General features: G+C 43.2%; 1 protein-coding gene across 1 annotated transcript; it reads left to right on the top strand.

Annotated features, from left to right (window-relative positions):
- Positions 1–47,821: 47,821 nt before the first annotated feature.
- KDR (kinase insert domain receptor) lies at positions 47,822–78,141 on the top strand. The gene is made up of 30 exons (XM_033061202.2): positions 47,822–47,913; positions 49,120–49,210; positions 49,687–49,883; positions 51,012–51,136; positions 51,427–51,595; positions 52,817–52,956; positions 53,157–53,325; positions 54,723–54,834; positions 54,927–55,090; positions 55,883–56,039; positions 57,132–57,252; positions 57,838–57,946; positions 58,708–59,052; positions 59,955–60,101; positions 60,248–60,379; positions 62,049–62,155; positions 62,592–62,727; positions 62,988–63,092; positions 63,730–63,843; positions 65,060–65,148; positions 66,864–67,020; positions 68,459–68,559; positions 69,902–70,024; positions 70,167–70,278; positions 70,686–70,785; positions 70,902–71,007; positions 72,071–72,222; positions 75,054–75,150; positions 75,249–75,337; positions 76,194–78,141. The coding sequence occupies exons 1-30, from the start codon at positions 47,862–47,864 to the stop codon at positions 76,396–76,398; spliced, it is 4,023 nt and encodes a 1,340-aa protein (XP_032917093.1). The 5' UTR covers positions 47,822–47,861; the 3' UTR covers positions 76,399–78,141.
- Positions 78,142–121,062: the final 42,921 nt, after the last annotated feature.

Consider the following 121,062-nt stretch of genomic DNA (forward strand, 5'->3'; position numbering starts at 1 on the left):
TGAAACTTTTAGGCATATTCAATGACAGAAGCTGAGTTAGCCTTAACCTGAATAGTAGTAGATAAAAGCAATAAATTGAATTTTGCTTGGTTTTTGTATTTGGATAGTGGAATAATGTTGCACATCTGGAGTGGATTTCACTCATAGCTCCTTAGGCAAATTCTATGTGGGTGCCTCTGAATGTTTCTGGAGGGAAATCCAGTCCTGACAAGGTGCCTTCCTCTCTTCCTGGACTATCCCAGGAACCCAATTGTCCACAGAAGGCAATCCAGACCTTCCTCTGAGACAGGAGAGGAGTAGACTATTGTTCTTTCTGCTTAGGTTGGACACCTGGTGGAATAGGGAAAGGCATCTGAAAGCGAAGGGCAGGCAGTACCCAGCATTTTTATTACCTTATATATGATATTAAATTTTGGTTATTGGTTAAATGGAGCTGCATTGGTATGGTTGGGTAGGCACTTTGCCCATGACTGGGAGCTGCAATCCGGTGAGCTTGAAGAAGCAGCTGAGGAGTACCCCACAAGCTCTGTACAAGAAGTCCTCAGAGAGCCTGCATCCCAGGCAGTGCCTGGACAATGTGTCCATAATGTACCACAGAGGTGGCCCTTGGTGGCTGTACCACAGTGGAAGGGCTGGGCAGACACAGAATTCCTGGGACAGCCTCTTTCCCCCCTCTGATTCAAGGGCCACTCAGCCAGCAGCTGGCAATGGAAGGATCACATATGTGTTGTAGCAGCCAGATCCCTCAAAGAGGAAAAGCAGAATTCCTCCTCTGCCCTTAGCATGGCAGCACCAAGGAATAGTGTTTTGGTGGCTGCCTTCTTACTTATGTGTTGGGAGACACTCCTTCATTGCTTGCTTATGTGTTAGGAGATTGCTGGCCTTGTTGCCTGTAGATGTTCATGATATATTCCGTGAGAAATAACTAAAGGACCTTGGCCCCAAGTTTATTCTATCTGGAACAGTGTAGTTTTATGTTTGAATTTAATTCCGTTTAGCAAATAAAGAAACAAAATGAATGAGTTATAAAACATCTATTTTTTTTCAGGAAAGCCCAAGTTCTGTAACAAGCCATGTCAGGTAAGTATTTGTCCACAATTCAACACGTCAGAGGGCGAACTGCAGGAGCTGAGAATATACAAACCATTTGATGTTGTGTTTCTACCCTGCTTCCTGGCAGACACCTCTCAGAGATGACAAGAGAGTATCATTTTTACATGACGGTGTTTCTACCAAACTGCTGATAGAGCCCTTCACAAGATCACAGAAGGGTCCGTATCATCTGATTAGCATTTAGAGAAGCTGGTCATCTGGGAGGGAGCCACAGGAGACCACAGACTGCACCCTCAAGGGCTGAGAGAGGAAAGACTCAATCAGTCCTTGATAAGGCTTAGCAATGATAAATCACAAACAAAACTCCAGGCTAAGGAATTCACAGCACAATCTGTCATGAATTTCCTTCCCTTTCCTCCCTCCCTCCCCAATATCTGATGAGAATTTGACTTTTAAAATGATCTCTGGCAGTACAAGAAACCAAATCAGTGAGAATTGCTGAGGTATTCATGGTTTTGGTTACTTTGCTTAGTATTCTATTTTATTTTACTTCTTCATATATCTGTTTCTTTGTGTGTATGTATGTATGTATCTGGGTATATTTGTGCCATATTGTAATGTTACCCCATGTGATAAACACTTGGTAGCAGATTATAAAAACTTCAAAAGAGAGACATTTGAAATCTGCCTAGGACTCCCAGTTCCCCACTGAAGCAGACTGCAAAACCCTTCAAAATCACTTCAGAACTGACTTCAAACACAAAGACCTTCTTTACAGGAGGTACTTCTGCTGGGAAGAGTGCTGTCTGCATCAGGTTTTCCAGCAGTTCTGAGAGGCTGTCACACTTCACCCTGCACAAAAACAGAGTGTACAGGCATGGAGGTGGAGGCCAGGGGGTGGGCTGGAGATTCATCCTGCCCCGCTGGCAGTGCAGGACAAGGAGAACTGGGAATCTGAGCCTTGGGACAACACATGGAACTGAGCTCTGTTAGGAATGACAGCACTGCTCTAGCTCTGCCCAGGGCACTTCTGCTTCAGCACCTCTTCCCCTTGTTCCATTGACGAAAAGCAAAGATCTTCAGGTCTCCCTTTGCCTAGGAATGATATAATTAGGGCTTAACAGAGTGTTCCTTCCTCATTATAGCACATGCAGTCTCTCTATCAGGGTACAGTGAACCGGGTAAAAGCTCTGCTTTGTCTCTGTCTCTGGGCACAGGAGCCTCCCTGTAGACTGTGAATCCCCTTCCCAGCACCTTTTCCATGCTGCACCTCACATGAAGGTTGGAGGCAAATGAGTGCTCTTAGGCATTTTTCATACAAACCAGGTTCCTTCCCCTCTTCAGAGAGAGAGATGCTGGATGAGCAAAGCCCTCATGAACAACTCTCCCAACTGCACATCTGCTGCCCCTCACTTCTCTGGCAGCAGCATGTGGGGGTGGAGAAGTGAGGTCAAATAATCACGTCTATCCACTTAAGCTAAAAACAAGAAAGAAAAATACTGTTAGAAGGGAGGGAGAAAAATGGATTAATGAGAAATGGTTGCAAAAAGCTGACAAGAAGAAAACAATTCTCTTGGAGAAAAATAATTGCGCATTCACCACTGCCTAGCTTGAGGGATGGATGGTAGGAACTGCATTGAGCTTCTCACAGAGCTGCCCTTTAAAAGCATTAAAATGTTGGCCAGTGGAGTTGTGATGACATCTGTGGGTTTTAACCCAAACCTCTGATCCTGGGGCATTTTGGGCCACTGTTGCACTGCTTTACTATGGTAGCTGATTGGATGAACTGGAAAAAAAGCAGAAATGTCCCTTCCAAACTGATGTGAGAATGATAACTCTTTCCAGAGGGGAACCCCAAGGATATACTTTTTACCTTATCAAAAATCATTGTATGACTACCCTGGTCTGCTTTTCACATCTGTAACAATTTCTGCTCCATAAGAGTGGTAGGATTCCTCCAAGGGATATCCAAGTATGCAGAGATGCTGACACTAGCCTGATGCTGGTGCTAACAGTGTGCACTGCTTGCTCTTATTAGACAATAACATGTACCCTGCGGTGTCTTCAGACTTTTGATTAAGCTCCCTGGGATTCCAGCTTTGTAGATGGGCCATTGTAAATGCAGAGGCAGAAGAAAGATGTGATCCCTCTGCTCCAAGGGTGGTACAACCACCTCTCCCGGCAGGAAGTGTTCAGACGCCCTTGATGACAATGGGCAAACAGACAGTGTTTTTGTTTATTTTCTCATAAAGTGCTGATGAACAAATGAGGCAGAGGCATTAAGAAACTCATGCTGTGAGAAGAGATTTGAGTTTATCAGCTGTTTCTTGGCAGGCTAAATTTTACATAGAGTGAGAGTATAAAGCAATCCCTTCCTGGGGTGTGGGTCTCTGGAATTTTATAGCATTATAAATAAGAGGGGAGGAGTACTTTCCTGAGAGATTTGCTCTTTTCTGAAGTCAGATTTTTAATAACATAATTTATTTTCTCTGTTTTTCCTTGATGTAACACAATCATGAGACAGATCACAACTAGCTAATCTATACTTGACAGTAGAAGAGGATGAGAGGCAGCATCTATGGATAAAGCACAGCCTGGAAATACTGAGGAAGATGTCTAACTAACAGGCTAAACTTTTCTATTAAACTTCATTCATGTGACAGGCTGTGTTCAAAACTCAGGCTGGTATCTGCTCTCCCTGAAGTCATCAGAAATGGATCAAAATATAGAATCACAGAGTATTCTAAGTTGGAAGGGACCACAAGGGTCATGGAGTCCAGCTCTTAAATGAACGGCCCGTGGGGGGATCATACAGAACCATGCCTAACAAAAATAGGCAATAGTGACCCTAAGTGATCACATTAATTCACAGGCACATCTCTGACCTGCCAAGTGGTGAGGGCTGAAGATATCAAACCTCATAGGTAGCACACACAAGTCTCATTTTTCCTTGTACCATTACCCAGGACATCTTTATATATTTCAGCAGATAACTCATCGTACATGGCAGATTTGGAAAACATTCTGCAAATTGTTGTGTGCAGCAAAGTGGGATTTTCCCTCCAAAGCATCTATGGCTGGTGGCAATGCCCTCATGATCTCTTGTAAAAAGGTGATGCCATATGGCAGGAAGCCATTTATCTGGCTTCATTGCTGTAGGGAGTGAAAATTGACAGGACAATGCTATCTGCAGAGCTCATGGAGCTGGGTCAAATCCTGCTTACCTACTTATGTAAATAGTTCCCTGCATCTCAATAGCTCTGTGTTGTTACAAACTGTCCTGATTTGCACTTTGCAAACTGAGAGTAGAAATTGCTTCCAAACCTTCCAAATGGAGCTTTTCCCTCAAACAAAAAAAAAAAGCTTTGTCCTCCCCAACCAAGTCATCCACATGACTGCAGAAACCCAGTAGTGTTTAACAGGGAGTTTTCTTTTGAAGTTTGGTTGTGTAAGACAGGAGGAAAACCTTCCCTCCCAAGCATAATCTTGTAGTGTAAAATCAGCTTTATATTTATTTATTTTGACATTCAAACCATTCTTTTTAATCCATATGTATAAAATCTTAAGGATTTAGGTCTCCATTTCTTGGTGATTTGCCTAGTATTTGTCACAGTCTCCTACACAAGGGAATTATTTTTAAGAAATTCTGCAGTTTAGGCTTTGCTATTGCTTTGTAATGGTTGGAAGGAGAAGGTTGGAGTGAGCAACAGATGTTTAAACAAAATGTTTGGGGGTGGTTTTATAGACTACACAATCCAAAACTCAAACCTCTTGAATCGTTGCCAAGTCTTCTTCTCACATTCACCTGAAATATTTTAGAGCTGGTGCTGGTGAGGTCTGAACTTCAGCAGGAGTTGTCCTGTGTTACCCCCAGGGAGACCCTGCCATACTGCACCTGCCTTTGCAAATAGAACATCTGCATGCTGAAGAAGCACTGAAAAAAATAAAGGAGGGTACAATGGTTGGGAAATTATCCTTGAGCACAGGCTCTGCGTGTCCAATAAACTTCCCTGCTGCAGTCCTCCTGTGCAGCTGTGGCCAAGCCCCTGGGACTGCAGTTGTAAATGACAGGGAATTGATGGGATCACCAGCCCCAGCACTCAGGAGTGTGGTGCTCAGCAACCCAGCTTCCACCCCAGTGCCAGGCTGTTGTGTCTCACCCACAAAGGATCTGCAGTCCCTCCCTTTCATTGCCTGACACTACTGGAGCCCAATTCCTTAATTCTCCCTTGCACCAGACAACACTGACTGAGAAGAAGGAGAAGAATGAGAAGACACATACATAGTCTTGGGCTCAGGAGCAGAGATGTGAGCTAAAAGTTGGTTTTTGAAATGTTTTGCTTAGTTGTTTAAGTATGTAAGCATTTCTTATGGGTAAAATGCAAAATATTATCTTAAGATGGAGAAATTCAGATGTACTCATCTGGAATTAAATGCAGTCTTGATTTGTTAATTTTGGCATTTGTAAGCCTGTGTGAAGCTGAAAGAAGAGGGATTCCTGCAGATCTGTGTATTGGCCTGGCAGAAGACTAAAGAAAATGAAATAGCATAAAACCCAGGATAGGAATTAGCCTGCCTAAACCCTGCACTGATCCTACTTGCTTGGACTGGCTAATCTCTCTACTGATGTGAGAAATTATAAGCATAGTGTTAGCAACCCACAGTCACACTTTTAGGCAATAATCAGGTTGCTAGAGATCCCCCCAAAACAGACTCCCAGTCTGAATGAGCCCCTCTGGATAACCATCCATCCCCCCACTTGCTGAGCAGCCGTGGCAAACAGCAGCCCTTTGAGGCTGGATGTCCTTCCTCCAGGCAGGGATATCCCCTGGGTCATTCTTCCCCTCTTACGGGCACCCAGGAGAGGCATGAACACCAAACCTGGCCTGAGCAGATCACCCTTTGGGCAGGCATGCTCTCCAATGTGGGTGACAAGTCCAATTTGCTGGTGGGATCTGCTACTGTGGGTTGTCAGAGACAGTGTTGTAGTATTTAAGAGCTTTCTTTCAGAAGGATAACTCATCCTCTTCTTCTTCCTCCTATGTACAACTGAAGTAACCATCCACATTTGGAGAACTCAGCTCTACCATCATGTAGGTAAATTAGGCACTTAAACTGGCAATCAATTAGCTAAAACATGAAATGACTCTGTCTTTTCCACCAGGTGAAGGTGTTCCAGAGTCCCTTGACCTCTGCAGGTGACCCCTTTCTCCTGGACTTCCATTCTCATCCCTGGCAGCATGGCTTTGGGGCAACTCTAGAAACAGGCTCGAGCAGCTACACTTCTCCAACTCCTATGTGAATAAAGGTAGCACAAGTTTGTTCAACACATTGATTTAGCTGAGTGAATGAGGCTCAGGATTTCTTTTTTGGGAGGACAATTTGTTATTGACATACATTTCCATATATCCATAAATCCAAACCTATCTAAATGCAATAGATATGCAAGCCTGCAATATACCAAGCTGTGTCCTCTCTGCTTTGCTTTTAATTGTTTGCTGTAAATATTTGGAAAGCTTTGGCTCCTGAGTTCCTCAGCTCTCTAACTGCTTGTTTTATAAAAATAGAAATAGAGAATGGTAATAATTGAGGGAGCCCACTCCTGCTGCTAATATTCTGACTTAATTAAGTTACTCTCTGGAAAGATTTATCATTACTTGTTTTTCTAGAAAAAATGCTCCAAACAATGAAGAAAAAATGTATTCAAAGGGATGAAATTTTAAAATTATAATTTATGTCATTTCATTGCGCTTTGTAACTCTTGGAAAAAAGTTCCATTGTTTGGTGTTATCAGGAATTTCAGTGGGAACTCCCTAGAGAAAGGTGTAGTTGGCTCACTGAAAGGCTTTTCATTTAAAACATTACTGTAGATGGGCCTGTACATGAGATAAGAAGGAGGGGGTGGTAAAGAGGAAACAATAAAATACGCCAGAATGTTCTGAAATTATGGTGCTGAGTTGATAATATTTTTTCATTTCCTTTTTTTTTCCTCCTTTATTGTCATATGAAGAACATGACTTCATATTTTCATCAAATGGACAATACAAATTCAGCACTCTGGGAGGAAGGGAAGTCTTTCTTCCAAACTTTTCAAAACCTGTTATCTGTTAGTAAAAGCAAATATATTTATAATGAAGTAATAGGTTGAAGTTTTATTTACTGCAGTGTAGTAGATTTTGCTATTTTTTTCTTTCAGGTCCATATTCTGCAGAGCAACAAGAGCTTTCAGACTGGCAGAAGGTGTTCATAGTTACAAGGAAAAATATGATATATAATTAATGATACCTTTCCTGACTGTGCTGTGATTTCAGTCTGTCCCTCCTTTCTATCACTTTTTAAAAATTACCATTTAACCATAAGCAGCTCATCACTACTGCCCCAAACAAAACAGAATAAAAACATTTCAGCATTTTCTGCTCCCTTCTCAGCTCTCAGTCTGACCGTGTAACCACACAGCTCAAGGCCAATCCTTACAGGTAACTCCAATTTTAAAAGCTAATTTCTAATTTTAACCCATCCTGTTTCTTCAAGAACCTAAATGTTTTATATATTTACTCTGTACACCCATCTTCAGTTTGATTTTGCCAAGTCTCAGTGTATCTGTGTGTTACAGAGCTAGAAATAAAAAGTGCTTGTGTCATAATTCCCTATTTAATACGTTCTTCCTTGTGTTCATATTTTGCACGAAATTTTCCAATTCTTGCTTTCTGTTCAAGACACTCCCACTCTTCCCTCTTGCTGCCTGAAAATTGAAGCTTATGTGAATTGATATTGAGGTCAATGTCACTTACACTGATAACTCAAAGAAAAAAATCCTGTGGATTTTTCAGCTTAATGATAGGCTTTGCATAGTTTTGCAGAACAAAAAAGATGCAAGAAAGCTACTAGTCTTTGTATTTCTATGGTGAGAGAAGCCCTACTTGCTCCCAGACTTCTAAAAGTAAGAAGAATACGGTTTTATTTGCTTGGTAGTAGTGGCTAGTATTAATGTTACATGTTATTACTTGTGGCAGATGTCAGCCCTTTAAATTGGTATTGCCCATGCTGGTGATCTGCTTCAATAATAGTAATCATCGTCATCATCATCATCATCATGTTCATCATCATCATCATCATCATCATCATCATGTTCATCATCATCAGCATCATCTGCTTTCCAATCTTAAAATGGTGGGGTTTGTTTCGAAAACTATCACTTTTAACATAAATACAGTAATTTCATGACTATAAGGCGCACCCTTTTGACTAAAATTTTCCCTTGAACCCGGAAGTGCGCCTTATAGTCTGGTGTGCCTTATCTGATGTACAAAGTTGCCAAACTGGAAGTGTGAGCTGTGAGCTGTGGGGGAAGCCGGCAGTGCTGCGGCAGCCGGCTGGAGGCGGGCCAGGGGGTCCATGGCTGCTGGGTGCATGCGGCCCAGGGGGCTCGCGGCGCCCCTGCTCCTGGGTCCAGGCAGTCCCGGGAGCCAATGGCTGCTGGGTTGAGTCGGGGCCTCGGCCAGAAACCACGCGGGGGGAGCTGGGGGCAGAGCCTCGCTGCAAAAAAAAAGTGCGCCTTATAGTCCGGTGTGCCTTATCTGATCTACAAAGTTGCGGATTTTGCCGACTCCCCAGGGGTGGGCCTTATATTCCGGTGCACCTTATGGTCGTGAAATTACTGTGATTAAATTTGTGTGTTAGTCCTGAAAAAAATCTGCCTTTTTTTTTGTTTCTTTTTTTTTTTTCATATTACGAATCTTTTGAAAAGTAGCCATGATCTGAAAATTTGATCTAGGTGTTTTTGCCAAGATCTCAGAAGAGTCTTATCTTGCTGAACTACTTCTGCTTCAGCTCTTTCCATAGACCACCTCCACTCAGCACACAGGTTACCTGGCAGCAGCCAGCAGGGCAGATTGCACCCAGTTTATTGACTGTCAGTCCCCAAGTTTTAGGGAGTGAGACAGCAGCCAGAAGAAGTGGAAAACCTCATTAAGGCCAGGATTATTTCCCCTTGTCCATGGACTCCATCTTTCAGAATAAGAAATGGGATTTAACACTGACTTTATATCTCACTGCTTACACAGATTGAGTAGTGCTCAGGGGTGTCACCAGATCAGACAGCAGGAATTAACGTTTGTCCTACCCAAGATCCTCTGGTAGAAATGAGGATTCATTTCTCAATTTTACATTAAACTGAGTGATCAATGTACAGGTTATGCTATTTCTAATAAAGCAAGTCATCCCTCCCCAGACGTTACTGTTCTCAGGGATTTGCTTTTCGTTATTGGTAGCACTGCTTCCTTCTTCAACTGAAGAAGATAAATGTAAGCGGGAAGGTCAAAGATCATTAGAACATGGAAATAGGAAAAACATGCTTTTCTTTCTTTCTCTTTCTTTTTCTTTCTTTCTTTCTTTCTTTCTTTCTTTCTTTCTTTCTTTCTTTCTTTCTTTCTTTCTTTCTTTCTTTCTTTCTTTCTTTCTTTCTTTCTTTCTTTCTTTCTTTCCTTTCTCTCTTTCCTTTCCTTTCCTTCTTTCCTTCTCTTTTGTTCTGTTTCTCAGGGTTTATTTTTCCCAGCTTCTGGATCAGTGACAACTTCCTCGGTGTTGCTCCTAAGAAAAGCCTAGGTACTTCTTTTGCAATTTCTTTGAGTTAAAATCAGTGAGAGATAGAAAATGTTGAATGGAAGGAAGAAAACTGTCATTCAAACAAGCATACAAGCCACACTCTAATAATGGTCAAATAGTAAGGATAAGTCAGAAAAACAGGAAGAGAAACAAATTCACTTTCATTAGGAGAACTGCAGGATTTCACCTGTAATACTATCTTCTTTCCTTGTGTTTGTGTAACTAACAGGCTCCATGTGAGCAAACAGCCCAGCTGATACCTCTTGTCGGGTGTTCTCAGCTAGGCTTATTCCCCTAAGCACACATCTTACATGCTAATTGATTCCACCTTCCCAAAGGGCAGGATTGCACGAGGCGAGTCCGCGGCGCGTGTCCGCGGCGTGCTGTGGGGACCCACAAATAGCAGGCAGGAATTTTTAGAGTGCATCTAATGGCCTGTGCTTGCCATTAGGCTGATAAGTGTAAAAATCACTCTCCAGACAACTTGTGGCACTTAATGGTTTTCACACGGTACTTTTGTAACTTAATCATCCCCACATCACCTCCCTGCAGACACAACCTGTGTGTCTGAGCTAAAGGCAGAGCCTCTGCTCCAGGGACTCAGAGGCTCTGAAGGGTTTAGCTGAAGGGACTTGTGGTGCTAGAGGATAATGCTCTGCCTGTATTTGTGTAGTTGCATACCAGGAGATATTTTGTAAAATGTTAAATTATGAGAGAAAAGTGAATGTGTTGCAGGACTATCTACTGTTTAGGACAAAGATGCATCTCAAATGTCCTGATTTTGTAGAGCTTTACTTATATTCTTTACCAGGATTAAGAGAGAAATCCCTCATGTCCTTTTTCTGATTGAACTTAAGTGCCGGTACCCCAGCTCACTTTTTGCTGGAATTTGCTTTATGACTTAATTGCAGTAATGCTAAGGCATCTGGCAGCAAATACCATACTGAACATGGAGTATGGAGCTGGGGTCAATGGCCAGGAAAGCTCTCTGTGGTGGGACTGCTGGGGATTCAAGCAACACAGGTCCAAAGGAAAAGCTACTTTGGGGGTTGGCAGTACTGACTTTGGGATCTGTCTAGTTGCCTCTTTAAAATGAGAAAGAGTAGATGAAGCACAGGGTCTGGACAGGGGTAACAGGATGACAGGAAAACACAACAAATGCATTGGCATTTACTTGAAGTTTAATTTTCTAGCTTCATTCTGCCCCCTTTGCAACTTTTCACTCAAGGCATGGCATCACCTATGACAGGTGGAGCAGTACCAGCCATAATTGCAGTGACTTTTCTCTGGAGGATGCTCCATCAGCTCTAGTTCAGGCAAAGGGACTCTCCAGCATGGAGCCATGTCCTGAGGAGAAGGGGGAAACCTGTGGCACCTGTGGAGTCAGCAGGGTGGGGAGTGAGCAGGAATGAGCAAGGAGCCCTGCCATGCTGGGAGGGCTGGGTGCTACTGGGCTCCTCCTTGCTTTCCTCTCCCTCTGCACAGACAGGTGTCTCCTGAAAAGACTTCTGTCTTTTTCCTGCTCTTGTCACTCCTTTCTGCAGTAATAGCTAAGGGTTTAACAGAAGAAAAAACTAATTATAATGTCTTTATTCTGAAAGAAATACCCTGTCTCCAGTCTTTTTTTTTGGATTACATGAATACCACACTCCTTGTCACTCCGTGATGATTTTTGCATTACTTGCTCTCCCTGGACTATCAGTTGGTCATATAATAAACTATATGGCTGTTTGAGTCCTTTCAAACTGATGGCTGTATTCTAAATTAGATGTTTCTTTACATTTTGCTTGCCAGTGCTTTTCTCTTAAGTGCCAGCTTCCAGATTTCTCACAGAATCCATCTAATACCAAATACTGCTTCCCAGCTCATTAACTCAGAGAACGTGGCCAAGTCTCAGCTGTAAGTGATACTGCTATTGGCAGTGCTCTGCTTAAGGTGGTGAACTCGGCTGGGGGATTCTCTTTCTGCTATTTGTTTGTGCAGTACCTAGCTGAAGGAGGATTTAATCCCTGCTTGGAGCAGGGATTTATGCACCATCACATGCTAGAAGCAGTGGTTCAATTGCTTGCTCAGCCTGAGTTTGTTCTTATTTGTGCAAATTGTTGAGTGTTATTAACTACAAGCATTGAGTGTGTATTTAATTAGCATGTGGACTTTCTGACAAAACTGCGGCAATGCCAAGGTCAACTACTTTTCTGTCCAGCAGTGTGGACCTTGCTGGGCACAAAGCATGGGGCTGGGTGTTCACCTCTGACAGCTGGAGGCACATCACCTGTGGTTGCCAGAGTTCCCTGCACCATGTACAGCTGTGTGCTCATCAGGTGTGTGCTTGAGATCCTGAGCTTTAGAAACAAGTCAAAACTGCCTTTGTGTGAACACTGCTAGTAGTCCACCAAGAGCCTTCAGTGTGTCTGTATTGTGTGAAGATTTTTCTTTCCTCAGCAATTAATGATCAACTGGTTTTCATGACACATTTCCTTCATAAAGCATTGTTTTTGTATTTGTGAACTGGTAGAGTAGGGATCTGCTCTGCTTACAGAAGAGCTTATTTTCTTTGCAGCTAGTAATGACTGTTTATTTTGTCATAACAGTGGAGATAAGATTCTGTGATCCTGTTCAGCTGTACCATGATCCACATCTTCTTGGAAAGGAAACATCTAGCTCTTTTCTACAAGTCTACAAAAACTGTAAGCAACTTGAGGGTCAAACTTGTGTTGTGATATATGAAAATCAGAGTGTTATGCAGGTGCAAATAAAAATAACTACAAAATAGTGATAGAGCAATCACTATTCAATTATAAACTTGTATGAAAGAGGATGTTTAACCTCTCAATGAGGTCACTTTGAAGTAGATATGACCTCATATTTTATATCACCTCCACTGTAAGATTGTTGGAGTTTCTAAATGATGCTACTTAAGACACATCTGAATACAGTGTGTGATTGTTTTTACCTCCAAATTTCACATTTTCACACTTTTTTTTACTATCTTTCTCTATGCTTGAGAGATTTTGTAAGGTTTTGAAAGTCTGTCAAAAGATTCAGTTTATTCTGCTGTGAGTTTTGTTGCACAAGCAAATATAGTTTGTATTATTCAACACAACACTGATAAATATTGTAAAACAAATACAAGGGAAATCCACTTACAAACTAAAACCACAAAAACTAGAATGAAAATCAGAAATTAAAGCCAAACTAATTTCAGTTTAGCAAAAAACTGGTTTTGGTTTGAGATTTTCTTTTTTTTTTGGGAATATCACATCCTAAAGCTCTCTTCTGTTTAAGAGAGGGAGAAGTTATGGAAGTTAATGTGTGTGCTTTTGGCCATTAAATTATTACTAAAATATTACAAAATTACTGAAATGCTACTACTGGAAACTGTAAATTTCATTCTCTAGAAGTATTTGACTAGATCATAAGAAAGATCAGTAAGTTGGAGCAGAAGCATAAGCATGTGCTGAAATAACTTTTTTTATTATTTATAAAAGTTATGGCTCTATGCTGCTGGCAATGCTAAATTTCCCATTTAAGACCTTTGGAATTGATCACATTCTTGAGGAGTTAAAGCCTCTTAACTTTCACACAGCATCAAATGGTTTATTTATATTTAAATATATTTAAATATTTAAATTGGTCCTCCTTTGTTAGCCTTTGTTCAAGCAATTTTTCAATTTTTCACTATGTGGATAACCAGGCACTTGAATAAGTTGTTGAGAAAGGCCATGTAATTTCTGTTCTCAAAATAGAGAACCTGATCTAATTTTTATGTTAGGTCTAATCCAGGAGCTGCTCTGAGTGGGGAATGAGATGATCCAGAGATCCTTTTGAACTTAAATTATTCAATGGTTTTGTGCTTTTATGGGTGTTTTAACACTTACGACAATCTATTGAATGTAATTCAACAATAGTGCTGTCAAACAGGGTAAATTTGTGTTCTGAGGATGGAAGAGACTTCTTCCTAAATTTTGTGATCATTGCAGCTTGTTATTCTGTCTTGTCTTCCTTCTGCCTTTGGAATGACTTTCAAGGGTGGAATACATTTTGTAGCTGTCCACAGCATGATGGACACTCAAGGGATCTGGAAATACACTCAGCTGTACACAAAAGGAAACTAATCTAAATATAGACTCTTCCATAGTTAAGCTCTTCCTGCTGGACTTAAATTAATTTTGTTTTAAAAAGAGAAGGATCCTGTACACTTCCCATCACCAGATCCTGTGCACTTCCCATCACCAGATCCAAGCATAAGTGCAGTTTACAAACAATGCAGAAGAGCAGAAATCCCAAAGGAGATTGAAGCGTTTTCTTGAGATAACATTGTCCATTTCTAATTCAAGTTGAGTATCACACAGATTAAACTGTGTTGTTTAGGAGCCAGCCTTCCAGGTTGCCAATGTAAGCACTTGAGTAGAAAAAAATAGGCATTTCTGAATGTGGATTTGACATCAAACTATGTTTTGCAAGCTGCCAAGTGCTGGCAGGCACACACCTCTCCACAAGCAACCAGCATGTGGAGATGAAGGAGGAAGATGATGGGTTGCAGTTGCAGGTACCAGCAGAAACAAGATGTCTCCTTACTTTTTAACTCTTATATTTTTTTGGGAGGGATTGGTTTTGTTTGTTTGTTTTGTATTTATTTGTTTTGTTATTCATCATACAACACGATCTGAGACTCAATGCTCCCAGTCCCTGTGCTGAGGTGTGGAGTCTGGCACAGCCTCAGCTGCTATGGTGGGCTCAGTGGCCCTCATGGGATACTCCCCCACCACTGGGCTCTGGCACCAAGAGGTCACAAAACAAAAAATACGTTCTTTTGACTTCTATAGTAGGTATTGAATCAGTTAGTTATGTCTGTAAATTGTTCCCCAAAGAAAAATGGCATAAAACCCTCATTTCAGAATGTAACTGTCCACTACAACTTATCACAGTGAGTGCTTTTTCATGTGCCAGATATAAACTGACTTATATCCTATGGACTCTTCATTTTACCAATCCATGATGAATGAGTCTAACTGAACAAAGTTTCCTACTACTTCTTTCTTCTCCCACTCAATGCCATGCTATGACTGAAATGCTTAAATCTGAGGTACAGTTAAGACACAGAGAGGCTCTGTGAATTGAAGGAACTTTTTCTAGCTTTGCTGCCACCTCATTTCAGTTTAGGAGGAGCTAGGTAAGAAAAATCTTATCATCAGTTTTCTTTTTGCAGTCCCTGATACTTTGCAAATGAAGGCATTTTTTCAAGTATAACGTGAAATAGATCACTCTGTTCTACTCACTAGGTTGGAGAGGCTTCTGATTCTGTATTATACAGCTGAAAAAATTACATATTTAGCATACACGTGTATTTTCTATGAAGAAGAGGGGTGATTCAGTGATTCTTTGGATGATCCCAAAGAACCCCATAAATCCTTGATCCTTTACTGGCCATATGCAGAGCTAGGAGGCAATAAAGAACTTTATTATTGGGCAGGAACCAATTGAATAGGGGTTGCTAAAAATGTTTCTTTGGATCACATTCTGATGGCTTCAAACAAGGTTTTGTCCCCATGCTTTTTTCTAGTCCTGTACTGTAACAAGTGCAGGATTGATGAGTGATAAAGGTTTTCTTCATTTTCTAAAAGTCTCCATTGCGCTGTCAGTCAAATCACCAATAACTTCTTCAGTCCATTGGAAAAAAGGAACAACAGATGCAGTTTTCAGTTCATATATTGAGCTTGCAAATGAAGCTATGTTTTAGAACTGATATGTCTAATTTTAACTTCTTTCCTGTTCTGTTTCATATGTGGGAGAGGATAAAAAAGTAGTGTTTTCCCTTTTCTATTCATTGGGATTCATGAGTCTTTTGTTGGGCTGGAATTTGTCTACACCTTGTGATCCTCACACATTCCCTTCTCTACAGTTTTTTCTTTCCCCTCTGCCTAATAAAATTAGGCTTTTATCCTCTTCTGAGCTGACACCTTTTAAGTATTCTTTGGAGAGCTTTTTGTACTGCCACCAACCTTTCCTGTGCCAAGTGTATCATTCAGCTCTCATTTCAGCTGTGTGGAAGGGATCTTTGTGATTTTGCTCATCAGCTTCTGTACTTGCTCAGCAGTTATTTTTTAAAAAAATCTCATCTCACATTGAAGTAAGAAAAGTTAAAGTTATTAAACAGCTCACAGCACTTCTGCTGCCATTCAGGTGTGTAGATCTGAAGGTCCTTTTTCACAGAGCTGGGTGAGCACCACGGCTCCTGTTTTGCAGCCAGGGGAGGTGAGGCAGTGATTGTGTCTCCAAGCATGGATGGAGGTGAGATCTCTGGGCTGCAGTCCTGTGCCCTGACTGCCCCTGGTGCTCCATCCTGCTGTAAGCTAGCTCACCCTGCTTTGAGAAAATGAAAAGGAAAAAAAAAAAATTGGATGTACTGTTCTCCTTGTACGTGCTGTCTCTGATTTAAGATGAGTGAGGGCCAGCCATGGGCAGGTCATCTCAATGACAGCAGCATGCTGGCTGCTCAGCAGGAGCTGCTGACACTCATGCTGAGCTTCTGCAGTGAACAGGGAATGTTTGGAGCTAACACAGGGAGAGAACATAATCCTTTGGAGAGGTCTGGTATTGGCACAGTACCCTGCCTTGGCATACTTTTAAAGTTAAATTTGCTTTCTTTGTATCACACCTTGCTTGGGAGTGTGCAAATCTTCTTAGTATGGTTTTGACAATAGTCTGATGTCTAGAGAATTTTCTGGATTGGGAAAATCTACTGGTGAAAATTATATGCTTTAAAAATACTTGTTCTTCGTGAGAAATGCTAATGGCAATTTAAGATTGGTGCCAAGTGACTGAAGAGGAAGGGAAAGCCCAGTCCAGCTACCTACCAGAGCTCCAATATCTGCAATAGTTCTTCCTTGTGGAAACACCTGGAATGGTTGATCTAGGACAGCTTCTCTTCCTCACAACTGCTGATTGTATGGTCTATAATTCTTTTCTGGATGTGTGAAAGGTTTGCATGCCTGACTAGCTCGAGTTCATTGGATGTTAGGGCTTCTTGAGAGGGTGAGGGAGAAGGTTTGTGCAATTTTATCTTTCTCATTATCTTTCTACTCTTTTTTCATTTATCTCTGTTTTGTGCACCTCTCAACACCTCCCAGGGAGCTGAGAGATCAGGGGCTGCACCCAAGCTCTCTCCTGTATAATCCTGGCAGCCCACTGGATTTAGCTGGATAGTGGGAAAGTTATGTGAGTGAGTTATGTTAACTCACCTTCATCCAGGAAACCAAAGCAGATAATTTTTTGTGACAATCTTAGCAAAGATGATACAAAAACATTTGAAGTAAATCAGATTTGCACAATGCACAGAGATAATTCACACAGTATCATCACCATGGTTTTCCAAGGTTATCCCATTTACCTGGAATAAATATTTACATCTAAGCAAATGAAGTGCATAATGTTGCTAATAATAAATAAATAAAAGGCAGCAGGGCTCTTCAAATTCTATTACAAAGGCTCATTTGAAGTGTATCTCCGAATCAAGATCAATGCACCTAACCAAACACATCCGGGATCTAAAAGCTGATTATCTTTCTGGTTTCAGCACAGAGCAACTCCTCCTGCTAACCCTGCACTGCAGCTGCCCCTACAGAACCAGGGCTGATTTCAGTGGGCTGTGCATTGCTCATACACAGAAATGTGCTATAAGCTCCCAGTTAGCCTTCAAGTTACCTCTTTCCATTACTGAAACACCCTCAGAAAGCTTTTTTAGGAATAATGCCACTTTATTGCTTATCATTTGTGTCAGCTCTTCTGTTACAGTGCTTATGGATTCCATACAGTCATACACTCTGACAGCAAATACTACTTCCAAGGATTTCAAAGATTCTTAGTCACTAAACCCAAAAAATCCTGTTGACTTTCTAACTTTGTCCTGCTTTACACAGTGCAATAAAGCATTAGCAGTTTGGAGGTGTAAGAAATTTACTGTCATATCACTACTTTGCCATACAAATTAGACACTTCACAAGTGATTGGTTCTTCCTGTTGTCACAAATTCATTTATCTGGTGTATTTATACAATTAGCCTTGTTTAGCAGGCATCTCTAACCAAATAATAAGATTATGCAAGGGAATCCTTTACAAATTCAACATGGCATAATTACTATACATAAATAATAAAATATGAAGAGCTAATAGTTTTTTAGTGTAGCAGAAACTCTTTTCAACTGCATTGACTCTGGGTCTTTTCAAATCTGGAGGCTATGGCTCTACAGAACTCCAGCACTGTCCTATAAAATTGTCTGACATTATTACCAATCTGCTCCAGGGGAGCCTTTTCCAAAGTAGGATGGTTCACTCCTTCCTGATTTGGCATTGTTCTGGGTTCAGAGTCAGCAGTGACTCCTGGGGTTGATGTAGGCTATTTTGTGCTTGCATGCTTGTTTGTACCTGCATGTCATATAATATCCATGAATTATCAGTTAAATATGTATTGACATGGAATATGTCAATAGACACAATAGGCAACAAAAAATAAGGCTGCAGCTTAAATCTCATCCACGAATTTCTCTTCCCTCTCCTGTGTTCTGGTCCCTGCAGGCAGTTTACTGCAGGAAGCTATACACTAATCAGCCTGTAAAATGCTGCTCTGGGGCAGACAGGCTTGGGTAGATAATAGACTTGCCTCACTTGACAAAAAGATAAAAGAGTGCATTTTGTTCCTCATTATTTCACCGGTTTGGGGAGGTGAGTTCTTTCCCTCTCTTGTTTAAACCACATAAACCATGCCAAGTGTCATGACAGGAGTGGGAGCCTGCCGATGTAGCCCTATAATTACAAAATTCCCATGCATAAGGCTAAATGGGTGTTTTCAGGCCACTTCCTGACTCACTCATCCATAGATCAAAAACCCAAGTAAGATAAAGAAAATAAGATGCCCAGGAAATGTAACATACTCCATACTGCTAATTCAGACAGTCTTCTCTTTTTTGTTGTGGTCAGGGGCTGCCTCACGTGGCACTTCTGCCTTGCCACCTCATTGTAACATTATGTAAGTATTACACAGGTTAGCAAGACAAAAGTCTGCTGTCCTGTTGGGGCCAAGCATTTTGTCTTCCTTCCCTTGGACATCTTTTTTTAGCAGAGCATCCTCAACAGATTATTCTGCCCAAACTAGTAGCAGAAGAAAAATCTGTCAAGCAACCCAATGAAATATTACTCCAATTTATGTTGTCTACTCATCTGCTTGCTTGCTGGCATAATCCCACCACAGAAACACCTTGCTTTTTGTGAATGCCTCAGCTGTACTCCCTAATCTGTCTCTGTACAAACACAAAACATGTGAACACAAATAGTAGTTAGAAATATCAGCCTCTGAGTATTTCCTTTCTTGATTAATACTTTTCACTACTAAAGTCAAACTAATACCAAACTGTTTCAAAGTCTCAGTGCTTGGGGCTGGGGTTTGGCAGACTGGTTCACCACAGATGTTTACAGATATCCAGGGAGGATAGGCAGGAGGGTTTTACTGGCATCAGCATCTGATCTGGTCAGACTGATGATCCTGGTATCATAATTCTCATGAAAAACACCATGGCCTTTTCAGCAAGAGTGTGAGGCCAAGACCTTGGTCCTGTAGTTCTGCCGAGCGTGTGTACAAACTTCTCACAAGCGAGAGAGTTAAGATCGTCTGTCAACAGTTCTGTCCCATAATGTGCTGAGAAGTCTGGCCCTGCTCCAGGACTAATTTTAAGCATATGAGTAGCTTCCTTCAAGTCAGTGAAAGCAGCAGAGTGAGCTGCTGGCTCTGTGAGAAGGATGCTTAGGCGCTGGTGCAGTGGGACCCCGAGCAGGCAGAGACTGTTCCACCCCAAACGATGAGCTCACGGGTTTGCAACCCAGGTTCAGCCACCCCCTTCCCTACAGACAAGCTCCCAGGGCATGTTAGGGACTGCCAGGGCTGCTGCACTGCTCATATTGCATAGGATTTCCTGTACTGCCTGGCCAGTTCCCATGCACCATGGCAAGCACACGGAATATGTCTTTTCCTGTATTTTTGCAGTCCCACTGTGCCAGAGGCTTGGGAGTGCAGGCTGGCAGCTGGCAGGAAAAATGCTCATTGCACACCTACAGATAAATCCCACTGTATGTACCAGCCTTAGTGTGCCAGTTCTATTCATCTGGGTGTGGGCACAGGGCTGCACAGATGCAATTGTGTCTGTCTGAGAGGAAAACACAGTCATAACCATGACTTGAGGCTATAAAACCTCAACTCTTAACCTTTACTAATGTGAACACCCAAAGCAATGTCAAGATGTTTTTACAATATTACTGGTTTTGGTTTTTGAGGTTTTTTTCTGCTTAGTATGAGTGATATGAGTCTGTACTTTTATGTAAAAGTCATGTAGATCACATTTTTAGCAGCCAAAGAGTTTAACAGCTTTCAGCTGCTTTCATTGCACTTATCTACTGAAATGTTCCTGGACATGTACAATTACTAGAATGCTAATTTAGTTGCAGTTTTCAGGATTTCCTAGTGAAGATTACATCTTCAAAGTTAATACAGTATGCCCATCTTTTATCTAAATCACTCACTATCTCAGCGAAGGCCATGTCTATTACAGAGCAGCACTTACATGAAAAACTTACTATCTAAGCACATTTCACTAGGTAAATTCCATATCTCCCTACAATGTTAGCTAGATAAAGAAGGCTACTGCATATTCAAGACACAGCCTACAGAAAAAAGCAATGTACCCACATGGATCTCTGCTTTATTAAAAGAGTCTCATTCTTACCCAACTTTTTTAGGTTCCCATCTATCCTAGTGATTTTTTTAAAGATACATTGATGCCTCCCCAGTTTTCTATTTTCTATGCTTTGTTTCTCTTCTTCCTAATTTCCAGAAGATGTAATTTCTTTCCTTTTCTAGCTGAACAGCAATACTAACATTATAAACCAGTCAAATGTACCAGATGGGTACTGGCAAATGACTGAATAATTCGTGTCCCTTATAATGTTGAGCCAGGCAGCTATTATCTTTATCAACTCAATTAATTAAAAAGATTTCTTTTTCCCCTGTTCCTTTCCTGTGATCTAACCTGATGAATATGTTTGCTACATTGAAAATACCCCTTGAAGAGCACCTTGCTTTCCTCTTCCAAACAGCTGTGCAGGGCTGAGCAGCTTTCAAAACTCAAGGATTCTCCAGGCAGTCACTTAGTTTTGCTGGTTGCTATTGTTTTAGTATTTCAATTCTTGTGAACTGCACCGTAATATTGCCCAAAGAAATGTGCTTAAATTGCCCTTGCTGTTTCAGAGGCTATGAATTAAAAAATCAAACCAATTAATGCAGATTATAGTAGAAAATGTTGGCAGTTACGAATCAGAACCAAGGCTTTCTTGAGAAGTGTTTTCTTTAACTTACAAGTAGAAATTCAGGAACTTGTGCTATCGACAAGGAAGCCCAGGAACAATGGCTCTTTCCTGTAAGTATCAGCAAAGTGATGACTAAACAGGCACTCAATAGGCAGTGAGCAGGGCTGACTGCACTGGGCATGCCCTGGAGTTAGGATGGCTGCTGAGAAAGATGGTTAAATTAGCCCCTCTTCATTAACACTTCTTGCCATATTCCAAGGAAAAGTCACTAATAAGCCAATACCAGACAGTAACTGCTGGTAAAGTGTGTCAAGGTCATTTGGTAATAAAATATACCTCCATATGGTCCAAGCCTCTTGTGCAGCTGCATCACACCTGCATTTCAAATTATGTTCAGGAAAAACAACTGTTGCCTTCTGCATAGGCTGTGTGGACTGCTGGAGAAAAGCTGGCTCAGTCAGACCCTTCCTTGGCCATCAGTTCACCTCCTCATGTCATCCTCTCAGCCATACCCTCATCCCAGGCTTCAGGGACCCAGTGATGGTAAACCTACCAGAGATGAGCTGCACCATGTGTACAAAAGCATCAGTTGCTTCCACCAGTAAAACGAGCACAGGTTTTTCTAGGACTACAAGCTGAGAATACAATCCTGTAAAATGCCTAATGGGCCCCAGCTGACTCTTGAAGGTCTCTCCAGGCAGGAGCAGATATGGGCTGTGACTGTGGGACAGACAGCAGCATCCTGTCTGGGGTTCATAAAGCAAGTCTGAAGGCCGCAGGTGGTTTTCAGTGAGGATCCAGCTGGCACAACAAGGACCTATGGGCTATGCTGTTTCTCAAGGGTAACCAGAGGTGAATTTGGGCAAACCTGTGTTCATCCACTGCTGGAGAGGATATTAGTAGAATATGTATTAGAGTAAGAGCCTAATTAGAATAAATACAGTTACATCAGTCAAGATCAATTAAAATACATTTTGGAACCACAAAGGATGGGTAGTTAAAATAAGAAAACCAAATTTATTTCAGCCATCCAAGTCTTGCCTTCTCATTATGACTTTTCTCAGTTCTTGATGTTTTTAATTATGATTAAGTCTTTCCTCACATTCTGAGGATCTCCTTCGGACCCAGCCCATGCTTCTGCATTATTACAGTCCTGTTTGCACACTTGGTTTGGGCATTGCTCTGACATTCTGAGCATGACAGCAAGCACCTTTGTTTAGAAATAAAGTTATATGAAATAATTTGAAAGACTTGTTGAACTCGGCCCATTATTTCCCAGAGAAATGACTGGTAAACAGATGTATTTGTCATAAATTTTTAACTGTGTAATTTCTGCACATGAGTTTTGGCTGCAGACCATTTGCAAATAGTTTGCAATTAATATTGGACATTTGAGATTATTTGCTTTAGGCTACATGAGAAATTTCTGCACTCTTAGCTACATGAATATAACTCCTAGAATCAGATTTCTTGTAGAAATTCTTGTGTGCATAAAAGGCATATTTACTTTCTGCAGATTCTTGAGTGTATAAAAGGATTCTGCAAATTCTTTGTAGTGTATGGTTGATCCTGCCAGGGGCTTTATACACTGCGTCTGCTCCAGGAAAAACACTTATACCTGTGTTTAACTTAAGGACAAGATTAGTTCCCCAGAAGCCCAGTCAAAGTTAATTTGAGCATGTGTAAGAGAAAAAGCAATAAAAGTTGTTTAAAGATTATATGATCAAGAAAAAATGGGTGTCCCTTCTTGGCCTTTAAAATGATGCCACAGTGTTGGTTTAGCTCCTGACCTGGCCCCAAGCTTGTGACACCTCTACGCCTGCTCAGCCAACCCCTGCCCCAATTTCCTGCTCGGCAGCAAAACCCCAGTGGCTCTGAGGGGGCTGTGCTCCCCCAGCCCTAAGGTCTCTTCAACTTCTCTGTCACTTCTAAAATTCTGCACCCATCTCCATCCCCGGTCAGTATGGGGTTGGGTCTCAGCAGAACAGTTCTGAGATGTTTGAGATACAATTTCATCCTTACAACAAGTTAAAGGAAAGGACACACCATGGTGATAAAAGCCCTCTCTTTGTAAAAACCTTTTCCAGGGATTTTCTCTTGGTGCAGGATCATGCCACACAGCAGCTATTTCTTCATAGAATGAAATAAAACTTTATTTTCTGGAGCTGGTAGAAAAAATTACCAGAGCAACAACTTATTCTGAAGGGGGCTGTGGTTTGTCTTAGGACAATGGCATTATGAAAAGCCTAAGGTACAAGGCACATAAAGAACCAGGGTTATCAATGCCAAATACTTATAAAACCTCAGCGAGAGCTTCTGCATGTCTGGGATGAGCAAGCCATACCTTTCATAAATGCTTCTTGCTTTACAAAAGCCCTGTAGCATCACAAATACTGCCTTTGCTTCTGCTCTGCATTGTAGCATAACCAGGACCAAGGATAACACTCGTCAACACCGTCACCTCATGATATGTTTCTCATTACTGTCTGAGAATTGTTGGGAGAATTTCATAAAGGCCAGCTTCATACTCTGCCTTCCACTTGTCAGTTCTTCTAATTGAGCTCCCCAGTGGCTAAATTCTTCTGTCATACCCCAAAGGCCGCATCAGTTGGTATAAATGTAGATGGTTTCAGTGACTTTGAATAAATAACTCCAGTTTACATCAGCTCCAGCTTTATCCCATGACACTTCTTTCCCTCCAGTATAAGTGAAAACTTGTCCCTTTACAAAACTGATTACCTCAGGAAGGCACCTGTCTTGGTTTTTTTATGATAGAATAAAATCTTATAGGAACATACTGTACTCTGGAGCCCAGTACAGAAATTCCCAGGATAGGTGTGACCAACCTGGGAATGAGAATGCCTTGAGCCCTGCTAGAAGCCCTCTCCAGTGGCAGAACATGCAGAGCTGCTCATTGGGAGGCAATATAGAGCATTTAGCATCCTACTCCCATTGTACAGCCTCAGGATGCTGAGTCGTCCCTAATTGCCACTGTGGCTCCTAGTTCCAGAGCTCTAGGCTAAACACTTGTACAATTTTCCAGCAATCTAAATTTCTACTCCTGGGCAAAATTCATTGCTCCAGTAGTTCATTCTCCAGCCATTCTGTGTGGGAATGATGGTCACTCATGGTGATGCCATCTGTTCATGGATCTGCTTTCTGTCATAGCAACATGGATGGCCACCATCCCACTATGATTACTGGTGTAGCAGGAGACCATGTTGGCCCATTTTGTCTAAGTCTGGGAGACCAGATGTCCTGTGCTGGTGTAGACAGTCCTGATGTTCAACAACTTTCCCAGCCCTTCAACAAAAGGCTTTGCACTCCTATCTGGTCTTCATGATTCACAGGGATGCAGGATTTTCCTGCTCTCTGCCTTCTGAGCCGCAGCCCTGGGACCTCATCATTCATCACGCTGCCACAGGGACGTGGGGAACAGGGACTGCCCTGCTCCTGCCCAGTGCAGTGGGGTGGAACAGCTCAGCAGGAGCACAGCTTTGGGCAGGAGAGATCCCTGCTTCCTGTTTGTCCTGTTTGCTAAAGAAACCTAATCCAACAGCAAATAAAAAAACCTATTGATAAATCCTTTAGACTTAGGTCTGATTTAAAACTGTAGCAAAACTTAATCCTCCCTTTCCAAATGTGGTCACCTGGATGGTGGCAGAAAATGCTGGCGTTGCAATAAAGACTGCCTGTGTTTTTTCCTCTGTTAGCAATCAGAGGGCTTCAGACCTCAAACTTCAAGAGTGTGAACCTATCCCCTGCTACAAAAGCTATTTCTATTAATAAATATGTAAAATTAAGGGGGAGTTGGGTGTTCTGTCCTTCCACCTCAGCATGCAATAACAGTTGTCGGTAAGCCCCATGTGAGAAATAAGTCCTCACAGCTGCTATCCTGTTAACTTTAGCTATTTTGTTATTTTGGCTAAGTTGTCAAAACGTTCATTTCCTGATGTCTGGGAAACTGGCTGAACAGCATATACAGCACTGGGCTCTGCTGCTTGCTCCTGAGATAGAGGGAGGCTGGGTATGAGACGCTGGCCTTTGGCAAATGGTAATGCAAAGAAAGGACTGCTCTTAGTTCCTCAGCAGCAGTTTTATCTTATCTGCACACATTGCTCTTTCCAAATCAAGACCAGCCTTTTCATTATTATAAACACCAGAGAGTGGGATAATATTCCCTGAGGCAAGAAGCAGCACTTGAAGTAAAGCACTGTGGTGGAAACCGCAGCGTGCAGCAAAATTACTCACTCCTTAAGACATATTCCTGCTCTCACTGCAAAAGTCACTTTTCTCCAAAAGACACACAGCCTAGGGTCATCTCCTCGAGTCCAGTGAGACAGTATTAAAGGACAACATGTTGAGTCACAGCTTTAAATTGTGCAGGGCTTGATCTCACAGCGTGCTGCCGATGAGTGTCCAAGCTGCAGTCCCATAGTGCATCATAGTCAGCCTCAAAACACTCTTCCTGTTTGTGAAAGCCATGGGAGACACATATATGCTTAAAACTGAGGACACAAGCTGAAACCTCTTCAGGGATAGCAAGGGCAGGACCTTGCAAGACTGAACTAAAACAAACCATAAGCAACTGGACCTATGTGAGGTCAAATCACAAGTGTTGTCAGAGGTGATGTCAAAATAAAATTACCTTCTTTAGCAAAGAAAAATGCATATTGAAAAATAGGGTTTTGTCAATGAACCTTTTTTAATTTTATGCCTTCTCTCACCTCTTTTCCTGAGCTGTGATGCTGCTGCTTTATTAATTATGAACATCCTCATTGTTACTACCCTTCCTATGGTTCTGCTTGTTGCTCACTGCAATATGTCTTGCAGTGCTGCTGTATCATTTCACCCCACATTTTTTCCAGCGAAGTGACTAAGCCTGCCTGCAGTTGGAAGATGGTGTTTGTGAAAGTGTGGTCAAAGTGCACCGCACAGCACAGGATGACAGCCTCAAAGTCAGCCCTGCAGCTGTTGTGCTTCTTTGAAAAAGGCCTCAGTCAGCTCTTACAAATTTGCTGATGTTTTTTCATTTCCATCAAACAGGCCAGAGCCCCAGAGCTGTTTCTTTCCCCATCTGCTCTTGCCTTCCCAGCACACCTCGCTGAGAGCTTGCTGGAAAGGTTTCCCCTCTGTTTGAAAGCCTGCTGGCATTCTGAACAAGGTCACTGCAGCAAGGTGCTCACAGGCGGTCAGAACTCGGCACAGCCTTGAAATGTGAGTGTATCAGATCCTTTCCTTTTTGATAGGTATGAGCTTTTTTTAATCAACAGTTTCCAAAAGGGAGAAAGAAAAGCAAAATTTGTATGAAGTTAAAGATGGTGAAAACTCCAGGGCAATCCTCCAGACTCTGTGCCCTCAGGAAGGAACAGGAGAATACAAAGAGGGAATTGAGAATGTGATTCAGTCTGCAAAGGCAAGTGACACTGCTGCTTATGCCAGTTCTGAAGATGACTTTTTGGAAAACAGGAAGCTTTGCAGAGAACATGATCCACTAGACTCAGCTGAGAGAGCAGCATTCTGGTGGAATTTCACGATTTACCAAATCAGACCTGACTGTTCACTGCCAGGAAGGAGTTGGTCTATGCTTCCCAGCTTTTATCATAAGTTGTCTACTCTCTAATAATTGCATGATTATGGGTTGTGTTGGTCTGTTGATCTGATGGAAAGCTGTTTCTTGGAACTGGGTCTATCTTCTGCCAGATGAATTCAATTGACCAACTCATTGTAACTCTATGATTATGTCAATAAAGAGAAGTGACAACTTATGCCTGGAAGGGATCCCTTCCAGTGCCCCTGGATCAGGCTGGAAAAAGTGAAATATTCAGCTTCATTTTCAGATGCATGTCTGAGGCACCAGTTGGCCAGCAATATTCAGATTAGCCCTAAAACCAGTACTCTGTTGAGGGTTGGAAGGATCTGTGTTTCCTCTAGGATTGTAGCACTAATGCTGGCCCTAAGAAATCCACAGGGATGTCTGGGGAAGAAGCTGGGACCATCTTTCTCAGAAGTAGTCTCAGCTCAGCCCAGATGTGAAGCACAACATCAGGGCCTGAACCTGCTGTGTTTATGGGTAATGCAAGTTCAATTTTCTGTCTCTGGTTGAGATGAATACTACTAGTGAAACACAAGTCCCAAAGTTTTTCACTAATATCAGACTGTGTGTGTCATGGTGAATGATTCAAGCTCAAGATTTTGAAAGCTGACCATCCAGCAGATTTGGCTGTTGCTACAATTATGTGGTCAAAAATATGTTTATCCACCAGAAGAGGTAAGTTCCTACTCATGTAGTTTAATTTACCATGGCAGGGAGCACAGTAGCACTCACCACATGAAAGGAGGATGAGGGCTCAAGCCATGGCATCAACAGCACAGCTCTGAGCGAGCACAGAGGTCTTTGCCCATGTTGGCAGTGATGGGTACAGTAATTTCACCATCATAACCTGCACCATTTTGACTAAAATTTTGGTCTGAACTCGGAAGTGCAGCTTATAATCAGGTGTGGCTTATATATGGACAAATAATGGAAAGTTGCTGTTTTAGTTTGGAGGACAGGTGTCTGCTGAGAAAGGCAGGAGCTTCTCTTTGAAATGGAGAATGTAAACCCCCTCCCTCCAAATTATTATAATTTTGAAATCAAGGGGCTTTCAGGCAAAAATATGGGAATTAGGAATAACAGTTCTTTTCTAGGGAAATTAAAATAGAAATACAGTACTACAAAGAAACAAACTCCAAACCTTGACAAAGTCGGAGTACAACCTGACACCCTGTCAGGCAGGGTGTTGGTAGCAGTCCCATTAAATGGTGGCTGCATCCTCCTGCAGTGACAGATGTGATTCAGTTGAAGCAGTGCTCCTGTAGAAGGTGCAGTTTCCCTCCTGATGTCCAGTGGTGATGTGGAGGAATCCGGTTTTCCTCTGGAGTCCAGTGGAGAAAGGGGTTCCCTTAGTGTCCCAAAACCTCTGTTTTTATCTTGGTAAGAAATGTTGGGCTCTTCCCCCTGGCTGGAGCAACTTCCAATGGGATGCAGTAATTTTATCAGTCACACAGTGGGACTCAATGGACATTAGCAGAAAATGACTCGCTGGAGGAAGGATGGGTTGTGAAAAGATAAAGAACAATGCCCTGCCTGGTTTCAATGGATGGCCCATTAGCAGAATATCTGCCGTTGAGATCACTGCCCCCACCCTCAACAGATGGTGATAGAATAGATACCTTTTATCACACTCTGTATTGTAACGTGCGGCTTACAATCAGGTGCGGCTTATGTATGGACAAAGAATGAAAAGTTGCTGACACCTGGAAGTGCAGCTTATGCTCAGTGCGGCTTATAATTGTGAAATTACTGTACTTTTTTGTTAGAAGATGGTAGGCATGACTTGGTAAGAAAGTGGAAGGGGAAGCTCCAAAGCCACTTCTGTGTTCAGTCATGCTCCATCATCACCTTCCTGGATGCAAGTATCATGGGACTGGTGAAGTATTGCATGACCAGCTAAGTCCATGCTGTGGAAGACCTCAGAAGCAGGATACATACCCAGGCAGATGTGATGGATTTAGGTGTCCAGGTCTCTTCAGTCTTCTTTCCTAAAGGATATTGCCCTTAGTGAACCATTGCAGCTTATAATCTTTTCACAAAGTAGGCACTCATTCTGAGATTTTGCTGGACTGTAAACCCCATGGATTCACAGAGGCCGATGAGATGTCCTACAGCAAAAGTAACAGCTTCTGAGAAATGGGTGACAGAAATAACCATGAGTTTTTCCAGCTCATAAATCAGACATTTTTCAAAGAAAAACCACAATTTCTGTTTTCTTAATCATTTACATTTATTTTAAAACAAGAAACTATGCATAAAATCTGGGGTCTGTGGACTTACTTCTCCCAAGTAAAGTTACTGATTCTTGGAAAAAGGGAATTAGATGCTTAGACACACAGAGCTTTCTCTACTGTTTGTTGTTTGGGGTAGGTTGTTTTCTCAGAGAGTGAGTGGGAAGCAAACAAAATGAAGAAAGCAATACCTTTAAGATGTGTAAAAAACACCAAAAGTAGGATGATTTCTGCCCAGAATGGCATTGGGGATTTATTAGAACCATTGAAATAAAATACCTTATGCCTTACTAATTAATTTCTCTGATGACTAGAAATGGGATAGACTGCCAACTCTTACTGAAAAACCAACTGAGGGAAAACTATATGAACCTTCTGGTATTTTTCTTTTTCTTTTTACTTTTTTTTACTTGCATTTGATAAGTACAAAAATTTCACCATGTTTTTACTTTCCCCTTACTTAATCTTTAGTCTTAAAAGCACAGTGTGATTTAGATGACAATGGAAAAATGTATAGTAAGCTGGGCTGGGATGTAGAACAGCCCCTGCTTTAAAATGCATTATAGGAAGTGGGATAGGCACACAAAATAAGTGCTCTGCTTCCTGACAGTTCATTTTCCATCATCTTATTTTATCTAGGTCTGGGTGTGCTTGCCACTTTCACTGGAAATCCATGTTTGTCTCTGAGTTATAAGAAAAGATTCAAGGAGTAAAAATCAGATGGAAATATCCCCCATACTGAAGGGGGCTACTAGAGCCTTTTGCTACAAGATTCCTTTTATGTGTGAAATATTTATTAGTCCTTGCCTGTTCATTATTTGAAGGGATATCTGAAGTAGTGCATCCTTGGGGAATTATGAGGGGAGCAGAGAGAATGTTTACAATGAAAATGGTGCTTAATCTCCATGAATGACAGGAAAAGATTAAGCAAACAACAGATAAACCATCTTATCATTCAGAAGTATACGCGCTGAATGCGTTGTAAAATAAATACACTGCTGGTCTTTAAATCCTTTGTGCATCAAAGGACCAGGAGCACAAAAAGGACTTACCTCAAACAGGATTTACATGGACTATCCATCCAAAGATTTAAAATTACTTCCATCAATTGACCGTTCCAGTCTAGCATCTGAGCTGGTCTGGATGTCCCTGTTGGGCTCAGAAATTTATCTGCTTATTGTGTTGCCTCCATAGCCAGGGTGATGCTGGCTGCAGCAGCTCCTTCTCCTCCACTGGGATTTGAAAACTAGGCAAAATGGCCTCTGTTCCTATGCTGGCTTCACTGGGCTGTAATATGACTAAAGGGCCTTTATTTTAGGAAAGCCCACCATGGTAACCCATTTGTTATACAACACAGCAGTCAACTTGCATAGCCAAGAACGTGTGGCTGGGGGTTTATGCCCTTTCTTGTTAATGGTAACTCAAAACTGTAGTTGCTAACACTGGGTTAAGACTGTAAGGCTCTAACAAAACCTAAGAAAAACCTAAATATTTACAGACTGTGACCTCTGGATTGACAATGGTAATTTTAAGAAGTTTTTCACAGTAGGAAAAATTTCTGTGCCTTTATCAATTAGGTGAGAGTTCTTGAGATACTTCTCTCACATGTTCAGAAGCTTGTCTCTTGAGATACTGTGTTATTTTCCCATTATAACCTCATCTCTCAAAACTAAAGCATTTTTCTATCACTAAACATAGCAAGCCCAGACACTTGCAGCCCTCATAAAAGTTGATTTTGCAGAGCCTTTCCTGGTGTTTGACATCAAATGGAAGTTTGTCCTTATCCAGTCCATTACAAGTCCTCCAGGGTATAAAGGCTGCCATTCCAAAGTGTTATATGGCTATTACTAAAGTTGATTCAAAGATAAGGGACAATTTCATTCACCTCTGGAAAAGGACAATATACAAACCCTTCAGTGTGATGGATAAAGTGTGGAGAACCTGATTTGTTGTGTCATCTCCCAAAATAAGTCTTTTCCAGGTTAAGGCTGTCCCCAAATATCACTTCCAAAACTTGACACAAGTTTTTTGCCTGTATTGCAACTTCATTGTCTATCATTGTGTGTTGATGTTCACTTTGAAGAAAACGCTGGCTCTGTTCCTCCGGCATAAAAAACCCCACCACACTCACAGTAAAGGATTGTATCTTTCTCTATTACACTTTTAAAAGTAATGACTTCAGGTAGATAATTGGTAAAATCCAACCATTAAGAATTAAATCTAACCTTTTCATACTGAAGAAATCTAGATTAATTTTACTGGTGGAAATAGCCTTATCATTTATTCAACCCAATTGTATATTAATTCCAAAGATGGGTTCCTGCCACCTATACATAACTTTTGCTGTTGTGGGTTTTTTATAAAACCAAGAGATTTCTATAGGCTGTGCAAACACTTCCAGATGAATGAAAGTCGATGTTCTTCTTTGTATAGGTTCTTTCTCACATGGAACACTGACCATTGTTTTTAAGAATATAGATCTGATATCTGATCTATCTAATAGCTTGTGGGTAAAATAATTTTTTACTTGCTGGTGGAAGTTATGGTGCTGTGGGAGAACTCTTTACACTGCAATCAGACCATATTTCAAATTAAGAACTACTTGACATTTCTTCTTTCATTACACTGAGCCGAAGTTATTATCAACTTCAGAGAAATTAAGTATTCCTGATTTTGGGCTACTGTCAAAAGGATTATTAAATTTAATAATCCTATCAGAAATGTTGGGGATTTTTTTTCTCTGTCTTTTGGCACTCTCAGGGCAAGTTAGTTTTAAGCGGCATTTTAGATACCTTACAGTAACCAGTGAAGGATGTTCATGCAGAGTTTTTCAGTTTGCATCAGTGCACAGGAGGTCAGAACTGGACTTCCTTTAGAAACGTTGAGGGGTTTTTTTTTGGAAGGCACTGGCATTTTTCTATGATTTGCAATTAATACATCCAAGGTACATTGGTGTTTGCACCTGAAGTACATTTGAACATAGTAGCACATTAACACACAGGATTTTGTTGTAGCCCTCACTAGCATGTTCCAGGGTTCCATGGCTGTCCAAAGTCACCACACAGCCAGAGAGTGTTGTGCCAGTCCTTGGCCTGCCTTGTCCTCCTGGAAAACACAGCACTGGGCACTCATGGGGGAGGACCTGTTTCCATTGCTCAGTCAGTGTCCTGGGCAGGGATTTCATTTGCTGTAGCACCAGAATAGCAGCCATCTGGGGAGGTGGATCAAAAAAGGTAAAACATGCTGAACTCTAACTGGACTGAGGAGACATTTTCCTTCCATACCTGAACATATGGAGACAGATACGTTTCTCCTCCTGGCTCTGCCTTTTTAGGCTTGATTTTTTTCTCCATGAAGTTACCTCCTTGATGTCTCCTGCAAAAATACCCAGAGGAAAAAAGGTGAGGGAAGAAATGGGATTGGGAATATAGGAGAAAGTGCAATTCACATTTTTCCCCTGTCACTCATAGCAGTATCTTCCTTGGGAGAAGAGGGCAGACATTTGGAGAAACAGAGCTCAGCTTTTTCATATGTGCTGTAACCACTGCATGCCATTTTGCAAAAGCCCAGACCCCCATCCCCACCCAAAGGGGCAACCAGCATGATGCTACAGTCTTTGTCTCTTTTTTACCACTCAGCTCTCCCTGCTGCAATGGAAACACTGCTTTGTTTTCATTCAGCAGGGCAGTTTGAACCCAAATACATCCATTGCCATCACACAGCTATCATATGGGCCGATGAACATAATGAGTCCTGGCCACAGGAAGGTACAGGATGTGGTTGTGCTAGCAGAGCCGGCATGCAGGTGGCAAGCCCTCATTGCAGAGGAGCCAAGGGTCAGGAAACATGTGGAGCTAAAGGGGCGGAAGAGAAAGTGGGGAGCCTGGACTTGGTTTTCCTGATGACACGCATATCCAAGAGGAAGGCTGGAGGCTGCGGAAAGAGACTTTCGCTGAGTGCACCAGGCAAGCGTGGTAAAGCTGCCCACTCGTGTGTGTTCTCCTGGCCAGCTGGGGCCATGCTTTGTGGGCCAAATGGATTCAGGAAGGGAAGCAGCATTCAAAGTCATTTAACAACTTTTAATCAGGATCTGTATTTTTTTTTCCTACTAGCTAAAAGCCATATACCTATATTTTCCCACTTGTCTCCTTTAAGAATAATATTATATAATGGATATATATTATACAGTGGATAATGTTATTGCATACCACTAGATGTGTTATCCTCCTAGCATGTTTTGACATCCATGCCTTGGATTTGCCTGAAGTATTTGTGCACCAGTTCAATCAAAATATTTTCACAGGTTCACACACACATACAAAAATCTAGTGACTGAAATGATAACAAGAGGATAGCAAATTCACAGTTAAACCGTGTGAACACCGTAAATAACATTATAAATGAGGCAGAAGGAAAGGAATGAAGAGACAGAGGCTTATTCCTACATAGTGACTGTTCATGAATCTGTGGACATTAGACAGATTTGTTCTTCACTGACACCTGTTGCTATATTTCTTGGGCTAAAAAAAATTGTGATTTTTAAGAATTCAGAAATGATAATTTTATGCTTAGATTCTCACCCTTTATAAATCAAATATTCCTGTATTTCTAAGTCTGACATAAAATAAGTGTTCTCGGCTAATATCAGTGACCCTGATTTCAATGTCTTCCTTCCTTGAACTGCTCAGTTACCTTTTTCTTGGCACATGACAGTCTGCAGATGTCAAAGAATAAGGAGGTGTGTCGTGTGTGGTGCCAACACTTCAGCATTGGCATAGTATTTCCTACAATAAAGATCTAATCTCAGGCTTGTGGAGAATTCCTGCTGACTCACATCCTGTGGCATTTTATGGACAAAAGATCAAAACCAGATAATCTGAGGTCCATGGCACTTGCATAAGGTTTTCACCCTTTTCACCCAAATGGTTGCTTTCTCATTTCTAATGCTGATAGTTGTGGCTTCAGGAAAAAAGCCTTCCTACCAATTTAAGCCTGGAGCTTTGGCATCTCTATCTACATCAGCACCTGTGTAGTTTGCACCATGTCGTTCTTGGAGTCACAATTCCCACCTCACTTCTTCTGCATTGCCCAGGATTTCACTGCTGGTCTCAGCTGAAAACTCTACCACTGAATTATAACCTCTGCAGAGAAAGCAGTGCCCCAGAGGACAGCCTGGCAGCCTCCACCAGGCAGTCTCCTGTGGATCAGTTTTCCCAGTCTGTGGTGTTCTGTATCCAGGGCTTGCCTGGAAAATGTGATGCTGCCTGTGGAAAGGAACACAGCTGGGCTCTTTCCCTGACTGCTCCCTCAGCTGCAGGATGGTTCTCTAGGAAACCCTTCAGCCTCTCCTGAGATTCTGTGCTTTCTTTATTGTTTCCTTGGCACTGTTAGACTAAATCAGCTCCTTCTGAGTCTGGGCAGGAGGAAAAATGTGTCCTCATTGCTTGCTACGAGTGTTATAAGGAAGGGTCACCTTGGTGACTCCCGCAGCTGAAAGGGTGGGAATGGTAATGTAGTACAAGCACTGAATCAGCAATTCAGTGAAATGAAATTATTTCAAAAGGCTTATCAGCTATGTTTACTGTGTAATTAGTAAATGTTATGCTAGTAGAATTCCAGAAATATTCCTGACCTCTCACAAAGTACATATATATATATATTTTATAGCTCCCATATATATGATTACATAGTTCGTCTTTTTAGAATAATCTCAACACAGTGCTAAGGTTGCTATTATACATGATCCTAGAATCCTCCTGAATAAAGTGCAGGCTCTGAGCCCTTCAACTGCTATTAATTGTCTGGCTCTAGCTTCAGCCAGGCTCAAGCTTCTAGTAAATATTCCTCTTCTCTACTAGTAGAATTTGTACTTCAGTAATGAAGCATTGTGTCCCAGTAGGCTCCCTTTACTGCCTGTGGTTTGCAAAGGTCAGACTACATGTCCTAATATTTCCTTTTGTCCTTAATGATTATTCTGTGAATTTTGTGCCTGGTTGGTTTGGGCGTCCCCCTCCAGAAAACAATGTGGAATATATTTTTTAACCTTTGGTTGGTGACAACCTTTGGTGAGACAAACCCAGTGAAGAATAGAGTCAGTGCCTGGTCGCTTCCTTTCCCTTCCTGTTGATGCTTTTCTTCTGGTCCCACATTGCCACACATCAGTTACTAAATGTTCAGAGGATTCATTTTGCTACAACCACATCAGAAAACAATGAGGAAGTGTACAATATTTGCTATGATTTTCTTCTTGGATGAGAGATGTGAGAAAATAGATGATTAAAAAGAGTGTACAGTAATTTCATGACTATAAGGCGCACCCTTTTGACTAAAATTTTCCCTCGAACCCGGAAGTGCGCCTTATAGTCTGGTGTGCCTTATCTGACGGACAAAGTTGCGAAATTTGCCTACCCGGAAGTGTGAGCTGTGAGCCATGGCGGGAGCCGGTAGTGCCGCGGCAGCCAGGTGGAGGTGGGCCCAGGGGGCCCACGGCACCGCCTCTGTTGGGTGGAGGTGGGCCTGCGGGCCCATGGCTGCCGAGTGAAGGCGGGCCAGGGGGCCCGCAGCACCCCCGCTCCCGGGTCCAGGCAGTCCCGGGGGCCCATGGCTGCCTGGTGAAGGCGGGCTCGGGGGCCTGTGGCACCGCCCCTGCCGGGTACAGGCGGGCCCGGGGGCCAATGGCTGCCGGGTTGAGGCGGGGCCTCAGCCAGAAACCGTGCGGGGGGAGCTGGGGGCGGAGCCTCGCTGCAAAGAAAAAGTGTGCCTTATAGTCTGGTGTACCTCATATGATCTACAAAGATTTTGCCGATTCCCAGGGGCTGTGCCTTATAGTCCGGTGCACCTTATGGCCGTGAAATTACTGTAATCAATCAGTCAACTTGTTCACAAAGGTAAAATACAGTAAAATTCACGAATACAAGCCACACTGAGTATAAGCCGCATCTCTGGGTGTTGGCAAATATTTTGGTTTTTGTCCATAAATAAGCCGCACCTGAATATAAGCCGCTCTGTCGTTTGCAGCGAGGACCCGCGTGCAACAAAGTTGCCAAATAGTAACAGAACCGTGGGAGGGCGGGGTTTACTGGCTCAACTAAGGCTGTGCAGGCTCGGCCCGCTAGGGGCTGCTGACAGGGCCAGGTGGCCCAGCCCGGCGCTGACACTCGGGGCTGGCCGCTGCCTCTGGGTTCGCTCGCCCTGGCCCTGCTCACGCCGCGGTGCTGGCCGGGCACAGAGCACCCCCTGCTCCCGCCACGGTGGCGGAGGGCGGGGGCAGAGCACCCCTCCTCCTCCCCGGGCCGCAGCAATGGCGGCGCGCCCCCCCCCCCATCCTCCCCGAGCCGCGGCAATGGCGGCGTGCCCCCCCCCATCCTCCCTGGGCCGCGGCAATGGCGGCGCCCCCCCCCTCGCTCCTCTCCGAGCCGCGGCAATGGTGGCGTGCCCCCCCCGTCCTCCCCGGGCCGCGGCAATGGCGGCGCACCCCCCCACCCGTCTTCCCCTGGGCTGCGGCAGAGGAGGGAAGAGAGCTCTCCCGCCTCTCTCCCCGCCCCCCATGCTGCCTGCAGGGAGCCATGGCAACACAGTAACACTGTAACAATCGCGGAATGCCGGCTTTTGCTGGCAGGTGCTCGGCTCAGCGCCCTGGCTGGCACGTCTGGGGTTGTAAATGTCAGAAAATTATTCACATATTAGCCACCCCCGACCATTAGCCGCACTTCGGGGCTTCCACCAAAATTTTTGTCAAATTGCTGTGGCTTGTATTCGTGAAATTACTGTACATAGAAAACAGAGCTTTGGGTTAGGTTTTCTGGCTTTGGAGTAAAGAATTCAATTGTGAGAACTGAGGTAGTCTGCTTCCCCAGACTGTTGAAACATGATTTGTACCCCTGTAAAGAGAGTACTTTGATCAGCAAAGAAGCTGTGATACTCTCCCTGTTCCTTTTCAAACCTGACTGATTTGTGTCCTGGAAGGGAAGCCTGAACAGAAAATGAACTTACACAGAAGTGGAATAGATCTTTTCTTTGGCACAAATGATGGCCATTATCTCATTAAAATGAGTATGAAGTAAAACAAAGAAAAATATTAACATGGAAAGACACAATTAGTTGTGATGAACTTTCACACCAAACTTGTAAGAAAAGTCTTTTGAGACATAGGTGTTAAAAACCAACTCCCATATTACAACTTTAAAGGGTTTAATTGAATTTAAGTTATCTGCTGTGCAAATAACTTTTGACTGTAAAAACATGGGTTCCTCAATATTGAGATAAATATAGTTCTTTCTTCAGAGGGACTGTGAGACCCAGGTGTGCCAGTACCCAAAAAAGTCTTTAGAGGAATGGTAGAGTGATGGACATCCCTCCTGTATCTGTAGGAGCCCTTGCTGTGTCTTTTGTGGATCTTAAAGTTGTTTGTGTTCTAAAGTCCCTACATTATGTTCCATAATACAATTACTATTTAGTAATCCTGACTGTGAAGATACTTGGAAATCAAAATGATTATCTAGAAGGAACCAATTTGGAAGTTTTCCCAAATGCAGTTTAAGTGTTCTAGGAAGCATTAGTTGGGAAATGCTCTGTGCCATTGGCTCTGATTTGGGGAAGTCATTTGATGCAATTTTGAGCCATCACTATAAAACTCTGCTTGAACTTTGGCAACAGTTGACACATTTCAGAAGTCCTCCCCAATGTTTGTCCTCAGACATCTCCCAGGAGTTCCTGGAAGCTAGAAGAAGGGTGATGTCAGTAATGGTTTGGAGGTTGGGTGGTTTTGGATTTTTTCAGTTGTGCTGCTGAACACACAAAAAATGAGATGAAATCCAGTCACTTCAAGACACCCTCCAAGAAAAAGGTGTAGAAGAGGTATCAACTCAAACTGGTCACATTAGTTCTTCTAGCCGAAAAAGAATGCTGATATGTTGTTGGCTGGATGAAATATTACACTTGACCCAATAAAGAAGTACAGTAATTTCACGACTATAAGCTGCACCATTTTGACTAAAATTTTGGTCTGAACTCGGAAGTGCAGCTTATAATCAGGTGTGCCTTATATATGGACAAATAATGGAAAGTTGCTGTTTTAGTTTGGAGGACAGGTGTCTGCTGAGAAAGGCAGGAGCTTCTCTTTGAAATGGAGAATGTAAACCCCCTCCCTCCAAATTATTATAATTTTGAAATCAAGGAGCTTTCAGGCAAAGATATGGGAATTAGGAATAACAGTTCTTTTCTAGGGAAATTAAAATAGAAATACAGTACTACAAAGAAACAAACTCCAAACCCTGACAAAGTCAGAGTACAACCTGACACCCCGTCAGGCAGGGTGTTGGTAGCAGTCCCATTAAATGGTGGTTACAGTCCTCCTGCAGTGACAGATGTGATTCAGTTGAAGCAGTGCTCCTGTAGAAGGTGCAGTTTCCCTCTAAAGGTCCAGTGGTGATGTGGAGGAATCCAGTTTTCCTCTGGAGTCCAGTGGAGAAAGGGGCTACCTTAGTGTCTCTGTTTTTATCTTGGTAAGAAATGTTGGGCTCTTCCCCCTGGCTGGAGCAACTTCCAATGGGATGCAGTAATTTTATCAGTCCCACAGTGGGACTCAATGGGCCATTAGCAGAAAATGACTCGCTGGAGGAAGGATGGGTTGTGAAAAGATAAAGAACAATGCCCTGCCTGGTTTCAATGGATGGCCCATTAGCAGAATATCTGCAGTTGAAATAAGGATCACTGCCCCCACCCTCAACAGATGGTGATAGAATAGATACCTTTTACCACTCTGTATTGTAACCCAAGACAGTTGCCGACACCCGGAAGTGAGGCTTATAATCAGGTGTGTCTTATAATCGTGAAATTACTGTACTTAATTTTGGGCTGTTTTATTAAAGAATGGGAAACCACAAAGGGTATTCTAATTAATTATGAATACCCGTGACCTGAATAAAACTGAGAAGACTCTCTAATACTGACTTTAATTGTAAATTAGAATTACATTTCATCCCTTACAAAGACCTGACAGACCTGATCTGAAATACCTCAATTGAAGTCAGTCCCAGACTCTCCAAACAACTCTATTCAGTGCTTAATTGCCCTGAAAAATCAGAAAATGCATCCTAGTATCTGAGATAAATCTTCTGTCCAGAAAATGAGACTGATTATTTCCTCTTTTACCTTCGGTGACTATAAGGATAATCGATCAGAGACCTCCAGCCTGTCCCCACTGGAAGGTTGTTATCATGCCTGTCTGTCTGGTCTCCTCTTCTTCAAGATTGTACAGTCTCAGATCTGTCAGCCTTTCGTTGTAGGCTGAGTTTCCACAGTTCCTGACAGCCTTTTGCTCTCCTTTGAGTTTCCTCCGGTTTCAACTCTTAATGCTGTCCTATGAAGTGCTGGCAGTTTTTTCCAGTTGCTGTGACCAGTAAATTTTAGACTGGGGAAATAGTACTTACTAATCACTTTTTATGTCCGTCTGTTTACTTTTTCTTCTACTTGACTCGTAATTTTTAAACTTCTGCTAGTTTCAAGCAAATGTGATGGTGGTTAAATGTCTCTAAGATACTAGGTCCATATTTATTTCATTTAAAAAGTGCTAAGGTGTAGGAGAGACATGTGGTTAGAGTGCTCACCAGTGAAAGACTGCAATATGACAAAACCCTTAGCAGACACTGAGGCACCTCCATAACACAAAAGTGCTACAAACAACACAAAACCAAAACACAAAAACCCATCAGATTTTTCCTTATGCAGTATGGGACACACAAACACCCTGGGAGCTGGGGTGAATTGCTTCTATCCCTAACACAATAACAACTTGTAGGAATGTGCTGGATTGGCTGGCTCCCTGCCAGATACATGCATAATTTTTTTCAATTTTATAAAAAAAGCCAGTAACACATATCTGTGTGGGAGGCCTGGCATTGTGTCACAAGAAAGCCTCAGACACCATGCCAATACAGGGGACAATTTCAGGTTTCCTGATGGTGCAGTTCCACATCAAACAAACTCCTTACATATCTGCAGGCACATGGTCCAGAATCCAGGTCTTTGCTCCAGGACCTTCTCTGTGAGTGGTGTGATACTTGCTCCCTTGTTTTCCTTCAGTGAATATTAAAGGAATTCACATAAAAACACAGCCATTTGGACAAAGTGCCTAAGGATACTGCTTTCCTTTCCTGCAGTATGGAGGTGACAATATTCTTGTGAATGAAAATCTCTTCACAAGTGGGGATGCAGTGAAAACATGCTGCACCAGGCAACTAACAGAAAAAAGGATTTTGTCCTTCTCCAGCAGCTTTTTCAACCTAGGCTTTGAGACTTTATTTAGAGACTTTCAACTTTTAGCCCCAAAAAGGAAAAAGAAAAATCAAGGGGGTGGGGGGAAAGAATGAAAAAAAACCCCACAAATCTAACAAGGAGAAAATATTGCATGCCACTTCATTGTAAGAATCTGCAGCTTATCCCTGTCACCAGTTGCCCATCCATTAGCCAAACTGACCAGGGGCCCCAGACACCCTCTGCTTCCTGCTCAGAAAGTGATGCTTCAAAACTGCTTCCTGCTGCTAGCTACAGAGAATCCATAGACTTCAGCCACATAAACAATGAAGGCATTTCTCCCTTCTCCAAAAAGCCCTTGCCGGGAAAAAACGATTGGATAGGGTAAAAAAAAGGAACAAATCCTTGAATGAAGGATGTGTAGGACCCTGTTCTACTGGCTGGAGTAATTATGCAGAGTTTTAGGATGAAAAGTAAATAAACAATGACATAAAATTAGTTTTTCAAAGGTGTGTTCCCAAAATTCCACATGCCTCAAATCATAATTACATGCCTAGGAGTGGAGAGACATATCCAAGGCTCTTTAGATTAGTCTGGGGCTTGACTGCAGTGAACCTGCTCCTTGCATTTTGGTACCATCAGCATCCAGCCAAGCTAGAAGAAAGCTGCTTTGGGGATGTCCATGCACACCAAACTCACACCTCCTGTTTGTAGATGGACAAAGCCAAATACAAAGCAAACATCCCTAGATGCCAGCAAAGATATCAAAATTTTTGGCATACTCTAAAAATAGGAGCATTTAAACCTCAACCTTTAGGCAACTCTGTCTGAAAATTGGTGGGTTTATGCCATCTCATTCCTACTTCCACATCTGTTCTCACCTGAGACAATTATTATTTCACTTCTAGCTGGAAGGTTAGAATTTGTCCTTTGCAATGCCCCTTGCAAACCAACATGTTTTGTGAGGTCTACACATGAAGCATATATGGTGGTAAATATATTTCTGATCTTGCATGCCATTTACCTGAATGCCATCTCATTTTCTGAAGTGGCATCTTGCATGTACTTCCGCGGTTGCCTCACCAGAGTTTATCAGTGTGCTGGGGATGCACGTCTGATGGGAGCTAGGGCCAGGGCTGCAGTGGTGCATCTGCAATGTGGACAGAGCTGAAGGGAGCATCCACTCCTGCATTAGATGCTGAAGTGCTGCAGCCGTAGCACAGGGGTGTGCTTGGAAGGCCGTACAGCTGCTGGCTGCCGCATTCCAGATGTGTTCTGCATGGGATGCTGACCCCTTGCAAACTTGTTGAGCTGCAGGAGCAGGAAAGCACATAATCGGTGCTGCCAGGGCCAGCCCTTATCTCCCCCCAGGTTGTTATTTGAATAATTGAGCAAACAAAGGGCCCTCCGCTGCTGCTGCTCTGGCCTCTGTCCGGACGGGGGGGAATCGTGACAGGTCCGGGAGGAGACGGGAGGGGGCTTGTCCGGTTCCTCTGCTGCTTCTTTGTGTCTTGTTTTCCATGAGCTGCTGGCGATCCGAGGAGCAGATGCACAAACAAAGGCTCGCCATCCCTGTTTGGCCAAGGCAAGGCTGGGTGCCCCCTCCCATTGCTCAGACCATTCCCAGGGACCGCTCATGGACACGGAGCTGGCGGGTTGCAGTACAAAGAGGCTGCAGGGGAGGAGGAAGATGAGTCAAGGAACTGGGAACACACTGGTTTCAGAATGGAACTCCAGGAGATGCTGTGTGGACTGGGAGTCCATCTGATGAAGCATGGGATGGTGCACAGGATTTGACTGCATTCGGTCTGTCAGTCACCAATTCTTCCACAACTCCCCAGGTCTGGTCTCATGCTGGACTGAGATCTGCTCGGTGTGGCAGGATGGCTGAAGTTTCATGGATATTCTTCTAGCCCCACGTTTCTGTGTTTTTATTGTCTGGCCAAGGCAGAGGCACTTTTTTGAAGTAAGACAGATTTTAAAAGTCTTGCTGGGTTTTCCTGTTATTCAAGGCAGGTGAGAATCCTGAGACAGAGAGTAGAGTATCTTTAGAAGCCGTTGCAGGCTGGATGTAGATCCCAGGAAGTTTTCCACATTCACACTGTCTCTGGAGAGGGAGGAAATCCCATCCTGTACTCAATGAACTACATTAATGTTTGGCTTCTCTCACTAGATTCCTGTGGTTCAGCACTGATAGTACCTGGTGCAATTGGGACTGTGCTAGATACTCTGAAGGATGACACAGAGATCACAGCCTAAAAGGCTGGATGAGAAAGCTGTCATCCCTTAAACCACTGGGGTTTTGATTTTGTAACTAGACATCTGTGTCCCATAGCTATCACAGCAGCAATATATTTACATGAATTTTTCACTTTGATTTTAGGTGACTGTCTTTCTTCTGTGCTCTGATTTTTCTCTCAGAGGTTCCCCATGACATCTTCCAGTGAAAATCCACTTGCAAAAGTCCCACTGAAGCTCAAAATAGAAAAATCAGTTTAGTGAAGTACATATGACATCATAGATCATGTAAAGTCACGTCGCATCTTTTCCAATTCCCACTTTCCCCAAACATCTACCATTTTTGGTGATACTTGACTCTAGTTTTTATTTGATCTTCCTAGAGGATTAGTCTCACCAACACCATAGAAGTACAGTAATTTCACGAATACAAGCCGCACCAATTTGACCAAAAATTTGGTGGAAACCCGGAAGTGCGGCTAATATTCCGGGGCGGCTAATCTATTAACAAAATTCTAAAAGCTGCCAACACGGAAGTGAGAGCCCGCGGCAGCCCCAAGCCAAGCTGGAGCCCGGCCGGCCCCGGCAGAGGTGGGAAAGCCTGGCAGAGGCGGGGCCAGCAGTGTGGGGGCGGGCGGCTGAGCCTGAGCCAGCAGGGCGGGGCAGGGGGGCGGCAGAGACCGGGCCAGCAGGGCGGGGGAGCCTGGGAGAACTGGGGCTAGCAGTGCAGGGGAGCATGGCAGAAGCAGGAAGGCCGGCGGTGCGGGGGCTGCCTGGCAGCGGGGGAAGCCCAGCAGAATCGGGGCCAGCAGCGTGGGGGAGCCCGGCGGTGCGGGGGCCTGCAGTGCCGGCCAGGGCGAGGAAACGCGGCGGCGGTGCAGACGGGAGGGGGCGGCCGGCGAGCCTGGTGGCGGCGGCGGCAGCCCTGCCGGCGGGGCGAGCGAAAGCGGCGCTCGCGAAGCGCCGCCGCCGCGAGCAAAGCGCCGCCGCCGCTCGCGAAGCGCCGCCGCCGCTCCCGGAAGCGCCGCCGCCGCGAGCGAAGCGCCGCCGCCGCTCACGGAAGCGCCGCCGCTCGCGGAAGCGCCGCCGCGGCGAGCGAAGCGCCGCCGCGGCGAGCGAAGCGCCGCCGCCGCTCGCGGAAGCGCCGCCGCCGCTCGCGAAGCGCCGCCGCCGCGAGCGGAAGCGCCGCCGCCGCGAGCGAAGCGCCGCCGCCGCGAGCGGAAGCGCCGCCGCCGCGAGCGAAGCGCCGCCGCGGCGAGCGAAGCGCCGCCGCCGCGAGCGAAGCGCCGCCGCCGCTCACGGAAGCGCCGCCGCCGCGAGCGAAGCGCCGCCGCCGCGAGCGGAAGCGCCGCCGCCGCGAGCGAAGCGCCGCCGCCGCGAGCGAAGCGCCGCCGCTCGCGGAAGCGCCGCCGCCGCGAGCGAAGCGCCGCCGCCGCTCGCGGAAGCGCCGCCGCCGCGAGCGAAGCGCCGCCGCCGCGAGCGAAGCGCCGCCGCCGCTCGCGGAAGCGCCGTCGCCGCTCGCGAAGCGCCGCCGCCGCGAGCGGAAGCGCCGCCGCCGCTCGCGGAAGCGCCGCCGCCGCGAGCGAAGCGCCGCCGCCGCTCGCGGAATTGCCGCCGCCGCGAGCGAAGCGCCGCCGCCGCGAGCGAAGCGCCGCCGCCGCGAGCGGAAGCGCCGCCGCCGCGAGCGAAGCGCCGCCGCGGCGAGCGAAGCGCCGCCGCCGCGAGCGAAGCGCCGCCGCCGCTCACGGAAGCGCCGCCGCCGCGAGCGAAGCGCCGCCGCCGCGAGCGGAAGCGCCGCCGCCGCGAGCGAAGCGCCGCCGCCGCGAGCGAAGCGCCGCCGCTCGCGGAAGCGCCGCCGCCGCGAGCGAAGCGCCGCCGCCGCTCGCGGAAGCGCCGCCGCCGCGAGCGAAGCGCCGCCGCCGCGAGCGAAGCGCCGCCGCCGCTCGCGGAAGCGCCGTCGCCGCTCGCGAAGCGCCGCCGCCGCGAGCGGAAGCGCCGCCGCCGCTCGCGGAAGCGCCGCCGCCGCGAGCGAAGCGCCGCCGCCGCTCGCGGAATTGCCGCCGCCGCGAGCGAAGCGCCGCCGCTCGCGGAAGCGCCGCCGCCGCGAGCGAAGCGCCGCCGCCGCGAGCGGAAGCGCCGCCGCCGCGAGCGAAGCGCCGCCGCGGCGAGCGAAGCGCCGCCGCCGCGAGCGAAGCGCCGCCGCCGCTCACGGAAGCGCCGCCGCCGCGAGCGAAGCGCCGCCGCCGCGAGCGAAGCGCCGCCGCCGCTCGCGGAAGCGCCGCCGCCGCGAGCGAAGCGCCGCCGCCGCTCGCGGAAGCGCCGTCGCCGCTCGCGAAGCGCCGCCGCCGCGAGCGGAAGCGCCGCCGCCGCGAGCGAAGCGCCGCCGCCGCTCGCGGAAGCGCCGCCGCCGCTCGCGAAGCGCCGCCGCCGCTCGCGGAATTGCCGCCGCCGCGAGCGAAGCGCCGCCGCCGCGAGCGAAGCGCCGCCGCTCGCGGAAGCGCCGCCGCCGCGAGCGAAGCGCCGGCGCCGCGGGGCGGGCGCGGCGCTCGCGAGGCACGGCGCTCGCGAGGCGCGGCGCAGGGCGAGCGAAAGCGGCAGCGGGGCGGGCGGCGAGCCCGGCGGCAGCAGCCCTGCCAGCCGGGCGAGCGAACGCGGCAGCGGGGCGGTGCTGACGGGAGAGGGGGGCCAGCGAGCCCGGCGGCGGCGGCAGCACCACCCGGCCAGCCCCGCCGAGCCGTGGCGCTGAGCTGGGCCACCCGGCCCCGTCGGCAACCATGAGCGGGCCGAGCCTTCCTGGCCCCGCCCCGAGCCAGTAAAGCCCGCTATGCCGCGATCCTGTTACTAATTGGCCAATTTGTGAAAGCTGCGCACGGATTCTCGCGACGAACGAAAGTGCGGCTAATATTCGGGGTGCGGCTTATCTATTGACAAAGACAGCAACATTGTCGAGGCACCGGGGGTGCGGCTTATAATCCGTGCGGCTTGTATTCGTGAAACTACTGTAATTTGAATCAGATGAAAAGTCCTGCATGTGTTGAATGACTCTTGTTGAATAAAGTCACTTTTGTGCTTAAACGTTTACAGGGTTAGGGCTCCATTCAAAGAAGTTGCCTTCTTGTTCTCATTGGTACCACAAACATCCCTGGTACTACAGGGATGGCAATTCATGCACTGAAGCAGCAGTTCCTGCAGGATTGTTCTAGTTACCAAGCTTATACTGATGTGTCCCATTTAGGAAGCACAGTGTAACAACTGAGACCTCACTGGGATCACTCAGGAAGACAAAAACAATTTGTGCATTTGAAATGCAGAGTTCCGTGTGGATGAACTACAGTCACAACATGCAAGCTCCTTGCTGCCAGCTGCTCTGCCTGATGTGTGCACTCACCAGGTTTGTGTTTGAAGGGTCAGCTCCTCTCTGTACTTCCCTCTCTCAGGATGCTGTAGGGAAGGAGGCAGGGGACATGGCAAATGCCAAAGGGCCTGTAGAGGGCTAGCATTCATCTATCTTGGTTTAGATGTGCCATGAGCCAACAGTAGGCATTTGTTTCCATAAAGCTCAGGCATCACAATAATTTTCAACAATGAAAGCAGCCGCTTCTTCCAAACCACTCACTTAATAGTCATGACTGTGCATGAAAACAGAGCCCAAGTGGTATTGCAGTAAGCTGTAGCAGCACATCAGCTGATTAAGTTTTAGAAAAGTTGCTTATTAAAATCAATATTTTCTACAGCTGCATTTTGGAAGCTCAAGTAGGAATGCAGAAAACATTAAAGTGAACTGCCAATTATTCTACTGTTTTCTATGGATCCTGTAACAATTTCATGTAAATAGTTTTTAACTTACCCCTATAATTTAATTTTCTTTGCTGATTACCTAAACTGCTTTTGAGGCAAACCCTTCTTGCAGGTCATCCAACACTTATCAAATTCTTTCTCTTTGTATTCAAACCCAACAAAACCAGCATCACCACAAATAAAGTTACCAAAACTGGCTTTTTTAGCAGTAGGTACCTTTGGTTTTCACTAAGTATCTGTCGCTAGCACAGAAACCTTACAGGCAGCCTAGTTTCTGCAAGGTCAGTAGTTGAACTCACTGACAGAGTTCCCCAAATCATTCAGCAATACCAATGACCTGACCCTCAGTATGATGGAGGTGGGGTATTAATGAGGGCTGCCAATATTCTGGTTTAAGAGCTCATAAGAATAGCAAGTGGAGTTTTTATTTGCATGATGCTGACTTGCTGCCACTTGAATCACGTGAGTCTTACTTGACTTTTCATGGATTTTATTTGATCTCTAGGAAAACTTTGGCTTCTCCAATTCCCTCTATCTTTCTGTGAGCAACAGGGGTGTAATTTCAAAGGAAATTACACTCTTTCCCCAATACAGTAAAACAGCTGGAATTGCATTGCATGCAAAATAAAATCGCTGCTTCATTAACTTAGTCATTTGTGGACAAGCTCCCATGCAGATTTGCAGGGAAAGAGGAAAAGGTAGCATGTAGAGGTACACATATGTTTATGTATGCACAGTTATGTACACAGCTGTTATGTACACAGCTGTACAGTGTGTTTCTATCTGATTACCTGTTTATCTACCTGTTTTTCTACATACCTCTCTCTACTGATCTGTCTCCCCTAGAGGTTGTATATTGTGCGCATGGATAACGCATTAAATGACGACTGCGTGTTTATTTTTCCCGAAGGACTACCTCGCAAACTTCTCTTTAACAGTCACTAGTTAATAATTTGGATTAAAAGATATAGTTCTGTTTGGGGAGGGGGGTTAATTTTTGTTAAAATAACTCAAACACTCGGTGTGAGAGTGCAATGGCTACTGCCCTGGGAGCATCCCACGGAGAGCAGGCTGTGAATGCTGGCGGGTGGGAAGGGCAGCTGTGGCAGGCACTTGTTGGATCCCATCAGCTGGGATGTGGCCGGTTGGGGTGGTTGGGTACATGCTCCATGGTCAGGGGACTCCTCCTTATGAACTCAGCACTGATGCTGCCAGACACTTCAGTGCAGCCGCTCCAGCAGGAACATGGCTGTGTCTCACTGGTAGTACCTCATATGGCTACTTCAGGATTTTTTTCTGTCGGGGGGATTTTAAGAAACCCCAAAAAAGCATGATGAAGCGTCAGACGATGCCGAATTTTACTGCTGAGGCCCTTCTGTCGCCGGGCAGGGAAGAGGGACAGCTCCTGGTGCCCGTCCGAAGGGGAGCATCCCGGCGGGATGCGCAGGGGGGCCCTGGGGCCGGGACTGGGGGCGGGATCGTGCTGGAAGGGCGGGGGATCGGCCCCGGACCCGCCCCAGGCACAAGAGGGGCGGCGCCGCTCGCCGGGGTCCCGCATCCCCGCCGGGCGGTGCGGGGCGTGCGGAGCGGCTCGGCTCGGCTCGGCTCAGCTCGGCTCGGCTCAGCTCGGCTCGGCTCAGCTCAGCTCGGCTCGGCTCGGCTCGGCTCGGCTCGGCTCGGCTGGACGAGGCGCGGGTGCCGTCGGGCAGAGGGTTCGCAGCCCCGGCGGCCGCGGGATGGAGCTCGGCGCGGCGCGGCTGCTGGCGGTCCTGCTGTGCCTGGCTCCCGGTAAGCCCTGGGGAGCCCCGGTGTGTCGGGGAGCCCGGCGGGACCCCGAGGAGCGGGGCGCGGGGATGCCCGGGTTTGGCTTTCCCGTGGGTTTGGCTTTCCCGTGGGTTTGGCTTTCCCGTGGGTTTGTCGGGGCTGCTGGAGCGGGGAGGCAGTGCGAGTCCCGGTGGGACGGAGCACTGCGGGCTTGCCGAGCCCTCCTGCGCTGTCCTCTTGGCCTCTCCTGTCCGGCCGGCTGGTGCTGGCCCGTCGGAGAGCGCTGCCTGCCGCGGCACGGTGTCCTGCTCGCTTGGCTCCATCAGCTGTTGTTTCCGAGGGCAAAATGTCCCTGGAGCCAAACGCGGGGAACCTGTCATCAGCGGAGAACCTGCTCGGAATGCAAGCGATTAAAGCCCGAGGAAACGCTAGCGACGCTGGGAATGTCCCGGTCTGGCCACGCTTTCTCGTTGCCCTTTGAAGCCGGCCGAGCTGTCACGGCTGGGGCTGCGGCTCGGCCCGCTGAGGAGGGATTCCTGAAGGTGATGGCAGCAGCTGGGGAAGGCTGAAAATCTCTCGCTGTGCTACTCCCAGATGTTGCACAAGCTGGGCTGACGCCTCAGAGCAAGCACTAGCACCCAGATCAGAGCGCTCACAAGCGCCAGTGGGTGCGATGCGAGCGCTGTGCCATAGCCCGGTACTAATACAGCTTTACCTAAGCTTAGGAAGAAGGAGATAAACTTAAAAAATCATGGCATCAAATAAATTCATGGGATCTCAAATTTGTGACGAACTGTGAAATAGTTTCTTTGAGTAATTCATTGATGGGTAATCTCAAAGAAGTATATTCAATTTATTATAAGAAAAGTTGGTAATCCCCAAGGGAGTGAGATCATCAGATGAAGGTTCACTTCATTTCAATGTCCCACATCCTCTTGTTAGACCTTGAAGTTGGCAATGCAAGAAAACAGGAACTCCACCCTGGCTGGCTGAATTGTAGTGCTCTGCAGCTAGCTCCTGACCATCTGCCTTTGCTTCCTGTTATGACAGAATTTTTTAACTTTTTGGGATGTGTGAAAAATCATGATTTACCCTTTGCTGCTAAATAGGTGATGTGAAAGTGTCCACTTAAAACCTGCTGTGTATTCCTGTACATAATACTTTTCTGACTGAGTAGCATCTACTTTTTTTATTTGGTTTATTTGAGGGGTTTCATATATGCTTTTGCAGGTTTATTTATTTCTCTGGATCAGCCAACCCTTAGCATCCAAAAAGATGTCCTCACAATAATGGCAAACAACACACTAAATATTACTTGCAGGTAAGGACAAAGCTGTTCAGCATGATTTTGATGATTGATGATTTATGTAGTGAGCTTTTGCACAGAATCTCATTTGATGTGATGCCTCCAGTTTTCTCTCCACTCCCTTTGTGCCTTCTGCTTCACTTTTCCCTGAGAAGTTTTAGAAATTATGTGTGAGGGTTGCAGCATGAGAAGGCTAGGGAATGTTGGATGGCTGGGAGGAGGGAGCATTGGCTGTGTCCTTGTGGACCCTGCTGATGAGTTGTACTCTCAGTGCTCTCTTGGGGTGCTTTGTCACTTAGATTCAGCAGAATGTAAATCTCAAGTAGCTTCCTTGTAGCTGTTAACAATAGATTGTGTATGTGAATTTGTCCTGTATGGTTTGGCACTCTCTCTGTGTAAGGGGGTGAAGCCCCTTACTCCATAGCCACAGAGACTGGTGGGGCTGGGGTTTGTATCAGAAGTGTCTGCTCCTCTAACATTTACTTCCCCAGCGGTCAGAGACCACTGGAGTGGTCGTGGCCAAGCAAGCAGAGCAATGCTGGGAGGCGTATCTCCGTGACAGACTGCAGTGATGGCCCCTACTGCAAGACACTTACTCTGAGCAAAGTTATTGGCAATGACACAGGGGACTATAAGTGCCTTTACAGGGACAACCAGGCAGCTACAACCATTTATGTCTATGTTCAAGGTAAGTGCTTACACAGCTCTCAGGTGTCTCTTTCCCTAGAGTCAAGAGAAAAAAGGAATAAAGTGTCTCAAAACAGTTTTGATGTTAAAATTTATTAATCCTGGAGTTTTTGATCCTAAGAAGTGTTTTTCTCTTTTTCATGTTGAGTAATTAAATTCAGGTATGCTAGTTGCCATCAACACAAAGGTATACCTATAATTCTGAGCTGACCTGCCATATGCAGTACATGGTCTGCTGTTCTCCACCCAGAATTTAGCATTCATATCTCTGCTGAGCTCTGAGCTTGTCCTCATGAATGCCGAGCTATTACTGACCTCAGCAGGAGTTTCATATGAGAGAGGATTACAGAGATTTTATGTTTGTTAAAAATTACAGATCCGATCCCACGTATGATTTGTACTGATACCATAAAAAAAACTCCCGAAACTACCCAAACCTCAAAACGCAAACTTGCATACATTTGCTGACTCTGGTGGTGAAATCTATGTAGGCTGTAAGAGCTCAGTTTTCAGCTGAGTGTCACAGACACTCCAAAGCCTCCAGTTATACACTCAGCTTCAATAAGTGCATTCATTGAGGCCTCTGCCTTTTTGGACTGATGGCTTCACCCTTGTTTCCATATGCATCCTGTTTCCTCTTCATTGTTAACTTATAGTTACCATTTTGAGAAATGAAATGTAATTAAGTACATGACTTAGCTTGTTTTATAATATCATGGATCTATTTGTTTGGTATTTTGGTCTGACTTTGAAAAGGATGCTGCCATCAGGGTAGTCAGTGTAACATGTCACAACTTTTAACTGGTATTTCCTGTAATACTTAAGCAAGGAAAGTTACACTAGGGTAAATTAGTTTTTTGTCAGCAAAAGCACTGCTGTAGCAGGAAGCCATTCTCCAAAGTGCACTCTGCTGCTGATAACTGCTTTGAGAATAATGATATTCTAAATCTGGGATGTGGGATGTCTATAAAAACATGTATCTTCCCTACTTAGTCTCATTATTTCAGTGCTTTATGACATGGAAAACAATACAACTGACTTGTGAAAAAACAGGGAAAGAGAACTGGATAAGTTTTCTCCATAATCATGTGATGAATAATACCCACTTACCAAATGAATATTATTCTAGATTACAGATCACCGTTTGTGACTTCAGTTGGTGATCAGCTTGGCATTGTATACATCACTAAGAATAAAACCGTAGTAGTGCCGTGCCTTGGAACTGTATCAAATCTCAATGTATCTCTACATGCGGTAAGGAAAAAGCCTGGTATTTTTTCAAGAGTTAGATGAAATCACTGTGGCATAAATATGTTGTTTGAAGTATAAATACATTTAAGAGCTTCTTCATGAGTTTTATAGCTGGTAATTAAAGGATGAGTGCTGTACCTGTACTCATCTATGGCACTGCACTCTCAAAGCATGTACTAATTCCTAGGATGTTAAAGTGGGAGCCCTGCAGTTGCGGAAGATGCTGGAGGTGACAATTCAGGGTTGTTTGATTTTTGAAATCTGACTATGTGTTTTATCAATATTCCAAACAGAAATATCCAGAAAAGATATTTGTGCCTGATGGTAAATCCATTTCTTGGAATAATAAAAAAGGCTTCACTATACCCAGTCATTTAATCAACTATGCAGGCATGGTCTTCTGCGAAGCTAAAATAGATGATGAAAGCTACCAGTCTGTGATATACATAGTTGCAGTTGTAGGTAAGCCAAAGGTTTTTATTTCTCTATTACCAATGTTCTTTTGTTTTCTACAGCATACTGAACCAATTACATTTGGTTGGACACTAGGTTATTCAATACTGACAATGCAGCTAATGCAAAATGGATGTTGAGATTTATATCACTTTTCTTTTAAATGCAGTGTATTGTGTTCTTTCTGGTTAATCGTTGGGATAAGTGCTTCTATTTTTAGTGTTTTACATTGATGACAGGGATATAAAATTTTTTTCTTCTGACAATGCAAACCTTTTTCCTAAAATCCACAATATCAGTCACAGTTGAAGGAAATGAGAGGCAAGCATCCCTCAGCAGCAGATGAAAAGAAATTGCTCTGAGGGGGTACAAAGGGAAGGGTGGATCTGAAGGTCTCACTGCAAGCTGGGTTGTCTTGTCTCCCTAAAGACCCATGTCTTGACTCTCACAGATTTTTATGCTTTCCTGGTATATTTTTGTCAGTTGTTCATCAAACCCTAGAAAAAATGTGATAATAGTTCTATGGAGACTTAAGCCTGAGATGAAGCTCAGCAGCTGTATCTCTTTCAGCTGTGGACACAGTGACCATTTCAAGTATCCAAATGGCACCAAGGCAGTCTTTCCTGGCTTGTTGGGAAGGCACAGCAGCCCTTCCTTCTTTACTCTCTGCAGAAGGCTTTTACTTCTCCACCAAATTCAAAAGTCCTCACTCTGATTTGGAGGAATTTCAGAATATCTGTAGAATTTCTGCATCCAGAGTATTCTATTTTGAAATATTTTACTCCACAAAGTAAAACTTGGATAATTTACTGATGTCCCACCGTTATTCTCTATAAAGTTCCTACTTGCTGCTGGGAATGAGTATATAGCTCCCTTAGTTTTAGGTCTCACAAGGATAAGAAGAAGATGTCTAAGGCAGAGGAAATGTGTGAGTCACTGTCTTTTGCTTGCTCCCACCGCTGGAGGGGCTCTGATCAGATGCACACATCCTGCTGTGTCGCTGTCTGACACGGGTCTCAGCTGGGAAGTGCTCAGCACAAGGACATCACTTCTCTCCAGGCTCCTTTGTACACCCATTATCGTGCTGCACTGGGGCATCAAGAGCCTATGTTTTGTAGCTGGGGTTTTGGTGGGAGTCTTGCTGAATTCATATGGGAAATTTGGTGCTGAGTACTGTAAAGAAACCTCTTCTTACTCCCATGTTTCGTGTGTGCCTTTGTCTTTCTCTAGGGTACCGAATTTATGACCTGACAATGAACCCACATGACGAAGTAGAGCTGGCAGTGGGAGAAAAACTTGTTCTCAATTGCACTGTAAGGACAGAGCTGAATGTGGGAATTGATTTTAAATGGGACTATCCCTCCATCAAGGTAAAGTTGTACTAACTTACAGGTGCCTTCATCACAAAGCAGTTTGATTTATTTAGGTATAATGTCACTTCCCCCTTTAAAACATTGAGAAGAAAATGATAATACATTATGAAATTTCTGGTGTATATATACAAGTGTGCAAAGGGTGACAAAAGGAATAACAATGACATTTCCAAACATCTGTCTTTTGTCTATTGCAGGAAAAACGTGCCACTATTAGGGATGTAAAAACCACTGCAGGAGAAATAAAGAAGTTTGTGAGCACCCTGACCATTGACAGTGTGTCCTTAAGCGACAAAGGTCGATATACTTGTGCAGCATCCAGTGGCCGTATGAACATGAAAAACAGCAGTTACTTTGTTATCCATGGTATGACATCTTCCACTTTGGTTTTGTTGGTTGTTTCTGATTTGGGATGAATTACTGGGATGCAGAGGGCACCTCGATGATGAATGAAATGACAGAAAGGAACCAAACTGCAGCTAGAGTATTTCTCTTGCAACTAGTATGGGATTATTTTTATACCACAACCTTAGTTAATAATAAGATTTTAAAGGATGTTGTATTTTACTGAAAGCTGTAGAATCCCACCAGAAAGTGGGCAGTAAAATAAACTGAGGTAAACTTCTGACCCTCTTCTGCATTGACCTCCTTAAGGTCCTGTAAAACTCAATTTGTGTAGGTGGCTTTGTGCAAGGGCTGCCTGTTCTCACTCTTGGTGAACTTGGGCTAGGTCTTGGTGGCTCTGTGACACAAGAGTCTGGGTCAGCATGAATGAAGCTAAGGAAATAAAACTTTCAGCTTTCGCATTAGGAATGGATGAATCAAATGGAGTTTTGGTCATACGGAAATGATGCAAGGGAAACAGCTTTGGCTAAGTGAATGGATAAGTACGAGGCCACATCCTACAGCCTTTTCTCAACCTCCTCCTGGGCACAGCCCCAGCTCCACTAACTTACTTATAGAAAAAATTGCCAGCATGAGAATGGCTCATTTTTAATCAACGAGTCAGACAAAGAGGTTTATATTTTGAAAGAGATTGTTTTTCCTGAGGTCTGATTTAAGGGGCCGGAATATTAATGGCACATTTAAAATTAAACAAAAATCTTTCAAACTTATTGTGAGCATAGTGATTCAAGATATACTGAATTTTCTCCTGGATTCTTTCTGTTTTGCTCTTCAAGAGCCAAAATGAGATCATGTGCTATACTGAGTGTACTAGATACTAAGTTTAAACCATCCTAAATCTTAATCAAAAGGCTAATTTAGTCGAAAGGCTAATCACTGTCTTATGTCTGAATGCACGTTTATGACTTACAACAAGTGATGTAAATAATTTCAAAGTACTCTGTGACTGCAGTGGTTCAAATACATACTTGAGAATGGTTTGGGAGTATATAACTTTATCACACTGTAGTTTTGAATAGTCTAATTTCCTGGAATGAGTATATTGAGACATTTTATGATATGCATATATACATGTATATACAGGTCTGACAGTTGGCACACTGTCCTGAGAACTGAGTCTTGTCTCTGCTTTCCCTTGGTAAGGGAACTGTTCCTCTGTTCCTCTGTGTGAAGGAAAGGTTTTCATGGTGGCATCTCTCCAGAGCCCAGTTTGGAGCCAGATGTACTTTACCAATGGCCCATAATCCTGTCACTAACTTCTATTTGTCATCTTGTTAGGTGCTAACACAAGTGGAAGGCACTTTTGCTTTGGTCCATGAGAAAAGACCATTTAGTTTACTTCTTTTTTTCCCCCTCAGAAAGTCCTTTTATTCACCTGGAAAAAATGGAGAATGTTGTTGAGACAAGGCTAGGTGACACAGTCAGAATTCCTGTTAAGTTTAAAGGATATCCTCCACCAGAGGCTAAATGGTAAGAACTGGGATATAATGTGTTTGAAAAAATGAGCTATTCTTAGTTAAATCAAATCATTAATTATTCAAAATGCTCTGTGTTTTCTTCAGGTATAAAAATGGAAAAGCCATCAATGCAAATCATACAGTTAAACTTGGCTACACACTGGTGATCACTGAAGCAACTGAAAAGGATGCAGGGAATTACACGGTTGTCCTTACAAACCCCATTAACAAGATACAGAAAAGACATACATTTACCCTGCTGGTAAATGGTAAGTGGGGTACCAGAGGTGCCTTTCTTTCATGTGTGCATGTGGTATATTGCCATCCTTAGGCTTAATTTACCCCATACCTATGAATATTTAAGTACTGAAGAACAGTCCTTGAACCTCAGCCCTAGGAGGGCAGAGGTGTCTGGTGTCTCCTGGCTCTGGGATGTGTCAGTCAAGAGGCTGCAGAATCTGTTGTGATGATACTTTGTGTGGGGTGGGTTTTTTTATTTTGTTTTGTTTTTTCTGTATATTATTGTTTGCCTCTGTGTCCTGCTCTTTTCCTGCCCTTCTTGCTGGCTGTGCTGCTGGAGTCCTCCTCCACCCCGCTCCATCCTGGCCCTGTCCTGCCTCACCCATCCTTCCTGCCCCACACAGGCTATCCCTCCTCTTCTGCCCTGGCCTCTACAACCCTTCTCCTCCTCCCCTACCTCCTCCTTTCTGCTCCCCAGGAAACAGCCTATGCTTTGAAGACAGCAGGTCTTGGAAAGGGCAGCAAGGCTACGTGCGGTGGGATCAGGCCTGAGAAATAATGTGCATTTAATGTCTGGGAAAGGTGGTGGGAGTCCAGGAGCTGCATTTTAAACCATGGAGTATTGAAGGGGGATTTTGTAGGAGATGCTGAGTATCCTGATCCTCAAGGTGTTGAGCAGGTTCAGTGCTTCCCCACACGTCCTCGGAGATGCTGTGTGTTGCGCTGGAATTGGGGCATGGTGTGGGTTGGTCACCACGGCTCTAACGCAGGCACACAGGGGAGCCTGGAGCAGGAGTGTGACCTGCTGCTGTCTCCTGCAGTGCCCCCCCAGATCGGCGAGAACGCACTGATGGCCCCAGTGGACTCGTACAAGTACGGCTCGACACAGGCGCTCACCTGCACCGTCTACGCCGTGCCGCCGCCCAGCACCGTGCTCTGGCAATGGCAGCTGGAGGAGGAGTGCACCTTCAGCCCCCAGTGAGTGACAGCTCCTCCTGTCTTCTGCACCTTCTGTAGGCCTTGAGGTTTGGGTTGGGGTTTGTTTGGTGCCTCCCTCAGCCAGGCTCGTTACTGAGTGCAAGCCCGATGGCCAGTGAAGAAAAAGATTGTTGTACTAATTTGCAGATTGCTGCAGGCAAGCTCTGCAAAGGTCATTGTTGTTGGCAGAGGCGAGGGCCACCCGCAGAGAGGATCCAGCAGTGCTGGCGTGTTGCTGTCATGCTTTCCTGAAGGGCATCTCAACTTGCACAGGGTCTCAAATGCAGCTGTTTGCATGCCCTTCCCTCAGATCCCCCTGTTGTTTGGGCTGCAGGCCCAAAACTCCATCCCAAACAGAGGAAATTTGCTGTTTATGCTAATTATGCGTCCTTGTGGTGTTTTTTCTCTTGTGCTCAAGTGTTGAGTGTGATGGTGCTCTTTATCTGTGTGAAAGTGTATCTCAGAGGAAGTGCACTGATTGATGTTGGGGAATGATAGAGAGAGTGCCTGACTGAGATTCACGCAGCTTCCCTTATCTGGGCCTGCCATAAGCCCAGATTTCCTCTAAAGAAAAAAAAAGGCCAGAGTAAAAAAAAAAAAAAGGCATTCTTCTTTCCTGTTGTTGTTTTTAAAATGATTCCACTAGTTTCTTCCTTTGGTGCCTGGTTGCTTCCTACACAATGGCTACTGTCCTCAAGAAATTCTTGTAGGGAGTTCAGCGATTTTTATGTCTCTCTGTCTTCCTTTGAACTAAATCAACTTGAATCATCCATTTATGAATGGAGGTTTGTTCCCAGAATAGCTGCTTTCCTCCAACCATCCCAACTGAGCTGACAAAGGCAGATTAATTAGAAAATTCACCTTTAGTCTTGGGGGTCCTTTACTTTAAAGAGTTTGAAGGTCTCAGGAGGTTATAGGGTGAAATTTAATAGAAATATTCCAGAAGCATACGCTTCCCTCACAGATGCAAGCTGTGGCCAGTGATGCATCTGATTTATAAAGATCTGCATATTATAAGGAGAATCCAAAATACCTCTCTTGAAGGGCAAATATTCCTCTTATTCAATGCATATGTCTCTACTTACATTTCAGGAAAGTTCGCTCAGGAGCCAATCCATATGCGTGCAAGAAATGGAAAATGATCTCAGAGAGAAAGGGTGGGAATCAGGTTGAAATTAAGCACCGGGTTGTTACTATTGCTGGGAAAACAAAGGTGAGCATGTTTTCTTTTTTCTTGGGGATGATTAACCCTGTTCATCAGTTCCCATGTCTGGAGATACATCACTAGAGATGAGAGTCTTTTCACCTGTTGTTAAACCTAGGGATCTATGCTCAGCTAGGCAGGCAAGCTCCTGCTGAAGCCAAGAGGTAGAGATACACACTTGCAGGTCCTTTGGACGCTGATCCAAAATGAATCTCCACGGAGGAATAAAACTGACTTAGATTTCGATAACTACCTTTTAGTGATCTAAAGTTAGATGAGTTAATATTGCCAATTAACTGTGATAGAAGTTGGAGAGGCTGAAAGGCAGAAAAAATTGTGGGTGCAGCATTTTTTAATACATATACCAAAGTCCACCCTCTGCTTCTTCCTATGTCCTTTTACCTGATTTTTACACAGTTAAGGACAAAAATGTAAACTTCAGAAGGAGACTGCTTCTGCCATGCTATGGATTTGTGCTTCGGGGGGATTTTTGGTTGTGCAGATATCTGCAGAGCCCTTTGCTGAGCTGTTGAGGTGTTTGGGCATTGCTTTAGCACTGCTGTGGTATGAAATTGTTTGATTGTTCTTTTGTAGACTGTGAGCACCCTCGTGATTCAAGCAGCAAATGTGTCTGCTTTGTACAGATGTACGGCCATGAACAGGGCTGGGTCAAGTGAGAGAGTGATCTCCTTCCATGTGACCAGTAAGTGCACCCTGCCAAGGAAAGCCATGTTAAATTAGTGTTATTTTGTCTGTTTGCTGATGAAAGGCACTTCAGTGGTGTTACCTGATTCCTGTCCTTTATGAAATCCTGTAATTTTTTTGGATTTTAGGTTTACTTAAGGTTTTCTTTAGGCAGTTTTGAAAGTTGCCACTAATTTCAGCCAAGTAATGAGTTATACTTGCATCAGTGGAGTGGCAGGCCAGCGAAAGTGATGCAAGATGGGCACTGTAGTCCCAAGAGTGATTACTGTTGAGCTTTTGCAGTCACTTAAAAGAGCAACAGAGAAATTATGGTACTGTCACAAAATGAGTAAAGACATACCATAAGAGCTAAGGCTGAAATGTTCAAAACCAGGGGCAAAGGACTTCTGTGTCCTTAACAATTGTTCCCCATATTTAAATATGCACAAATTTTGTTTTAATCCAAATCTAAAAATGAACTGTAAGATAGTGCTAAGAATAGTCTTGGGTTGCTGTAAGTTTCTACAGAAATAGTAACTGTATTAATTACACATTTGATCCATTTGAAATGTATTGCTTTTAATGAGATTGTACTCCTTAGATAATTGATTAGTTGACTGGCTGATTGATTTTAATGATCTTTTAGTGATATATTTCTTTTCCTTATTTGCAACCAGATAGGATGACAAAATCTGTGTTTCCAAAATGACTTTTTCAAGTTAGTGTTAGCCACAAAATGCACAATCAAATAGGAATTTCTTTTACTTTTTTAACTTGCAGGGGGTCTTGAAATTAATCTCCAGCCTCAGAGTCAACTGACAGAGAAGGATAACATGTCCTTGCGTTGCACAGCAGACAAATTCACCTTTGAGAAGCTGTCATGGTACAAACTCAGTGCTCACGTTTCACAGACTCCCTTTGGAGGGTTGCCCATGCCTGTTTGCAAGAACCTCAATGCTCTCCAGAAGCTGAACGAGACAGTTTCAAACACCAATGGTGAAAACGTCACCTTGGAGCTTATCCTTCGTAACATCTCCCTCCAAGATGGAGGGGACTATGTCTGCATTGCTCAGGACAAAAAGGCTAAAACACAGCACTGCCTGGTGAAGCACCTCACTGTCCAAGGTACAGATCACTTACTCTGAAGCAAAATGAGTGGCTGTTTATGAAAACAATTGCAGTATTGGCTGTGTTTGGTACATTAGGCTTTGCATGTGTTTGGTTAATGGTGTGCTCAGTTTGTTAAATAGATTTAAACCAGTTTTTGTAATGCACACTTCTGGGGCTTGTGCAGGCAGTAGGGACTGTTTCATTAATACCAGGGAGGGAACACTCACTGAGCCACTGTACTGTTCAAAGAGATGCGTTTGGCTTCTGCTGAAGTAATGTGTTTAGCTCTGTAACTTCTCAACTTTACTTTTCAGAACACATTTTTATCTGTAGCTGTATATACATGTGTGTATTCATAGCATTAATGTTGTTGCTTTGTGTGGCTGGCTCTCAAGTTTGGAATAGTGCCTATAGTTCAAAACTGCCATGAGTGATACTGGTATTCAGGCACAAGCAATGCAAGCTGATAATCAGTTACCTTTTCACACAAATAGTGGTGACTTTGCTTTGGAGCCTAGATGTCTAGGTTGATTAGACAGATTCAGGAAAACACTTATGCGTGTTCATGGCCTGAATGGACATTTGATGGGCTTGGAGTGTCTACCCCTCGTAAGGACTCTGGACACAGAAATCGAGGGAAGCAATTTCTTAACTACTCCCTCTTCCCTCAGCAGCCTGAGCAGTTAAAAATGAAATCAACCAAAGCAGGCTATTTCAATACTGTTGAAATTTTCTTGGCTATTGTAAGTTTTTCATGTCATGTGGAAGTTGAACTATAATTTTAACATGAACACTGTGGTTCTTGGTGTAGTAAAAGGATTTGAAACTTTGTTACTGGGACATGAACTTCTACTACTGAAAAAAAATCGATCTTTTTCTTAGTGGTCAGTAATTTTACTGTATTTTCAAACCAACAGAGCCCATGGCACCCACACTTGTTGGAAATCTCGAAAATCAAACAACAAATATTGGTGAAACTATAGAAGTGTCATGTACAGTGAATGGCATTCCTCCTCCAAACATCATGTGGTTTAAAAATAATGAGACGCTTGTGGAAGATTCAGGTGAGGATTGGTCATTTGCTATTATCATTAAAAGACTTTCTTTCATGGGACTGCCTGCTGATTTTCACCATGAAAAGTTTCATTTTTAATTCTTAACAAAAAGTGGCATAAAAATAGCAAAACTAAGAATTGTAATTTTTTCCCAGGTATTGTTTTGAAAGACAGGAACAAAACACTAACCATCCGTCGAGTGAGAAAAGAAGATGGAGGGCTGTACACCTGCCTTGCATGCAATGTCCTTGGATGCAGCAAAGCAGTGGCTTTCTTTTCAGTAGAAGGTTGGTGTTAGCTTCTTTCCAGATTGTGCATAAAATCTTTAGAATAATTAGAAGGAAAATCTACTGGCTATCCTGATGGGAGATCTAAAATAGATTGTGAAATTTGTGACAAGTCCTGACCATTCCTATCAAGCTCAAGCTGGGTGCTGTCATAGCTGTTGTAGCCCAGCTGTTGAGGTTGATGCTTTCTTCTCCACTATGCTGCTTAGAACTTTTCAAAAAAAACTGAATCTATCTTAGTTGTGGTTGCAAAGAAAACTCTGCCAACCTATATTATGTGCAAACCCATACAACAGAGCTATGTAAACATGCAGATGTCCTGGGGCATCTCTGTTGTCTAGGTAACATAATTGTCATACTATGTTTTTTAGCATAGTATGTTGTACCTTTTTAAATTATGCCATTGCTTTCACAGCATCTAAGGAAAACATAGTGAAGTCTTTTTGCAGTCTGTTGTGATTGCTGTCCCATTTCAGTGCAACTGGTAATGATTTTGAGTTGGGGGACTCCAGCCTTAATCTGCCACACTGAAAGCAGCATTTATGAGATCTCTCACTTGTTCCAGTCCTGTTGTGGCTCACCAAAATACAAGTTGCAATGGCAAACAATAAATGGTAGCAAGAGGTTAGTCTGCAGTGTGGGTAGCTGGGACCACAGTGGACTTTCCATTTCCAAAGCATTGGAACAAGAAGCCTCAAACTAAAAGCTCCTTGCACTTGATATTAGTACATTTTCATATTTTAGTCACTGAGCCCTTTACAAATCTCTGTCTTTAAAGTCAGAGTGGTTGTCTGATCCATGCCATTAAAGTAATTAAACCAATATAATGTTATTCTTGTAGGTTCCTTTAGGGTATTTAGATGTCAGGCAAAATGTTTACATGGGGTGGAAATTATCTGTGGATGGCATTGATGTAGATTTCAGCTGATGTGGTAAATATGGCTGGGGCAAGTTGGTAGAAGTTTGAAATCTGTGTAGGACATACTATTTCACTCCAAGAAATTTATAGTGCAACTCATGGGGGTCGTGCAATGGAGTGTGCCACTGTGTAGGAAAATCTCTGTGGTTCGAGAGATGAAATACAGGAGCATGACGTGGCAAACAGGGGCTGAAGAGGAGAGCTGCGTCTGTGCACTAGGAGGTGTTCAAATGGTATCTGCTGGCCACTGCTTTACGGGAAGGGGAACATTGTAAATAAGACCTTATTATCATGTGTTCTTGTGGAACCGCATTTTTCATGCCCCAGCTGAATGATGTCAAGAGACAAGAGGGAGCTTGTTCTCTAGGTCATTCTCACAGCTCTTTATTTTCTATATGATGGGGGGAATTTTTTTGGTTTCTAAAGAATGAGTAATTAGTTTTTGGTATTCTAAAATAATTCTTTCTTTCCAAAATTTGAATTTTAATTTTTTATGTTTGCCAAAGGTCCAGACACTGTCCTTGGAACAGAGTTGATGCTGAGAAATGGGATGGGGTGTAAAACAGCATGAAACTGCAATATTCCAACATAAACCCCAAGCATTTTGTTTTGTTTTGCTTTCGTTTCCTTGCTCCATGTTGCACTTTAAAACGAACCTTCAGAACAAGGACCGCCATTCTTTACTTTAATGAATGAACAAAACAAATATGCTTCCAACTATCACTCAAATATTCATTTATTTCTTCCCAGGCGCTGAAGAGAAAACAAATCTGGAGCTCATTATCCTCGTTGGCACTGCAGTGATTGCCATGTTCTTCTGGTTGCTTCTTGTAATCATCCTCCGGACCGTTAAGCGGGTAATGAAAAAATTCTCATACTGTCCTATCAGCACTGGTCTTGCATGACAAATGAGAGCTGACTTGAGGCCTTTTGTGTTGCTTCTTTCCATTGTTCTTAAATCAACAGACACATTTTTTCTCTCCATGCCATAACATTCTTGCCTGGAACTGGGGGCGCAGAAATTTGTTTTTAATTGAACAGGCCCTTGCAAGAGAAAAATGTTTTCTCTGGTTCTGTTTATTAAAAAAAAAAAAAAAAGAAAAAAAAAGAGAGACAGAGAGAAAAGAAAAGTGCAAATAATTAACAATGATCACACTCATGATGACACAGTGTAGCAAAATGGTAGCCTGGCATTTCTGGGAACTAATGAAACACTCTAAAGTGAGAAAATGGCATTTTGCCTGCACATTGCCAGCAAAAAACTGTGCAACTGCAACTAATACCATTTTCCAGGCCAATGGAGGGGACATGAAGACTGGCTACTTGTCAATCATCATGGATCCTGATGAAGTCCCTATAGATGAGCACTGTGAGCGGCTCCCATATGATGCCAGCAAGTGGGAGTTTCCCAGAGACCGGCTAAAGCTAGGTGAGTTTTCATTGCACGAGCCATTTAGTGATCCTGCAACCAGCACTGTGCTGGAGGGTGTTTTGGGTCCTGGCTCCCCACAGGACTGCTCTGCTGCATGATCCCTGAGTGGGCTCTGTGGTCCCAGAGGATATGCTACATCCTGTCTGCATTTTAAGTCCTCTGTTAATTCCTGCTTCATGAGCTCATTTTGGAGTAGCTTATTTATTCTGCAACTTTTACCTGCTGTCCCAAGCTCATGTTTGTGTTCTCCTTACAAGGTAAACCTCTTGGACGTGGAGCTTTTGGCCAGGTCATAGAAGCAGATGCGTTTGGGATTGACAAAACTGCTACCTGCAAAACAGTGGCAGTGAAAATGCTTAAAGGTAAAAATAATGGCTACAACTTCAACATTAATATACAATGCAGGGATATTTGTCAACACTATAACCATTGTGCCCATTGTTGTAGAAGTTTAGTTTAATGGCTTATCATGAAGCAATGATGAGAGAAAATACATGCCTTTCCTTCATTGACAATCGGAGCAATGCAGCTGTGGTTTCCTAACCACTGCTTTGTAATTCTACTTAGGTTCAGACTGTAAAGTTGCTCCTGCAATCAATTTGCACGTGTCCATTTTTGCCTTATGCATTCTCATTGGAAGCTTTCTGCAAGTCTCAAGACAATGGCTTAGGCACACTCCAAACTGAGTAGTAGTCTGGAATAGCTTTCTCCTCACTGTAAATCATATTATACTGCCTCACATTTGCCACAGGAAAGTTGAAATGTGCAGTTCCCAGACACATTGTTCCTAAAGAAAATGTAAAGTAGCAAAAAGATGGGCAGCAAAGTGGGGCTACCAGCAGCTGGGGGCTGTATTCCACCCTGTGCTGTACTGGCATAGCTGACACAGCCAACAATGCTCCTCACTTGATGGGCTGGACAAACACCAGAAGAGAATGGGGAGGGGGCAAAACCTTTCTGTCCGTGATGCTCCTGACCTGTGTTACTTTACTATTGCAGAAGGGGCAACACATAGTGAGCACAGAGCACTTATGTCAGAGCTGAAGATACTCATTCACATTGGCCATCATCTCAATGTTGTCAATTTACTTGGAGCCTGCACAAAACCAGGAGGTGAGTAACTTCTTAGTGGGTGAGAAGGTGCTAATGAAAACCCTATTTCTTCCATTTCTGCTACACAGACAATCAAAGTTCAAAATTAAGGACTGGAAAGAGTAGTTCCTTCTAACATACATGCACAACAAAATCTGATAAGAGTGAGTAGGTCCAAAGGTGGAATAAAGGTGAAGTAAGGGTGGAATAGAGGCCGTGCAGCTCCATTCCTTAGCTGTTCTATTACTTTGCTTACTTGATATCTACCTTTATAGTGGACAGCCTATGTGTGACAGACTTCTGAACTGAGTCTAATACCAGATTTAACAAGCTACTCTTACTCTTGTCACCAGCTACAGGGTGACAGCAAATTGGGACTTCCCCTCTGTCTTTGGATGGGCTGTTGGTGCCTATGTGTATGTGTGCGGGGGAGGGGAGATTTCAATTTGGAGTCCGGCTCTGGGTGGATGAACCTATTTCACTTTATAATCAGGGACAGATGTTTTGTTTAGCAATCCAGTACTGCAAACTAATTTGGAAGGAATTCAATGTAAAGTAACTCAGTAATAATTTTTCAGGGAAGCTGACTTGTTGGCTTACTGTGGGATGAAAATTTAATTTGTGAAGTTCTATGACAGAAGTCAGTAGTTGAAGGAAACATAATCCATAAATATTTATTTCCTTGTTTATTCCGTAATAAAATAGAGATGGCCAGTATGTGGAACCTAGAAGGAAAATTTGCCACCACAGCATATGCCTATATGGAGTAAATTTGAACATGAAATACCATATTTAGATTGTGCAATAAGGCATCTATGTCTGAAACCAAGTTTCCTGTTTTAAAATTTTAGTACTTTAATCACCTGTAGAAAAATGCATGGATATTCACATCTGTATTTTATTGCAGAGATTAATAGCACTGAAGTTCTTTTGAATATTTATGTTGCATCCTTACAATGTCAATTAATTTGGCTGTTATTGGCACTTCAAATATAAGTACACCACTATACTTTTTGACATATGAAATTAAGCCCGTGATTTTCAAAATTATGTGCTTTGTTTTCTTCCTTTAAACAGCAGAAAAATGAATAATTTCAGTGCTTTTTATTACTGACATTTTTAGAAGCCTTTGGCTATTGGAATGCTCTTTGAGCTGTATGTATTTTTAGCCAGAATTTATGCTGTGAGATAAAGTGGAACATAAATGGTCTAATGAATTGCTTGATGTGTTGTACAGGCCCACTTATGGTGATTGTGGAATATTGCAAGTTTGGAAATCTGTCGGCTTACCTACGGAGCAAGAGGAGTGAATTTGTCCCGTACAAGGTAAGGATTCAAGGTTAGCAGAAAAATGTTTGGTTTGGTTGGTTTTTTTCCACACACATTATTTCTTTTTCTAGTGCAGACTGAAGCAGCAATCCCTGGGGACACTGAATGTTTTAGTACTTCTCATGGGAATGAGAGATGGCAAAGACATCAGAGGTCATTTAGTCTTTCCCCTGGCCCCTGCAATGTAACTGTTTTGTTATTGTTAGCTTAAAATGTGCAAAGGAACTGGGCTTCCACTATTTCCTTTGGCAGACTATTCTACACTTGGCTGTATCTTTCAGGAAGTTTTTTCTGATTATCAGCCTGAATTTTTTCCTTTCTTAGTTAAGCTCCAGACCACCTTAAATAACTGCACTCCTTGCTTAGTGTATATATCCATCAGATATCCATAGGCATCTGCTGTCACATGATGATCGGTTCTGCAGTCCCCTTGGCTCGTTGCTGAACGAGGATAGCCTCGTTCATTCCTTCTGCTGTTAATAGTTTTGTGTAATTGATGTAGCTCATGAGTTTACATTCAGCTTTCCACTTCCTGAATCCTTTGCAAAAAGGACCTCCATCACAGCACCCGTTCTGCACCCTGATTTGAAAGAAGTGGGAGGATGGGGACTGGCATTTTCAAATTCATTTCTGGACATGTCTGAGAGGAATCTTATGTCTGGAGAGCATCCATGCCCTCTGAGGGTCAGATTGCTGTATGAAGAGCTTGGCTGTGTGTACCCAGCACTCAGGATCACCCTGGGTACCCCACCCTTTTCCACCCACAGCCAAGAGGGAGGCCCCTGGGCTCTACTCTGCCATGTTGGTAGACTTGAGTCTTCCTGCAGCTGCTGTGTTTAAGATCAGAGCTTCTTCCCACTGCTTGGTTCTCCAGGGGGTTATTTTTCTTTATCCTTGGAGACATTATTTACTATTTTATATTGGCAAAGACATCTCGCTGCATCTTCTTGTGAGGTAAAAAGATAAACAAATGTCTCAGAGGCCTTGAAGGAAGAGACAGGGTTTCATGAGAGTGCTGACCCTTGGTTACATAAGCAGTGAGAATGGGATTTGGCAGTGTTAGAAAACAGCCCTGCCAGGGAAAAAATCACCAAACCAAAGCAGGAGAAAAGGGAAATATTTTGGAGGACACCTGTGGGGCTGGATTCCTCCCTAGAGGCATGCAGTGGCTGAGGATAAGAAGGAAATAAGTCAGATTTTGGTGGCTGTTAGGGTTTTGGCCAAGGTATAAGTTTAGCAGAAGGACCTTTGCAGCAGCAGGAGGTAGAACCATAGCATTACAGAGAGACTGGAGTGTATGAGAGGGTTTGGCAGCATCCATCCACTTGTTTCACAAGTGAGGGGCACCAGGGACTGAGGACACCAGCTCCTCAGTGTGCATTTGGTCCCTAGCACAGGGAGATGTTGCTGGGGTTTGGCTGAGAGGTTGGGAAAGCGGGAGGAAGTTGTGTTGTGCAGTGGCAGAGGGTGCTCCAGCTGGTGAACCTGCATGGCCATGGGTTGGGTTTTGCTGGTACTGTCAGTGCATCAGCCAGGTGCCCCAACCAGAGCTGGCTTGGAGCAGAGCAGCTGATCACGCCTTCCCTGGGCTGCTCTCCCTGCCTGCCCTGGTGACCTCAGCACAGACCACGGGCAGCATCACTGCCTTCCAGCAGAAGCTTCTGGCATGCTTTCAGCTCCTGATTTTTCTCACCCTCCCCTTGTATTTCTAGACCAAATGTGCCAGATTTCGGCAGGGGAAAGAGAACTACGTTGGTGATGTCTCTTCTGACCTGAAGCAGCGGCTGGACAGCATCACGAGCAGCCAGAGCTCAGCAAGCTCTGGCTTTGTGGAGGAGCGGTCCCTGAGCGACGTGGAAGAGGAGGATGGTAGGATACATCTTCTTCTGGTGTCATTGGTGGGACTGATGAGGAACACTGGAGACTATGTGATTTCTGAAGCGCCCTCCAAATTGTGTGCAGGGTACTCTCTGGATGACCAAAGTTCCTGAGCCATGGATTATCATCCCAAACCCCTCAGCCCAATTTCAGATAATGTCCTGTATGTAAAGGGTTTGGTTTTAGTGTTTGAGGTGTGTCTGTTTAACATCCCACTATTTTCAGGGAAAACTGCAGAGTACAAACTCTGAAGGCAATGCAGAGAGGGATGCACCAGCATGCTAACTGGATTTCCTTAATGTTTACCCAGAAGTTAAATACTGTAAAATGCTATTTGACTCACTGCTTATTAGCAGAGAGCTTGCTTTGCCTTCCTTCTGCCCAGGTGGTCTGTCAGGAACAGGAAGCCTGAATTATCCACTCATTCAAAGCCTCCCCAGGATGCACATATCCTCTGCAGTGGTTTCACTGATGCATTTGCCATGTTCTCCTTTGGCAGATGGAGCACAAAGTGCTCAGTTCTGCCATTTCAGAGGCTGCTAATTTCACCTAGGGGTGAGATCAGACTAGTTGGGAGGAAAGCCATAGCTCTACTGCCTGTACCTCTACTACTACTAAAAATAATTTTGTGCAAAGAAAATATCAGAATGTGAACAGGGAGTATGATCTTGCAGTTTCAATGCAATCTAATAGGTAATGTTGCACATGCACTTCATGCATTTCCACACCACCTTGGTCCCTTTCCAGTACTCCCTGGTGTAAACATTGACCCTCTGAGCTGGTATGTTACAAGAAGTATGTAGACCTGAAGCAGCCCTTATAGTGAAGGTTTTAGCCACCAGTATTGTAGTTCTTGGTAGATGTCTGCCTAAAATTAAAAGCTGAGCAAAGCAACAGAATTATTGATTTCAGCAGGAACTAAATGCTTAGGTATCTTTGCATATTTGAGTACATTTCCTCCAGGTCACTAGACAATGAGGTTAGGGTTCTTCTACATTAAATTGGCAGGCTTTTTGCCAAATCAAAGTCCTTCTCCCTATGGCATATTCTTTCTTCATAAAGACTAGGTGGGGCCTCCCTCTTCTTGGTTTCTAAATTCATCTGCTGAAACCACAGAAAGCTTTACTGTCCTAGGAACTTGTGAGTTGAGTTTCAGTTGTTTTTCTTTTGGGATTGTTTCACAAATCTTTCTTCTGAAAATAAGCAAGGAGGCCTAGGGTACAACCCGTAGTCTCAAAGTTTGTTTTGCACAAGACTAGTTTGATGTAAAATGGGTTGTTAGTTAAAATTATATAGCTTAATAAAAAAGAGCTTGATTTGTTCTTCCAGTCCAGTGTGGTATAAGTTCAGATAGCCTTTTACCTAGCAAGCAGTTACTGGTGAAATCAGTGGCAAAGGGCATGTTTGACTGTTGTCTGATTCTTTGCAGCTGGTCCTGAAGACCTTTGCAAGAACCCTTTGACCATGGAGGACCTCATCTGTTATAGCTTCCAGGTGGCGAGGGGAATGGAGTTCTTGGCTTCACGCAAAGTAAGGAACTTCTCAGGAAGAGTGGCATGTTATTTATGTGACTGCAGGAAGTAATGCTGTAGGTCTATAGAAGGAAACAGCATGTTCATCTTTGGACTAGCAGTCATCCGCAACATTTTCTTTGTGCTCTAAGACATGCCCAAATCATTACCACTAGAGAGTGAAACAACCCATGCATTTATTGACACAAATGTTAGTGATCTGTATAAGGGCCATCAGTTCATACAAGAATGGTTGAGTGGTTGGAGGTGGGGAACTGACTTATAAAGACAGTAAAAGGAATTAGGGACAAATCCCTGGTAACAGGAGCTAAACAAGACTAAAGGATTTTGCTCTGAGGAGGTAGCTTGTACCTTGTGCACTGGGATTGGAAGGGCATTGTGAGGAGAGACAGTACTCAGCTATGAAACTTCATGGATGGTTCCTTGGAGAATCTCTTGCTGAGGACATCCTGGCAGTCAACAGCACCTCACCCACATTTTGGCCTTCTAGAAGTATTTTTCTGTGGTTTAAGCCTAAATATGTAGAGCACATATTTCAAAGGATGACAATTCCAACAAGGATGAGGAATTGCCTGCAGCTGTATAGAAACAAAAATTACTTAGAAATGGGGGAAAAATGGAAGCACAATAGGAAGAACACTGCTCTAGAGTGCAGGCTAGGTGTTCAAGAGCAGACTTCAGAGTCTTTTTCTAAAAACATACTTTTGTCTGCCTTTCATGTTCATCCTGATTGACATGCAAATGCAAAAATACCTGCTTCCAGAATTTGCAGTTTCAATCCACGGTGGAAGCAAATTTGTAGCCACTTTCAGAGCCTGACTTTTTTACTTCAGGCTACTGAGGCTTGAGTTTTGGAGTGTTTGGGTTGTTAACTAAGCTGTTGTTCTGCATAGGTAGAGATGTGGACTTCTTTCTCTGTAGTAAAGATTAATTTGTGTTGGAATCAAGTCAGCATTTTAGTGTGGTGTTTTTCAGAGAAATAGTGGAGTACACAGATTTGAGTGAACCTAAGTAAATCTAAAGGTAATCAGATCTGAACCTGTTTTGTGTCAGCTTCTTAGGATAATTAATTAGCTAACTTCAAAGGCCCTCTCTGCACAGTGGATAAACAGATGTATGTTTGGACTTGGGAACACAAGTCTCCGTGAGCCAAATCAGTTGTGACCATCAAAAAAGGACTTAAAATCAGCAACTGTTGATGCTGAGGTTTCTTTTTCTTAAAAGGTTTTAAGAATTATCTGGCCTTTGAGGGTAGGAGAGCACATATGTGAAAGAGATCAGCCCTGTGGACAGAGCTGTGACGACAGGCAGCATATGAAGTTGTTTACTTCTTTTTGCAGTGCATCCACAGGGACCTGGCTGCTCGTAATATCCTCTTGTCAGACAATAACGTGGTCAAAATCTGTGATTTTGGCTTGGCTCGAGACATCTACAAAGACCCAGATTACGTCAGGAAAGGAGATGTAAGTTTCAGATTATCAGTTTGATAGAGAATTTATATGAAATCAGGACTTCTTTTTTTCTTTTTCTGTCCTTAAAGAGGTTTTTGGAAACTCAGTGTTTTGCTAAACTTTGATACCACTTTGTTTATGAAAATGCTTTCAGGCCAGACTACCCCTAAAATGGATGGCACCAGAAACCATTTTTGATAGAGTATATACCATTCAGAGTGATGTATGGTCCTTTGGAGTGCTGCTATGGGAAATATTTTCTTTAGGTGAGTCACTCTTTTTTTACTGAGCCATCTCTAAGCAAAAGAATCTGAAGAAAACAGTCAAAGTGTTCTTGGATCCTCTGTAGCATTTTCTTTTTACTTCTTGAAAAACTCCTGTGTATCTTCTCTGTCAAAATAAAATACTCAAATTTTCTTTAAAATGTAAATGTAGGAACATTTGATTCATTTGAAAATGTAGGCTTGAAATGCTTCTTCATACAATTTCAGTATGTGATGATGTGCCTCATTTACTCAGTCGGTTGCTGCTTCCATCATAAATATAAATTGTTTACACATCCAAACATACCAAATTGTCTTATTAACACAAACCATAGCAAGTTATTTGCTTGAAAATTAACCCTAAAATTTAAGAATCTAATGCATTAAAATTACTGTTGCTTTTCTTTTAGGCGCATCACCATACCCTGGAGTGAAAATTGATGAGGAATTTTGCAGAAGACTGAAAGAAGGAACAAGAATGAGAGCACCAGACTATACAACACCAGAAATGTGAGAAACTGTTCTTCCATCTGCCCACATTTACCCCACAGTACTAGCGGATGCAGGAGCAAGCAATAGGTGCAGTTTGCTTTACGCTGGTATTTTAATTGGTTTGGTCATTCCAGGTACCAAACAATGTTGGATTGCTGGCATGGAGATCCTAAGCAGAGACCAACATTTTCAGAGCTGGTGGAGCACCTGGGGAACTTACTGCAAGCCAACGTCCGTCAGGTACGTGAGCTGTGTTCTCTGGTTGCTAAAAGCACTGGCTGAATGTGTCCTGTCCTGCCAGCCATCACAGCATTCCATAGGTGGGTACTGTGCATTGGAGCTGTCAGGGAGCCTGGCCTTCTGCTGCTGCTCCCATTACTGACCAGCAGCTGGGTCTCTGACTAGCAGAGAGTGAATTGTGGTGTAAAGATCTCAGAGGTTGTGTTGTGGTGACCAAAAACCACTCTGCCCTGGCAGCAAAGCTCCCCATGACACTGCTGCAGTCTTTGCTGGGGAGCTGTTGGCACAGGCTCAGTTCCCTGCTCTGCTGCTGATTTCTCTGCACGCTGCAGACACATTCCAGAAGGTAGCTCCTGCTGACCTTACTGTGCCAAAGATGGTTATCTTAGTGTAAGTGAGGGTGTGGACTGCAATGCTTTTAATGGGCATCCAGGAAAACAAGGACACAACAACTTCATTGCCTGTGAGCAGCTCCATGCAAATTGGGGTATTAAGGCATGGCCTGTGTGCAGACACTGCAACCAGCTGGGGACATGGGCCTCCCTTCCAAGCTCTCCATCTTGTGGCTTCCTCTTCAGTTACTACTGAAGTGGGCAAGGACAGGGTCATAGATGTGAGCCCACTGACTGAAGGAGGATGGATTTGGCTGTGTGCTCCCTATTAGACAGACTCTCCCTTTATAACCTCTCAGTGATGATGGGAATTACACTGCCCTCCTAAACTATCACATTCATTATCTTTGTGGTAATGGGATTCAAACATTAATAAAATCTACTTTTATTTTTTCAAAGACGTCAATAAAGATTCCAGTTTGTACATTATGTGACAGTATGTAATATAAAAATCTATTTTTAAAAAAATTTCAAACTACTTCAAAGTGGTTCTTATAAATCTTCCTTCTTTTAATGTAGCTACTCCTGCAAAGGTGGTATGCTGTTCATAGTTTAATAAAACACCCACATTGTTGGGCTGATGCATTCTCCATGTATGTGCATGTATCTATTTTTCTCTGTGTGTCTCTGTAGCCTATTTAATTTTTGTGGTTTTTCACTGCATTCTACAGGATGGTAAAGACTACGTTGTCCTTCCTTTGTCAGTATCATTGAATATGGAAGAGGATTCAGGTCTCTCTCTCCCAACTTCACCTGCTTCCTGTAGGGAGGAAGAGGAAGTCTGTGATCCTAAATTCCATTATGACAACACAGCAGGAATTAGGTATTTTATATGGTGGACATCCTACTGGGGCCTCTGGGAAGGTTTTGTTCATGCTAGGGGAAGGGAAAATGAAAGGAAGAGACTTCAGCTGCCTGGTCCATATTTAACCTTCTCCACAGGGATAAGAAGGAATTTGTAAAGCTTTTGTAGGCAAAAGCTAGTTTCTTACCTTCCCAATTTGTGATTTTCTTATTTATCTTTAATGTTCCTACCCTTTCAAGACTTGGTATTCTCATTCAAAAACAAACAAAAAAAGCAAAACCCATGAAAAATCTGTTTGTGTTTTTAAGAACCAGAACATGTAGAAGGTTTTACTGGCCCAGTTCAGTTGTGTTCGCAGTGTTCTTGTGTTGCAGCTACCAAGAATACTAATGATGATAAATCTTTCATTAATAACCTCCCTCCTAAAGTGAAACATTGGAAAATAGCTCATGAATTGATAGCCAAGAGGAACATGAAACAGAGCCCTCTGCCTCACTGCTTGTATCATAACCACCATGGATAGAGTTCCCAATGATTTGGAGTAGAGAAGGATAACATTTTTATGTGGTCCTAGAAAAAACTACATAGGCACAATGCATTTCACACCTCAGTTGAACTTGCAGTCCTGCAGCTGAACTCTCAACCCCATGGTTTACTAGTTCAAACTAGCAGGGCAGTTCGAACGACACATGTTTAAAAGACAAAAAAGCATGATTTAGCACTGAAAACATCACACTTATTTTCCACTTTTAATACCTCATATGTGGCTTTTCTTGGTCCCCATTTCCTGTTATGAACAGAAGTAAAAGCACTCTGTCAACATTTTAAGGAGACTTTGAATCTCTTTTTTCTCATCTTATATTGTGAAAGGACTTGTGGCAACCATACTAGGAGAGACAAAGTGAGGAGCTTAAGTCATGCTTAGGGCTTTATTCTTATGTTCTGGTAGCTGAAAATTATTTTGTAGGCATGGATCTTCTATACAGGTAGTGGAAAAGATTGATCTGTTCAGAAATGTACTTTTCAATCTTCGCAGAAGTACTAACTATGAAAAAATATAATCTCTAAATCAAGGCTGGAGGAGGATAGCAAGCACAGGGAAAACATAGGGAATATTAGAGAATGTTTAGATTGCTGATATAAATAAAAATCTGCAGGACCTCCTAACATCTGCCCTATTTGGTTTTGGAAATAGATATGAAATTTCTGAACCTTGAAAGATTGTCATTAAAAACAGTCAGGTGAGGTATAGAAAAGCTAGTGTAAAGTATAAAGATGATGCCTACTGTTAGAAAGAACAGAAAAAGTGTAATTCTGCAACCAGAATTAATTTGAATTCTAGGAATAATCCTGGAATAAACGTTCAGATAAATAATGGAAAATGCCTATAGGAAAACAAATAAACTACAAATGGCCAGCATGGATTTGTCAAGAACAAATCAAGTTAAAACAATCTAAGTTTCATTTTTAGGGACAATAATTGCATTTTGATGTGTGTACAACAACCCTTGTAGGCTGGCTCTTGTCTGGGCTGAGCAGAGGCAGGTCTCCCATACTTGGGAGGTCGTTCAGATCAAGAAGCTGGGCTTCTCAGCCCTCACCACCCTGGAAAACTGTAGCCCTGGCCATGCAGTTCTATGCCTATAAGGATGTTTAATGCAATGAACTTCTAGTTGTATAAGTTCAGGTTGTCCAGGAGGGTGCATGGACTAGATTGTCCATTTGATGGTTTTGGTCCTGGAAGTGTTGGATTGGAAATAGATTAGATAGCACTGTAGAGGAGCAGAAGACATGGCCAGTGCAGAGAGCTTGAAAGAACTGATTTTGTTAAATTTAGGAAGAGAAAATGGAGAGGGAACATAGTAACAGTTTTCAGTATATGAAAATTTGCTCCAAAGAGGATGTTAAATGTTCTTTGTCCCCAGCATTAGGACAAATTTTATTTGAGAAAATATTTGGGTTTAATATTTAAAAAACATTCTGAAGTGTGATTGAGAACTTGAGCAGGCTACTCAAGGAACTTGTAAAATCTCCACCAGTTTAAATAAATGTCTATTGGAGATAAGCAGGATGCAGCATAGCTAGACTCAAAGCTGTGAAAAGGAGTGAATGATGCTCTTAATAGTCTCCAACTTTGCACTTCAAGTGGATGTAGGCTACTCTACTAACTCCATGGCTTTTCTTTCATTAGCTGTTAAGAACATAAATTTGCTCTGTTTAACTGGGACACCATCCATTTAATTCGGTATTCACTTAGGCAGAAACCTGAGGGTGCTGTTCTGTTTGCTGTATTAGTATCTTCATGAAAGTCAATTTTATTTTTTTGTCCAATATTTTTTATGGATTTCATCCTGAACCAGAGGGCTTCTTTTGGAGAAGAGCCTTCAAGAGAGATTTAGCACTCCCTGTCCTGATCCCCACAGCTTAAGGGCAGCAGTGTGCTGAGTCTGCTGTTGTTGTCCTAGGTCCAGCCAGGGGTCTCAGAAGTGCAGTCCAAAGGAAGAGGCACATGTCTGTGCTCCAGGCTTCTCTGTTTATTGTAGTTCTAAGCAAAGCTTGCAGGAAGTGTAGCCCTCCAGTGTAACTGAGGAAAGAAGCTGTTTTCTCAAAGCCAATTCTTAGAATTTACTCAGAGATCAATATTGTCAGGAGCACAAGGTCAGAAACATGCCAGTTTCTAGGCTGTTCATCCCTTTCAATAAATAGATATTTTGGAGTTTGCATAATATGTTTTGACAAAAGGATTAACTTCTCTGAAGAGAGATGAAAGGATTCTGATATCATTGTGCTGTTTGCAGCCAAGTTGTGGATGGTAGACACAAAATTTTTTTGTTTTGTTTTCTTTGCAGTCAGTACCGACAAGGTAGCAAGAGAAAAAGCCGCCCCGCGAGTGTGAAAACATTTGAAGATGTCCCATTGGTAACCACTGTAAAAGTTGTTCAGGAGGTGAGTCTATTTATTCATGCTTTCCTTCTCTTGATACTTTTTTTTGTGTGTATGTTTTAAATCTTTTTCCATTTAATGCATTTCCAACACCTTTGCAGGAAAACCAGACAGATAGTGGGATGGTTCTTGCATCTGAAGAGCTGAAGGCACTGGAAGAGAATGAGAAACAAGTGAAAATACCCTTTAGGTAAGGCTTGGGCTGCACACAGGGTTGAATGTGACCTTTTACTGCAGTATGTCAGAAGACTGATTGGTTTGTAAAACTGTTTGGAAGACAAAATATTTTCTTAAAGTATTTTCAAAAACAGAAAGCAAAATTGTGCCCCATGTGCCTGGTCATCTGCATTTGATATTAGGAGAGGGGAAGTAATGCAGCTTTTGGAAACCTCAGTCAGCACTCAGAAAGGACTTGTATTTATCAGCTGCAATAGCATCAACCACCTCTTGAAGGTACTGAGCTGATGCACACAATTGAGCACATGAGGACCTGTCTGAACGGATGAACAGCTCTTGGTTTCTTGCTTGATTTTTCTTTTTTCTTTTTTTTTTCCATAGCTGACACTCAATTTTTCAGGATGTACCTGCGTGTATTTTCAGAGCATTGTACAGGGCTTCCATTGTGCAGTTCACAGGAAGCACAGTGGCATAAATAGGACTGAAACCTCATGTATGCTCTCTGAGAGCTTCTCAGGAATTATTTTTTTCAGGACAATTTCAGTGCAGATGAAAATATACTGCAGTTACAACTGCACCACAGCTGAAGTACAGCCTCTAAAAGCTTTCTCTCCATTTCATCTGCGGTCGCAATCTAACTCCTTGGATCGTCATAGAATTAAACATCTTTTTCATGCATTAGTGAAGTTAGGGCATGTGAAAAGGTCTCTCCTTATAATGAAATGCATGTTTAAAAAGGCTTGAAGCCAGGTTTAAGTACAGCCTTTTGCTTTGGTTGTTGCTGTGATAGAAAGCAGCTGCCACCCGGAGTCGCCCACCTGCCTTCCAGAAGACAGCTCTCTCAGCCCTGTTTCTGATTGCTTTTGCAGCACCCTGGTGCCCAGCAAGAGCAACGAATCCGTCATGTCCGAGGCCTCCAACCAGACGAGCGGGTACCAGTCAGGATACCACTCTGATGACATGGACACCACCGTGTACTCCAGCGAGGAAACGGAACTCTTGTGTGCGCAGGAGGCTTCGCCCGCGCTCTGCCGCGCGCACGGGCTCCCCTTCGAGAGCCCCGCGCCACTCTAGGGGGGAGCCGCCAGCTCCAGCTCCCCCTGGGATGTGCCTTCATTGCCTGGGCTGGTGGGATTCAGGTTTTTGATGTATTGAAAGACGGCATCCACGGGACTGAGAACAGACATTTATTTTTCCTGAAGATGATGCGGAAGCATCTGGCAGCAAAACTGTGCTGTGCCAGGCTGGACTTCATTCCTCAGATGCTGGTGGCTGAAGGTGCAAAGTGCTGGCCGTGGTGTGTGGGTTGTGCCAACCCCGTGGCAGAGGCTGAGCCTGGTGATGTTGAACATCTGCCTGATGCAGGCAACATCATGGCATTCCACTAAACTGTTTCTACTTGTACGAAATAATGGCACATCCCTGCTTTTTGTGGGGTTTTTTTTGTTTGTTTTTCCCCTTGTGGCTGGACTCCAGGAAGGAAACAGCATGACACTGGCTTCTTGTTTCTCAGAGTTTTTCCTTGCTTGTACCTTCACAAACAAAAAGAGGAACCTCCAGCTCAAGGCTCTGGCACTCTGATGGCCTGAGACTAAACATAGGCTGGGCTAAATATAGGTGTGGGTGATGGTCTCTGTCCTTGGCAGAGGAAAAAGGCTGCTGTAAAAGTTCTCATGAGTTGCATTTTCTCAGTGAAGTTAGTAGGGAGAAGGCAGAGCATTGAACCAAGTGATGGGACTCAAATAGCAGGGCCATGCCTGACCTCCGAGGATGGCTCTGCTCCCCTTACATCCCCAGCACCCTCACTCATGCCAGATGCCTACCTGCCTCTGAGCTGCCTGAAACTGCTGCAGAAAATACTCCCCTCCCCCCAGATCACCACTTAGGCAGCCTCTGCAACAGGTAGAAAGAGCAATGCCATTTACTCAAGGACCACAGGAAGCACTGTGGTTCTGGTGGGGCATCCTAAGGGCACCCTGCCTTCTCATCTCATTCCCCCTCCCTCAGGTTAGGTCTGACTCTTTCCCTTTGAAAACTCAAAGTCTGTTTGGAGTGGCAGAGATCTCAGTTTATGTAGCCTTGGGAATCCGTGACTGGTTTCATGGCAGCTCCGATCTTCTCTGAGTGATGAAATTGTGCCTAATTGTTGGACAACTTCTTACCTGTGCTCTTGTAGTCCCAGAACTCTATTGATAGACACATTGAGGACTACAAGATTTTAAAATGTAAAGCTATTTCTACTGAGTTCATTTTGTATTTTTATAAGTATTTTTTTGTTTGTACTTACTATAATGTCAAATGCTGGGAACCATGAATATAAGGCATATACAGTATTTATAGCCTCTTTATGTAGAAATAAATGTAATATATTAAATATAAATATATATTATATGACAGATATTTTACTATTCACATTTTGTATCGGTTTTCTGCAGCATTGCAAAGGTGATAGCATTTTTTAATAGCTACAACTTTTCACTTTATTAAAAGGGACTGGAAATTTAGACCTGGGGGCTACAAGTAAGTTTGTTTTCTTTTGTTATAGCCTTTCTGTTGACAGGGAAGATTCTAAAGTACTACTTGTTTCAAGTCTACAAACATGTAGTCGGCATGTGTAGTAAAGAAACTTCAGTGATTTTTAGCAGTTGGCAATAAATACGTTTAGAGAAATGGCCAGAGGAAGAGACTGCTTGTACAAGCTGAATCTCCTCTGAAAGAGTTTATTATGTTCATTTGGGGATGGTTGATCTAATTGTATTGTGGCTTTTGCCTGGGGAGTGGCATTTTCCCTTAAAGCCTCATTCATCCTTTCCCAATTTTGTTTCTCCTAGCTCACTTCTCACAAACTAAATGTTGTCCTTGCTCTTGTGCAGTGAAGTCTTCCTTTATTTTAAACCTGTACTTAAAGCTCCTATTTTTGCTCTGTTGTACAGTTTTTTACTTTCTCTTCTGCACTGCATAGGCCTTCGTTCTTAGGGCAAGGCTGTCATGCAGGGACATGACAACTTATGCTAAAAAATACTGCAAGGGAAGTTAAACCACGAAGTGCAGACTTTAATTCAACTTCTCTTTACTGCAGTTCAAAATGAGACAGGCTACTGCATAGAGAGAACATATGTCTAGAAGTGAGAGATCTTGCTGTTAAATTCTTCTCAGGCTGAACATGGGACTAGTGCTTTCTACACATTATGTGCATTACCCAAATACAAGGCTATGGGACGTAAAGTTGCAAATGTTTCTCCATTGCTTCCCCTCAATCTAAAGCATTTTACAGCCAGGAAATCAGGAGCAGGGAGGTCAGGTAGAAAAAATGGGAGAGGCTTCCTAGATCATGGGTAAGGACATCTAGGAAGGACTTGTGTTTTCACATATATATTTGACATTTGTCTTGCTTCCCAGGCAAGGGTCTAGCCAGCAGAGTGTGCTCAACAGACAATGCTACATCCTTTAACATCCCCTTTCTGCAATATTTTTCAATATCTTTAATGAAAGTGCTCTTCTCTGTCTTATTACACAATGGACATAAAATACTGACACTGGCAAGATCTTGATGAGCCATGTGTTGGAGAATCCTAACACTGAGGTGGAGATGGAGATGTGTCATTGATATCCATCTGCCCTAGACCTGCATTCCTCAAAGTCTGGGATGTTCAGTTTAGACATCTCATTTTGTAGGTTTTTTTTTTTCCCCTCTCCAGCTTGGTGTAACACACAATATGTGCCACAACACACAGTAAGATGCTCCCTGTGTGTTCACAGTGCCTCTAAAACAGCCTCCTACCACAATGCAGACTAATGAAGTTTCAAGACATGGCCATGTCAGTTACTAAGTTCACACTTGCAGTCCTTGTCAGCCAAGGGGTCCAAATAATTTTAAATATGCCTGGAAAAAGTGGCAACTAGCACACACCTACTTTAGGAGAGGAAATTAGTTTCTAAATAAAAAAATCAACCCAAACCATATATTCACTGTCAGAAGCAGGCAAAGGTTCTAAAAATGTGTTCATATATTTGGCATCCAGTAACACAATTCTTTTCTCAAACCGTGGCCTTTAAACACCTGGACTTTTTGTTGTATTCTGAATATTCAGCACATTCAGATAAACCCTCGTCATGCTACATCTGTCTTTGAGATACTTTAAATTCCAAAAAGGATATTTTCAATGAAACAACAGACATAAATGCACATATTTGCAAATGCCTTGCAAACCAGTCCCAGTTTTATCTCTATCCTGCAGTTGTGCAGCAAAGCATCAACATTTGGATCAGCATCCTTATCCATGAAATTCAGCCTAATTGGATCTAAGCCCAATGAGCTACAGTAAATAGAAAGGACACCTATGAGATTGTGTATCCAAACATATCACGGTGAGCAGCTGGGTTGGAGTGAGGAGAAGCAGTGATGAGATTGACTCATCTTGTTCAGAGGAACTGACAGAGTGAGCAGTAATTGCTGGTGGGTTGGGATGTGGGGAATCAAGCATAGCCATGCCAGAAATAGGCAGTTTCAGGGCTTGGATATGGCTCTTGTCAGCTCTTATCATTGTAAACACAGCCCACCTGAAGAATGCAGGGGTGTTCAAGAATGGTAGATAGGTCCTTCTCCCTGCAAGAGATATTGTAAAATGTATCTCATCATTTGCATGGAAATGTCTTGGCAAATCCAGTCCTTGCCCAAGCTGTTCTTATTAATGCATCTCCTGTTGCAAACAAGTGCATTTCTCATGAGAATAAAAGTGTTAGGATGATACTGCACGTCTTCTGATGTAGTCGTCCCGACAGACCATGCCTGGATACTTTTGGGACAGTGTGCTTATTAATTCTAAAAGCAGTGTGTGAGTAAAATCACTACAATCACAGAGCTACTGACATTGGGGCAAAAATTTCCTCTTTTTATGGTTCCAAGGCTGGAAAACATAACTGGGTAGCATGGATAGCCTCCAGATACAAAGCTGGAATTTGCTATTTTTATGCAAAACATTCCCAAACCATGAATCATCTGAGGTTTCCCCTCATCACTGATACTTGAGCACACACCCTGTGTTACCTCGCAGTGTGGGACCTCACAGAGCAACAGCAAGGGCAACGAAAACAAAGTTAACGTTTGTTCCTTCTAATTGACAAATTTATTAGGGACAGAAGTTAACCAGCCAGGACCTTTTCTTTGGACTTCAGTCCTGTATTTTTATTCTGCCTGGCTGAGTGTTGCATTCTGTGTTGTAATATATGTCCTCAGCTCCTCAACCCCTGACATTCAGGCTGATTAAGTCCCAGAAGGTCATTGGGAAACATAGCAGGAGCTTGTAACATATGGTGCTGATAAACATCTCGGCATCAGAGATAAGGAGCTGCTCGATGTAATCTTAGGAAGCTCAGGTTTTGTTGCCATAAAACTGTACAATGTAGAGCCTAATCCCTACACAGGTTTAATTAGCTGTTAAACATATCAGATTCATGATGAAGGGTGTTCTGGTTACCTAGACATTGTTCACTGACTGCCTTCAGTTGGTTCAAATGTGTTGGTTCAAAGTATCTCTGCCCTGCAGCTTGTTAGGATGACATGTTATGGTGAATGATGACTGCTCTGTAAGTTTTGGGGTTGAGTGGGGGGGAAATGAATTCAATTTCCAGATCCAGCTGTAATGTCAGACACAGTCTCTGGTGCTAGGTAAAATCGCAATGCTATGTGGTTTCCTAGGTTCTGGTAAAAAAAAAGAAGACTTTCTTAAAAAGGTAGAACATGTGAAATGAAGTTCAATTATCTTTTCCAAGGAGAACTGAATCTGTTCACCATTCTACAAAGCTTTTTCCCTGGGCTCCATGCTGCTCTCTCTTTCAGTATAGTCATGCCAATGGTTTCACAGGGAGAGTTTAGTTTAATTTCTCTTGATCTGTTTTCACACTACAGTCAGAACCATGATTACCACTCATTGTCATAAAGTAGTTTTCATCCTGCCCAGCTAAGCAGCAGCATCAATGAGCGTTTGGCAACCTGGACCTCAGCTTAACCCAGCATCGCCCATTGCAGTGATGGCCTCATGATAGTGGTGCACATAGCAAAGTCTGTGCTGCTGGCACCAGGCTCACTAGCAGGAAGTCAGCCTCAGGGTAACCTCTGCATGTGCTGAAGTCACACCTTCAGCTGCATCATCTCCCCATTTGGGAATAACCAGAGGAATGCAAGTCTTGTCTGGTTGCTGGAGTTCCTTCTTGGTGTATTCCACTCTCCCATTGTGTCATGTACTCAGACTCATTTGAGGCTGAAGATGGCCAGTTGTTTTCCACCATTTATTTCCAGTGTACCAGACCTTGGTTAACTCTGCAGCTGATGGGGGCCAGCAGGCAGCAGTGGCCTTGCTTTTGGGACTGACACTCTGCCTAGGCTTGGCAGTGCTGCATTGCATGGAGCAGTGGAGAGGAGCCAAAGACAGAAAGAAAGTTTTAATAATTGTGTATATCCTTTTCAAATATGCATGGATCCTGGATAGCTGTGCTTTAGCACCAGGAAGCAAGGAAGAAAAAGAGGTTTTGCTTGTTAGAGACCTTCAGGTTACACTGTTTGATTGGAAGACCAGCACTGCCTGCTGCTAGTTATGTAGACGCTGCTTTATAGTGCATATTTCATGCAGAAGTAGGACCCCTTTATTCCTGGGAAGGATAATCCCTGAAATTTTCTAGGGTTTCACTTTTAGACTTGATCCATTTATTTCTCTGTTCACCATGTTCAGGCTATGGTTTAAGAGCTGATCAGTTGGGCAAGGCATCTGAGCGATCAATGGACTCTTATGTTCAATATCCTTTGATGGATTTTCTACTTTTTGAGCTTGTGTGTCTCCCTTAACTTCTGCAACATCCTGCAGCAAGAGCTGTTTGCATGCAGTTTTTACTTAATGGCCCAAACCATTTTCCAGTACATTGATCAAGTTTCCCCTACTCACTTTCATGATATCATTCGGGACTTTATTGCCAGTTACTCCCAGTCTTTCCCTTTCAAGTCAGCGTATTCCTGTAAAATCTGTTTGCATCTCCCCAGACCTGTGACTAGGGCCCCTTGGTGAGAAGGTGATGTGTCTGGCACGATTCCCAAGCAGGTCTCCACAAGCTCCCTGGGTTCCATGGGGAGGAAGGAGGCAGTGGGGCAGGCAGCAGAGGACGGTGGTTCGTGTGACGGATGGAGCGCAGTGTTGGCCAGCATCAGTCAATGTCAAGACCCGGCTTTGCTGACATCTTCTCAGCGCTGCTATTTTTGGCTGGTGAAAGGTTTCCAGGGGTTTCCAGGGGCTGGGCTGCACCCATCTCCTGTGTGCAGCATCATCCTGTTCCCAGGCTGTTTGTGCTGGCTCCTGGCTGGCTGCGGGGAGGGATAAGAGGCAGAAGGCAGGGGCTGGATGACTGAAATGCAGCACAAACAGGAGCACCATTTACCACCATGAACCAGCCAAACAGAGGGAAAGCCAGGCCTATCTTATCAGTTGCTTACTGAGTTAAGACTCAGGGGTATAAAAGCTCTCTTTAAACTCTGGGTAATACCCATAAACGGAGCTCTTAGGAGATAACTTCACCAGCAGAACTTTTTTTGGTGCACTTATGTGTAGTTTTGTATTGCAATCACAAAGACATCTTTATATTGTCTGATAAACTTCTTAAACTGGCAACAACTATTTAGCATTTCAGTATGGTTAAGTACTAAAACAGCAGGGAGTGTGCAGCTAAAGCGATACAATTATTAATGTCTGTTTGGTAATGCTATTGGAACAATGGCTTTAGTCATTTCAAGCCTGCTCCCGGGCCAATGTTGCTAATTTTTCAAGAGGATTATTGAGTTTTATTAGCAATTTGCTTCTCAGTATAATTATATAGCTATTAGAGAAATCAATATTGTATCATGTAGAGTCCCTTAATAGCTATAGTTTGTTGAGTCTGTTATGGGGCCAGCTTCGAAATCAAATAAGCAGGAATCTTTATAATTCTGCTGAAACTGGGCTTTGCATAATGAGATAGATATCTTAGACATTGAATAAAAGATTGCAAAATCTGTCCACAGTCTTGAATCTTTGCAGTCAATTAACAGTTTTGGAAGTAGACTGTAGAAAATCATTGCTGTGTGTTTAAAAAGTTTTCCCCCTCCTGACTCCTAAACATCATTAAAATTCCTGACCATTACATAGCTTTCAAGGAAATCAATATACTCATACAAATATGTTTATTCAAATCACTATGCCATAAACATGTTTGTCAGTTACTCCAAAAATTCACTAGCCTAAGGTGCCACAGAAGTGTCTGTAACAGATTTCTCATCTGAATTGAGGAAGTACTTTTTATTTTTCGTTATATGATGCGTTTTCATTTTAAAGAGCATATTCCTAGGTTTGGACATCTTACAGTTCATCAGAGCTTAAATATCATGGTAAAAAAATGCAAGGTTCATCTCAGGTAGCTCTTGTTTCACAAGCTGTACTTGCAGTATATATGCTTTCAGTATAGCTCAGCCCAGCATTTCTCTGACACTTACTCTGACATAAAGTGTCAGAGTTGGGCAGTTTCTTCATCAAAAGAAACACCTTCACTGTGGTTTAGGACTCTTGGGCTTAACCTTTACCCTGTGTTCTGTGGGATTTTTTGTGCCAGCAAAGAACTGAGATGACTGGAAAAAAAAATTGGATGGGGTTGGTTGGTTGGTTGGTTGGTTGGTTGGTTGGTTGATTGGTTGGTTGGTTGGTTGGTTGGTTGGTTGGTTGATTGGTTCGTTGGTTGGTTGGTTGGTTGGTTGGTTGGTTGGTTGGTTGGTTGGTTGATTGGTTGGTTGGTTGGTTGGTTGGCTGGTTGGTTGGTTGGTTGGTTGGTTGGTTGGTTGTCTCAGGTTATTTTGAACTCAACTCCCAGGACATGGTTTACTGAGCATCACAGCTATAAAAACAGATGTGGCACCTGTAGGAAGGAAAGCTGTGGGTGCTGGCAGTAGTCAAGAGACACAGCTCCAGTCCTTCTTCCAGCTAATGCTGCTTGTGAAACTAAAACCACTGCAACCTTTTTCAGATGTAGCACAGTGTGTCTATGTGGCTGTGAGCTGCAAATGGGGTAGAGTATACCACTGCTCCCATCTGGGGTATTTTCTGAAATGGTGAGAAAGACATTTTCTTCTGTCCACTATGTTCTTGTTTTTTCTTCAGTAGCTGAAGGAACTTCAAGTAAACTTGGAGATATTCCTTCAGATGTGTAAAAGTCTTCATCAAGAGTTCTCTGCATTCCTTTTACTGTGTTACAGAGAACAGATAGTACGTTGCTCACCCCTCACATAGGTTGTGTCTTACAGAAATAGAGTTGTAGGGGAAAACTCTTTTTCTGTCTCTTCCAGTACAAGAACTAGTGAGCATCAGCTGCAAATGCATTAATATAGCTTTCGTCTGTGCTCAGTAAACTTGTGAAATTCTTTTCCACAGGTTGTAAAAATGTACATCAGTTGAGCAAACTGTTGAGCAAATTAATGGAAGAAGAGGAAGAAGCATTCAGAGGTACTAAACATATAAATCACATCACAAGTTCAGGAAATCTCTGAGCTGCAAATCATGGGAAACTGGGACAGGGCGTTTGGGAGAAGTTTTCTATGTGCTTATCCTGCTGATTTACTTCGGTTTCCACTACTGACTGCTAAAGCACCTAGCAGGGTGCTTTGGTGTACTGTGATATGACCCCCTGAAGCCTTTATAAGTGAACTTGTAAGCTCTTGTTGTTAACTAAAACATTGTCATTGACACTAATTCTCTGCAAGAGTTACAGTTTTTGGGCTGCACATAAAAGATGATAAATGAGTGGTTTCCAACACGTGCCTGAAATGCTCTACAAAGAGCACCTCATAAATTGGTAAAACAAATTCTGCTAAAATTGCTCTAAGTGGTTCCAAGCCCTCTGAAAATAAGTGTGTCTCCAAAGAGAGGGTGAAGGGCAGTGGACCAGACACTGTCACAGACACCTCACATGGTGGCTGCAGCCTGCAGTTTGATTTCAGTGATGCTTCATCTCCACCAAGTACCAGCTGCACAGTTTGTGTCTCTCTCAGCAGCTTGTTGAAGAGTCATGTAACCTCTGGGTGAGATACTTTAGGCCCTGATTGTCAGCCTTTTTGCTGCAAATAAACACTGCATTCCTGACATTTCAAGTACACAGGCAGAATATCCTCAGCTCCATCAGACTGCTGACATGTTGTGCAAAGGAAATCTATTACAGCCTCAGGAACTGATGGGTTTCCTACTCATTCTGAACCAGATTGACTGGTGCTAAATATATATATCCTGTATTTCCACACAATCTTGGTGAAGAAGTCAACCTGTTTACCATTTTTTTCAAGATGGAAAAAACCAAAAGGTGAATGTGGATTGGTAATTCACAAAGGAAAAACTAAATCACATTTTTCTTATCACTCCATGCTTCTAGCTCAAAGTTCACTGAACACAACACAAGACCATGCTCAGCAATGCACAGGGAGGGGAAGCTCACTGACACCAGTGGGATGCCTGTGTAGTAATTTTACAAGGAAGAATTTCCTCAAGGCTAAAGAATGGAAATTCTAAACAGCTGCTGAAAGTCCTTGACATGTAAAGGCTGTTTACATTGGTGGCTTTGGATGTTGCCCTGTGGCATCAGCCTTTAAGATGATCAAGTCAATATTCTGGCCTTGGGAAAATCCCCAGCGACAAAATATAGCTAGATCCACTGAGCTGAGTCTCACAGTTGGTGGGACTCATGCATCCACAGCCTCTCTGCAAACAAATGAATAACTGCCCTGAATATGATCCTGAGCAGAAACACCCTGTCAGATTTGCAGCACGGTGTTTGGTGCAGACAAGCACCAAGTATCTGGCAGTGCTGCTCCTGCTCTGCCAGCCCACGCACAGCAGGTATGTGAGAGATCAGGACCCAGGGGTTGTACAAACCATGGCAAGCAGTGCAGGTAAGGGGCTTTCACAAGGCTGGAACACAGCAGTTAACTTCTCTGACTTCTTCCAAGCCTTTCCCATAAGGCTGAAGAAGGGAAGAAAGGGAAGGGAAGAAACAGAATAGGCAGCCTGATAAAGCTGCCCTCTGGGAAACCCAGCTCCCTGTTTCAGCTGGCACCTCACTACTATCTATGTCTTTTTCCAGCAAGTCACTGGCTCACTCTATGTCTTCTCCCATGAGACAGTTATGAGCTTGTAAACAAGTTTCTTCTGCAAATATCACTGTGAATCTGGGGTGGAGCCACGGGAAATTTCAGACACAGCTAACTTTACTCTCCCTTAAAAATACTTTACCTTAAAATTTTAAGATTAGACCCTAGGTATTAACTATTCAAATAGGTTTTTTCTTCCTTATTCCCTTGTTTCACATACACTCTGACATGTTAACATATTAGTCATCCTCCCAGCTTTTTTTAGAGCAAGGGTCTAGAAACCTGGTATAGTTCTCCTTAGTTATTGCTGGGAATAGATGGAGATACAAGCAAGGCTGTGATTGGCATTGTCAAAGCAGGAGCTGATCAGCCCCTGGGAACAAACATTTACTGTTCTACTAGGAGAGCAGTAGGGAAAACTCAAGTTATGTCTGGTTTTCTCTCAGACAAGGGCATGGTAAAATAAAATTCATTAGAGGAAGAATATGCTAATATTACCTGAGACTGAAATAAAAGGGGAAAGTAGACAGGTCTGCCCTCTAAGCCTAGAATCAGGGAAGCTGAACTAACTGTGGGTCCTGCTCTCATGGTCAGATTTTGTAGTGCCTATTAAGTCACAAACTCCGCCTGAAGTCTTTCCCCAGCACTAGACTGTATATAAAATAATAAAATGGAAAATTAATAGATTCAAGTAGTTAGTTGACTAAAAAGTTGCTGCAGGGGGCAGGAAGGGAGGACAGGCAGACAGTGTGATCATATTAGAGTGATTTCCTGCCCAGGGTCTGCAAGAACCATCAGAGTGATATTATGCAAAAAGTTAAATGCCATATATACTGTACCACAACAACCGAATAAATTTTTTAGAGAGTCCGGGGAACCAGTTTTCTCTGAAGTTCACAGGATTTTTGCCCTCATATAAATCTCCTCCCTCTGAGGAGCATCATCCTGCAGAAAGAACTGTGTGAAACTTTGTCCTCATTGAAACCCAAGAGTGTTTCACTTTGGATTTTAAACCAGCTACTATGTCAAGTGTTGCTGTCTCGCCAAGAACTGTGCATAGAAAAATCACCTTTCACTGGCCTCACAGTTTCTGAAACCCATGGGACAGTATGTGGAAAAAAACAAGGCCAATTAGACAACAATAACCCAGGCTTCTCCCTACAAAACAGCAGTCCCCTCCCAATGCAGCTAAAGGAAGCAACAAGCCAGATGAGGAAGGTAAACTTGGGATCTTAAAGGAAAGAGTCTCTGGTATTTATAAAAGTCAGAGGTTCACACGGAAACTTGGTTACAGCACTGATCCTCTCCAATCTATTTCAGGACACACAGCCCTTTTTCAGCTATAGTATTTGACTCATTAGTGCTGGGATATTGCTTCTCTTTTTAACTCTTTAAGTGGAAAACCTTGTACTGATTCGAAACCACAGTGACAGCTAGAAAATACGAAGTGAGAGCCGAGTGCTGAAATTCATGGCATGAGTGAAAACAGAGAGAAAACCAAACCACAGCTTCAGCATGTGAACTGTAAGCAACAAAGCCATCTGACCCATCACAGTCTTCTGTGATGGACATACCCACGACATGGGAAAATAGAGGGGGAAATTGCCTGCAGGAGGCACTGTGATGAAGTGCGAAGAATGCTGATGCATGCTACATTTCAAATGTTAATAGTCTCTGAGAGAACAGCATGAATTGCATTTAATGTCTTCTCAGAGGGATACCTGTGAGATACCTGAGTTTTGAAGGGTATTTATATGGTCTCTCCTCCTAACCTCCTCTGAAGCATGGCCAGCTCTGAGATTAGATGAAAGTGAACTTCACCACTCTCTTTGAGACATTGATAAAGATGTTAAACACAAGAGTGTACAAGAAGGACACCTGTGGTACCCTATTTGTTACCAGCTTCTAGGTGAAGGATTACACATTAACCCTCAACCCTGATTATCCAACCAATTTTCCAGCCCTCTAGTTACCCACTCATCCAGACTGTAGAACTCTAACATGAGATATAAGATCATTGTGAGTGGCAGCCTAAAAAGCCTGACCAAAGGCACCTGCAAGGCCAGTTATTTCATCATAGGAGATAATCAGGTTGATCAGGCATAATTTACCACTCTTAAATCCATGCTAACTGATGCCAAACACCTTCATTCCCTTATATGCCAAAAAATATCAAGAGTACTTGTTTCAAAATTTTCCCAGGGCTCAAAGTGAGACTCATTGTCTGCATTGCCCTGGATTGTTGTTTTTGGTCTTTTTTGACCATGTATGTGTAGCATTTGCTCTTCTCCAGTTGCTAGAGAGAGGCAACTTCCAGTTTCACTGACTTTTCAAAGATCATACAGAAGGGAATTTGCATCTCAGTAGACTGTAGCTACAACTTCTGGAGAGACTAGAGTCACTTCAATCCTCTAACCCCAGAAAGCCAAGAAAATATTTTGAGGTAGTTGGTCCTCAGCCCTGTGACATCATCTGGGGGCTACTACAGGGCTCTAGTCTCTCACATTTTCTATTCAATATGTCTATATAATACCAGATGAGAAATTAGGGCTCTATCTGTGATGATTAATAGATATCAAATAGCAAGCTTAAAGGATCAAACTATAGATGACACCTGACTCTTAAGTTTCTGTTGCTCCTGTCCAAGTGATACGTTGACTCTAAGAGATGATCATTTCATTTAGAGAGGATTTAATACTAAAACCTGAAAAAGAGCTAAGATGCCTCAATCCACCCAACAGGAAATATGCTTATACATGCCTAAATATCTACAGCAGGAGAAACAAGTGGGATGTCCTAAGGAAGGAGATGCATAGGTATTCACAAGTGTAAAACGTCTCTATCACAGAATCACAGAATATGCTGAGTTGGAAGGGACCCACAAGGATCATCAATTCCAGATTCTGGCCATGTGCAGAGCCATCCCAAAGAGTCACACCATGTACCTGGGGGTAAACTGCCCTTTCCATCCATAAATGAAAGCAATAAATATAACAATTAATACTGGATTATTCATCTCTCACTCGCACTAATGATGCTTCATTTTTGGATTTTCTGCCTGGAAAGTTTGGACTCTGCACTGACCTTTGTGAGCTTTCTGCTGCAGACAATGTAGAAAGCAGCAGCCAACCCAGACAAAGCCACAGTTACATCCTTACATACATTATCCCATTACACAGACCTTGTTGTCTTTCAGGTACTGGGAGGAGACCAGTTCATGTCATTTCATATGTAGCTCCTTGGAGAGCTCAGAAAAAGTGCCTGGATCCTCAAAAGTGCTAGGGCTTCCACATGAAGTTATGATCAATAGAAAAAGCATGTCCAATTTATTTGGCCCAAGATTTTTCTGGGAGCCTTTTCCCTGCCATATGAGATATCATCCTAGGAAGGATGGGCATGTTAGGAAAAATTCTGCAGTGTGGAGAATATTCTCTCTTGTAAATTCTGGTGAGGCATAAAAAAAGATGCAGGCTCAAATTTAATCTATTGGAAGGTGGGTGAGCCTTTTGTCAGCCTGGAGAATATCTCTCTTTTTTTGCTGCTGTACCTGGCTAATTTCTTGTAAATAAATACAGTAATTTCATGACCATAAGGCGCACCGGACTATAAGGCGCACTTTTTTTTTGCAGCAAGGTTCCGCCCCCAGCTCCCCCCGCGCGGTTGCTGGCCGAGGCCCCGTCTCAACCCGGCAGCCATTGGCCCCCGGACCCGCCTGGACCCCATAGGGGCGGTGCCGCGGGCCCCTGGGCATGCCTCCACATGGTTGCCGTGGCACTGCCGGCTCCCCCCAGGGCTCACGGCTCCAGGGTGGCAAATGTCATAACTTTGTCCATCAGATAGGGTGCACCAGACTATAAGGCGCACTTCTGGTTTTGGGGGAAAATTTTAGTCAAAAGGGTGTGCCTTACAGTCGTGAAATTACTGTACTCTTGGATTTGTCTGCCAGCAGAAATTGTCTATAAAGCTATGTCAGCATTAGCATCAATGCAACTCTGTAGCATGACTCATGAGCTGGTGCCAAGAACTCAGTGACCAAACTGTGGCTGGGGGGAGGAGGTTTCTTTGAACCATTTCTGATCTGACTTGGAGCCTGAATGCCCTTAAGTGGCTGGGGAATGTCAGTCATGTTTCTCAATCTCACCCTTTTGTCTGGCATCATCTGAGTGGATCCTGGTTCACACATGCTATGATGGTATCAAAGAATTCAGCCATGAGCAGGAGTGGAAGATTTGCTTCCAAAATGTTCCTTCAAAGAGGAACAAAATGCTGAGGTCAGTACACCCTGGATACTGGTCTTGATTGTAGAAATTTCCATATCACTGTTAGTCCAGGTTCCTCTCTTTGTCCAGACCTTTCCTACGACTTGTTAATGTAAGCCTTTAGCTTTTCTCAACAAATTGGTTTGAACTTTCTAACCTCAAAGGTTAAGCCTGTTGCTCAGAGAGTATCTCATATTATCTGTCTTTATAAACTGGAAGAATGCCTGTGTATTCCAGCTGTAGATGTTTGCTCCACTTCTGGCAGGACTTTAAAATTGCAGGTTACACCTGTTTATCATCTGGAATGAGAAAAGCAATGTGACTCTCTCTGTAGCAGCACTGTGTTTATCTGACAGCTCAAGCTCAGGATCATGCGATTCTCAGGAGACCTCGTTTCAACTTGGTATCCTGATTTGTGGCCTCTAATTGTTTGTTTTGAAAACAGAACTGTCACCAGCATCCCTTGAAAACAGAGCTCTGGGTTTTAACTATGTTGTAGTAGTCACTTGATATTACTGCTAAAATGAGAGAGCATGTTGGTGTTAATTGAGGTCGGGATCTGATGTGTTTTATTGGCTTCTGATTGCTACCATTACAACCGTTATTCCTACTGCTTACTTTTCTATAACCTCCTGCTCATTCATTAGGTAGTATATCAGTTAAGCAGGTTTCTTCCCATCATAATGAAAGCAAACAAGGATAATAAGAAAGTCAGCTTCTGCTCCTTGAAATTAACGGAAGTGTTGTCATTTCACCAGCATCATATCAGGCTAATTGTGCTGAAAGACATATTATAACATTTCCCTTCTTTTAAAAAAATTAGAAAAATAAAAGGAAGAAAGGAAAAGTTACGATTATGTGCTTGAATCAGTCCTAAAACTTAAAAAGCTACCATTCCAAAAAGGAATAAGAGAGAAGGAAGCACCTGTCAGCACCATCACCTTGAATAATGATGGCCTCTATTTTAATGATGACTACTTTTCTCTGCTTTGACTTTGGGAAGACATCCTAGTTTCTGGATTCCTGAAAATAATCACAGGGCACATAATTCGCAAGTACATTCAAACACAGTTGTGTCACAGGGAATTTGATCTGTAATAGAGGGATGTGTTGGACAGAAGTGCTGGGCAAGGTCAAACCATTCCAGGCCATCTCAAGCAAGATCCTGAGATGGTGGAGGAAAGAGCTAGCAGGAAGTTTCCACAAAGAACTGAGGTGTCCTGCGTCTTTTTCTGCTTCATGGTTTAGAGGCTATGCTACAGCCCCTCTTCAAAGCGTTTGGTGAGTTTCTCCAAAGAAACAGGATCTTCTTTTTACATCAGCCATTGATGTCCCATGAATCCTTCCTTAAAGGGAATGATGTGCTTTGTAGGCAGGTTAAGGTATATCCAAACACTGCATTCTTCACTAGGTAAAACACAATTTCTTCTCCTTCTGCTCCTATTAGCTTGGATTTATCTGATCATCTGGTTTTGTTTCCATTTTCCTAAGTCAAGTTCCTGGGGCACTTTTATTTAGTGGTAATTTTGATTTATTTTGATGAAGTTTTCAAGATTTTACAAGGGAGCATAAGAGGAGAGAAGTTTTGCAGTAACCCAACTCACGTTTGCAGGGAGATAATAGAGTTTGATTTAATGCTTGAACATTCCCTTTTTTCTCCCCAGTGAGTAAGGTGAGAAGTCATCAGTTGTGGACTCAGGGATGAAGAAAACTGGCCTGGGAAAATTATGCCCTTCACCTCCTGAATGAAGTGAGAACAGGTAAAGATGACTAGGAAAGGTAGCAGATATGTTTCTGCCCAACTGGCCCTGCTACCCAGAGACACTGGAGGAGTGCAGTAAAAATGAGTGAAATATAAGTGGTCTGAAGGATGACTTGTTGAACTGGCCAAGCTGCATGTTATAGTCAGATTTTGGGAAGAGATCAAGCTTGGGAAAAGACAAAAAGTATAAGAGGGTGTCTTCTCACTCTCTGTTGTTCCAGACAGTTTGGGAAGCCTTGATTTCTTTTGCCTTTATTATCTATTTCCACACAGCACTTGTAGCAATTACCTGAGAAGTGTGACCAGGAATGGAGCTCACTCTGGCTGGTCAGGGCTTTACATCCTAACCAGGACAAGCCCCAGGGGCCAACAGAGGTGAAGTGAGATGTGCTTGGAGGAACAAGGTTTTAACACCAAGCCATGCCCAAGCACTTATAGGATAAGGGTTGCACATGGATAAACTAATTTTACTGTCATTGTTTGGATGTCGGCAACACTCCTGTGTCCTGGAATTAAGCTGCATGCTTTTAAAAGAAGGCATTGTGTTTATCCAGTTAACAAGATGACTGGCAATGACCTAATCTTGAGGTCTAATATTTACACAGTTAAAGTAAGGATCCTTGATGAATTAAAAATTGCAGTTAATGGGAAGAAACCAGGGGTTCATTCATAGCAAACGTGAGCCTGACTGAAGAAAGGCACCTTAAACAAGGGTTGAAAGAGTCTTGGAAGAAGAAAATCATCATTCATCTTTGCACGTCTTTTGATTGAAGTTGTTTTAGGAATCACCTTTCAGAAGGAAAACAACCATAGCATATAAACCACTTTGGCCATTGTTTATCCAGGGCAAAGCATGGGGACACAGCTTAAGTGTGCATAAACAGTTAATTTCATGGGGAATTAGTCTGTATTTCAGGGATCAACAAGGTGCTTCAAGTGGCCACTGAAACTCAGAATTTTAGTAGAAAGAGTTTTAGTAGAATTTTTAATGTTTTTCAGAATATTTATCTTTAAACCAATTTGTTTTCTCTGTTATTTAGTTTTCACCCACAATAACACCTACCAAAACTGAGGTAACAATCCAGGATATTTATCCTACTTATGACATTTAAGGTTAAGATGCTTCTCTGGGGGCTCTGAAGTTGGTCTTTCACATCATGGCCTGTAATAACATATTTTAAATAAAAAACTATCTCACAAAATTAAATATAAAATAATCAAAACAAAGTTTAAAATTTACCAGACAAATTTTCCTTTTCAGACAAATTTGAAACAAAAGTAGGAGCTGACTGGCTCTGCTTCTGTATGTGGCATTTAACATGAAAAAAAGTCAACAAGAACACCATGGTTGTTACTTCCAGGAAGCAATCTATTTTTAATATTACAAATTATTTCCTGTTTTCTTTTATCTGAGATTTTTTCAGAGCATATGAAATTCAAGGGTTTAAACTTTTTTTTTCCCTTTGGCCATGGTATGCAATCACGGAGAGATATCAACATTTGTTATTTATTTTAAGAAAGCCTCTGCACTATATCAACTGGGCAGAGTAACATTGATAGGCTTTATGGTTCACAAATGTCACCCTTGTCCTAGGTGAAAAGCTACTGCTGCTAGAAAACTCATGCACTGTGTGTGCATCCAGTGTACGTGGGATACATGTTCTGAGACTGAGAGCAGCCAGGATATCTACTGATCTGCTATTAGATTATCCATGTTATTATTTTTAGTTCTTATTGAATTGGAAGTAAAGTGAGCTCAAAAAGAAACCATCAAATGGCTCCAACTGAGATCAGTGATAAACAATGTTTTCTTCACACAGCAAAAAGCAGAGTAAACACAGCCCAGGTTTGTTCTGGTGGTGGAACTTGTAATACAGCAAGAACATCCTTTTCAAATTCTTGTCCAGTCTGCTATAACAGGCAGAGAGTGAGGTGTGTTAGAGAGACTCCTGCAGGCTTGACTCAATCTCTGTGGCTCCTGCAGCACAGTCTGGAGGTGCTAGGGGAGGAAAGAGAAGTATGTATATACATAGCTGCATGTACAGCAGGAGCTCATGTAGATGGTCAGACAACACATGGGATCCTGCAAACTGGTAGGGAAATCCAGTGATGGAGCTGGTTGCCTTTGCAGGATGGTGAATATCTATGAGAAAATCACATTTCTTAATTTGACAAGAACTTCAGTCAGTAGATGCTGGTGTCAGGACGGAGCTTGAGAGCTCCCTGATTTTGCTTTGCAAAATAGGATCTTTCTCAGTGAGAAGATTCTATAACTTCCTGAAAGCTGTTAACTTCTTTTGCTGGAAAATGCCCAAACTTTGTGCAAGCCACTTTTAAAAACAAGCATGTTTGGATTTGTCCATGTATTATACTACTCCAGTTCTTTACTGCAAATTCAGAAGCTGTAATGATGTCCAAATGGATGTTTGACTTTACCTCTTGACTGAGGAATGAGAGGTCTGGGTTTCAGCTCCAGAATCCCTCAGTCTTTGGAAAATCATTAAAGTTTTGTCTTGTGGCTACACTGTTTGCTGATCTTATGCAATGTGTACTCAATATTGAAAAGCCTTAAAGTGTTATTTATGCAACCAGACATAACCATAAAACTGATTTTCGTACACTCAGATGCTTCCTCAGTGTCCACTTCTGATGGTGATCTGTATTGGTGTTGCTCCATCCTCTTCTGTCTGACCATTTCATTTGTGTTGCTCCATCCTCTTCTGTTCCACCATTTCATTAGTTTTGTAACAGAATTGTTTCCCTTGCAAACTGAGTTAAATTGTTTTCTGGTCCTTCATGCTTTGTCATGAGTCACCCCAGAACTGCTGACTTTCAGCAAGACACAGAGCTGGAGTCATTAGGCTCTTAATGATCTGCAGCCATCTTCCTTGCTAGCACCTGCTTCCTTTTCTGATGTGCTACTACAACAAAAATCTAAGTAACATGGCAAACACCAGAGCCATTCACAGTCATCTGGCACCCCTCCACTGACCTTGGTCCACAAACTGAAGGCCAGCTGAAAGACCTGTGAATTGGTTCATTGCCAGTTTATCCTGGAAATCCTTGGTAGCTTTCTTATCCACTTTGAATACGTGACTTTAGTGGTTCTCCAGCAGCTCAGGTGCTCATCCATTTCCCCCCCAGCCCTAAGCCCCGACGCCTTTGTCTTCACTCTCAGCTGTTTCCCTGGGCTGTTCATACTGCTGGCTGTCTCCAAACCACTCACTGATGATCTGTCCACAATCCAGGTGGCTCAGATTGTTCTGTGACACTGAGGGAAGCACCATTCATGCAAACGCATTGACAGGCACTCTTGCTTCTGTTAATCTCCCAAAGACAATGAATAGGGAACAGCAGGTTTAACCACTTCAGTAATGACCTAGATCATGGGGCAGAGCGCACACTCAGCAAGTTAGAAGGCAGTACTAACCAGGAGTGGTTGATATTCCAGATCATTGTGCCATGCAGTGGGACCTGGACAGGCCAGAAGAATGGACTGGCAGGATCTCCATAAAGCTCAACAAGGCAAAATGCAGAGTCCTTCCTTTGGTGAAGAGTAACCCCAGACAACAGTACAGGCTGGGGACTCAAGGTCTGGAAATCAGGCAGAGGTGGCCTTGAGGGTCCTGGTGGACACCAGGTTGAACATGAGGTAGGCATGACCTCTTGCAGTCTAGAAGTTCAACAACCTCCTGGACTGTACTAGGAAGACTATTTTCAGCAGGTTGAAGCGGGAATCTTACCCCTCTACTCATCACTGGTGAGGCAGATCTGGAGTGCTAGGTCCAGTTCTGGGCTCACCAGTTCAAAAAGCACATGGGCATACTGGACTGAGTCTGCCAAAGGGCTACAAAGACGATTAAGGAACTGGAACATCTCTCAAATGAGGAAAGGCTCAGAGAGCTGAGACTCTTAATTTAGCTATGTGTGTACATAGCTGAGGTGAAGGAGTAAAGAAGTCAGGCTTTTCTCAGTGGTACCCAGTGGGGAGAGAACACAAAGTGAAACACTGGAAACACTTTCTTATTGTGAAGGTGACTACACACTTGCACAGGTTGCCCACAGAAGCTGTGGACTCTCCATCTTTAGAGATATTCAAAACCTGGCTGGGCATGACTGTGAACAAAATAGCCTGAGCAGAGGAGTTAGACTGGGTGATCTCCAGAGGTTCCTGCCAGCCTTGCCCATCCTGTGATTCTCTGATCTTTGCAGAATCTGAAGCTGGATGATTCAAACTCTTCCGTTTCCATTATTAGAAACAGATTAAAAACCAGTCATAATGATTAAAATACTCATCTGACCCTTTATTGTTGTGGATGACTTCTACAATATCCTGCAAAGTGTCTATTTTCTTTTGGGAAATATTTGTGTTTGTTTCTTGAGTCCTTGTAGGAACTCCTTTCTGCTAGCAAGAGGCAAGTTGAGCAGAGGCTTCCTAGTGTCTCCATACTTCTAATCCATGTCAGGCAGGTTGCTGTCCTTGTTTTCCCAAGCTGTGAGTGTTGCAAGGTGGACTTCCCATTTCCCTAGGAGTTGGTTGATTTTATTCATGCTTTTAAAAAATGCATCCCAGGCAAAATACGTTTCATATGCTATTTTTGTGAAGACTTAAAATTCTGTTTGAAACTGTGCTAAACAGATTCTTTAAATTCATACATCATGAACCAACTTTAAGGTATGTGAGAATCTCTACTATCTCTTCATTTATATTTCAAGAGGACTATAGAGTTCTCTTTCCACCTTAAACCAGTCACAGTTCCTGACACTAGCTCATGCTATTTGAAGATCAGATCTTCCCAAGAACATTAAATCAGGGGATAGAATCAGGGATCGGATATAATCTTGAATTCTCTCAGAGATACATTGCCTCTTTTTCCTGGATTTTCCTGAATTCAAACAGAAAAGAGATCAGATTTTGTACCCAAAAGTCCTTCCACATGTGTATGACTCTTCCAGTCAATTTAACTCCTTCTGAGGGCAGTGACACTTCACTGTTTACTGCTAGAGTATCTTTAGTATTAACGAGAACTCTTGCCTTTCTGCTCCTTTTCTCCCAAAGGCCCTTGGCATACCTAGGTCACTTCCTAGGGCAAACAAAAGATGTGAGCCATAGAAATACATGAATGCTTTGGTTAAAGCCTTCTGTGGACTCCTGTTTTGCCAGCAGCTGCTTTGACCTGACTGACTAGAGGAGTTCAATGGCTTCTTTATATTTTTCTTCAGTAAAAAGAGACCAAAGGGAAGCAATCCAATATATAATAAAGTTTACTTCATTATCATAGACCCGGTTTTGGCAGACTCTGGACTTGGTGATCCACTGAAGATGTCACAAGTAAAGCCTTTTCTCAGACCTCACCTACTTGAATAATACCTGAAAATCTCTACAGACACTTCACCTTCAAAGAAAAATTACTGATGACTAGAGATACAAAGCATTGATCACAGAATCACAGAATGTTCTGAGCTGCAATGGACCCACAGGAATCATCAAGTCCAACTCCTAAGTGAATGCTCTGTACCATGATCAAACCTATGACCTTGGTGTTATTAGCATCACACTCCACTGATCTGTTCTTAGGGTCATGATTTACACAGATTCACTCCAAACAAAAATACACTGAAATGTAAATTATTAAGCAATAAAATAGACTTTTTTCTTTATTTTTTTTTTCTTTTCACCACTAAGGAACTTAAACTGTAGAAGTAATCCGAGGTTCTAGCAGATTTCAAATTAATGACTCTTTAACTGCAAACATGCAGGCACTTACCACAGCTATTTAGTACAAAGTACTGGTATGCACTGGCATTTGCAAATGAGTTTCTGTGGCTGATGTTCTCTGCTGTGCGTCTTAATTTTTAATTCCTTCACTTTCATTATCTGCAAGTAGTGATTTTTCCATTATATTTGTAAAGATACAGCCAAAAAAAAACAACAAAAACAAACCAAAACAAAAATTACGTGAAACTACAAGTGGCCACTGGGCAGGAAATTAATCACTCTGACTTGAGTGTGCTAACTACAGATATTGCAAATATACAGAACCACTTTGAAAACTTTCCAAGGACAATGCTCTGCTAAACCTATAACATGTATTCTGAGGATATGAATGTATTATTATGCAACTCTTTGAAAACAATGAACCAAATGAAGCACTCAGTAAAAAATCACAAGGATGTGGTTGGATGGACTGACATCTACGACTCTCAAACTGTTCTCTATAGCCAGGGCTCTGTTCTCCTTTCTAGGAAGGACTCAGCAGACTACTGACTGACATTTACATTAATTCTTGCCAGATAATTTGTCTTTTTTTCCTGCACATCGGTATCAATACCAAAGGATATTGCCATAACCTGTTGATACATTTTATTAGTGAAATGATGATTTTTTTTTTTTTTCAAAAGGAGAAGTAAGGGCTTTTTTCATGCCCTGCTGTGACATTTGGCATTTTTCAGAAGACGTCCTTGGCCATTTGCCAACATATTAACATTTTACATAACGTGTCCAGTTTGATTTGCTTCATTGGATCCCATTTGCTCAAGAGGTCTGAAGATACACAGTTAAGATCTAAGGTTTGTCGGAAACTTTTCAATCTCCTCTACTCCTATGTTGTAATCAGAGCAGAAGTATTTAAAGACAAGCTGCAAACTATAGACAAAATTTAATCCTAACTCATCTTTTTGATTCAATTTAAGTGATGGGAAACACCAGCAGGTTGAATAGGATCCATTGGCTCGCAATATTTTACACCATGTCATTAATAGAAATTATGTTCATTTCATTATGCTTTTAGGTATATGCAGAGGATTATCTAAAAATCAAATAAAATATTGACTTTCTTTCTGAGAGTCCTTCATTAAGACTCCTGTTTGAACTGCCCAGATGTGGCCTGGAAAATAGGTGACTCAACCAGGGATAAAAAAACTCAACAAAGCAAAACATCTGTGGCTCGTTTTGAAAAACATCACAACAAATAGTATAAAGTGTGAAAGTTCACGCAGCTTTATTTGAACAGCCTGACTGGGAACAAACCTGCTGCGTTGCTTTTCCCCCAACTCTGCACAGAATGAGGCTTGTCCCGGCTGTTTGCCTTCAGCTGGACCTGCAGCTGGCTCAGCTCTCAAATGCAGAGTTGCTGCAGAGTTTTTATTTAAAAGGACCCCAAGAGGAGCAAAAACCGAGTTGATAACAGTTGCTACATACTCAAAATAAAGTTTTAAGGCAACCAGTCGAGCCTATGGGAGAGGCTCCCTTTCCCGTTAGGCTGCACTCGGAGTGAGGAGCTGTGCCCTGTGCCAGTAGGGTGGAGATGGCCAGCCCACCAGCACACACACCAGTTCAGCTTCTTGCCAGACATGTCACCTCCCTCCAGCTGGCTCTCCTGCCGGAGCATGGGAGGCAGTGGCTAGGATGCCTCAAGGGCCTTCCACAATCCTTTAGAAAAGAGCCTAGCTTTACTACTCAGCCAGAGAGGGTAATTACAGTAATTTCAGGACCATAAGGCGCACCAGACTATAAGGCGCACCCCCCGGGAGCCGGCACATTTTGCAACTTTGTAGATCAGATAAGGTGCACCGGACTATAAGGCACACTTTTTTTTTTTTCAGCGAGAAGCCGCGCGGTGCTCAACACAGAAACGAATTACTGGCAGGTGCTCAATTTGCAAACATTTTTCAAAGATCGGTGTAGCCTTTAAATGCAACCCCAGGCGCCCTCCCCGTGCAGCGGGCCCTGGCACTCCCGCCCGCCCCTGGTGCCGGCTGGCACTGCTCACTGCACCCGGCTCCCACCGCGTGACCGCGCTGCGTCCTGGCTTCCCTGCGGCCGGCGGTGGCGGCACTTCCCGTTGCTTCCCCGTCACCGCTTCTCAGCGGCCGCAGGGGCTCGGCCAGCGCCGCGATTTGGCGGCCGCAAGGGGCTCCGCTGGTGCCGCGACTCGGGGGCTGCAAGGGGCTTGGCCACGGCCGCAATTCGACGGTCGCGGGAGTTCCGCCAGATTCAGCAGCCACAGGGGCTTCCCTGCCGCTGCTTCGCCGCCGCTGCTCCGATGCCACCGCTGGGCCGGCTCTGCCCGAGGCTGTTGCGGGCTCGCACTTCTCGTTCCCTCCGCACCTGGGCCAGGGCCGGCACCGCCCGGCTTCTCGTTCCCCCCGCACCTGTGGTGGCGCCGCCCGACTTCTTGTTCTGCCCGGGCCAGGGCCGGGGCTGGCTCCCTCCTTCCCCTCATGGTTCCTGCCGGCTGTGGCCACCCGCTCCCGCCCCCCCCTCGCGACTCGGCCCTCCCATGGCACTGCCCCCCCATTGCAGCTCGCACTTCCGGTTTGGCAAATTTCGCAACTTTGTCCATCAGATAAGGTGCACCGGACTATAAGGCGCACTTCCAGGTTCGGGGAAAAAATTTAGTCAAAAGGGTGCGCCTTATAGTCGTGAAATAACTGTATTTCACTATAATGATATGCTACATGTACGGGAACCTCAGGTTTCACTGAGTGGTGTTTGGATGGAGTCAGGGGATGACCAACAGGAGGAATTACTCACCCATGCAGGCTGGGATATGTCAAACACGGATCTGTCATGAAGCATGTTCACCTCCATTCTTTCTGAACGACCATTTCTTCTCCTGAGAGTGCTCCCGCCTCAGCAGTTTCTGGAAGAGGTCCAGTCTTCATATGAAGTCAACAAGAGCTGGAGAATTCACCTGAGAATTGCCTTTGATCAAGTACTGAGATCAGACATGAATGGCTTTGGCTTCCAGCTGCCAGCACTTCTCTGTCTCTGGATCTTAAAATTTTTTCCTTGTCAAGGTAAATTCAGCATAACCAAGACACCTTTAATTTTTCTATTCTCCCTCTTTTTCTGCTTCCCTCTTCTGCACTTTTCCCATGAACTGCAATGTCTCATAAAATGCGAACACAGACCTCTACACTACTCTTATCTTTGCCTTGCACAGGAAAAAACGGTCTCTGCTGCTCCTCCCTTGCATGTGCCTTCAGACTTCACACTAAACCTCTGAGGTTGCTACAGATATTGCAGAATTCAACAGGTAATAGGAATAAAGATAAAATAAATTCAACTTGGATATGGTTATCATAGAGACTTCAAACCTCACAGTTTGAAGAAATGTTTTTCTCTCAACCAAATGTCTAAGGAGTGCAATGAAACAACTTTGATTTGTAAATTACAATGTAAAAAAACAAATTCAGGTGCCACTCACACATGTAATTTGTGTTATTAGCAAATATTTGCAATATGAGCTTTAATAATCTTCTAAAAAATAAGCCAAGGTTGTGTAATTTCTCTTCAAAACTTGGATGCATAGAGAAAACAGTAGATAAGCCCCTAGAAATTAGAAAATGAAGAATTTATATGATGTACCAATTGACAGGAAGCCAGGGACAGCTTTCAGAGTGAAGTGATAAAGGAAAAATAGAAGAAAAGGAAGGTGACTTTCCCTAGAAACAGTGGTTTGGATGGGTTGATAAAGGTGAAGGTTCCCTGCTAGGAGACCAACAAAAATATAGAAAGATAAGTGCAAAGTAACAAAAATCTAAGGAATTTTTTAGTAGCTTAATATAGCGTGCTAAAATAAGGACAGACTCTGTGCCAAGTGAAACCAAATACTTACAAACTAAATGGCTTTCCTGCTAATGCTTGTTCTGAGGACTGCTGCTTTATAGCATATTATAGGAAACTCCGACTTCGGTGAATCTTCTTTTACAGCTCTGATATAAGTAAAAAGCTTTCTAAGAAAAAGCATATAATTTTTTGTAATTAACATGTTTATTTTGCATTGTTTTTTGTTTGAAAATTTTGTATCAAAGACAGGTTATTAAGTTCCTATACCCAAACCGCTTTCAGATGTCCTGATGTTCTTGTACTACTCACGACTTCCTCACTGTCCATCTGTGAAATTTGCCATACCTGATATTAAATTATTGATTCTTACTAAAATATTTTAATGTACCAGTACTATAATGAACCCTGCTATTATATCCAAATGGTAAAATCACAGAATCACAGAATAGTTTGGATTGGAAGGGACTTAAAAAATCATCTGGTTCCAACCCCCTTGCAGTGAGAAGGGACATCTTCCACTAGATCAGGCTGCCCTGCCCTTGAACACTTTCATGGATGGGGATCCGCATCTTCTCTGGAAAACCTATGCCAGTGAATCACCACCCTCACAGTGAATTTCTTTCCAATATCTAATCTAAGTTTACCCTCTTTCTATTTGAAGCCATTCCTGCTTGTCTTGTTACATATTCTTACAATGTTCTTGTCAAATGTCCCTCTCCACTTTTCTTGCAGGCTCCCTTTAAGCACTGGAAGGCTGACACAGGGTCTTTTTGAAGTCTTCTGTCCAGGACGAATAACCCCAACTCTCTCAACCTGCCTTAATAGAGAGGAGCTCCAGTTCTCTGTTCATCTTTGTGGCCTCCTCTAGGATTTCTTATGTCAGGAACCCAAGTAGTGAAACCCTATTTCCTCACATATTTTAAATAATCCATGTTTACATTGCTTATGCAGCAATGCAATGGATACTTTTACACACTGCATCTAAAAACCTTAAATAAAGTATTTTAAAGGCTGTTATGAAGCTCAAAACATACATAATCAAAATAGATTGGCACAATTGAACCCCTTAATCTAGAAGATCTGCAGTTGCCACGTTACTCCCCTTAATTATAAAGGGGTTATATTTGCTTTATTATAAAGGAGTTATATTTGCTTCCCTTTGTTGCTTTTATTTTCCGAAGTAAAAGGAAGGTTATTCATCAAGGCAAGCTTTCCTCGGGGCTGCAGAGCCATCTAGTGTTGGCAGAACAAGGTTCTCACAAGCCTGATTTCATTCAATATACTCTTAATTTCTTGAATGTGCTGTCATTCCATATCATAAAGATTTTATCACTGTTTCTCAGACTTATTTTTGTTCTCTGTATTACCTTCTTTTCTTTTTCCTTTCTTTTCAGTCTTTAGGAATTTGGCATGAAAAGACTATGCTATACCTGTACACAAATTATGGCACATTCAACAAATTGTATTTGCTTCTTCCCTAGGATAGAAAAGAAGAAGGAACACAAAAAGGGAATATAGGGATGGATCTCACCAAAGATTCTTTTACTGAATCCTCTGCAATACCTAAGGGTTAATTATGCCTCAACTAGACCTAGTAGATGTTTGTCTGTGTTATCCCTAAAAGCATCCAGAACATCCCTATTCCAAAGGTAGGAATTTCATATTCTCTTTAGCCAGCCTTTTCCCTGTGGTTGCTCATTTTCACTAGGGAAGTTTGCTCTCAAGTCTGTTTTTTGCAAGTTTAGGTGGCTTCTTTTTGTCCCTTGTTGGAAAAAAAGGAGGCACTTGACCAGTGCTCTCTGTGTTGTATCATTTGCCTGTTGGTGGATGTGCCTCCTCTTCTGCTTTTCCTCTGTCTTTCTCACACTTTCCTGTCTGTGGGTGTTTGTGGGACCTCTCTGCCATGCTTTCTGGCTTCCTCCTGACCTGTCTCCCTGTCTAACCTCTTACTGCCAGAGATGCGGCAGCATTGGATAGCGCTTCAGCCAAGGCTTTGTTAGTGCAGCACTAGGGCAGCACGGGGGTTGCCTGAGCCTTACAAGTGATAAACCTGGTGCTGAGCTTGGGTGGCCACCTCAGCTAGGGCAGAGACAGCTTGGAGGGCTGCAGAAAACCCAGAGCACAACAAGGAAAGGAACATCTGAATGCAGGTTGCTCAGAAAAAGAGGACTAGAGGATCTAAAGGGAAATATTATCTTCAGTTCCATCTGGTTTATGAACAACAGTAGCCCTCTGGGTCAGGAGGAGTAGTGCATGTAAATTGTGTAGAAATATGGACATTTTCTACTAAAAGTTTCAGCTCACTGGGTACAATATAACAGCTATTTTAGAGGTGGAATAAAACTGTGTGATTTGCCAGATTAGCTGATGAACAGCTCAGCTAAATGTAGGTGCAATTTTACTTTGTGACCAAAATACTTTTTTAAGTCTAAGTGTTCATGTAGATGTTTGTTCTGGGTCCATTAATCAACAATTAAAAATATAAATAAGACTTTGGGGCCAGAAAGTTTCCTTATTTCAAAACCAGATTTGACTGTATAGGATTTGGCTGCTGATTCTTTCTTTCATTTGTATTTGTTGTGGTATATGTTACCCAATATGACCATAAAAGATGGGCGGCTCTATCCCACACAAGGCAGGACCTCAAAGGGATGCCCTTTGCACTCAACTCCAGCTAGAGCAGATTTCAGTGATCTGCTTCGGAAGTGATGAAGAAATAAATGACAGAAAAGCTGCTATCCAAGAACAGAGACAAATGTAAATGACAATCTGAAAGGGAGTGATGATAAGAGGGATATTGCCACCTAAACACATGAATATCATGTTAGATAAAGAGAGGCATTTATCACCCATGCTTCTGTTTAGGATCTGAAAATAACAAGCCAAACAGAATTTCAAAAGCACTTGACAGCAGGTTGGCAACCTTGGATTTCCATTGAGATGGTTTATTTTTAGGCTGGTTTGCTAAGAAAGATAGGGTGGGTGATCATTAGTAATCCTAGTCTCCCACTAGTAATTTCTGAACCTGCTAGGCAGGTTGGATGGAAGACGGGCAGTCTCAAGGATATGAAATTTCTGTATGCTCCATGAAAATCAGTCGTTGGGAGAGGGAAAGAGACCCAAATGAATATCTCTGTAGAGAGACAAGCCATCTAATGGAGTCAGCTGTTCTTGGTACAGTTTGGTCTACAAGTAGATACTGAACAGAATGCAAATAAATACATACACACACCCTGCAGAGCCAGGCACAGCAGAGTACTGCCTACTGTCTTTTGGGGCTCTATTGTGTCCAGCTGCTAGGACAAAATGGGGTGTCCCAGGGGAAAAGTGGAAGTATGAAACAGATGGTGACACTGGAAAGGGGAGCTCTTACTCAGAGAGTATGAACTGCACTTATTATTGTTGGTGAGTGGAAGATGTTAGGTCCTCTCCAGTATATGAAATATCTATTTCATCCTCTGGTATTCCACAAAAAGACATGATTTGTTTAAATAAAACATTTCTCTAGCTTTTGTTTGTGTTAGCTATCCTGCAATCAAAATTATATTGACTGGAGATTACTTTAAGAAGAAAAAAACAACACTCATTTGCCTCACAACCAGTGTGCTTTTTTTTCCCTTCTTACTCTTTCCTATCCTTAGTGCTGTGACATACATCAGGGGATGTGTATTCTGTATATAGCATACACACATGTAAGCCCCTTGGGCCTTCTTTGGTCCTCTGTATTTATAACATGACCACCTGATGCTATATGTGATCACCTGAGCATTCCCAGCTTTCAAAGTTGGCCTTTCTCCACCTTCCAAGACACGCCTGTTGGGCAAGCCAGGGGCTGGGACACCTCTGCAGCCAGCAGCATGTGGCTCACTGGTATCCTCCCATGATGAAGGTGGAAGCTTTTGTGTTATCCGAAGTGGAAAAGGTATTTGGATCAACATACAGGATGTCTGCAGTGGTCTGACAGTGCAGGTTATGTTCATTGAATGCTCTGCCCAGCGTGGGTGGTGCAGGAACTGGTGGCACAGCAGATGCCTTTGTGGACACATTGTTGGTCAGTTCCAAATCCTTGTCTACCTCCCATCTGAACAAAGCTCAGTCTGGAGTTCTTGATGGCTCTGGCAGTGGTCTTCCCACACTGTTGGAATGTGCAACCACTAATTAAAGACCAATCCTTGAGGAGACTTTCCAGTGACTGTCTGTGGTCTTGTGCTTCCCCTCTCTCAGTAGCCTGTGTCTCATTCCCTATAGTTTTGGCATGTCACAGCTGTGATACAGCTCCTCTCTTAATTGATGCTTCTTGTATGGTACCATGGTAGAGACTTTATTGAAACCATAACAGAGCAAATCTGCTGGGAACATCATGTGTCTTGTCAAAGGAAGACACTGGATTAGTGTGGCACTGTCTGCCTTTCATGAATCTATGCTGCCTTTTCTCTGTTTGTGGCTTACCTTCTTGTCTTGAATTGCAGCTTCCTCCTATCACATGTCAGACCTTAGAAGGGTAAAATGCCTGTATTCAGACCAGGTCATCACAAAAAAAATCTACACCAGTATCATAGCCTGACATGAGGACAGGATTTGTCTATTAAATAGAGGTAGATAGCACTAAGGAGTCTTACTGCCATTGCTGGCTGGACTAACCCATCAATTCATGTGCAGTAAAGAGGCAGGTGTAACATTTTCTTTTCAGCAACAGTGGTTGGATTAAGAGATGAATGAAATTTCTTTATGAATTAATAGTGAAGATACCTGTCAAAACATAAGCACTATCTGGAAGAAGACACTGAGATTACTGAGATAATATAACCACCATTCACTCTATGCGGGGCCAAGTTCCTACCTCTGCAAGAGGTCAGGTTGTGTTTGATCTGTCTGTGTTACTACAGGGCACTAAGAACCTGCTCTCACCATGGTGGGTGCCAGAGTTTCCTGGAAATCACGTTTGGTTTACCAGCAAAAACTGGTCCATTTGATGTCCTTAGAGAACCACCAGTGGCAGTGAGTGATCTCACTTCATTTCTTCTCACAGAGGCACATTTTCATTCCAGAGTCATTCATCTCTGCAGAGACCTGGGCTGGTGTAAGCAGGATGGCAATTTGCTCCTCTGGATGTGTTCCTGAAGTATGGATTGCTCTCTTTTCTCTGCACCTGAAGGTTGGATCACAGCCACATGATGCAAAGAAGTCTGATTAGGTCATGTGAGATATTCAAATGCTGTTTGGCTGATGGAAAAGTCCTGTTTCCCATGAAAAGGAAACAATGGCTGGACTATAGTCTTGTGCCCTTGTTCTCTGCAGGGTTCAGGGTTGATAGCAAGAGAGAGGACATGGTGAAAGATCATTGCTCATCTTTAGCAAAAAGCCCAGCACAGGGGAAACACCATCTATTGTCTTTCAAGCAATGCCAACAGCCCCACACAATGGGAGTTGCCTTCTACCAAGACACTGTATTGATTGTTTCTGAATAAGCATGAGTAACCAGAGTCCTCAATCTCTCTGAAATAATAAAGAATTATTGGAAGTGTATTTTGCTGCCATTCTTCTGGAGCTTTTCAGTTTCCACTCTGCAGCAAGGTGATAAACCTTGAGAGCCCTAGGACACTCTCCCAACCTTCCTCCATGCTGTAGCATATTTTGTAGATCTAAAATAGAACTGCTGAAACTGACAGTGAGGCACTCTGCCTTCGCTCTGCACACCACTGCCTCTCCTACATTGCAAGCTTGAGTTGTATGGTGAATTTTATCCTGTCCTTCAGCATTTTTTAAGCAAACAAACAATCCTCAATCATTTAAGTGAACTTCAGTAAATACAGCAGACTAGAGGCTAAGATTTTAAAATGCTTGGGTCAGCAATCAGGTGGTTGTTGTATACAATGACATAATAAGAGAGAGATGACTCTTACCCTGAATTTAGGTGCCTCTGAGGCACATCTACATTCCAGCTTGGCAGCTAAGAACCCTTTAGAGTCATCAGAGTTAATGAAATGTAGAAAGCAATTACTCTTGCCCAAAGTACTTGACTAGATTTTCCCAGATGGATTACGACATCCCAGCTGACAAAATCTCTGGCAGGATGGGCACCTCGACATTAAGTGCAGATGCAGGCAGCTATTCTGTGGTGGATGGCTAATATTGGGCAGGATGAATGTGGTCCAGATATCTAATGCTTCCTCAAGATGACCAGGTACAACTGATACAAGAGTAATTAAGAAGATGCTATTAGAAATAATCAAAACAGTGCCAAAGCCGAAGATTTTCAGTAAGAGATTATTTTTCCACTGCTTACTGACAGGATTAGAAATTTTAGTTCCTTATTAATTGAAGCTCACCCTTCCTTGCACCTTTCTTTCACAGGGCTTTCAGATGTAAGCAGGAATCCTTGCTGCTCTTACTCAAGAGTCTCCTTCTTTTTCTTTCTGCTGCTGTTGATTGCAGGACCTGTACAACACTTGAAGTAGAGACTCTCCATGGTCACAGGCTAATAATAAAAATTCTTTTCCACATTTTTTCTTAGATATAGGAAATTTGTGCCCTGCTTTAAAACAAACAAACAAACAAACATACATACATACAAAAAATCATACAATGAGAAGTATACCTAAACCAATATTCAGTTCCAGATGAGTCCTATTCTAAAAATCAAGTGGAATCAGAGAGACATTAGCATTGTTCTAAAGAGTAAAGGAAAATCACCCTGCATCATGAGCAGCACTGCGTGACAATGGACAAAGCTAAGCATGGACAAACCTAAGCAATTCTCACAGGTTACTAATGTCAGATGTATAAATAATGCCATCCCATGCTCCTGAAGCTTTGTTTCTCAGCAAGGAGCCTCCCGAAGGGAAACGCTAAAGAGAGCAGTTCAAAGATTTACATAGGTCAGGATGTAAATCTTGAGGGAAGTAACAGATTCCCCCAGGCAAAGGAACAGGAAAAGGAAAAACAGCAGCTTTCCTTCTTCTGAAGGGGGAAAACAGATAAAGGGCCCTGGTGGCTCCTGCCAAGTCCCTGTTCCTGCTGTGCTGCAGATAGCCCTGCCTTTAATGGACCACAGAGCAGTGGCCACTCATTATTAGAAGAGGGTCCACTTATTTTCCAATTTATTTTTTCCTTTTGAAATTACAAAAACTGGCTCGTGGGAGAAGCTAACACTTTGAGTTGCTGTGTACTGCCAATAATGGTTGAGCAGCAGCATTAAAAAGCAGCTGCAGGAGTATAATTTTCTTGCCTGAGCCTTCTCTCTCACCCCCTCCCTGATAACCAGCAGTGTCTGTAGTTTGATAATTAGTGTTTAGAGACAGAGTGCATGGCCTGGCTGGGAGCCATGAGTCATGGTACTCTGCTCTCCCCAGAAGCCCCTGAGGCCAGTGGTCAAGAAGCGGTGCGGCACTGACACAGTAAGATGTCAGAACACGTGCCTTTCCTCAGCAGCCCTTTCATCTTGATGTCTGGGCACTTTCCCATGCAAGACAGTGGAAAGTTGGTTCATATCTGTTTATTGCCAAATCCAATCCTGTAAGGCAGACATATGTTAAAAGCCAAAAATGCTTTGGCTGGAGGAGAGGGTTTCTATTGCAATAACAAAATGTTGACCATTTGGTGGTCTACTTCTGAAATTTTCTGCTAGTGAAATGAGTGGGTGAAGAAATGAGGATCCATCCCTCCCCAGATCACAAGTGTGTTTTGTGATCTCAGTCTGCCAAAAATACTTTTAACCAGTTTTAGACTCCCCATAGTATGAGAGTTGGAACTGAGTGATCTTTAAGGTCTCTTCCAAGCCAGTATTTTCTCTGATTTCTATGACACTGCAGGGTAGTCCAGTTAATAACCAGGAAACATGCAAGCCCTTAGCTCCTCAAAGCACATGAGGAGTTTCCTACGTGTTTTACAGTGCTCTTTTGGGACCTCATGAAGGCTGGCCAAGAATGCACTAATGCCTTGATCGTTTCACAAGCTACAGCCAGGAGGATTTTGCAGGAACACCTTCCATGCAATGTCTTGCCACAGAGAGGCAGCCTCCACCAGTAAGACAGAAAGAAAAAAAAAAAAAACCTAGAAAACAAAGTAGTGAATGTGAAAGAGGAGTTTTGCAGGAAGCATCATCAAATGTAAAATAGGGACTGTACAGGAGGGATGTGGGGCTGTGCCTGACCTCCCAAGGCACTCCTGAGCTTTGTGTGCAGGTGGAGGCAGCACTTGAGAGAGGAGTTTTACATACAGTGACAAGGTTAGGCGTTCCTGACCTGTATGAAATGACAGCGTTGTCTTTGCAGCTGCTGGTTCTCAGGACCAGGGCAGCAGTGGTACCTGTGTTGATGGCTCCTGCGCCCTCTCTGAACAGCTCTGAACAGGGGATTCCTGAGCTCACCTTCTGCAAACAAGGGACCTTGCTGGTGGACAGGGTTTGACAGTGGACTGTCAAATCAGAGCAGGAATAATTTACAGCAAATAGGGATTTACTAAAACCATGAAAACCATACATCATTTTGTCCACTATATTAAAAAATCAAAACCAGGACAGGACTTGCCAGGTTTTTTCTAACTGCCTATATGGACCTGTTTGTTTGTTTGTTTGTTTGTTTGTTTGTTTGTTTGTTTGTTTGTTTTCGTGGGGGTTTTTGGGGTTTTTGTTTTGTTTTGGGTTTTTTGTGGGGGTTTTTTGTGTTTTTTTTTTTAACTGGGAACTCTGTGATATCAACATTCCTGAAGACAAAGTCCTTAGCCTTCCACCTGCATGTCAAGGATGTTTTTCTACTAAATTCCTAATTGTATCAATGAGGTCTACTCATTGTTTCAAAGTTACTAGTAACAATTAGCGTGCTGATGATCACTGATTAAGAAAAGAAGGGGGGAAAAAGGCTAAGGTAAATAAATCAACTTAAAAATTATCCCTTTCTGCAAACAACAGCTGCACAGGAAAAGGAAGACTGTTAGCCATCTTTCACTGATGCACTAGGCTGATCCAGTAGATGCGTTTCAAGTACTCTGCGGCTGCAAGTTAATATATCCTACACTCCACAGGAAACAACCATGCAGGAAAACAAAAAAAAAAAAGGCAGAACAATTGTGTGAACCAAGTGCCCCATCTTATTCTGAAAACATCTGTGCCTCTGAACGTTTGGTTCATTCATTTGGCTTATTTGATGCAAAGGCTGGGCAAGCATTAGCAGCTTGTCTCAGATAATAATAGAAATAGTAAATGTTGGTGTAGCGGTTCTTTGCCTTTTATTTGGTAGGAAATCAACTTGGAGAACAGAAACCACTCAGTGGCTGAGGCTATATGGTGTATGATGAGATTTGGTATGGGGCAGGAATGCTGGTTGTGTAATGCTAGGACTATGGAATGGATAAGGAATGCCAGGAGTTTTGCAAATACTGGTTTATGGAGAGCTTTAGGTCAGTAAAAAAAGTACAGGAATGTTGGAAAAAAAGACTGCAGGAGTGAAAGAAATGAATAAAATCCTGATTCTCAAAGTTTGGGATGACTGTGGTACAAAGCTTCCAAAAAGTCAGGATTTTACCAGTCTACATACCACAGTTTCCACATTCTGATATGCTCAGCACTCTGAACACACCAGAATTTGGAAACTGTGGTATGTACACAGGACTCTGCTTTGGTGATGAGGAGTATTCTGTAAAGAGTTAATGGTAAAAGAGAACTGCTTCATTTTACGTAGATAACACAACAAAGCCTGGAAATGCAAATGCATTCAGACAAAGTCTTTGAACAGGTTTTTTTTTCCTCTGAAAGTTGTTATGTTATGGAGATTTAAGAAAAGTCCTCACTGTTTATCGTCGAGTGTTTATTACAGAAGACGTCAGGAATGGCTGACAAGTTTATATAAAAAATTCCGGATCTTAACATTTTCCCAGTTGTTACTTTTCCTTTCCTACTGCTTCATCTTTGAAGAAGAAAGGGATTAAAGTGATGCATTTTGCCGCACTTTTTCCTGCAGTGAATTAACCCTTGGTCAACAATGACAATGAAGACAGTGCAGCTCTATGGAAATTAACTTGACAGCCCATAAACATGAGAGGCTGTTGTTCACTGGATTTAATTTTAATAGGTATTAACAAGGTTTTTGGGTTAAGTAAGCAAATGGAACTAGCCCTGAAACTATCATTTCATTTCACAGCCCTTTTCACAGGGATTAGCTATCAGTCTGGAAGGCCTGTGAGGCTTCATCTAGCTTTTTAATTCAAATTGTACTGAATCCATAACAATTCCCTGTTGCTCTTAAAATGCTACAAACAAGTAAACAATATCCATTGTGGCTGCTTAAATTTCTTGGCATGTGTCAGATTTTTAATGAGAAATCTGATGTTGTAATGGTGCAGATTTGCACTGCTCTGCCAAGGGTAGATGCTGCTTTTTCACAGATCTTAAGTTATAGAGTCTATTCTGTGATGGCAATTTTACTTTAGAAACTGTCAAAGGTACACACACAAGTTTAAGGAACAGCTAAGTTTTGGTTCCCCTTCTCTCAAATTTTAAACACTGTTTGTATCCGGGCTGAGCTTGAGCTGGTCAGGGCACCACACTTTTGTAGCAAGTTAATCAAACCCTGAGTACCACCTCACTACCGACCTTGCTGCTATCATTCAGCTCACCCTCCTTCTCATCTTACCATCCCAGAAGTCATACAACAACCAGCAGCTAGGTAGGAGCACAAGCATACCTGTGTTCATTTGAGGGTCAAAACAAGCAAAGTAACCACAGTGATGAAGAATCAAGATGAATGGTTTTAATAATCACCTCTGAGCGTATGGGAAGTTGAAATAATGGGGTTTATATGTGCTCAAACTGAACAAGTCTTCCAGTCTAGAGAAAACATAGAGCTTGCTAATAGGGCAGTCAGGGCCTCCCTGTAGGAGTTCCCATTGGGCCCACAGCTGGTGATGCAGGGACCATGCTGAAAGGATGGCCCCAGTTCTGCACACAGGCATCAAACCTTAAACACTTTGGTGACCCTGAGCAGCTCAATGGAGTTGTACCACGGGAGACTGGCATACCAGAGAGCAGCCCCTATTTCAAACCTGCCCTGTAAAGCTGAGGACCACACTGTAAGTGGCACAGTGAGTGCATCCTCCTGTGACCATGAAACAAATGAGCCTGGATGGTCCTGGACAGAGGTCAGTAGGTGCTAATACCTGGTGTAAGGTTGTACTGGAGCTTGCTCATAGCCTGCTACACGGATACTGCTAAATCAGTCTGGAGAATGATGGTCAGAGGGTGCTGATCCTGCAGCATGTGACAGGAGGGTGAGTTGTGCAGCACTACAATGTCCATTGATACATGCTTCTCAAAGTATTGAGTGGATAGAATTGAGTAGTTGATGGAAAACTGTTTTCCCAGGGATTCACAATTCAATCAACCATGCTTACATTCTTTTCAACTACCTTAATACAATTCTTTGTATAGATATTTGTGAACAGTCTTTTATTTATGAGTAGGTATTGTTAGCAGAGAAGTGAATGTATTGACACCTGAACAAATGGGTTTTCAGAAACACAAGCATGCACTCTCTGGAAGTGACTGTCTTGCCACGCTGCACATACACATCTACTTGATGATAATGTGACTAGAGAAACAAAATGTAAAGCTTATAGGATTGCCAATAAATGTCATTTACGTGCCCTGGTCAGGAAGGAAACCAGCTATTTTTAAAACAGAGTTTTATAAAAATAGTGAAATGCAAGGCATGTTCTGAAGAGGAAAAGCAGGAATCAAAACTGCTCAGTAGCTTTCTTGTAGTACACAGCTTATTCACCATCTCTGCTATAGGCCCAGACACAAGTAGAACAGAACCTTTCTAACTCCTATTGTGCCTTCTCCTGTTTTAGATAATAGCGTCAGAACATTAAAAAAAAATCTTTGGAAATACGCAGGACAGGGCTTAGGACTTTTGTGTGGTATAAATTCAAATTTCTTACTCACAATCAGAAGGATTGAGAGCAGATTTTTCTGTATTTCTACCTCATAATGCCATTATTAGATCTTCATCCTGTCTTGTGGCATACCTGAATATGGTTCTTCAGATGATGGGCCAAGACAGCAACTTTTCACTTTTTTCTGTTTCTTTCAGGAATTCAAAAAAGACCCAAAGGAGTTAAATTGTCCTATCAAAATCCCAGTACAGACAGCTATGCCTGATGGCTCATTCAGTACTCTCAAGTCTCCAGCAAAAACTCCCCTGGAACATCCTGCCCTGCAGCCCCTGGTAAGAAGAATGTCCTCCAGGAGGGTATATGAACAGGATCCTTGGATGGGCATGTTGTCTGAGTCTCAGGAAGCTAAGGAAACCAGTGCCTGGAAAAGTGTGTGTTTCTGTGCTAAAAACAGGAATGTAAATAGTGTATTAAGCTCTTGCATTTGAATTCAGTGATCTCTGCAGAGGGGAGGAGAAGGAGGGGTTGTCATGAAGAAAACATCTATACCTGAAGGTAATAACTGAAGGTTTCTATTTCAAAGATTTTTCAAAGATGTTTTATGTGTTATTTGCAAAGTTGTATACTGTGTAAACATGAACTGAAATATTTATTAAGACACTGCACATCCCTCTTGGCTCCCTCTCTCAAGCTTGGAACTATTATATCAGCTTTGGGAGGCTTGTGTACAACAAACAACCCAGAGGCTTAATTTTGTGCAGCACTTCCCAAACAGCTACAACTGCAAGCTCTGCTTCAGCAGAGTGTGAGGTTGGAATATAACAAGATATTGCTGTTTTAATGCTCCTGTCACATGGGTATATAAGGAATGGGGGATAAACAGGAGATGGTTATTAAAAATCAATTTACTCCAGTGTGTAGTGGAGTCTAAAGTGCAAATATCCACTCATAAGTAATGTAAAAAACCCCACCAACTTTATTGTGAATCTCCTAGTACATTAGTTATTTTTTTTCCTTGGAGTTGGAGATCCTGGGAAAAAGGAACTCATTAGAGAATTCATTTGCTAGTGCATTAGGTTTTCCAGTTCCACCTGCATTGACTTCATGACATAATTACCAATTAACATAATACTTATTTTTTCAAGGTGATTTTTTTTCCACTCTTCCAAAATTTGAAGTAATTATTTTAGTCTCTAAATTCATACTAGCCTGTAGTATAAGCTTTTACTGGGGCTATTCAAGAACTGTATATATAATTGTTTTCAGGAGCTTTAAAGACTGTTGAATTTCAATGAGTTTGGGAATGCTATTTTCCAATGTGGGAGTCACTTTCCCTGAACAGTCTGGAGGAAGAGAGAAAGATGTTTGCTTTCCTTACTGCTAAAAGTTGATGTCCTTCAACAAAACCTATTGCCCTCATGCTTTGAAATGACAGCTTGCTTTCACACACATAACCCTGCCATGTTTAAATGGCATTATAAAGATGACAATCTCATGCTTCATGCCACTCATGTGAAAGGTCAGAAATGCCAGACTTACATCAACATATATTCTGGGGGATGTTCTGTGTGTGTTATGATGTTGACCCCATGTATAGGATCATGTGCTGCTTGCCCACATGACTCAATACATCTGATTTAGTGATAAATACTGGAATAGAGGAAGAGAAGCTTCTAGCTTTTCTTCTGCAATGCACTGAACATCCCTTTTCATTATTTTTAAGAATATACAGTAGTATTAGATCTTCATGTGTCTCCATTTATTGTGAAATCACTGATGTCAATTTAACAACAATAAGGACATTCAGTATTAAAAGACCTGGATCATACCAAAGTAAGTAAAATTTCTTTCAAAGTTATTCTAGATTCACACTGGTCATAGTTTGTGGAGAGACAAGCCTTGGCTACAGACTCCTGAAAGCCTACAGCTTCAGAAGTTCTTTGGCTTGTGTGCTCTCCACAATCTTCTTTAGACAAGGAGCAAGCACTGCAACTAGTAGCCAGATATTCTCCCCCTTCCTCTGCACTCCCAGCACACCACCAACCTGTCAGCTGAGCGGGAATTGCTACTGCACAGGAGGGGTTCAGTGGTCACATGCTTGTTTTCTTCTCCAAAAGCAGTCTCAGACTGATCACCAGTCTGAATAGCAAACCCAAAGCAGACAAGTCAATGCAGGAGCAGCAGAAACTTCACTCAGAGGCAGAGCTCAGATTTTTAAAAGCAGGAAGCCCCCTTCCTCCAGGTTGTGAGGACTGTCACTGCTGCATGTGCACACTGATTTTAACCGTGCTCCTTCACTGAGGACTTTTTGCTGAGCTTAGTTAAATGGCCAAATAAAGGATCATTGCAAAAGGTACCAAAAAACTACTGTTTTCCAGATGCCTTGTGATTAGAACAAGAAACAGCAAAGGAAAGAGAAAATTTATTTCTACACTTTGTACCCATACAGTGAAGTACTGTAGTATTAATGTGGGAGGCTGGAGAAAGGTCATCCTGGAGCATTTTAAAGACAGGTTAGAAAATATCTCCCAGAAAAAGGTTAGGAATTGCAGATCCCCATGAGAGTAGAAGAGCCACCTGTGCAACACTAGCTAATGTTCAGCCACTGTGGACCCAGGGGTACTTTTCTGATGGGCAGGTTTCCAGCCACTCTGCCCCAAGACTGACCTGACACTTGGCCATGTTGAACCTCATACAATTAGCCTCAGTCCATCAATCCAGTCTGCACAGATCCCTCTGCAAACCATTCCTGCCCTCCAGCAGATCAATACTCTCACCCACCCCTTCCACCTCTCCCTGATTAACTTTCAGCTTCATCACCTGTGGAACCGTGGCTGTTGTGTGGCACACCCAAACAGTTTAGAGAAAATGACACCCCACTCAGTCGTGTTCAAATGCATTTGGCATCCACTGCTCTGCATGACAGGACTTACTCATCACTGGAAAGACACTTTGGAAAAGTGAGGTAAGTCCATCTCACTTTGCCTCCAAACTGGACTGATTGTCTTCCCATAAGAACAACCAAAACTCTCCTTCAGGAGCTGAATTGCAACACTTCCATCACACTCCATCATCCCCACAACCTCTGAGATAACTGGTGGTGTAAGGAGGCATAGAAGCCTTAATAACTACTGTGCCATGCTAGCAGTAGACACAAGTGAAAAAGAATAGCTAACAGGTTTTTAAACTCTATTAAGATCTCATTTTATGATTTCACATTTCAACAAAAAAAACAGTGAGAGTGTGGCTCACACCGTCTTGAGGGGACAAATGAGCTAAGACAACTCGGCAGCCAACTAGCAGAACATGGGGAGCTACTGAGCAGGACAGCTTGATGCCAAGAGCAAGCAGGGAGCTGATGTGCCACCAGCTTCATCTGAATATTCAGGAAAGTGAGTTAAATGGTGACACCTTGTCCTGGCACATATCCTATCCTCTCCTGTAAAACAAACCCTGGCACACAGCACATGTCGTGTCACTTTCTTTTTTTCTTTTGGAGGAAGAGTGAAAAAATTTTGCACATTTGTGAGACATCTGCACTTCAAGCCACAATAGCAGGGTATGTAATTGACTCTGCTCTTTAAAAAATGAATCCTGAGGCATATTTTCGTGTGCCAGGGCTTTGTGCCCTGCCCTTGCTAGACCCTGAAATTTTAAAACTATGATCACAACGATTAAGGCAGAAGCATTGCACAGACTGAAGGTATTCACCATACTAGGCAAAGATTTCTAAATTAAGATGAGCAAAAACCAGTGGTACCTGGGATGTTGGAATGCTCCTAAAATTGGCTATATGAGTTTCCTGGTTGTTCATGGCATGGAGGAAATGCTTTCGAGGACCAGGGTGGTGTGTGTGAATCAGCAGTTCTTCCTTCCAGAGAATTTGAGAGGGGAACTCTGTAAAAGTGGGATGCATTTGGCAATCTGTGGGGCGAGGTGGGAGGCAGCAAGAGCTGATGGAGGAGGGGTTGGGCAGCACACAGGGAGGATGGCAGAGGAGACAGGCTCCTTTTCAGAAATAGCTCTGAGGTGCAGGTCTTGGTGGGGCAAAGCAACTGCTTTGTTCATGCAAAGTGAGGTCTATAGGGGGTGTCGTAGCTTTAGGGGTGCTCACCCAGACTTCAGTCCCTTTTTGGCTCATCCACCATTTTCTCTTGCAAATCTAGAAGTGCTTGGCAGTGCCCTGTTGCCCCTTGTCCAACTCACCTGGGAGAAGCCCAGACAGCAGCCACTGAAATGCCTCCCATAGACCCTCCCTCTCACCCTACATGGCCATGCACACCCCTCAGTGCAGCTCAGCCTGCCCAGCTGTGGTGGCTGCACCCTGTGCAGGATGCTCAGACACTGGAGCCTGTCAGCTGCAGAGCAGCAGCTGCCCAGCCAGTGTGGGCACCATTAGCAAAGTGGACTGAACTCAGGAGCAAAGAGCCTGTTTTTCCAAGGCTGTTATTTGGCACTCAGTGGTTTGCCTCTCAGGTGACAATGTGGATTATGGTATCAAGGACCGTGAATTAGCTAGCATCAAACACAACATTCATCTTGCAAGTTAAAAATGAAATGAGGAAAAGGTGATCAGAAAGAAAGACTCCTGAAATTTAAAGGTCATGTCTCTGTCTTGATGGAGAAGTGGGTGTTTCTCTGGTTGTAGGAAATTATTCTTCTGTGGAGTATATCGTCATGAAACGCTGGGTTCAAGCTTCCCCTAGAAATTTATCCTTCTGGCTCTTTATCCTGGCCAAATCCAGGCTGAAGAAGAGCCCATGTCAATCCATTTAAGAGGGAGGATGACAGCAAACATGTCATGACAGCAGCTGATCTTACAAGAATGCCCCTGCACTGTGGCAGAGACTTAACATACATCCTTGAACTTGCAAAACATTTGTCGTTTTGAATGACCACACAGGGACACGGCATACCCAAGCCTTGTTCTCTATTTGCTCTTCAACCTGAAATCCAGTCAGTTCAGAAGAATTTCTAGTGAATGTTTTGCAGTATTTATTTTCAATTATTTGAGCTGGCTTGGGGAAAGCAGGATCCTTTAATCTCCACAGTAGCCATTTCACAATGGAAATACAAGGGAGTCACTTTAAATGTAAAGGAATAAATTGTTTTCAGCTGGTTAATAATAAAATTACATTTAAGAGTTTGCATTATCAAATCCTTCTATTAAGCATAGAGAGAGAAGAGTATCAGAGCACAGCTCTAGGAAGAGTAAAATAGCATTATTCCTATTCCCCCTCTATTATAGCTCTTAAAATGATCTGCAGACTGCACCTCAAGACAGCTTAAGACAAAGGGCCTCACAGAGCCAGAGATAAACACCATGTTTTGTCACTGCAAACTCCTTTGGTCCCCTTGACTTAAATAGATGTAATCTGAACTGGGAACCTAATGTTCATCTACCTTTTGATAGCTTTCTGACTGTATAAAGGGACAACATATGCAGCATAAGTATAATTTATATATTCTATAACCTCATTTTTAATTGCCCCAGTGGAGACTTGCTATGTCTGGGACTCAGGCCCAGAAAGCTCACATTAATTCATGCATTTGTTGTTTCTTCAAAGTGTAAAATGGCAGTTGTGCAGCTGAAAATACCAGTGGCTGTACCGTAGATTCTTAATGGGAGACAAATAAAGCATTCAGAGTTCAGCAAATACCACAAGGGCCTGTCTTGGTGAATCTGCTGATCACCAGAGCATTCATCAAGGAAAGTCTTCTCAGAGAAAAAACATCTGTGTTTGAGACTTCTCATACATCTGACAGCTCAGGAGGTGAGTCACACACTGTGGGATGGAGGGCTGGTGTGGAGTTAAGGTGGCCAGCTTTGGTCAAAATCAGCTCTGAGAGCAGAGACATGAGTGGGAAGAAAGAAGAATGGGCCCTTGTTAGAGTCACACCCACACTGGGGCCAAGGCAGCAGGAACGCTACTGCCACTTTTTTTGCAAACCTGGGCTCCATGAGTTTTGATTTCCTCCACTGAGGATCTAGGTCTGCACATCCAGGGGATCAGAGGTCAGCAAAGGCAGACAGTGACTGCTTACACCCCACAACAGCTCTGCCCAGGGATCATGGCACTTGGGGATTTGGTGTCACTAGAGTTAGGATGTATTTGCAGTCACTGTACCCAACCTGTGCCACCTGAAGCAGGGACAAGGAGGTCCATGACAAAAGGAGACCCAAGTCACAGAATGAGGGAGCCTTCCGAGTTCTGATACTGCTCCCCTTAAAGCATTCATCTCACACTCCTTAGTCCTCTGCACCAAAATGTTCTCAGTTAAGTGGTTCTTATAGGCATGCAGGCTAACTCTGTTGTTTAACGATACTTAGCAGCAGCACAACTTTCTTTATCTTCTTAATCTCACATTAATCCAGGAATGTGTGTTTACATTTAGGATTTCTAAGCATCATGCCTCTCGTGTGCCTGATTGTTAATGACCTTCTGAATAATTCATTCTAAAAGCCTCTTTATTTTCTTCTCTCCAGTTTAATTAACCTCTTGGTGCAGTTAGTGGGATTTTGCCATAAAAGCATAATGCATTTTGCATTAGTGTGTAACGCATGCTGGAAGAATCTAAGTCCAGTCACTAAAGAGTTAATAGCAGATTCTGACTTAATACCATTTTATTATGGATGATGAGTAATAACAGATAATTTTCTTTATTTGCCTGAGCACTGCCTTAGGATATCAAGGAAGGAATACTCATTCTGCCCAGCACCTTAGCACAGTCTGCCCCCTCGCATGACAAGGGCAGTATTCTGCATTAGTTTTTGATAGAGTTCTTTCTACCCTTGCCAAAAGGCCGAAGAAGGCTCCCAAATCTGTGCTTACTCTCTGCCACAGTTTCAGGTGATAAATGTTATGGGTGATGCAGGAGGCTCTTGACTGATGCACGAATTCACAGGTAATACCATTTCCTATCAATAGACCTCATTTGAAGACTTGGAATTTATCAGCAGAAAGGAGTGTTTCTCCTTTGTGCTGTAAGCTGGCAGTGATTATCAAGAACTGTGACTTAAAGCTCGAACTCCAATAAGTTAGACCATTTTCTTCAATGAGAAATCCTTCTTCAGTTTGCAAATAAAAGTTGCTGTAATGTGGTACTG

Source organism: Catharus ustulatus, chromosome 5 (genome assembly GCF_009819885.2).
Source record: "Catharus ustulatus isolate bCatUst1 chromosome 5, bCatUst1.pri.v2, whole genome shotgun sequence".
Taxonomy (NCBI): domain Eukaryota; kingdom Metazoa; phylum Chordata; class Aves; order Passeriformes; family Turdidae; genus Catharus; species Catharus ustulatus.

Excerpts from the sequence above, each read along its gene's own strand:
- KDR (XM_033061202.2), top strand. The coding sequence starts at position 47,862 with ATGGAGCTCGGCGCGGCGCGGCTGCTGGCGGTCCTGCTGTGCCTGGCT. Across the intron at positions 51,137-51,426 it reads TCAATGTATCTCTACATGCG|AAATATCCAGAAAAGATATT; the intron begins GTAAGGAAAAAG and ends TATTCCAAACAG. Across the intron at positions 63,844-65,059 it reads AGCCTGCACAAAACCAGGAG|GCCCACTTATGGTGATTGTG; the intron begins GTGAGTAACTTC and ends TGTGTTGTACAG.